Genomic DNA, 133,588 nt, shown 5'->3' with positions numbered 1-133,588 from the left:
CTAGGTTGCTCTTCCACAGGCTAGAGCAACTGTTTACATCACTCGATAGGTGTCTGATTTCCCAGCAGCACGAGCGCAGACTCCGAATACAACAACTGCAATGGCGGAACATTGAATCTCTTTTTCAAGTGTTTCTTGAGGCTTTGCAAATGAACACTGGCATCCGAACACGACCCAAGTAAAAAATATAAAAAATATTGAATCTTCAGAATACACATGATATGAGCCCTGTTCTCTTTTTATGATGGTCACATTATTTTGGTTTGTCTTGTTGGTCTTGTAGTTACGACATTTCCATCCCCAGCCCCTGACTTGCGCAGTCTTCCCTTGAGATCAGCGAGATGCTGGTGCCAGAGTGGAATCAGGTTTTCTGCTCGAGGATGAGTGTGTTGGCCGTCGAAAAACAAAGAACTGGTTCAAGAATAGGAGCTGCCTCCGAACTGGCCCTGGAACAGCCTTAGTGGCTCAGTCTACCTCCTAAGTCACAGGATTAAAAATATCAGATGTGCATACTGTATTTTAAGAGTAAATGTGGACTTTTGTGCATTAGCTTACAATTTGTGTGTCTTCATATGTACAAAATGTGTGTGTGTGTGCGTTTGGGTGCGTGCGTGTGGGTGCGTGCATGCAGTTGCTGTATTTGACATGCTGTTGTGTATTTTTCCAGGGAGTGTGGATGAAACTCTACAAACATCAATTAGTTTGGTTGAAGTGTGTTTGCACAGGTTTACTTTAGTCGTGGCGGAGCCGCCCGCCAGGCTCGGACCAACGTGTCTCTGTGAATATAAACACACGTGAGAAGTAAACAGACGGAGACAGAATGAGAACGTTATGATCAGTTAGTGTCTGTTTAATGAAGATGGCTGTGTCGGCCGACAGTGGATCACCTCGTTCAAAGCTCCTCTCACTTTCAATTTACTCTGAAGCAAACAGTGCGGCTGCCAGAATCGCTGCTAAACGCCTCTTACTAAACATCAGGTGAGCTCGTTGGCCGACCAAAGGGGAAGGATTACAGTACATGGAGTAAAACGACTGGACGCTTTCCAATATCTCTGGCTGCCCACAGCTTCACCGTGCACTGCAGCGGTGAAGCACCTCTGCACGCTGAGCCATAAAGTCCTGACGATAAGCAGACAGAGAGGGGAGCGTTAAATATCTCTACGTCAGACGTTTCCATTGATCAGCCGAAGCCTCTTATCCGGCTCAGCTGCCTCCGTGTCATTACACAGAGCGAGATCACACACCGCCTGCACCCAGCGGCGTGCTAATGAGCCAGCCGAGCCAAGGTAAGCCTGTGCACACCGTTGCATCAGGCCTCGCGAGCGGCACTCGTGTAAGCAAACTAAATTTAGCACAGTGGGATTTCTGATCTTGCACGACGTTGATGAGCATTTCCCCCCCCCCACGATGTCACAATTAAGCCCCGACACAGCCGCCTGCAAACCTGGGAGCTCTCTGGAGCTGTACACTGTCTGGTATTTCATGATGTTCACAGAGGCTGTAAAGTCTCAGGTTTGAATACGGAATATCTTTTGTGCACTTTTCTGAGCATGTCCAGAGATCTTTCTAAATCAGGGGCCGTAAAGGGGCCACAATTTACACAGAGGGGCCAATTATATGTCCAACATCCATTCACAATTCCTGATTCAGTAAGCTGTGTTTAATTTATTCCTTGTGTACTGTTAGATCTATAGCTTTGAACAAAGCTGCAAATCAATGCATACATTTGTGTACTTCAAAAAAAGAAACGCTCTTTACACATTGACATATTTATTGTTCAAGTTGTTAGTAAGTCAAATCAATTTTTATTTGTATAGCTCATATTCACAGTTTGTCTCATGGGGATTAAAAAGATGCGACATCCCCGTCAAGAGTAAGATGTAGAAACCTCAGAGAGAGCCACATGTGAGGGATCTCTCTGCCAGGATGGACAGAAGCATGGAACAGAACAAATATTTATAACCCTGATGATGTCTAACATAGATGAAGAAGTGTATCGATGTTTAAAGTATTTTGTTCATAAGAAAAGGATTTCAGCTGGGGCCTGTTCCCCCCTGGCTCCAGCCCTGGATCTGCCCCTGGAGCATGTTACTTTGTAGATGGCGTTCAGCCCATAACAAGTTTAAAAACAATTACAAAACTGCAAACATACAACATACTACTACTAAGATCACATAAAAATAGAGTAACTGGGTAAAGCACTTTTCAGAATGAATACATTTTTCCATCAAGAAATAAACACATCTGCTTCCTTGAATGTAAAATGGGAACATTAAAGAGCCATTATGAGGGCTGTGGATCAAGGATTCACAATGCTGAAAAACTGAAACATTAAACGTGTATTTTGATCAGTCGAGACAACATCGACCTCATCCTGCATATTTTAAGAAATAAATGCGACCCGATCCAAACTGGAGCAGCAGCTGCTTCGACTGAGACGTCTTCAGCGATGATCACAGCATAGAAAGCTGAAAGTCTGCTCCTGAATTCCTCTGCATTGTTTGTGTTGACAGGAAGTCAGCCTGACATCTGCACACAGCTGGAGGGCTGGAGCGACACAGCAGCAGAGACAGACACTGTTCCCCCTGCTCGCCTGGCTTCACACCTCATTGAGAGAAAACGTCTCTTTAATAAAGACAAACCGCCACCGACACTAACAGCCCTTCTCTCCGTTTACTGGCAGATCGAAAATAGATTTAAAGTGCATTTATACTTCCATCTGCTGCACCTGTTTTTTCAATACTTGTTTTACTCCAGGAGGTGGAATTACAAGCGCACAAACATTTGAATAAAAAAGCAAAAAGGGTTTTATCTAGTAAACCTCGCTCAGCCATTGTCACGGAACAATAGGGTCAACATCAGCAGAGCAATGGTTTCATAGAGGGACTTTTAGATTATTTGAGCTGTCACTGAGCCTTATCTGAGAATGTCTATGACAGATAGCTACTCTGCCTTTGAATACAAACTGTCACATATCACGAGAAACTATTCGTCTTATCTCCCTTCTCTAGTTATTGTTTGCCCTCGTAAGTATAGCGTTGAATCTGGTGAGATTTGGACACATGATATGATCTATATTAATACAATTTCAATAAACAGGCGACCTGCGCTCTGTAGCATCTGCAGCCGGGACTCATCTATGTTGTCAGTTGTCGATCTTCACAGAACTTGGAATAAACCGGTGTGAAGCTTCAGTGTTCTGAGGCCTGAGTCCTGCAGCAGGTCCTTACATCGCTGCAGCTCAATTACAGCAGCTCACTTTTATAGTTTCGGAAAACTAAACTATAACTAGTATTTCTAAAAACCAAGCAAACAGGCAGGTTTACAACGGGCACTGCACTTGCTCAAATATAATGTTCATTCATAAAAACTCAAATGCTCAAACTCAAACTTGGGCACTCAAATGCCCGGTCATACTGAGAGTATATTTTATTTTTTCGCAGGTTTTTGATGATAAATGGGTCCGTGTTCGTATTCCTGCTAATCTCCATCTTCTGTATTTACAGTGTGATATTAAAATATGTTATCTGTTCACCTGTGTATAGTTAACTGCTACATATTTAATGTCTGCATATAAATTGGTTTTTCAAAAGATTCAAAGATCTTTATTGTCCTTTAAAGGAAATTGTAGGAGGCGTCTCTCTATCCAGTCATTATAAACATATAAAACTGGAAAATAATAGACAAATATAAGAAAAATTCCAGGATAAGGCTTATCAACATTTTAAGAATATTGCAGAATGGTACAAGAATTCTCTTCATCTGTTGTTTTGCATTTGCCAAGTCTACAAGATGCATTAATGTTCAATCGATCTCAAGCTCTTAAAAATGCTTCAAAGGGAATAAACCTTTTTCGAATCCTTTTCGTCACACAGTTGTAAAAATGTATCAGTCTCTGCTGTAGTGCAGTTTAAGTAAATTCCTGATGTATCCAGACATCCCTGTAATGGATTTGGACTGAAAGATCAAACCCTCTCAGGGTCTTGTTGTTTATTTCTGCTGTGGTGCATTCAGGCAGCAAATTACAGAGAAAACACTGGAGGTGTTTGATAGCATCTATTCTCAGTTTATCTCTGTGCAGTCACTGACTCTCAGCTGATGAGTAATTAACATAAAACATTTAAAATCCTCTGCACTTGAGAGAAATGAGAAGGTAAATAACTCAGACGGCTTGTCCCTCATTCGCAATGAATAAAATGGCTGCTCCAGTCTTCATCTGGATCCAAAGCAGCTGAGCATGGAAAGAAATAAAATAAAAAAGTAATTATAGAGAATCACGTCGGTTTCCTGCTGTGCATAAAACACTGAAACGATTGAATTCCTTTTAAATTGAACGACTACTTCACTGCAATTCCAGACGTGTCATTTATGACGTGCAGCATTTTTGGAGTCCGTGAAGGAGCAGGCAATTTAGTTGTCAGCCATCACCGGGGCTCCTGTAATGGACCCCACATGAACGTGACTCTAAGCTCTCCCCATCCCAAACTTGACAACTGTAATTGAGTGTGTGATGAATTTAGTTTCAATCAGTGGCACGTGGGTTGTATTCATCGAGTCCACAGGCGCTGAGGGAATTAGTTTTGCCCTGTGTGTCATTTATGTTTGATGCTTTCAGGGAGGTTTCCAAAGAGTGGTATTTTCTCTGCCTGACTGGATTTGTGTTGGCTGACCCGACACAACAGGTAGGGACCAGATTCGGTGCAGAGTCAGAGGTTGTTGGTTCAAATCTCCTTCTCTCCACAGGACATTATATTGAAATGAATAAAACACACAAAATGAAGAGCATGTGAGCAGCAGTGCATACAGTGTGCACGCTGTGTATGCCCCATCAGGAAAGGCTGTTTCATATTGTAATAATGCAATTTCATACTTAAGTCATGATGACATCATTACAACGTTATGATAATAAGTAATTGTTCAATTCATATAAGCTTTAGGTTTTGTCTGTGTAGGATGCAAAGGATGCAACATTTCGGAACAATGTATGATATCGTTTTCTGACTTCCTCATGTCATTATTAATGACTCACAAACACAGACAAACACACACACACACGTACACCTTGTATTCGAGAGTTTGTGTGGTTCTTTCTTCATTATAGACATGATCCTTATTGCACAATCTATTGTGCAATAAGTCTTTTATTTAAGTTCTTTTCATGTTATGATTTTATTGAGATGGTGCCCAATAATTTGACACGAAATTATCGGAGTGTATCGCTGGGGATCCAAAGGAAATGCAATTGGTTCATTAAGTTTATTTAAATCTTTCATCTAGTTAATTAAACCAGCAATATTCTTGTTACAATATCTTTGTTTTTAATAACCATGGTTGGACGGCATCTCTCCATTTAAAGCGTGTGTAATTGTTTGTAACCAGATGAGATCTGACCTGCAGCTTCTAAAAAGCAATGTCCCGTTTTTCAAATATTAAAAATAGGAGCAATATCAGTGTTGTTTTCAATGAACCGTCCCTGTGCCTGGAGCTAATGATCTTTAACCTTTTATAAATATTAATAGTTTCCATCAGTATAACATGATTACTATTTCTCCTGATGAATTAGATGAAGTACACCATTAGTGTAGGAGTCATAGCTGCATTGGTCGACTGGCTCTCTCAGTTCTCAGTATGTTTTATAATGAAGATGATCGTCTGTGTACACCAAGTCATAATCATTCAAGTGGACGTCACGGCTACTCGTGTTCAGCTTGGACGTAATATAGTAAATCGTTTAATTTATATAAAGTAAAGTAATCAGTGGTGTGTTGAACGCCCAGTTGTAAAACATTTGTTATTACTATGGCAGCTGAGAAGGCAATTCTGGGTTTTCTTGTGGAAGAAATGTCAGTGGTAGATGACATGGGTTTAAATATGTGTGTTTATGTTGACTGAGTACTTTATTAGATATGATATGATATTATATGATAATGCTAAATCAGTGGAGTATTCTTTTAACATCTCTTTTTATATACCCAAAAAGTAATGGTGCTATGGCAGCAGTTACAGAATCTCACTATTCTTTTTAATGTGAAGGGGCGGGTGTGGCTCAGGACGTAGAGCGGGTCGGTCCTTAACCAGAATGTCAACAGTTCGATACCAGTCCCCCCCATTCTGCATATTATGGGGCAAGATACTGAACCCCAAATCTCCCGACGGCTCTCTCTCTGTCCGCTGGTGAGCGATTTAATACGTGACAGAGAAAATGCTGCTGTACCTGAATTAGTGTGTGAACGTGTGAAAGGTAAAGCTGTACTGTCAAGAGCTCTGAGTGGCCGTCAAGACCAGACGAGCATCATATAAACGCAGACCATTTAGCATTTGTGTCATTCTGTCGCTCACGGCTTCAGAGGTGTCTCTCTCTCTGCGCTAACTGGAAAAGGACGTCGAGCACTTAACACAAATTAAAGTTTCACAGCAGCCCTTCAGAAACCTGTTGTACACCTGACAGATGGCGCAGTCACGTCGCCCCACGCGTTCTGCTATATTCATGAATTAAAAACAGTTTGCACTGAAACAGGCGAAATCCATTAGTGGAGCAATGGAAATGCATGTGCTGTATAGAATGAAAGGTGAGAGAGCTGTAATTCACAGGAGGCTTTTTTTTTACTGCTCTTAATGATCTGAAGGATTACTGCTAGAAGGCGTCTCAGAGATAAATTCTAATGTGGTCGATGGTGGTTGGAGTCTTGTGCTGCGTTTAACAACAGGGCTAATTACCACAGATCAGAACGCCCCCCTCCCACCCCCTGACCCCTGGAAGAGTGAATAATTCAGATGGCTTAACAACCATAAACATGGAAGCTTGTTCATGTGACTGACTTACAGAATATGGCTTATATATTATATCTTGTGCAGTGGCCGACAAACCTGCCTGTTTAGAATAAGCTGTTCTCTTCACCTGTGTTAATGCTAAGGAGCTGCTTCAGAATTATTCCTTACTCCTAAAATAGTTCTACAACATACAGTCCCTTTTGATCGTCTGCGTGCTGGACGTTATGCACAGAGCTTCTTATAAATAGTCTATGGAGCAGAGTGAAGTTAGGAAACTATCTGTTCATCCCAGTGAAGATGTTGTAATCACTGTTTGTCATCAAATGAAACAGAATTATATAGTTTATATATATACATGCTTATAAGTTTATATAAGTTTGAATGATTGTTGACATGTCGGCTATTTCAGAGGTCTGCTTCACAACTTTTCAAAATAAACGCTCTTTAATTCAACTCGATATAAAACATTACAGCAACAAAATAAACATATGCTTTTACTTTGTAGACAAACTGCTGAGGAGGAAGGGATTCAATGAATGTTGTTGCAATGGCGGAGATCAGTACGATTGAATGTCATGGTGAAATAAAAATGTATCCAAATGATCTGGTGACCATTTCGACCTGTGGTTTAACCAAAACACTGACCACTGCGGCAGTTGATTCCGAGGATGTAGATATGATTATTCATATTTCAAATGTCCAAATGTCACCCATAACATATTTTTTCACCTTACATCATTACTGTTGATTGAAAATTGGACTTTTATGGGCCATTTTAGTCACTTAAAGTCAGGTTTAGTTGGAGCTACAACAACAGATGTCTTGAACGTATTGATGTATTCTACACATGTTTTCCCCACTGGGTGCTGATGCTGGTATTACATACAGCTGATCGGTGCAAACAGAATGAGATGTAACAACAGAGAGTAAACAAACGCTGAGTCACTGTGGCCCTTGGCACCAACGCTGCCTCCATCCACATGCAAAACACATTCATGCCTGCAGCACCTGATGACAATACAACAGACACACAAGAGTCACAAATGAAATCAGTGCATGAGTAATGCAAATGAAAGGAGATGACGAATACACATGAATAACAGCAAAGAGTAAACAATAATCCTCGCTCCTCAGACGAGAGTAAGCTCCTTCATAAACAGACTATCAAATAGCCGGATGTGAAAGTAATGCAGCTTTATGGTGTGTGTGTGTGTGTGTATGTGTGTGTTTGTTGGTGAGACGAGCGTGAGTGACTGTGGGGGGGAGGTGGGGTTATCGATCTTTAGGCGCCAGGAAACCCTGTTCTCCCATTTCCACTGTAATGAAACATAATCGCCTTATGAGTGGAAACTTGGCCTCAGAGATAATCTGGGCCTTTTCCAGTTGGCACTGAGTTAGGCTTTGTGTGTGTGTGTGTGTGTGTGTGTGTGTGTGTATACAGTATGTTCAAAGTTTCAATGAAAAGACACTTAAAAGCAGACTGCAATATATTTTTTTTACCTCTGCCAAAGAAGTAACGATTTTCCCCCTTTCTGTTTGTTTATTGGTATGTTGGTTTGTTTGTGTGTTTGCCATCACCTTAATTGTACAAATTGTTGTTTTCTATACCCTAGAAACGCCCTTAATATATAAATACATTATATTTACACTGGGAGCGGGTCCTCTCTACGGAGGCCGCCATGTTTTTCAGAGTAGCCCAAACTGTACAAAATAAATATCTTTTGAGTTTTTATGACAACTGACGGTTACCAATAAGTTCTCCTTCCTGATTGGAAGGGGAAGATGAGGTGTATTCAGCTGCAATATGGATCTTCACCACCAGATGTCACTAAATCCTACACACTGAAACTTTAAAAGCCAGGTAAACTCGCATCTTGGTAAATTGCTATTCTGACTGTGCATTCACATGCTCCTCTGAAGGTCCTATTTCCTGAGGTAAATTTCCCAGATCTTTTTTTACTGCTTCAAGATAGTAATGTGTAAACGCACTCGAGCGGTCTGAAACTAGCAAAAACACAATCTTCTCTGTAGTTCGTATTTCAAAGACATCTGATCCAACCTGAATTGAGGATATTTCGGTGAGTTACAAGAGAAACTGGAACAGAAACACAAAGAGATCAATTGAAGGCAAATAAATCTCATCTGTCTTTTGAAAAGAAACTCTGATTGCCTGAAATCTGCTTCATCGTCTCATCTGCTGCATCTTCAGTTTGATTTATATTCCAGTGCTTATTCTGAATCTTCCATTTGTGCCAAAAAATACCTTTAAAGTTCTGCAATAATCAGATAGATATTCATGTTCATATTCAATATAGGGTCTTGAAAAAGACTCCTGTCACAGTAGTTAAAGATACCCTCTGATTTTGTTATTGAAACTTGAAAGTTGGAATATATATATTGGATATTTCTATAGCTATAAAACAACTGAATGATTGCTGTTTCGAACATCCTTTGCTTCCTGCCTCTCAAATTAGATTTCCCTGCTTCTTCTCAGATTAAATTGCAAACGGAATATGTTGTGCTTTTTGAGGAGGTTAACTTGTGATGGGCATTCACAGACAATTGTTGATGATTACAAGACAAATCGTATGATCGATTACTTGTAAAGAAAATAGTCTGCAGTGATGGAAATAACTGTTGGTTGCCGCCCAAACATATTATAATCATATTAACTTGTCAAGTTAAAGCTTTAGGCTTCAACTTCAGTACTGAAATAATACTTATTTTGTCTTTGTATATAAACAGTTTGTGATATTAACATGTTTCTTGTATAGAACCTTTTTATCCCCTTTTTCTAACAAAATATGTCAAAGGAGCAAAAATGAAAAAACTAAAAAAAAAAAAAATATCTCCCGGTGAAAAAGACAACACAGACGAAGATATCAAGAGAGTTTGTGGTGATAAGAGCCAACACCCGTGTCTGTGTATCACGTGATCTCTGCAGCGGAGTTAATAAGTCACTTCTGTCCACCTCTCGCCTGAATAATGTGGAGGATTTGATGCTGTTGTGAGCGCATCTTTACAGAAACCTCCCGCTGTGTTGTGCATGTGTGAAAGGCAAACTATGGGTAAACTCTGAGACCAATTCTTCGGATTTTACCCGCAGCAGGTCATGTCTGAGAACGGCTCCAGCAAGCGCTCGCTGCCAAACTGGAGTTGTCAGTTTTAGTCTTTTCTACGGATGCTAAGTAGCAATAAGGTGTAAGACTCAGCCCTATTCAATACTTGAAGGTAGAATTGATAGATAACTCAGCTTTTATTTCCTCTAAACTTTCCCTTTTCTCATAAATGGCTCAGCTTGAGAGCTTGAATACACGGTGAGAGAGAAGGAGAAATGTGCAAACAAAGATTTAAAGTTTGAGAGCAAGGGAGACTTTTTTTTTTTACATATTAGCCCAACTGGCATTTACTCTGCCTGTCAGCAGCTGTCTGAGCAAACAGGAAGGAGACAGAGACACAGCCAGAGGAGTGACCCCAGCTGTCAGGTAGAGCTGTGTGTCACCGAACACTTACACTCCTTTTATAGAAAAGAACAGAGGAGCGCGGCAGCAATCACTGAGCTATTTGTCAGAGTTTCAGCCATCTATTGTGAGCAGAGCACGGCGAGGGACAAACGCCTGGCTTATTATCTCATACAATGTTTACGCAACAATTACTGTATTCCTCTTCCTCTTATTTAAGTAGAGCGAGTTGGGTTTTCTGTATGCTGATAATGACAGATACATTTAATACCGATTTAGAAGCAGGGTCTCATGTTCCGAAAACGCTGTGGTTCTTTGTTTCATGCTCGAGCACAAAGCAAAGCCGGCGTCATTAGAAACTTTGAGAACCGGCGCCCAAAGGCTGCGAGGAGCCTTACATCACTGCTGTTGCCAGGCAACACAAAGTTCAACAACAAGTTACACAGGCTACATGTTAATTAGTGCTCCGCCAGCTAACCAAGAGTGAAGATGGAGATGGTGGAGATAAAGTGTGGGTTTTAAATGTGCGGTTCTCCCAAAACAAACATTTCATAGGCGGCACAAAGTCAGTGCCAGTGGATAGTTTGTGTGAGCATATACAATATTGCAATGAACGAAGCTGTACTGATCCAGCACCAGCAGGAACATGCTATTATTGCACATTTTTGATCCAACCAGATCAGATTCTCCTCCTCTTGTTCCAGTCATCAAACGCTTCACTATGGTTTCAGTCTTACTGTGTAGAGTGCCTTGAGATAATATTGTGATTGGTCACTGAACAAATAAAACTGAATTGAGTAAGCATCAACACTTCACCTTGGCTGAAGGTTATTCCGGCTACATTTTAGATTTTTAGAGGCCTCCACCTTGCAAGTCAGGGCTGGAGTGGTAAAGAAAAAAGGTGCGAATAATCATCGCGCAGCTCTCTCATGCTGTTTTACAAAAAGGTGGATAAACTGTCATTTCAATCAGGAGAGACTTGGTTTTCGATTTAACAAGTTTATTTTACATGTTTTTACAGAGCGTAGGAAATGTGAATATTTATAGTTTCTTTGGCATTTTAGACCCCTGTGTGATGTCGTCAGAATTAGGAGGGGTTTAGAGCAAAACGTCATACAGGAAAACCCCCCGGGGTCTAGACACTGGTGGTGGTTCATCAGTCGTTTGTTTGTTTGGCCGATATATGGGCATTGCCCTGTTGGACTTCCTAGGTGTGACATCCTCTGTCCTAGACCCTTGCAAGAGTGAGGAAAAACTACGAAAAAAAACCTTATTGAAGGGAAAAACGTGATGGACAGAAGTGCAATGGATGCCACGAGTAACAAGTCTGTTGTCAGGCAGTCGCTGCCACCTTAATCCGTGATCGGTTGTCGTCGGGATCCGGGAGAGATGATGAATGTTCTCCTTGGAACTGGAGGCGATTGGGGTGGAGGAGGGGTTGAGCGAGTCGCTGCATTGACACTGCTGAGGAAGAGAAGAGAAGGGAGTTTTAAAGTTTGACAGCTGCTGTGTGACTGACTGAAGGAACCCGCGCGGGCCTAATTGGATGTGATGGGAAAGCCCACGATCAGCTGACGGTATGGGTTAAGCCCTCCTGTGGGCGTTCCCAGTATTTGGGACCGCCCGCTGTCAGCTGATCTGGATGCGAGTTTAGTCTTCCTTATTGAACTTACGCTGAGCTCCATTGCAAACATAACATGTTAAGAGTAAACAGTAAAGTCCTGCTTTTGCATGAATGCACGTGTTATATTAACACATAGTTAAAGACAGTGTAAGGCAGGGGTGTCCAAACTTTTTGTCCCGACGGCCACATACAGAAAAAAATCCGAAGGACTGGGCCACTCACGCCGCCACTGCCCCCTGCCCTGGAGCGGACTGTTGACAGGGTGGGGGGGCGTGGCAGCGTGGCTGCGTTCTGAGGGACGTGGCGGCGTTCTAAGGGACAGCTGGCAAGTCAGGGCTGAGAAGTGCAATACAGTGGGCCATAGTCCATTATATTACATTACATTTCATTTAGCTGACGCCTTTATCCAAAGCGACTTACAATAAAGGCTGGCGCATGTTTCGGCAACTGCGGCTGCAACTTTTCATGCAGTTGTGTCGATGGACTCGTTTTAATTTATGGTTCTCCAAGAGTTGCACGTGTTGCAAAGCAATTCACCGCCAGAACACTAGGTGGAGTAGCGTTTTTTGTCGAAGATGACCTCAGAGACGCCTTCTTTGTGTGTGGCAGTTGTCGTCGACTGTTTATTACTTTATTACTTTTTCTGGAGGACAACTTTGTGCCTGATCTTTCTCCACAGCTTCGTACCTTCATCGACCTGCAAACCGACGTTAGCCGAGATGTCCTTCCAGGAGTTGCAGGCCATCTGCGTGTTCTTGTATTCCGTCAATGACCAGTTATACAAGTGGTCATACTTTCGGACCTCTTCTGCCAAACGCTCTTCTATTTGGTCCATATTCGTTCTTCTAAATCTTCTGTGGTTCCTGCCGGTATTATGAGGCATGAAACCTGAAATGTGACTCCGGAAAGGATGTAGTTAGCGGACCAATCACAGCCTTTGCGGGCTGCGTGAGGCTTGCATAGCTTTGTCGTATAGTTACAAAAATTGAGCAACGCAGGCAAGCACGCAAGCACGTAAGGGGCTCTTGAGCGTACCCCTTCTTGCATGTCTCTGAAAACGCAGAGGCATGCGCCGGCCTTAAGTGCATCAACCCCGAGGGTACGAACCCAGAACAACAAGAATCAAGGAAGTAACATTTCTTCAAAAATAAAGCAAAATAAAGTGCTATAAGTAAGTGCCATTTAAGTGCTACTAAATTGTTAGTTTAAAAAAATGGATATCAGGCCGCAGTTGGCCCGCGGGCCGTAGTTTGGACACCCCGGTTTAAGGCAACTAAAAATATATTTAGCACATGTTTAAGCAATCACTTACTGACGACTGATGTAGAGCGTGTAGACAAATTAATGAATTTGGTTAACACATTCTTTAATGTCCAGCCAGCATCATTGGAAATTAGGTTTGAAATGAAATAGCTATGATTCAAATAGCTTGCCCAGATCAATGCAGCTAAGAACTTCTTACAACTTAAGCCTGATTGAGTTCATCAAGCATCACACAGGCATGTTGTTAATCCTACTAACACATAAACAACCAACCACCGTTTACCATTTGCAGGCCTATAATTATGACTGTGGTCTATTTGCTGGATGTTTGGAAAAGTGACGGAGGTCCATCCCTGTCGCTGTGTGTTTAAATCTTTGCACTAAATCTTAAAGGCCTTCACTGGCGCAAAAAAGCTCTGGGCCTATGTGCTCAACAGGTCGATGGTTGGATTATTCTCCGAAACTCCAGGGGGCATACACGCAGGTTGCTCTAAACACACAACCTGTGTTTAGCATTGTGTCAGAGACCAACATGGCCACACTGATCTCTCTCTCCCCATCTCTCCTCTTCCGGCTTCATGAGCTGCTGCATCACATCGACCTGTTCATGCAGCGAGAGAGGACCCACAGCAGCTCGGCCAGTTTACAAGAGAGACTGGACTTTGAGAGTCTGCAGACAGCGAGGCCTGAACGAGCAGGAGGAGGGGTCAGGTGCCAGGCAACGGTGACAAGGGCCGGGGGGGGGGTGAGGGAACACTGTGCTCTGAGCTTCATGTAATGCTCAGTAAACAACAGTGGTGAATTTGACTCAAACAAGTGAGTAAACCACCATAAAAAAGATGCGTAAATGCTATTTTGTATTTAAAAAAGGTTTGTAAATGCTGTTTACGTGCATTTATCCCACACCACATTCACATCTGTGAAAAAAGCAGCAGATCCTACTTAGTCCTTATGTTGTATGTTATACCTAATTTATCTAAACTGTAATTTTCTGAATGATTGCTGACAGCCACCCCGCTATGGTTTCCAGCTTGGTACTCACAACTCTAACTTTTCCAATCTGCCTCTCACTCCCTCCACACGTCGCATATCCATCAGTTTCCTTCTCCTCCACCCACTTTGCTGTCGACATGGGCCGTTGGCACAGCAGAGAGCCGAGGGCTTTTAGCCAAAGAGGAACCAATCTGTCCTTTTATCAACCTCCATTCGCGCTGGTAATTTCCCTCAGCAGCAACGTTTAGCCCAGCGTCCATGACATGAGACTGCCGAGGCGTGCTCAATCACGTTTTGTTTCATAAGCCGGCGTGAGGCAGTTTGCATGGCTAGTGATGCTTCACAGCTGCTCTGCTCCTCTGCTGACAGGAGCTGTACAACAAAGTTATGAAATAGATAAGCTTATAGGGAGTGATGAGTGGCAGTATCTTTTCTTTTGAATTTGAGTGCTGGAATTATTAAAATTATTATGATTATGATTAGGGATATGTTTTTTACTCAGGTTCCTGAGAGAAGTACTTTTATACCGCATGATTTCCTACTAGATTTGCTCCCACACTGACTATGACCTATTATGTAATCAGAGCAGACTCTGAGTACACTCAGGTTCATTCGAGTGCAGTTTTATAAGATCAGAGATCTATGGCAGTAAAACAAGACTCTAGCAGATCCAAGGAGCTCGAGCACAGTTTGGTCTGGTCGGAGTTAAACCGTTAAATCTGAGGATTTGTTGCTATTGTGAAGGCGTCTGTGCAGAGAATCTCATTTAAATCTAAATTATAATTCAGAGCACATTATGTTTAATTTCTCTACATTTACCGTAGAAATACACTTATGTGGATTGTGGTAGACTTGGTTGATTTATAGCATGTGACTGTGAATTAACCTTTTATTAATAGTGTATGAAGAAACTCATGATTTCTGTTTAGGGACCCTGTGCCTTTCCATCCATTTAGATGAATCAGCTGATGTCAAAGGTGTTAAGCTGTCACTTATATGCCTCTTTCAAGTCTCAGTCGACCGGCAGCGGGGGAAAGAATGAATCCCCTGGAGTCCTCGTGTCGGACCTCGGTGCTGCTGCGTCCATACGGCTCAATTATAGTCGGGCTGAGGACAGTGAAGGGCATGATTTCTGAAGGTAAATGTATCGAGTCTTGGTCTGTAGAGGGACAGCACACACATGTAGTGGTCTTTGTTGTGGGTGACAACGTAATAAACCCTGCCATCCAGTTAAAGAGACCCTCTAAAGGCTTGGTATGGATCAAAAATGACCACTGGGGGAGGTCAAATAAATGTTGGCGAACCATTTGGCCAATACTTCATCTCAATGTATAATTGTAGTGTTTCTCTGGTGAATTGTACCCAGCCGAGGTCAGCATTGAAGAAAAAGTCTTGTCAAATTTATACCCCCATCCAGCGCTTCGTTAAGTTCCTACTTAGTGGTGCAGTTTATGTGTCAGGAGAATAATGTTTTACAAATGACAAATTTCATTTCCAGTCTTCCGGGAGTGGTTTAATCCCTGAATTAGGACTGGCGTGCCCCCCGATGGACAGTTCAGCCAAGGTAATTACTTCCATTAGCCCCGTTTCACCTACTGCGATAGTCAAGATTCATTAAATTGATCAGATTATGAATCCACATGTAATTAAGCGCTGGGGACCTCCAGGGTCCTGCTTGACAAATAGAATATCACCTGTCGGGCCATCAGCGGGTGACATTCATTGAGTGTGACTCTATATTGTGACTGACTTCAGAGAGCAGGCAGAAAGGGTCGCCAACCTCAGTCGCCCAAATTAGTCTCAAGTCAGGGAAAAGTTTCTCTTGTGTAACCAAAGTTAATTAAAATATCTTCTAAGTTTGGTTTAATTAAGAAAAGGAAAATGCACGGGTCAGTTGTTTGACTTTTTATGTCCTGCAATTGACATCAAAATCAAGTAGGCAGGAAGAGGTGTTACTGATGCGACCCTCACGTCCTTGTTTAACCATCCTCCTCTGAAGATAAAATGGAAGATACAGGGAACACACATTTTCTCAAAATGCAGTAAGTCATTAAGAAACAAAACAAAAGTGATGGTTTTTCCAGGATGTTGACTGAAGGTGGATGCAGACTCTGTTGTGTATCTCCGGCTGATGATCATCAGATCTGCCGGGCAGTGGGGTTTTATTTCCTTCCCTCACATCAGCACCTGATTGTGACTGATTGAGCCGCTCGTCTCTATTCTCTCTATAACTCCTACTCTAACCATGATTGGTGGAAGGAACTGGTTCCTCGGCTTCCGACTGTAAATAACTGGCCAGCTCTCATCTCTTTTCTGCCCTGATTGGTTGATTGATTTATCCTCTCGGTGGTTACTTGTACACGCAGCCCTGCACTGCTCCACAGGAGGTGCATACTGAATTTTTACATTTGAATCCACCTTACAGCAGCGTTACAACATGGCTGTCCCTAATGGAAGCCGAAACCACCGACCATCCCAACATCATTCCCTCACTCTGTGTCCTCAGCTACACAGCGTCACTAATCTGTGTGTGGCTGAAGTCGGTGATAGTCTATCACCTGGACTCTTCACATCTCACGGTTGTCGGCTGGTGATGGTTTTCAAGCTTCAAAGCTCTTACTGGATTTGTCACATTGGTTTCTGTGGAAAGTTCGAAGTTTTTCAGACAGCACCCTCTGCTCTCTGCCTCCACGACATCAAGGATGATTTATACAGACACAGTTTACAACGTCCTCCAAATTTGATGTTATTTTTTATCATTTTGCTTTTATCTGGTTGAGAACCATTATATTATGTATTATACATACTTTTAATGCATATCGAGAGAACTTTGAAAATAACCATAAATATCCTCTGGGCTATAAACCATAATATATACTATATGTATATATTGTTGTTCTATTGTTGTTTTTATATTGTTGTTTGTACAGTGCACCAACCACACCAAGGCAATTTCCTGTATGTGCAAATCTACATGGCAATAAAAATAATTCTGATTCTGATTCTAATTCTGATATAAAACGTACACCAAAGGCACATGGTCAAGGCAGCATAAACAAGGTTGAAATCAATCTTTAAAGTAATGTTAACTCATAAATAACACAATCATCTTCTTCTGAATAAAATATGAAATCTGAATGGTAAAAGATGAAATAGACCCTTGCACAATTCAATACACTCAGGGGATTTGGTTGTGACTTACACTTAGTGACATGATCAGTAACTTCTGATGACTGGTATGTAGATTAGTGTGTGGCTCACGCCGCAATGTTCTGTACATTAAAGAGTTGATTTAGTTAATTCACTTATCATGATAAAAAAAGTGCAGACAATGGGCGCAAAGTCTTAAGCTTTATGCTTTAATACAAATTTAGTAAAAGATAGTGATATTGGTTCAGCAGATCCAAAAGTCTTTCCAAGTCCGCTGGTTGCCCAAATTCCAGTACTGCTCATGGTTGCAGGGCCACTGCCTGTTCAAAGTGCCATGAAGGGATTGTTTGTGTTATCAGTCGAAGTGGGCCGGAGCTGGGCCGGAGGCGCTGCAGGCCTCTTTGTTTCATTAGCATCATTTGATTGCCGGGGTCTGAGTGCTGAGTATCTCTGGCATCACGCTCACAAATAAAAGGCGTCTGCCTGGGTGTGAGTGGGATGATAGTGGTAGGACTGTGACTCAGAAATATGTCGGGGCACGCTTCACAACCGGCCGGTGTCGGAGGGAAAACGCCTATCTGCCAAATGTCAGCCTTTCTGTGTGTTAATCGTTTGATCCAGAGAAGAGGGCGGATGGAGTGCAGAGGTCATCAACTTTTTAAGAGCAAAATTTTGAAAGCCGAGTTAAAATGAAGCCATGGCCATTGCTTCAACCGGAGTTAAACAGATGTGACTCAACAGCGGCTTCACAGAGTTGTAGGGAACATTCAAATTCAGGCCTGCATGAATATGCACTTATACACACTTACTTTTCTAGTAGTCATTTCTGTAAGACAGTCATTACCCTCACCAGACTGACACACTACTTCTTCTACTGCACTAACTCGTAACTCTTATGTGCCAGCAGGTTTTTGCTCATGAACATGATCCCAAGAAAACTGCTCCCGGAAATTACTTTCACTTTATTGTGTATTAGATTTAATTCCAAATGGATTAAATTGCCTGACAATGTTTCACCACCAGAAGCCATTTATTTTACTCCGGAAAAGGATCATTTGATTGGAACTTGAGGAACATGAGGTAAAAAATGTGATGACCCATCAGATCCAATAAGGAAGGGAATGTGGGTGTCTGCATCTGTTTCTAAAAGTCTCAGTTTCTGCTTGTCCCAAATAAAGTGTAACCCTAACTTTTTCAAACTAATATGCAGAAGTTTCAGTTTCAGAGGCTCAAAAAATGCACTGTGGTACCCAAAAATATTATTTTTGTTATTTTTATTCAATCTTTAATTTATCGATCTCTCATTAATATCTCCGATCTCTATTTCTAGAGAGACATGAGAATAGGAGACATTCGCAATCAGCTAATAAATACAACACAACAAAGAGTTAATAATTAAAAGTAACAAAACAAAGACTTCAATCAAATAATTACAAGAATCATGAAAAACATTGGGTATTAGGGGAATGTAAAGACTTCAGTTGTAGGACAGATTGCAGCTCATTCCATTAAAAAGGTGCATAACCCGGTTCTGACAACATTGGTGCTAGTGCAAGGGATATCTACTGTAATGTAGTCACTGTGTCACAATAGAAGTAGTTTGGAAGTTTAATCAGTTGTGGTTCATAAATGAATAACATGAGAAGCCTGTTTTGTCTTCCTCCAACCGAATGAGACAGGGAACAATGATGAGTAACTTGTGGTCAGAGTTATGCAGTGTGATACACAGGTTTTAACTGCTGGGGTGTTGTTGGGGCAGCATGACGATTCAGCACATGTCTGTCATCAAGGAATCAACCACAGTAATTTGGCTGCCATTCAAAGTTTTAATGGCAGGACAATCAGAGTCACTGGTGGAGGTGGAGAACCTTTACTTTGTCTTTATTGCATTTTAAACTACTCTGTGAGTTAATTATTGAGTGATGACTGGAAGTAATCAACGGTTGACTGAAGACAGGTACAGGCCTGGGTAAGAGTGGAACCTGAGGAAGATTACATTGGCTCCTAATAACAGCAAAAAATAGACACCTAATACCAGATGTGGTTGCTAGGGGAAAGCTGCTTTAAACTTAATTGAATAAATAAAATAAGTCTAAACAAAATTCAGGAAGTGAGGGAAAATTATGATGAGTAGGGATTTCCTTTGGCTGGACCATTAAAAACATTAAAGAGTTAAAATAATATTAACACTGAATTGTTTTTTCACATTTGTCAAGCTCCCATAAAGTTTTAATCCGGCCCTTTCTAAATTATTTATTTATTATGTATTTATAATGTAATTAGGCCAATGAAATAGTTGTGATTCTAAATAACACACATGCATGGTGCAGTTTTGTGAAAATTGAACCGAGACAAAACCGAATGAGAAGAAAAGAGAAAACGACAAGGTGTGCGTGTGTGTGTGTGTGTGTGTGTGTGTGTGTTTGTTTGTTTGTGTGGTTGTGTGTGTGTGTTTAATTGACTAAAACCTAACCCCTCCTCAGGCACAGTGCACAGGGAGCGTGCCCATCCTTTCCAGCAGAATGTTCAAGTAGACACAGTTGAAGTATTTAAAGCAGCAGCAGCCCTGTGCTACATCCATCAAGCTGCCAGGGAGGGAAGTACAGCAGCTCCGCACGCAGCTCGCAGGCAGCCTGTGTTTTACACACAGAAGCTGTGCTGGGCCAACAAGTGACTCCACAGCAGGGAAATGTCACCGCAATACGTAATCACACAGAGGGAGAGAGAATGAGTGTGCAGAGATCTGGATACAGAGAAAAAAAGTGAGATTGTAGAAGTAGGGCTGGGTAATTGACTGAGAATGTATCGAAACAGAGATTTATAATATTTCCTCCCTCCTCACTTCCCCGCTGACCTGTGCTCAATTAAAATAATAATTAAATATTTTCTCATCAACCGTACTCGAGGTAAAAGTTACAAATAATCGTGATATTGATTTGAAGTCATATCGCCATAAAACACAGCGTCCAGCTTCATCAAATACTTAACTTCTCTCCATCAAAGTCTCTTCATATACAGAGTAAAAAAACAACATAGAAAAATTACAAATGATAAAATACAATGTTATTGTATAATTTTTTACAGATGCTTTGAGATGCATATCTCCAAAGACAACAATACATGAAGAAGAGCAGTAATATATATTAGTAGTTAAATGGTCTTCATAGAAAATTGAGCTCTTCTGGCTTCAAATAAAGCGAGCCCATATATTTAACAAGTGTATATGATATGTTTTACATCACTATTACATAGTCTAATAGAGCACTGAAAAGTTTATTTTCATCAATTAAATAGCCAACTAACTAGTGTTATGTTTATCTCAGTGGAAAATCTAATTCAAAAAGTTGTGGTTAGGTTAAAAAATTATCTGGTAATACTTTTTTATTGGATTGTTAACAATTTTGGAATGAGTATTGGTGTCACAAATCCAGTATTGGTGGGGTTCTAGTTTATAATGCAAACTAAAAGACAAATTAAATTGTTCTGCTTCTAGAGAGTTTAGGTGCTGTGGGGTGTCTTGTGGGGGGGCAGGGGTAATTTGGTCGGGGGGGTTATGGGTCCTTGTTACCTGATGTTATTAGAACTATGTATTTTGTAATAATTTTGAGCAATTGTCATTACAATATTGGTTAAAAAAATAACCTAGCTTGATGACTCACCACTCTGTTGTTCTTTCCCGAAATGTTGTTGTGGAGTTGTGTTGTAGTGTAATAAAGTAGAATAGAGTTTAAGCACATTAAGTAGTTAATAATAACAATTACCAATCATCTACATTATAAAGCAACTCCAGCTCATTTTATTTGCTGTTTTTATGACTTATTCACGTCTGAAAACTGGGCGTGTTACACTGAGTGTGCATGACATGGGAACCCAAGGTGCACGGTGCAGAACAACATGGAAACACCACGGCAGCTCCTGCATTCACTCCACATCCCCAAAGTGTCAGGAGTTGCCTGGCAACAGACACAGAGGTGAATCGCAGTGCTAAAATGGTGGCATCTCAAAAAGCAGAAAAACCAACCACTTTGCTCGCAGTGATGACTCTGCTCTGAAGGATTTAAAATCCCACAAAAAAAAAAAAACAGTAGCACAGAGCAGCTGCAAAGTGAAGAAGTAGTTTCTCTCTCAGTGCTGCACAGATTGCTCCGACTTTTCGGAGAGAATGAAAAAGGAATGAAGGAGATTTAGGTATTTTTCCCTAAATCATGCATTTCGGTTGGGGTGCAGATTTCTTGGTGGAGGCTCTGCATGTATTTATGAGCACAGCTCAGAATATAATAACCGAGCCAAAGCTTTCGAAACATGATACAATTATTCAGAGGTTGCGTGAAGCCATTGCCTCAAGTGTTGGAAGAGAAGTCCAACGTTAAGTCCTTAACTTTAAAAATCACCTCCAGTTAATGTACTTGTGGTCAAATATAAGGCCCACTTGAATGTTTCAATTATGTATACATTAAAAATACCAACCATATGGATGATTACATGGTGTAGATCATCAAATACAAGGTTTCTGAATTATATTCTCCTCAATCTGAAAATCTGCCAGCGTGAAAGGATGCTTGGAAAAATATGCTGTAGCCAAAGCTAAAGCCACTCTATGACTTAAAAAAAAAAATAAAATGTCTTTATCTTGCATCCATGGAGACCGTGACGTATTGAATTTCAGCTGTTAACCTTTACTTGAGGGTGCTGAGTCTGAATCTTTGTGTTGTGAGTTTCTCTCACAACACAAAGATTCGTCCTTGGAGCCTTCGGTAGAACGTCATCCATAGAAAATGGCGTCTTTTCATCTCGTCTCCATTGAGCTGAATGGAAGGCCATCGTGCCAACCTTCCATGCAAACATACGCTCAGTGTAAAACAGACATTTTGTGGTAAAGATCTACAAAAACACACGGTGAATAACAGGTGTGGGTTTTTTCTTGTATTTCTATATTTGGTGTCATTTATTACATGCATTCTAATTGTTTTTGGTTAATATCAGTTCATGGAAATATCAGGTGAAATCACAGAATCCTGGGTTTAGACATCCAAATATACAATATCCATCTTATCAGTGGGTTTCAGATCTGAATTCCTTTGCTGAGAGATCTCTAGTGGTTGTTCTGTGTGTTAACATATCTCCCATCTGCTCACCTGATGAGAGTCACTATCATGGACTGACATATGTGTAAGCTATGCGTCAGGAGGAAACCCTCCGGTGTAATGCTTGCTGGCAAAGCATCATGTTTACTGCACTCAAGATTAATTTTATATCCTGGGAAATAGCTTTATATCCTGGGAAATAGCTTTATATCCTGGGAAACGCCTGGAAACCAAACCAATCCCGAGCTTGTTTTGTTTTTTCGCTCTCACAGATCAAACTCCATCTGTCCTGAAGCAGGTCTGACCAATCTCAACCATTCATCTAAAGTAGGACGGGTGTGATGGAAGAGAAGCACCGCTATCTCGACAAACAAACTGGACAGACGTTTTCTCTATAAGAATAATAACACTTTCCTTGATGGGCGACACTTTGAGACTGGATGTCAAAAGTGAGGACAAAAGTTGGCAGTATGCTAGCTCTGTAGATCACAGTAATTTTCATTTCATTTCATTTATTTGTTTATCTGACAGGGACATTGCTCATTGATCAACAGCAAAATAACTGCAAATGAGCCAGAGTTCGGTCAACAGGCTCATTTTCATCTGTTGTCCCTGGTCATTTAAAAAAAGAAATTGTTATAAATTGTTATAATCAACACAAACAAGCTTTTTATTGTTATTTTAAATGGGGGGAGGGGTTTCTGAGTCAAAGCACAGAAAGAAAAACAAAGACAAACTGCAATTATATACAGCAGTAACATGACAAATATGTTATTGGCTTACCAAGACGGTTCAAATGCTCCACAAACAGCGCCATTGCAGCCTCAGGTAAAACTAATCCAAACTTTTTAGTAAAAACACAGAGAAACATGAAATTGATAATCCTCATTTATCACTGCATTAGTTTTATCTTCTGTACCTAACATATTGGTACGTTAAAGTTTGTGTTACAGCAATCCTTTTCATGATCAAGAAATATAATGACGATGATGATGGTGATGATGATAATGATACAAATTCAATATTAGAATTTATCCCAGTCCCCCTGCACACATAACCTCAGAACCACGTGCCAGAATGCATTTTCCTTTTTGAAGAATGCCAGGCAGAGGTTATGTTGTCCTTCAGCCTGCACTCCTTCCATTCAGCTGGTCTGTGTTCTATTACACGCACGGTTAACCACGCATGACGTTCTGAGTGTGCACCCTGCACAAATAAACCATTAACTAAACACATGAAGGATGAATTTTTGCTGGTGAGAATCGTCTCTTAGTCAGGAAAGTATTAATATTTAACAGAATTTATAAGAAATCACATAGAATATACAGAAAATCCATTTTTTAAGGATTTTGCATGGAGTTAAGTCTGATTGGAAGGTGATGGGCGGCAGCGTTCGTGCTGACTGCTGAGTAAACATTGTACTTGAGTCGAGCCCGGATACCTGGTCAGTATGTGACGAATAAAATGTGGCAGATGGTCCTCGACGGCTGCCTCTGTTTGGTTTCCCCCAAACCAACCTCCCCGCTGCACATTCTAAAGGAGCCATGTCAAAAGAGCTGAAGTTTGTTCGTTTGTATGATCACAGATGTTCAGTGAAAAGATCTTTGGAGCTTGATTGTGTTGGATCGGAATTTACAGCACAAATCTACAGTGCCTTGCATAAGTATTCACCCCCTTTGGACTTTTCTACATTTTGTCATGGTATAACCACAGATTAAAATGTATTTCATCGTGAGTTTATGTAATGGACCAACACAAAATAGTGCATCATTTGGAAGTGGGGGGAAATATTACATGGATTTCACAATTATTTACAAATAAAAATCTGAAAAGTGTTGAGTGCATATGTATTCACCCCCTTTACTGTGAAACCCCTAACAAAGATCTGGTGCGACCAATTGCATTCACAAGTCACATTTGCAAGTCACATAATTAGTAAATAGCGTCCACCTGTCTGCAATTTAATCTCAATATAAATACACCTATTCTGTGACGGACTCAGAGTTTGTTGGAGATCATTACTGAACAAACAGCATCATGAAGACCAAGGAGCTCACCAAACAGGTCAGGGATAAAGTTGTGGAGAAATATGAAGCAGGGTTAGGTTATAAAAAAATATCCAGAGCTTTGAACATCTCTCTGAGCACCATAAAATCCATCATAAGAAAATGGAAAGAATATGGCACAACCGCAAACCTACCAAGAGGAGGCCGTCCACCCAAACTGAAGAGTCGGACAAGGAGAAAATGAATCAGAGAAGCAACCAGGAGGCCCATGGTTACTCTGGAGGAGTTGCAGAGATCCACAGCTGAGGTGGGAGAATCTGTCCACAGGACAACTATTAGTCGTCTACTCCACAAATCTGGCCTTTATGGAAGAGTGGCAAGAAGAAAGCCATTGTTGAAAGGGATCCATAAAAAATCCCGTTTGGAGTTTGCCAGAAGCCATGTGGGAGACACAGCAAACATGTGGAAGAAGGTGCTCTGGTCAGATGAGACCAAAATTGAACTTTTTGGCCTCAATGCAAAACGCTATGTGTGGCGAAAACCGAACACTGCCCATCACCCTGAGCACACCATCCCAACAGTGAAACATGGTGGTGGTAGCATCATGCTGTGGGGATGCTTCTCTTCAGCAGGTACAGGGAAACTGGTCAGAATAGAGGGAAAGATGGATGGAGCCAAATACAGGGAAATCCTTGAAGAAAATCTGATGCAGTCTGCAAAAGACTTGAGACTGGGGCGGAGGTTCATCTTCCAGCAGGACAATGACCCTAAACATACAGCCAGAGCTACAAAGGAATGGTTTGGATTAAAGAATGTTAATGTCTTAAAATGGCCCAGTCAAAGCCCAGACCTCAATCCAATAGAGAATCTATGGCAAGACTTGAAGATTGCGGTTCACAGACGGTCTCCATCCAATCTGACTGAGCTTCATCTTTTTTGCCAAGAAGAATGGACAAACCTTTCCATCTCTAGATGTGCAAAGCTGGTAGAGACATACCCCAAAAGACTTGCAGCTGTAATTGCAGCGAAAGGGGGTTCTACCAAGTATTGACACAGGGGGGTGAATACTTATGCACCCAACAGATGTCAACTTTTTTGTTCTCATTATTGTTTGTGTCACAATAAAATTTATTTTGCACCTCCAAAGTACTTTGCATGTTTTGTTGATCAAACGGGAAAAAGTTTATTTAAGTCTATTTGAATTCCAGTTAGTAACAGTACATAATGGGAAAAAGTCCAAGGGGGGTGAACACTTATGCAAGGCACTGTACATTGGTTTATTCAGTTGTGTGTGACTGAACGCAGGAAATCCATTAAGCCTAATGCTAACCAGTTGACAGCGTACCACATGGAAAGCCTTGAAGGTTTACCTCATTTGAATTAAGCGATGTTCACACCAGCAGGAAGGGAAGCAACAGTGAGACGGTTTCATTGCCTGCTACTGTTCTGCAGTAATGTCGAAGAACATGGTTCTGAAGGGGAGCAGCATGTTGGTTCTAGTGTTCTTCCAGCTGAGCTTTGTTCAGTGGAATTATACCTGAGAATGGAAGATTGTCAGATCAGTATTGACATTATGTCAAAGATATCTATTCATTGTAAATGGTAAATGGACTGCGCCTTACACAACACTTTTTGGGGGGTCATTCCATTCATACAGTGCAACTAGGGGCAGCACTCACAGCCAGTCAGGGGCAATTTTTGTAATTGGCCAAGAACACTTCGGTAATAACCTTCTGGTTAGAGAACAACCCACTTTACCCTGTGAGCCACAGCTGCCCTGATTGTGTGGCATCTATCGTGTCCATCTTTACTTTGTACCTAAAGATGTGGTAGTGAGTCAGTCTGGCATATATATATATATGTTAATGTGGCGCTTGCACATTAACAGTGAAGCAAATAAACAGCACAAGATAGCAAATAATTCTGAGAAAAAATTCAAACCCAATGTGTCAAAACACAGTTAATATCACATAGACTTGTAGCAGAGCATACAACATTGTTTCACAATCTCATAGGTACCATTGGATGCTAGTCTAAATCCCTGTTCAAATGAATGGCACAGTTGATCGAGGCCCTTAGACTCCCAAGCAGGTTGTAATAATAACCAGCTCTGAAGGCTACAGTGTCTACATGAAGATGCACTGATGTACTTTACTGCTTCTAAATTGATTCTGATTGCCTGGTGCTGTCAGCCAATCAACACAGTGTTATTATGTGCTAATGCTGCATTTTCCGTCATGGCTGTCAACTGAGAATACACAGTTCCTTTTTAAGAACCTCAGCCCGTAGTAGGGTATAAACATAAAAATTTATAAAATCATTGTATTGCCATGGATGGTTGAAGTGTGTTGGTGTTGTACTATAATACAATTCTAAACTGGTCATATTCCTTGTAATATCATTTTAGGTAAAGTGAGTTCACTGCAGTCAGATATCTAGCTATATTTAAATGCCAGTTCTTTTTGGAGGATGATAGTGGGAGGTGGGGTGATTAGGCTCACCTCTTCCTTAACGGCTGCTGCACGCTACAAGACGTTCAAGTCTTGACCGATTTTTCAAAAACGTGGGAGAGCACAGACACATTTAACAGATTGTTTTATCTTCAAATCTTCAGAACACACAAACTAGATGATTTGTTACGTAAAACCACACACTTGATTTCAGAGTGGCGCACACACAGGAACTCGCAAGATTCTTCCTCAGTGTTTTTATGGCGGTTGGAGACAACTTCTAGGTGGTTGAGCTCTGGTTGGGAACAACCCAGCAATCCTTGGATGGGGCAAATCAGGTCTGAAATCAGCCCTATTATCCTCTAGTGTGCAGCAGCCTCAACTTGTCTGGCCGAGTTTTTGACAAAAGAGAGAGGTGATTCGTCTTCGGGGGAAACCAGCTCACAGATGCCTCTCATTGTTTCTCCATCACCCAAGTAAGTGTCTCTATTTTAGGGCCATGATGGTGCATTTTGGACGACTCAAAGAGTGTGTGGTTGTGTGTGTGTCTGTTTGAGTGTGTGTGAGAGAGAGAGAGAGGGATAGAGAGAGTGAAGGAGAGGGGGAAGACAGAAGGAAAGGTTCAGGGTCGATCTCTACAGGATCACAGTCAGCTGTGTGTGTGTGTGCCCCCCCCCCCCCCCCAAACTCCCAAATTGCCCTTCAAACTGCATCCATCCCCTCATAGATCACCATGGCAACAGGGCACACTCTCAGGACAAAGCAGCAGTGAATATAAAAAGGATTATGTAAGAGAAATTTAGATGAAAGTGGGTTTGGTATTTAAATTCACTCCTGACAAACATAATTGTGGGACTCCGATCAAGTGCATCAGGGAAAGATACGTGATTAAACAGCAGCGCTGGAGATGCTACAACAAAACACAACCCATAAACCAATCTGAGAGACACTGCAACATGTTCTCACCTGATATTTACCTGTGTGTGTGTGTGTGTGTGTGTGTGTGTGTGTGTGTTTGTGTGTGTGTGTGTGTGTGTGTGTGTGTGTGTGTGTGTGTGTGTATTGAATAGTACATTAGTACTTAACATTTTGACACCCTTCCACCGTAGCACTTTCCAATTGTTTTGACATTCATAACAATCATAGTTACCCTACATTTAATATTTTGAATGAATATGATTTACCATAATATTTAAACAGTTAATGGACCAAAGGGTACATATGTTTTTGTTTGCTGTACGACTTTATCTCTTTGTTCTAGTTAAATAGAAAAAGATTACATAGTGATGCTGATTAAAGAAAAACTACAGTTACATGTGTGCATCGCAAATATACAAGTCCCAAACCTGCTGAACTACCAGATAGAAAATAGCCAACAGATTCTTTTTTGGTACAGATATCTTACAAGAATTATTACTTTTAAATTCATGTATAGTGTCATTAACTCATAATGTTACTTTCAAATGCTTTGTAGTGCTTCTCTGGTCTCATCAACTGTGCAAAATCAAATGTCAAATCAGTGTGGAGAGCACTGACCATTGTCATAAAGCTTTAATACTTTTTAAAGCACAAATCACGAGGCTAGTGATGAAACACACCTCCAGTACTCACAGAGTGACGACATTTTTTTATCATGTATAGAAATACAATTCTTCAATGCATCAAGAAGCATAGATAACCGTTCTATCATTGAATCGTAGCCCTCTGAATCGCATTGAATTATGAGGTGCCTGGAGATTCCCAACCCTTGGTACTGAGGCAGGAAAAATATGAGTGGGATACTCCAAGTCCATTTTGGATTGCTCCCAAAACAAATGGCTTTCTTTTTGTCCCTGCAAAATAAACGGGGTCTCGATGGGGTTCAGTGTAAAGAGAATTAATTGGGAATAAAACATTCACATCATGAAAGTGTAATGAAATGGATTAGCAAGAGAGACAGTGTTTTTGTCCACAGAGAGACAAGTCATTTACCGGAGATCAGTGATGACAGATGAAAGTAATCATGTTTGCAGATAACACTTGATTTTATTTACTCCGTGCTGAATAAATTATGTATCCCACAAAGTATCCATCAAGCATGACAATAAAATCATTCCTTTATCGCTTATGGACATCAGATGCTCTGATCCTCAAGGGAGGACACACCCCACCAGCTGTATGTGTGTGTTTCTTGGAGATTAAGTGCACAACCGCACAACATACATCCTGAAGGGGGAAATGTCAGGTTTCTGTGATATATGCTTATGTGTGGATGTGTGTAATGGCAATGGGAACATCTATCACTGTTGACGGTTACTGTTGGACTCTCACTCAGGATCAAGGTCGTCCAATGACACGGATGGTTGTCTCTTGCATTTCAATCTTGTGTTTTCCCCTGAATTATGGAATCACATAAATAATTGTTCTTAGACCTTAAAATGTGGTTGTATGATAGACACAGAGGTAGATGGATGTATGGCCAGGAGGCTACATCTTTTATACCAAAAGTAGCAGGTAAATGCACACTTGTACACTTGCTTCAAAGGCGATTATTGATTCATTAGGCGACTAATTTCACCCGAGTGTCATGTTTCCTTCAGTGCTGATTGGAAGCTCGAGCTGGTAAAAACCTGTTTACTGTAGAGTCAATTGACTTAAGTAGTCAATGCCAATTGTATCACTTTCTGCTGTAGATAAAGGTCAGATGTTAGTGTTTTATTTTACCAATTTTATTGAAAAAGTACTGATGGATGGGGCTGTTAAAATTGTTAAATTCGTTTTTTAAATAACTATCACTGTGTAAATATTAACCAAAGACTCACACAGTGATCACAATAAGCTGTCAAGCCAACAGCATGAAAGTTGGGGAAGTTCAGGACACCTGTTGAAATATTGTTGACAAAATTGAAAGTACAGGTATTTCATCAATGAGATCCTCCTTGGCTAACTCTTGATTCAGTTCTTGCGGTGTGACTCCTCACGGCCCTTTCAGCCATTCTCCCTGCGTCACTGGCTGTGCCACTGCCATCCAACCCCTGCCCCTAATCCCCCCCCCAACTCCATCACAATCAGCGCCGCTTCCTTCTCTTCCTCTGTGCGTCTCGCTTTCTTCAGGTGGCGCAGCTTTGACCTTGATGAGAATCAGTATTCATCGCAAGCGGAGACCCATCAAAATGTAAATGATGACAGGTGGAGGCAGAAAAGTGGGAGTGGGTGCATCGTGCATCGTGCACCCAATGAGCCGTGCCTCCAGGGGCCAACCAAATTGCTCTGGTGAGATGGGCGGCTGGGGCTTCCCACAAGGCAAATGGTCGACAGCTCCGATGATGCCGTACTCGTGCCGGCTGTAACCTGCTCTCACACAGTTTGTCACACTGGGAGGATTTAATGGAGATAATGGCTGGTTTTGGAGCAGTGGTTTCTGTCATCAGTTCTGTATCTTTGATTTCCCGCCTCTGTACCAAAATAATCATCTCTGTGTGGCTCCAGATGCCTCAGTGACCTTGAAACGGGATTCTTTCATAACCCCACATTTAGGCTTCACCATTTGATTTAATGCCAGGGCTTGAATATTTACTGTATTCCTAAAGTCTTATAAAAAACTAGTGTTAACAAGACCTATGTAGAGGAGGTCTCAGTGGACTGATGGGTCAATCATTATTTAATCATTCAATTCTGGTTTCCAGTCTCTACTGATATTCTGATTTTGGTTTTACTCTGACCATCATTAGACTCTTACAATTACGAAGTGTTTATAATTGTAACCATGGTTAGAAAATGGTCTTAACCCAAACCTCAATGTTTACAAGCCTTAACCAACTTGTTATTACCACCTATCCTATAACCAACTTGTTTTGTTTTTTTTTACCTCAGAATTTAAGAATTAATTGGATAGCTTTTTTAAAATGTATTGCCTATGAACCAAAACAATAAACTGAAAATAAATAAACTAAAACGCTCTATAATGCGGAGGAGAACTGCAGAGTTGGTGATAATTGTCTGTATCACTAAGCAACACTTTATATTGAACACAGTAATTTTTGGTTTGTTCATAAAAAAACACATGATTATAATTCATCAGCGGTTTCAAATTATAACTTCTCTTCATTTTTTAATTCATGAACTGAAAAGTAGATGTAAGCTATGATCACTGTAACATTTTACATGGTCTAATTTAAGTCCATGGTTGTAACTTGGCCTGAAAATATCTCTCTCCGCATCTGAATTTAAACAGCAGCGGTCGTCAGGACAACAAATACTGTCTCAGGATTCAAATTCTGATTCGTGACCAATTTATTCAGCAACCCCCTCATCTGTCTGACCTCTGCACACCCCTATCAACAACCAGTGCGAACACAAAGAATCCGAGGGGGCTCACTTGGCCGAGGGGAGTAGTGAAGCAATAATCGTATGAAATATCTCCCAGTCACATGATTGGAAAACAGACTCAATGTCCTTTTATTTCAATTTTTTCACATTTGACATTCAAAATAAAATACCTCTCTGTTGTTGTCCATCCATATTTGTTTTGTCACTTTAAAATACGCAAACCAAAACAGTCACTTTCAACCGAGATTGAGATCACACGTGAATTTGCCTCAAACTGGAAAAGCTGAATAAAGAAATCTCCAGCCAAACCAAATAGTCTTGGTAGCAGTGTAGTAGTATTTACATAACGTAGAATTAACCCATCATACATTTAATCGATTTTGTAGTAATATAAAAAATGTTACAGATATTACGAGTGAGGGAGCCAGGTGGTTTAAATGCTTCAGATTCTTCAGAGCAGCCAAACTCTTGCTAGTCATTGTTGGCCATTAGCATTTTATCACAACTCATAGTTAAGAATCAAATCACTTTCTCTGGTTATGTAAAAACTGACACTGCACTTTAGATACAGAATTCAGGCTCAGATTACCACTGATTAACCCCTACCTACTTTTGTGATTTTGAGTCACTAACAGGTAAAATCAGCACCCTGACTTAATTTATTGAACACCTCTTAGATAATAACTTTATTTGTATGCTGTTTGTTGTGATGTTTAAACCCACTAACATCTGTAAACTTGTATTATTAAGGGCCAGAGGGAGTACAATGTCGTTCTATATTTAAAAAAGATGGCCTAGGCTTGATGCTGTGTGAGTCTGTGTACCATCTTTAACATGTCGGCGTCCTTGCATAACCCACAGCAGTTGTTAGGAACTGGCAGCCGCATCTGCCTCATCAGCAACAATATCTGTCCCGCCAGATCACGTTGATGATTCTTATTTCGCACAAATCGGACTGACAGGGATATTCCTCACAGATACTGATCTCCGACATGGCAACAACATTCACAGATCACGTCCTCTGAAGCAATTTGTCCTCTAAGTAAAACACTATTTAAATTACTGTAATGCTTTACACTGAGTTGCTTTTAGAAAATGTTGAGAATTTATTTACTTATGTCTAAAAATGTTGTTGATTTATTAACATGCCTCTGTAAAAGCTGACATGCAATCTAGGAAAAAATAAATAACACCATTTACTTATGTATAAGTCACACAGGTGAAGAGTAATGAAGCTAATTCTGTTTCATTTCATGGAAAACATAATCTATAAAATATTTCGAACCTCACTCCGCACTGTAGAAAAAGCTCGACACACAACCTCCAGCACACAGACAATAAAATAGTGACAGAACTGTTTCAGGAGGACTCACTAATGTCAGGATATATTTCCGAAGTTGCTGTGGAGCAATACCACAGGCCAAGAAAACAGCTTACTCCAAAGAGACAGGTTTACAACTGGCACTGCATAAGTATTAATAAACTTTGAATAAACAGGGGGCTCTATAGCAGCAGTTGCTTGGACTCGTCTATGTAAGTGGCTGAGAAGATCACGACAACACATTCACAACAACATCGACAACAACTGATCCTCCAGTTCTTGTCTCTGCATACTGGGTTGAGCTGTGGTGCAGCTTCAGGGTTCTATCGACTGAATCCTACGTGCTGCGGCTCAATTACTGCAGGTGACTTTTACAGTTTCAGAAAAAAGAAAGCTGCACAACCAGCATAACCACGGGCCAAATCTAACAGCCCAGTTCAAACAGGAAAGTTTAGAATGAGCCCTGCATCAGAAGACGGTAGGTATCTTTTTAAATGGCTGCTACAAAGATGGTGGAATGTTGTCGGAGAGCTGAGAACAGGAAGGGCTCTTTGAAATGTCACCAGGACGGACACGGCCCATTATAACGTGTCCTCTCCATAAGGACAAAAGGTCACAGACAGACATCTGTGTGTGTGCAAAGCTATACACTGTGTGCGGCTTCCTCTGGAAAGATAATTGTGTTATCATCTAATCTTGTAGTTTGACTTTGTTTGTGATTGGAGAAAAGACATTTCTCCTTGGGTGTGTTATACAACCTGATTACCATCCTTAGTGTCCTCTGATGCTTTTTCTGACACCAACCCACAACGGTGCATTTTATTCCATGCAGCAACAGTCGTCTTAGTCAGATGGGTAGTGTCTGTGAGATGTCTCTCCATGTTCTATGAGGTTTAAGTCTGAATTTACCTTTCCCTCAATTCTAGCCTCGATATAAACAACTTCATAAATGGTATAACCTTGAAATGATAAATGCTGTATGCGTTTATTCATACTATCCAAAGTTTGAAATTGATTTTCCTAAAACTGCCCTACCGCATTCCAGTTTTCTGATGTTTTCACTCTTCACTGTTTTAGCCACATTTTCTACCCTTTTACAAAACCATATGTTATCGGTTCTTTTCTTTATTCACCATACAACACGCACACACATACACACACAAACACACACACACACACACACACACACACACACATGCACAAAAATACACCTGTAGTTGCCTGTGAAGGGTTAAAGACAGTTGAAAACAATCTTATACACCCAGGTAGTTGCAATGTTGATAATGTACTGAAGAAAAAACAACACACACACACACACAAACACACACACACATAGAGAGCTGTTGTTGCCTGTGCAGGGTTAAAGACAGTTGAAAACAATCTTATACACCCAGGTAGTTGCAATGTTGATAATGTACTGAAGAACAATCAACACACACACACACACACACAAACACACTCACACACAAACACAGTCCATACTCTATATATCTACACACACATGCTGCAAATGGCACTATCCCAGCATGCCGCACAGACTATTGTTTTACTGCTCAATCTAGCTCCATTACAGCATGTCTCCTGCTGTGGAACTCATCTGAAGGTCTCCTTTAAATCTCTCTACTTCATTACCTGGAGCTTTCATGTGACGACCAAGTCCAGTAGATCATTATTATCCCTAACAGTTTGCTGCACAACACATAGCAGCCGCTGTGTTCCAGTGGCTGCCTCGACTATTACTCCACTCACTGTTTCCTCATTACTGCTGGAGCGTGGTGAAGCAGACCCAGGCCAACCAATAGGTTTAATAGCGCTACAGACATACAGGGTGAACATGAACATGTGGTTATTCAGTCCATACATGTTGCATTTACAGATCTGATATATTTCATTTTCCTCCAGTCATCCTGGTGGGGGTGAAGGCAAAGGAGCTCTTTTTCGAGTGGGGCCCGTTGAAGGCTACATTAAATGTTATTGAAATAGGAACATAGTAGACAGCATTCTTAACCCAGGTTCACATATTGTCAATTAAAAAAGCTGTCATAAAGAGCACTGTGGTGCAGTGTTGCGCCAGAGCAGGAGGGTTCCGGGTTTGAATCCCAGTTCTGCCAGGCTGTTTCTGTGTTAGTATTTTTATTCTAACCATTTCTGCATGGGTTTTCTCCGTCTCCCTGCCACAGTCCAAAGACTATTATTTTAATAAGAGACTAATTCAATGACAGTAGGTTTGAGAATGAGTATGAATAGTTGTTTGCCTTTATATATCAGCCCTGAGATGTGCAGAACCCCCCCCCCCCCCCCCCCCCTCCTCTCCTTATGTCAGCTGGGATTGGCCAAAGACTGTGTAAAGCAATTAAAAATATATTTTCTATGTTTGTCATATCTCAGTGCAAATAGTCATCAACCAACCATGCAAATTTGATTGCTTGAAAAAAATTGCCAAGTAGGGTTAACAGTATTAGCTGCTCTCAAACAGCTCTACATAAATGGTTGTGGAAGCCACGTCCGGTCACAGAAAAGGTCCCGCCTCTGTCTAGTTCTCTAGGTCTTATTAGGGTTGGGCTTGTTCACGATGACTGACATTTTGATGCCTAGAGGGTGGAAAAGAGAGGCAGTGTTGAGTTGCATTATGGAAAATGTAGCATCTAGTGTTTTTGTTGTCTAATTCTCCAACTAATAGAAATCCAAATCTTATTACAAGAATCCCTCTTTTATATGAAATAGAAACCTGGACCATCAATAAATATTGAAAATAAGGGCTGTAATTGTAGCTCTACTTGAAAGTACGTGAATCACAGAGCTTTGCACAAAGTGCTTTTTGGACAGATGAACCAAACATCAAATCCTTTCAGGGATTTTTTCAATGACAGCCGAGTGCAACACTACAAATGGTTTCAAGGAGAGACTGTCTAAAAGGGTTTGCCGTTTTCCCCACAAGAACAATTGTCAAGTCTGAAACCATTATATGATGAGAGGCGAGTCTGTTTGAACCCATAAGCTTAGTCTTAACTCTATCTATACCTTAATGGTTGAGGCCAACAATAAGTGCTCTAATAAATAGCGGCTATAATATTTGTGATTGGTCCAACATTCCTTTTAGGTCAGTTGATGCTCGATTGATTCCAGTACAGAAATAAACCTCACAGAAATTGTGCCTGGGATTTGTTCTCTGGGTTGGAGGATGAAGAGTCAAAAAGCACCACAGTCTTCATCTCTTTAATCGAAAGCATTTGCAGAGAGTCCACTGATTCATCTTCCACAGACCCAACAACTAATTTAGAATTCACAAAGACCAACCAGTTCTCCAAGCTTCTTGTCTACATGCAGACCTTTACTCAAATATAGTTAATAGGTTAGAATAAATCACTGGTGTTAATTGAAATAATAACTTCATATCGCTCACTCCCTGATCACAAGCACAGTGCTGTTTTATATTGGGTTATTTGTGCACGTCTGATTTTATGTACTTATGCAAAATTGGTTGAAGGTTTTGTTTCTTTCATTGTTTTCAGTAAATAACTTTTTAAGAAGAAATTCTAAACTAGACTACAATTCTGTATTGTTCAGAATAGCTGATTTTGAAAAAAGGATTGATAAAACGAATGCACTGTTGTTTTTGATCAAAAGGGAAAAAGCCTGGTAAAGGTTTTTATATTGAGTATTCTTACCTTTATGCTCCTTCTTAATTAGAGTATATCGTCTTGTTCAGTTGGCTTTTCCCATTCAGTACAAGTCTGCAAACAAGGCAAGTTCGGAAAGAGGTTACTAAAGTCCACTACTTATCTGTAGCTCAGAATGTACCCCATTGTCATCGGCAGTAACCATAACAACCAAGGTAACCCCGACACTTCTATAGAGAACACTTGAATGGTCCAAATATGGATAGAAGCATTCATTGTGTGACCTTCCTGGAGACAGATGGAGCCATCTGTCCTCGGCCACAAGTCAAGGCAGAAATCACAACAGGTTGCATCATGGATTATTTAAAACATGATGTAACGTTTAGATTTCCAAAGACACATAGTTTCAAATGTAGTTCCACAGGTAATCGAAAGGTATAAAGCCAATATGAGCAAGATAGAGCCACTTAGAATATCCATATACGCCCCTTTTACAAGTTCAGTCCCAGATTAGCGGCATAGCATTGTTACCTTGTTAACATCTATCACTCCCAGATGACTCATGGGTGGAGATTTTAGATGCTGCTGGTAAAGACGAGGCATTCTGCAGGAAATTGACGACATTTGTCGTTTAGGAAAGTGCAATGAGTCACTATGCCGGACATCACACTTGGCACGCACAATGACCAATCCGTCAGGCCTTAGTGTAGTTTTAGACATCCTTCATCTCCTTCATGTTCTTCCTTCATCCTATAAGATTTCCCCCTCGGATTTCACAGGATGGTCATGCCACCCTTCATCCTCCTGTTTTCCTTGTACTTATTGTTCCATTCCGTGTCATGCCTTACCCCTACACTGGACGCCCTAGAAGTTTTCATTAACTGGTCTGCCACTTGCCTTCTCAGTGGGTCATTTCTCTCAATCAATGTTGCCAATTTGCAGCCCTCACTTGATTTGGCGACTGCATTCGTTCGGGAAAAATCCAGGAAAAACTACACTGCAGCGGTCGTCCTGTACTGAGTCTATTGTCGAGGTCTGCTTTCCTCCTCACTCCCCCTCTGACCTGTGCTTACTTTACACTTTAACAATAAACTTGAATTCATCAGGTTTTTATAAAGATCAGTTCTACGTGTGAGTGATTAGAAAACATCAGAGGAGCAGAATCACGTCATGTGATGCCCTTCATCACATTAACTACAATTTCAATTATTTTATCCTGCATTGAATGTAGAAATATAGATGTTTGTCACAAAGTATGATTTATTTTGTGCGCTATTCATCGTGCAGAGTGAACCATGATGCAGAGACTGGTGTGCTTTCAGTGCTGGATTCATCAGTCCAAGCACTAAAAGGTGTGTATGTGTGCTGCTTGAAGCTCCAGGTTGTTAAGTCATACATCATGAAAAGATGATAGATCTGCCACTTATGTGACTCGCTCTCGTGTTGTGATATTACACTAGAGAGGGATATTTACTATAATTATGGACATGTGTGAGTTGCGGCTGCATGTAACCCCCTGAGGTGGATCTACGTACAGACACACTCCACAAGGTCAACAGCGGAGTAATGTATATGATTTGACCGTTTTCCTCAAAGTAATCACTTTGAAACACATTATTCACAGGTGTGAATCAACATATACAGGATTAAAAAAAAAACTGATGTGAAGGTAGAAAAACATTAAGACATAATCATTACAGAGGTCCTCCACCTTCCATATGTTGTTTGCAGCAAATGTATTGTCAATAATTAATTAATCACAACCGGTAAACATGGCCAGATTCATTTGTGTTGGGGCCCAGGGGCAGAAAGCTGTTGTTGTGCCTCTAGTGACCCACTCCCTTGTAGTTGCTTTCAGACATGCACTGAACTCCGCAGCTCCTCCGGATTTTCTCAGTGAGTGTCTATGCACCTTTTTAAACCTATTGTCAAACGTATTGTTCTGAAATAGTAAAGCTTTTAAAATTATTTTTGACAACTGTCATTAAAAGAAAAGGCCCCTGATGATGCACGACCTGCCTTTAAGCCATTTCAATCAGAATCAGAATCAGAATCAGAAAGTATTTATTGCCGAGTAGGTTTACACCTACAAGGAATTTGCTCTGGTTATTGGTGCATACAATGAACATAGAAACCTAGAAACATAAAAACATAAAAACACAATAAATACAACACACATAAGAAAAGCAATAAAAAGAAACAATATATATTTACTCACTATTTACTTCTTATTTAATCACTTTTTCTAATATTTATACAAAGTAAGATTTATTTAGACATATCTAAATAAAATATATATAATAGATAAAAGATATAAAAAGTGAAGTAAAAAGTGAAATGCAAGTGGTATATGTTTTTCAATTTATCAAATAATCTGAATTTATCTGACACAGAGTAGATCTGGAACCGAGGAAACATCAGTTACATCTGAAACAGGAAACCTTTGGGATAAGCCAAACAACAGCAGACAGATTTTGGACAACACAGATTAGCATCACTCACAGCATCAAAATGCTCCACAGGATCAAACAAGCTATTTAGATGTTCCAGCCACCAGCTGGTTCTGTATGACAAAACTGGGCAAACCCTGACGCACTTTCACCTAAGAATCGCTCCTAAGCTAAATTGTCAGATTTTGACATGTGATCTGATAACTGAACACACTCACACAACAAAGAGAACCGACCCTTTGACCTTAGGTCTCCAGGTATCAGTTGAGCTGTTAAAAACCGGAGCCGCCATGTTTGACGCTCTCTTACAGATCAGCAAGAGGACAGACGAGTTGACAATACAGTTCATTTGTGCTTCTGATGCCTCCCGGATGAGCTGCGTCAAGCTCCTCAACTCTGCTAACCTCCAAATGACACCAGCTAACACAGAGCTTTGTTGTACGAGCATCAGCCGCTGCAGCCTCAGCTCCTCATTTAGACTGACAGTGTTTGAAGGAGGCAAGAAACATCTGTGACAAAAACAAGACAGCTTAAGGGAAATGACATTTACTATGCCAAAGTGACTGGTGCTCAAAATCTCAACAAACCCAAGTTCTTTTGGAGCCTTGCTGTATCCTTGAACTTCTGCACAAAAAAAAACATGTCATGTATTTAATCAAATATAAATCAGTTAATGATGAACGGCACCCATGCTCTTTCCATTTACCTGAAAATAAAGTGAAAACCTGAGATAGAACCATTGGAGGCATTACAGCATAGCAGATATTATTATTTTCAACTCTGTATGTACAATTTGGGGTTTTAATCAAACGTTCCTTGACACCCACTAAATACAACTTTAAGAGGCGATTCAAAAATTCATTAATCACAAAATCTCAGAGGTGTGCAGTGAATTGCGTAAAACCCATTGCTGTTTCTAGACTGGTTTATTAAATATAATAAAATAGTAAAACGAACTGAATCCCCCAACATTTTGCTTGTGTACGCTTTGTATACAAGACTTACAACAGAGGCACTCTCTCACCTCGCTTCCTGACAAATTAGTGGTCATTTGACCTGGGAGTGAATGCTGATTCCCATTCCCAATCCAGATAAAAGCCAGATGTTAGTGGGATTTTGGACAAGTGGAAAAGAGGCTTTAGATCCTCAGAATGGATTCAAAACAAAAACTACACGTGTTCATTCCCCTATATTGCTTAATTAGCCCACTACATCCGTGATATCATCTAACATTTCTCTACTCAATGTTTGGCCGTCTGCCGCCTGATTAAACTGTTCACAAAGTCAGACTAACATTAAATCATCACAACAGTGGTTACACATCCCTCCAAACAAGCCACAACTTGACATTGTACTTCTTTCAGCAACATCCCACTAGACAATGCTGCACATTGAAATGTGAAAATAACAGTCCTGCCCACACTACACCTGTCAGTGATGGAGCAATTCATAAACGCCTGACATCTCAATTACTGCTATATAAACAATTGGGTGTTTATTATGTGGAGGTGATGACTGAGCCTATGAGAGTGGAGCTGCAGGCGGATGGGATTGAAGAGACCATGAGGAGGTTTGATAGAATCATTTGTGTGAGATTTTCAGGTACCTGACGTACAAGTAACGGGAATCATGACGCCTGTACATGTGTGTTTGTGCGAGTGCAAAATAAGGTCTTTATCTCCCTTTGTGTAAATCAAGGTGAAATGCAGAGTTGGGGGAATAGGTGTGAATAGGGATGTGTTCACACCTCCTTCATAGCTGTTCATAGATGTCACATCGGTTTCTGTAGCTCATCGCATTCCAGTTTGTTTTTAACTGAGCTGATGATATGAGACTCCCCACATACCAATCGCATCACTGTTTGTGTTACCTCTCAGTGTTGTGTGTCAGCGTACACTGCGTAGCTGCATTACGACGGCTGTCTCAGGTGAATAAAGACCTATTTATCATCATGGCATCATCAAGTTGCATGTAGGTCGCATGCTTGAACACCAGGATTTACATGTCCCAGATCGACACACACTAAAAAAGCTTTTGATTCTCATGCTGGTTTAAAAACCAAATTAAAAAAAGTGACGGGAGGGATAAAAAAAAGAAGATCTGAGACAGTTTGAGGTTGTGCGAAGTGCGAAGAAGAATTTAAAAACATGTCACGGACTGATAATAAAGCGACTGTCCTGGCAGTTTACAGCTGCACGCGAAAGCTGCAGCGTGTCAGAGCCGCTTAAGGAGAGGATTAGCGAGAGGTTGTTATTATCAATGAGCAGGTAAAAGCAAACTGTGTGTGATGGTATTGATTTGGCCGAATTAGTGGGACCTGTTCACCTCTCTGTCACCACCTCGATTATGCGGAACCGCACCAGCGAGACAGCGATGGGAGGAATGCCTCGATGCACACCAGTAGGACCGGGGGGGGGGGGGGGCAATTATGGCAGCCGGTTACCATGCCGACAGGAGGCGGTCCATTTCTATAAAAAGCCGGTAGCGTGTTACTTTACATAATTCCAGTCACTTTGGATTTTCCGGCCTGCTCCTCGAGAATAAGGGGGCTACATTAATGAAGCAGGTTTGAGGATGCTCGTCCAATCGCGGTGCAGCAGCTCCACGCCATCGCTTCTGACCTGCGGCGTGACACTAACAGGCATGTCCAAGTGGGCCTTTTGATCTTGATGCTATTGGCTGGTGATGAGTGTAGACACGCCCTCCGTACCCTGTGGCCTTCACCTTCCTTAGTTTGTTTCATAACATTGTTTCAGCTCATCTTTTTAACTTTTTAACCATATTCTGTGATTACAGTATAAATGTGAGGGATCTAAAGCTAATTGTCCACCCTGTTCCTCTCTACTGTCGCTAAGATAGATGATAGTGGGAGCTGCTCAGTATCTCTACAGCCGTTTTCAGGCATGAACTCTGGAGGAAATGTGCAGAATTGGGTCCAAACTTTCCCCGGAGTTTGACTTTCACAGATGAGTGCGTACACAACAACACAGAAATCCCATCAACACTGACATTGGCCCTTATCATCAAAACATTTCTTGACATCTTAGTCAATGTGGAGATGTTTCTTTTTATCTTTGTGGAGCGTTGAGGTGACTTTTACCTTCCCTAAAAATGTATACATAAGAATAAGTAGGAATGCCATACTTCCATTATGATTTCTACATGTTTATTACATTGCTTTCTTCTAATTACTTCACCGTGTTGCATCCTCTTCTCTTGAGATGGTTTTATGCAGCGGTTGAACAAGCAATAATTTTCAAAATATATTCCATGATGTGGTTGCTAACAGTAAACAAGGAATGATTTAGATGTGGAGAAAAATGATAAGGATTTTAGTTTATGTGGTGTAGTTGAAATGATAACCTGTTAATGTTTGCAGGTGGATGATTTTAGGGTGTTGGCATCCTTGCTGATTAGCACTAAACACAAAGTTCACCTCATGTATTCAATGACTTTAGGAATATGTAACTTGAACTCATCCTTCGAAATTTAAACCTGGCAAGTAAAAATGTTTTTAAAAGTACATTATACACACTAAACGATTCAGTTTGATTGTTAGATTTCACCATCAGATTTCTAGACCACTTCTTGATTTTCAATTAAACCCTTTTCAACCTCTCTAAGTTTGTTATGAATGACATTTGTTAACATTGGATGTACTGACAGTCACACGTTCTCTCCTCCAAACTTACCTTCATTTGTAAATTATGAATAGATGTATTTGAAACACACTGTGTAATGTGTGCGGAAAACTGAACTATGTGAAGTCTGGCGTACAAACCAACTACAAAGATTTTAAAAAGTGGAGTTTAAGATTTTAAGATAATTATAGTGATGATACTGGCTTGATATTATAGTCGTCTCATCGGTCAAACAAATGATTCTACAATGCTACACCAGAAATACAGATTATTAGTATGACTTATTTATCGTCATGGTTTGCAGTGAATAAAAAGATGAATGATCTAGTTGTTAAGCAGCTCCATTTTGAAAATATGCAAATAAAATCAAAGTAAAAAGACTGGTTATGAGCGCAACAGTAATTATGTGATGGTTCTACCAACATGATTCGACTCAGGCTTCACGGTACCACCTGATGCCTGATCAAGCCCAATATATTCTCTAACAATCGAGCTGGGCTGGCTGTCAGGTTACCATTGCTCATGGCCAAAAACAATGATAATGTCATTTAAAGTCATATTTTCTCAATCTGCTTTGACAGGTTTATAGAAATGGCAATGATATTTATAATATTTTATCCTGTGTATGGAAAGAGTGACAGTTTATACTTCTCTGCCTGGACATCTTTCCTGTGCTGTGCAGCCCTGTGAATTATAACAGTGGTTCTACTTCCTGTTCGGGGCTTTTAGTAATTTTCAGGGGGGTAGACTAAAAGCAATCAGCGTTACTTGTAGGGCTGGAGTGGAGACCCAGTGACTCATATAGCACCTAATCTGGCCTCCTTGCAGACTGATGTGCTGGTTCCAATGGTTATTTTTAGCGCACACCAGCGACTAATTGGAGGAAAAAAGAACAATAGTTCTCTGACCTCATGCTTTCAATGCTTCTCCTTCACATTAATTGAAGATGAGTGGTTTTAAAAGTTTGTTTATTTTAGAAGCATTCCCCCCTGAATTCCTCATCAGGCTTAACAGCCCTCTGTGTCGACTGAGCCGCGGCGCCACTGAAGCTGTGAGAATTTGTCCACATCACAGACACGGAGCTTGTTAATCTCACACCGGTGTCAGGCGGTTGGCAGTGATTTAATGAGCCAATTAATGTTAAACAGATGAGTTGCACAGATTAGGAGCAATTCATGTGAAAAATTATTCTTTAATCATGCGTATATGTACTGTTGGTGCTCCTCTGCCTCACTGGATTTGAGAAGGAGCAGTTTCTGATGAAGACCTGTGATCTTTAGAAGCGTGTCAAACATACATCGTGTTATGATTAATGGCAACGGTTTTAGTTTTAAAGATTCATGTCAAAAGGACATACTTTGGCAACATCTGGTAATGGAATTGATGTAATGTAGTCATTATAGTGAAATGTTTCCAAAGGTCTTAATTCCTACATAACAGCATGATGTGACACATGCTGGACTGAAATGACACTGAATCAGCTTCTGTGACAAAAAATCTTAACTCAAACATGATCACTTAACCTCTTGAGGATGGATGTTCACCTGACTTTACGATGTCATCGATGAAATGGAAATTCCTCTATTAGTTTTTTTTCTCAAAGTAATTTACTTATTGGAAACAACAACAAATTACTGAATAATGTATTATTATTATACCATACCAATATGTGTTAGCCTGGATGCCAGACGAACTTAGCCCCGCCCACAACATTTTAGGTCGGGCGGTTCGGTCTGGAGTCGCTCCGTTGGGAAAAAATTATGCCCGACCGGGCCAATCAGATTGTCAGGGCGGGCTTTATACGATGATTGACAGATGATCAACGGTAACGTAATCAACCACGTCATCACAGTGCCCTCGGGTTGAATTCGTTTTCAACAAACATGCCTGCCGCTGGCGAGCTGAGATGTGTAGATGCTGCCATTGAGTCTGTTTTAGAAGACATCGACAGCGCATTCATTTTGAAAGAGGAACACAGAATGTGGAGGCGACGCCAAAGCACCGCGCTAATCCCTATCGCCCCAGCGCTTGGCTGTTCACAACGGACACTGAAGCGACGCTGAACCGCCGGGCAGCGCTAATAATATCACCCGTTGATCCAGTAGATCGCTGCACGGCTTTGTGCCAGTCACACCGGAGGCTGAAGCACCGCGCTGCGCCAAGGCTGCCTCGCGGTGCTTCAGCCTCCGGTGTGACCGGCACAAAGTTTTAACATGGGAGTGGATGGGAGCCAGCTGCTATTTAAGGCTTGGCGCTGCGCTGAAGCGTCCGGTGTGAACCCGGGTAAATAACTCACAATGCGTTGCTTAGCATACGTCACATACTACGTTGCTCTGATTGGTTGTAGGTCTATCCAATTGAGCGAAGAAGAATTATACTTCCTGGTCAGTTGAAACACGCCCCATAATCACAGCCCAATGGAGCGGTCTCAGACTCACATTCAGACTAGAATTGTGAGTCTGACAACGTCAGGCTAAATATGTGTGGCTTAACAGCACTAAATTACTGGTATTGACAGACCTAATGTCAATAATCTGCATTGTAAATATTGCACCAGATGACGCCCCGGTGCTTTGTCAGGGAATTTACTATACTTTGAATTAACCCTCAAAACAATTGTCTTGCCTTGAATGCATTTCATCCAACACTTAACATAAGAAATCCTTTTATTGGAACAGTAAAAAACACGCATAGCCTAATGAACAAACAAGACTTATTTACTTCTAAACATTAACAACACACAAAAAAGAAAACGAGACTCCAACCTCAGCCCTGAAGTCTTAGGTAGAGAAAAAATGTTTCTTCACAGAAAAATGTGGAACTTGTAAAGTATAAACTGTATTCGCCTTTCAACCATATGTCACCTTAATGCTTATATAGGTCAACATTTTAAAACAAATATCCAATGTTATTATTAATGGGTATTTATCCATTACCTGCTGATGTTTTTTCTTTCTTTATGTAAACTAAGCAACTTAATTCATATCTGAGGCTTGTACTGCTCAAACAGCTTCATGCCATCATCTATGGCTGATTTGCATTCAAGAAAGCAAGTTCCCTCACTTTTGAGGGCTAAGGGAGATTTCTTGTATAATACCTGAAGGACTCCATGCACCACTGAGCTCCACTAAGAAACAACACTTTAGATTGAATCATTTTTTATGGAGGTTTTCCCAACACAACTTCTCACAAAGTTTAAAGAACTGTTTCAACACTGGAAAGTTGCTTTAATCTCAACACTCCGACTTGAATTTGATGAACAGGTTCAGGGACTGAGGCAGCGCTTGATTGGAAAGTGATGAAAAGTCCCAACATACCAAAATGTACATGTTGGCTTCTTCTAAAAGACATTTGAAAGTTTTGTTCCTGTAACATGATGGAATCATTTGTCATGCCTGCTCCATTGATGCCCACCTGTACTGTACTGGTTTTGTCGCACTAGAAACATAAAAAGGTGTCAGAGAGACAGAGTTGACACCAGGTAAAACCATTGTTGTATTTGGGTCACAGTCCACTCCACTAACTCCAGACATATTTGGAACCAAGAACTTTTCTTTTCCATGCCATCTCTCAGCGTGCGTTACCAGTGCCCTATATTCTCTGTGATGTGGGCGACAAATGAGTGTGCCGATCCCAGAGCAGACCAAAGCAATAGTGGTCAGTGAGTCTGAGCGATTACACTGGTGGACATAATAGAAGCCCATTATCTGGGGCAAGAGAGGAATGACAGAGGTGGAAAAGTCACCTGGCAGATTAATGGCATCGCCATCCATTTCGAGGACACAGCCATTTGGCTTTAGAATTAAGAGGACAACCTGGAAAGAAAGATGTCAGTAGACTGGGCTCTGTAGGGCTTTGCAATAAAACTATATCAATAATTATTGTAAGATAATTCCAATATGCAGTATATTTATATAATGGTTGTATTGGTCAAGCACAGTGAGAAGGTACAACACAAATTTGATCTTCCTCAGATTTTAAAATGGTTTGTGTTTATGAAGAATCATTGGTTGAGTTTAAAATCACAAACTTCACTCTGGAGCAAAGACAAATTTTAAACTTAAATTAAATAATTATTTGACATTTATCATTATAGTTATCCATATTGAAACATTTTGTGTTTGGACATAGCCCAGTCATATGTAAATATATAGGACTTTAATGGAAGGACCATCTTTTAATGAGCCTAAATTAAACCTCTAGAAACTCCAGAAATTTAGATATTATTGTAAAATTGATGACTTTAATATACATTAATAATGTAAAATGTCCTTATAAGCTGTGTACATCAACATTATAGTGAGTAATACGTTATTTGAGAGTAATCAACCAAGTGTCTGGATATGTATATATTTGCATATGTTGCTTATAACTAAAATAGTTATAAGTTAGTTAAAGTTTGGAAAAAGGTATTCCCAATAAAGTAGTAGCAAAGGTAAAAAAGCATATTTGCTCAAGAACTGTATATTGTTACTTTGCCTGTGTATTTGAAATGTAAATTTACTTTTAAGTTTATAAAATACATTTAACCTGGGATTTAACCTGTTGAACAATTAATTTACAAGAGATAGGACTGTGGACATTATGAAAAACTTAAAGTAATTAATAAAGAAGGAAAAGAAACTGTGGTCAACATAAATAAAAGTAATGAGATGTTACTTTCCCAGGAGAGTTGCACCTCTTTGGATTCACCCACAGAGATTCACCTCAACCGCTGAAATAATTCAGCTTCAGAGAAACATGTGAATCAATCTAACAATTCCCATGGACATTTCTGTCATGTGACCCCCCCGGCACAGTGTCCTTCATGCAGAAAAGAAGTGGAAACAGTGATTGAGTCTGTACTCATGTGCTCGTCCATCACTGTTTCATATACAGTAGGCACACTATTTGAATGCAAATGATCCCTCATTCGTCTCCGATCGGGGCGGTTAATGGTGGTCTCGGGGCGATCTGTCATTCTGTGCACTTGACAAAGCTTTCTCAGTGTGACATGTGTTTGACTGTTGCGTCGCCACGTGTCATTCACAGCGAAGCGCTAATGTGTGCGTTTGTAGCTCTGATCGCTCTGAGTGGTCTCTGTAGGTAACACATTCATATCCATTTACACACACTCTCCAACAACTCTACACTCACATAAGAGCATGGGGAAAAGCTATATGTTACAACCGCCCTGCTACAGAAACAGCAGATTATTGTATTTTGACCCCTTACAGAGGTTTTAAATTGTCTGTATTTAAATGGTCTGTACTTATATAACACTCAAACTGCTTTACAGTTCAGTTTTGCCATTAACACACATTCATACAGTACATCAATCTTGCCCAAGGACACTTTGGTACGCAGAATGGGGGAGACTGGGATCGAACTGCCACCCTTCTGCTTACTGGATGACCCACTCTACCTCCTGAGTCACATTGTGTTAATATCAGGTTTCAGCTACTTTACACCAAGAGGGCTTCTGACTTTAGCCTGACTGTGACAACTCTGTAAGCACGAATGTCCGTGACTGATTCAGCTTTGGTCAACTGGACGCCACAAGATTGAGGCCCTGTTCAAAGGGTTAGGTCGAGGTCAGGTGATCCGCTCACATGCTGACAGCTCTAATTTCAGGTGTGAACGCTCCAAAGACGCATTCAGGACACATGGGAAATCCGATCACTCAGGAGTCATTCAGTGTTGGTCTGGGATCCACGTGGCCACATTGTTTTAACTGTGTGAACCCAAATGAGGTTTCATATCAAGAAGGACCACATACTCAGCTGACGTCGTCTGACCAACTACAGTTTCAAACCTGCTGAGGTAGCTGCCGAGGTCAAAGGCCTGGTGAAACTGAGCTCCACGAGAAATTAAAGAAAAAAGCAACTGTGAGACGAAAACTTGGAACCGCCATGATCTGTCATCACGCTCAACACCAAATCTCCACTTGAATATTGACAATTATTTATTCACAACTAATTGATCTAAGGACTTTAACAGGAATTTGTTGTCTAATACTTTGTTTATTGTAAATTCAGCAGTTTAATCTAGTTAAGGTTGTAATCCTTGTGTTCCCAGCTCTGGTTGATTTGGCTTTTTGATTTGATTTAACTTGATATTCCTCGAGAGGATAGTTTGTCAGAATCAGAACAGAAAAGCACATGGTGTGTTTATTCACAGCAAACCCAAGCAATGTCTTTTTTTGTTCTTTTTATTTACAAAAATCGAAAACCCTCTGCCGAAGGCACAGTTCTAAAAATGAATTTCTTGTGCAGTAGGCAATCTGAATCCAGTGCAGGAATGTCTGATTCCACCACTTTCGCTGACAAATAATATATACAGTAATGACACATTAATATATTGAATGATTAGAACAGAAAAAATTAATCAAAGGGGGTTTGACTCTATGATCACATTGAGGAACTTCAGTGCTTTTTGACCTGAAAACTAGATTATATGACTTTTCTTTGATGAAATACATTAATGCCGATTTTAATATCACATTCATTACCAAATAGATTTTACAGATATCGACATTAATGGATTGAAAATGGCTCATTACTTCACCCACCGCTTTGAACCGTCTTGTCCTCTCTTCACAATCATTTAATTTCATTCTAATTCACGCATTTGTCTGTAAGTCTCTCCCGATTGAAATACACCTTCCGGAAACAACCCACTCACATTTGGTTTGTCATATTTTTAGAGATATCTGTGTCTATGAAATTCTAATTAAGGGTGTCCCACGTCACAGCAAGTGTGAATATCCAGGGTGAGCTTTTGAGTGGAGATACGTCACGCAGGCTTGAAGCTTTGTGAGGATATAGTCACAATTAGCACAGGTTTATTTGGCTGCTCATTCACAGCTAAAAAAAAAAACACCCACAGAGACGAATCAGGATGATGCCTGAGAAGGGAAAGCATCAGGAAATACTAGTTATCATTCATTTAAAACTGTGTTAAAAAAGAAGGCCAAAAACACCGGTGCTCCATTTAGTATCCGGTCATAATTTAACTTCCAACTCCAAGTTTGAAACCAGAACATGGCAGAGTCACGTTCCAATTTTGAGTCAAAATTGATTCCTGCTTAAACAAAGACAAACCAAACCCCATTTTTCTCATTAAAAACAGTCAAATATGGATTATTAAAGACATTTTTTGTGGTTTCTATCAATTTGTTTTTCTCTCCCAATCAATTTCCAGGCCTCTCACCTAGAATGACACAATACAGCTAGAAAAGCATTTGCAAATTCACCACATATTTGTGTTTAATTTGTTTTAGTCCCCTTTTTTTTTTTTAAGTATCAGCAGGTCCCAGGGAGCTAGGGAGGCAAATAGATGGCAACTGGAGGAAGGTTCAAAATGTCTGTGAGAATCCACCCTGCATTCTTGGAAGACAGATTGAAAAGACACCTTAATGTGTAGGCGTGTGCAATAGAGAAACTCCATATCTAACCGAATGTAATGAAGTTACTTTAACTTTTGTTGGTTAGAGCACATCTTTTTGCAAGGACAGCTCAGATTTTAAATGAAGCTAAGTCTGAGCCATCGTTCTGCTGTCAGTTCAGAGTAAGGAATTTATTTATACCACATTGCTCTTCATAAACAAGCACAAAATAAACTTCAAGTCCTCTACAGGTCCTAATTACTTCTGATTAGAGTCTGTGTTTATTGGTAAAGCGCAAAGTGAGCGCAAGCTAGCAAGGGAACGGAAATACGTCATCATTTTGCAGCGGCCTAAACACAACGTGAATATCAGAAGCAGCAGTGTTCCTACGTCTAAGCGTCAAAGTCAATTCCTCTGTTCACAATAAATTGAATTTCATTATAATTTACTCATTTCTTTCTCAGTAAGTCTCTCTTGATTGAACTAATAGTAAAACATTTTAATTAAATGTCTCTACAGCTCACCTGCCAAGTCTCCCTGATCCAATCCTTTATTGCCACCCTGGGATATTTCCCTCACACGGATAAAAGGTACATCAGGCACTTCTTATCCTCCAGTCATTTCATTTAAAGCTTATAGCTAAGACACGCAAAGTAGTTGGAAGCTCACTGTGACATAGTAGAAACAAGCAGCAGGAGAACAGCTCCAAGGACAAAGCAGGGAAGGAGAAATGAAGGCTGTAGCTGTACCTAAGCAACAAGCTGCAATTTCTGTGAGGAAAAGAAACCCACATCCTGTTGATCGTACTGTTCTGTGGGGTTCAGTGACTTGCTCAAGGACACTCGAGACACACACTGGAGGAGCTGGGGATCGAACCAGGAACCGTCCGGTCACTACACTGACCTGAGCCATGATAACAACTCAAGGAGACACCAAAGAGTTTGTTATGGGTCCGACTTGTCACTGATGGTTGCGGATGTATTTTTATTAACAGTAAAAAAAAAAGGATAGGGACAGATACTTCATGTTTAGGCTGCACATGGCAGTATTTTTATATTTTCAATAGGCCAATTGACTGTGAAAGGGTTTCAGATCCACAGAGAATTAGTTCTGAATCTGTTTTATGACATGAAATAAAAAAGACATGGAACGTTAGCATTGCTTTTTTTTTTTATTAAGTCATGATTTCAGCACTGCTGCTGTCAAAAGGGAATTCATCAGCTTCACATTATTATTTCCCCCTTCCTCTTATTTCTGGCCACCACCGTCAATTTCATGCTTGGTTTGAAAGGATGTCAATTCATTTGAAGCGACTATGAGGATCTCTTGTCAGCCTACGATCAATTTCATGCTTCATTTGATTGGATTGTCACATCATTTGGTCCGCTTCATCGCTACAATGCAAAGTAGGAATACTTTGTGAGGAGCATTTCATTCGACTTGTATGTACAAGGATCGCGGCCATTTCTATTAAGAAGCTTTGTGTTCTACTGGTGGTGCTGCTCTGGGGATGGTGGGCCACTGGTGTGTCAGCACAACACTTAAACTAGATTTAAACCAGATGAACTGCAATCATTTCTAATAAGAGGCTAAAAGCTAATGACTTTGACCTTTGACTTTGGATCTTGAAGCACCAGCAGGTGAACATTTCCATTGTCCAACCAATTTAGGTCATAAATAAGATTCCTCTTAATCTAATACTCAGTCTTAGCTGCCAACGGAGTGAATGTTAACTCAAGGTTCAAGGTATCTTTATTATCCCTGAGGGGCAATTAGTTGTACAGCCGGCGGTGACCATATCAAGCCACATTAAAATAAATACATTGACAAAATGAAATGCATCATATAGAGCAGGGGTTTTCAACAGGGGGTCCGTGGCCCCCTGTTGAAAACTAAACTGGATTGGACCATATCAGGTCACAAGTGACATGTTCCCCCACACACATATCAAATAAATCCCTGACCTATATAAAGCCTTTTGTGCATATTTTCATGTTGTAAACATCAGAATTTGGTTAATGAATATCAAACATCACAAGACATAAAGATTTCCTTCGATCTTTGAACACTGACACTAAAGGAGTGGAGTTGTTTGTTTACGGTTGAGCATCAAAGGATTCATGGTCCAGAACATCGTGTTTTAATAGCGTGTAGTCCAACTTTGACTCCACGCCACGGTCACATCGTGCGACGAAGAAATCGATCTTTTAATAACTTTTTAACTCCATCTTGTTGTGATGACACTGATCTCAATTTGAAGTTGATCCGATGAAAGCCCAATTACAAGTATATCAAAGTAAAAATTTGGAATATGGCCAAAATGGCCCCTAATGCAAAATAGCAGGCTTCCTGTTGCATTTTTCCAATTGCACCTACAGACTTTTTTGTTTGTCTGGTCATGATACACCTGTGTATCAATTTTTGTGAAGATCGGTCAATGTGACCACGTTCTGGGGGTCTCGGGGGCACCATTGAGCTCATTGAAAATTCCTCCAGAATACATACATTTTTGTATGAATTTGAGCATGTTAAAGCCCTCAAAAAGCCAATTCATTTGTCATAATAATAATAATAATAATCATTACAATTTCAATAGGGCCTCCCACTGTCAGTGCTTGGGCCCTAATAATAATCATCACTGATGATATCAAAACTTAAATATTGAAAAAAAGGATTCAACTTATAAACAAACATGAATTTGACTTTAATGTAGGAAAGTGGTGGGACAGATTTGAAGCTCTGAGGCTTGTGATTTGGATCTGAATTGACAGAACAGAGACAGGATTAAAAACATGGCAATGCAGAGCAGGTTGTGACCCAGCATCACATAATTATGTCACATAGTCTAAGTTCTTGGGCATCAGGAAGTTAGATCAAAAGGAGAGTAAAGGTCAGGATCAAAGGAAAGAAATAATTATTTAAAGGGAGCTGGCTTTTGTTTCACAGACAATAAACCAAATAAAGAAAAAAAATGATAGTGTGTGAGCTTGGAATTGAGTCAATCATAAATTCTTTCAGACATTCAACTACCAGTGACGCAATAATGGAGAAACCTTCTGACAAACTACACTCCAAGCAGTCTTCTGCCAAATATGCCATTTGGAAGAGGGATAAGATCGAATCCAAACACGATGAACTAAATGATTGGTGGAAAGAGAGAGATAACGACAAAGCGAAAGTTATAGACACGCTTGAGGGAGAAATTGAGGATCTCCAGAAGAAGCTGGAAGATGGCAGACGAAGGGAGGAGGACCTGGAGAAGAGCCTGAAGGAAAGCCAAAATGAGATCCAAAAAAGTGAGCAGGACAAAGCTGAATTAAGCGTGTCATTATACCAAAAGAGCTTAAAACATGAAGTGACCAGACAGATGTTAGCTGACACCCATACGCAATACGGAGCGGCACTAGCTGAGGTTGAAAGAAGGAGGGATTCAGTGGTCGCACAAATGCAAAGAACGATGGATGAATGCAGGACGATGGCGATCCAAACACAGAATGCATTCACGGACATGAAAAATCAGGCAAAACGACTGGAGCATGTGGTGTTAAACCTCAAAAATGAGCTCGTTCAGATGGAGGAGGGGAAGAAGAGGGTCGTTGAGAACTTCAAAGACGAACTGTCCCAAAAGGACAAAGTTATTGAGAACGAGAAACAGAGGAGGAAGACGGATAAAAAGGAGGCTGTCCTCGATAAATCAGAGCAGGATAAAATAATAACAGAGCAGGGTGAGCGGATCACAGACTTGGAGAAGGAGAAAGAGTCATTGAACCTTCTACTGATCTCTACCTGCAAGAAATGTTCGGTTCTCTCCAACAAAGTTGAGGAGGTAGAAGTTGTAAAAGAGGGAATGAGAGCAGTGGGGTTTGAAATGGCCGCTGTACAGGAAACCAACTTTCTTCTTAAGTCGGGAGTGAATGCAATGAGGAGAAAGATCAAGCGACTGGAGGAGGAAAGACGGACAGAAAAATATCAATTTAAGGAAATGCAAGAAAAGCTGACTGAGACCAAGCAACAAAACGTCACACTGACTGAAAATAAGAGACTTTTAATCAGTAAATTAAAGATGAGCGAGAAGGAGTTGAACAAGAAGCAGGAGGAGACCAGAATCCTAGGGACACGTATGCTGCGTCTCAACGCGGATGTAGAGTCTTGTGCCCAAGTTATCCATGACCCCAGGAAAGTAAAAATCGGGGTACAGAAAATGAAAGAACAATGCCCAAGTTATGATAAAGTGAGGGTGGGTGAAGAAACCAAAGAAGACTACCAGCTTCGCCTCTACTTTCTGAATAAAAAGTTGCATCTCAGTGAAACGCGCCATGAGAGTTCCATAAAGGAGGGGAAACGTTTACAGCATCAGCTGACGGAAGCACAGGACCACGTGCACATGCTGAGGGATCATTTCATCGGATTACTCAAGGAGAAAAAGTTGGAGGTAGAAAATTTGAACAAAGAACTGAAGAACAAAGCAAAACGTCCTCCAGTGACAAAGAGGTCCCCCAACCTGCCCAGTCAGGCCCAAATGCAGCAGACGAGTGCATAGGCTGCCAATCGTCCAGAGAAGCAGAGGCCGTCCCCCTGCTCGGAGGACAATCGGACAAGCAAGAGTCTGCAGTCGTCCACAGACGCTCCGCAGTTATACATCAGGTCCATGATCGCTTGAGGATCAAGCCACCAAATGGTTGTTGATGTAGACAGTTGTCTCCTGGGTAATCTCCAACTGCAGCCACTCCCCCCCTCTCTCTCTCTCTCTCTCTCCACTCTCTCTCTCTCTCTCTGCCCTCTCTATTAACTGTTCATTGTATTGTACCCTCGGCACCAGGGTCTTATTCCTCAATGTGTTTTCCGAGGCTTAAATAAATAATCAATCAATCTCTCTCTCTCTCTCTTTCTTTCTCTCTGTCATGGCGAACTGAGCGTGGAGCTGAGAGCTGTGTGTGAGAGTGAAAGTAAGACTCACTTTACTGAGCTCTATCATTTAGGTGTATGTTTATTTGTTGGTCTTTAGTTGTCTTGTTGTTTTTTTCTGTGGTGGTCCGCGACGACATTGCAGGGGGTCCGCGAAATTCGCTTAGATATTTCAACACATTTCCAGAATACTCTTGAATATTGTGAAAAATATCTAAAATAAGAAAGTTATGTCTAAAATAATATAAAGGTGATGAGGGGAACCTTGAAACCGGCTTGGGGCTAGAAACTGCCAGTAGTCTCCCCCTGTGCATGTGTGTTAAAGGTAGATGTAGAAGAGCAGTTGAGCTAGGTAGAAAAACTCTCAGGAGGTGTTGGAGATGTAGTTTGTATGATGGGAATTTTTATTTTCCCAAAAAGAAGGCCCAAAAGGGCAGAATTAACAATGGAAATATTAAATAAAACAAGAGCGGAAAACAAATACTTTGTAACAAGAACAAATAATTTGCCATAATAGCCAAAACAAGTAATTGTAATAACAGTCAACTATACCACGTTCGCTGGTTGAGAAACAATTTCTTAGGAGAGCTCTAAGACTTAGGCCATTTGTGACATATTCTGCATTACTTGGTCATCTTCCCTCTTCAGTTGTAGCCCCAGTTTATGTTGGTTGTTATTGATCACCAATACTTTAATGTTCTCTCAACATGTCAGCTACATGTTTGTAAATTTATGTCATGAACGTTATATATTGATGTAAATATGGTTCTGAGATGAAGTACCACTACAAACTGCATTTTAATTTTGTTTTCAATTCCTAAGCACTTAAAATCCACCGTTTTTGTTGTTTTTTACACCGATTTTCTAGATTTGTTTGAGGTTTTTAAGTAGATATATCTAGATTTGGTTTTGAGGTTTTTAAATAAAACCAACATGGAAAACCAAATGTTAAAACTTCCTTCTATCCACATGCACGCACGCACACACACGCACACACACACACACACACACACACGTAGGCACGCACGAGCGTAGGCACATCAGTGGGCCGTGGATTACTTTCTAGTCAGAAGGGTGGTCCCTGGGACAAGACCAGTTGAAAACCGAGTCATTTAAAAGGCCGATGGCAGCAGGGATACATTTTAAATCTATTAGTTCTTCATCTTGGCAGATTGTATCTTTGACCAAATAGAATCAACAAAAACCCACTGTACACTTGCTGGTTTGAATCATCAAGGATTGTTCTGGTCCGCTGTAAAATCTCAACATTGCAAAGATGATGAAGGTCTATTGGTTTTGCCATCTGACAATCAGGGTAAGTGATCATATAACTAATATAAGGGGAGAAATAAATGATTGTGTCCATTCCACAATCAGGGGGTTGAAATTACTTTTATAGTTGTACTTGGTGTAATGACGATATTGTCAACTGTGTGTTCAATCAGCTTGTTGTTCACTGTCACTCCTGACCGGACAGATGTGACAGAGAAGAAATCATGAGCATGTCAGTTCCGGATCATGTCATGAGAATAAAACAGCTGTTCTGTGCTTTATATTTATGTGGGTGTGTCCAGGTGCAACTGTGAGGTTTTGTAACCTTATTGTTGCTGCCGCAAAGAATTATGGGGCATCATTTTCTCCCTTCCTTTCTTAAAGGATGGTCCAATGTGACAGGAAGCATTGAAGCTCATTTCCTAATAATTTAGTCTTTAGAGAATTCGAACAGCTCTTATTATGATGGCCGCTGAAATATTTCTGGGTAATTTCACTCAGCCAGGAAGGCTCCTAAGCAAAATGGACTATTCGAAGGCACCTTAAGATTCTAACATGCAGCTCAGTGCTCAGTCTGAACTGTAGTTACGGTTTCCAGCCTTCAGCCTCAACTGACACTGATTCAATAGAAAAATTTAATTTATATTACACGTATTGTACAACAGGTGTAGAGGGTTACTCTGATACTAACCCTAGAACTGTGATACCATTTAGATCACTGCTTTGTGCAATTTGCTTCCTGCTCTCGTCCTCCCTGATTTGGTCTGACAATGAATAGTACGTTCATTACATTCTCAAGCCGTCATTGCCGCTAAGTGACAACTCTGTATTAGACACGTGTGAAATGTTCCAGAGTACAATAACAATAGCTGAAGTGACATCATCCCCAGAGGCCACACACACACTTTATGAACGTGATCCATCGTCCCTTTTCTCCTCCCAGCTGAGTCACCTTCGTTTTTAGTGAAAGTGATGAGTCACCGACTGCTCTCAATGGGGTTCGGATGATGTTATCTAACTCACTTTCACCGCGGTTCATCTGGCTACTTGCAGCAGCCCAGGGCACACAGGACTGGACGCACTGAGCGCCCTCTCCCAGGGATCTGACGTCTAACTGTGGTGACGTTCTTGCCTCTGTCAGCGGCTCCTTGGGTCAGAAAAGGCTGCACCAATCAACTCTGATTGCTCTTAGCGTCTGCTTTTGTGAACATTAGACGGGGAAAAAAGACGTCTGTGACCAGCCTCCTCGAAATTTCCAAATTAGTAACACAAGCTGTTCATCCAGGACCTAAGTCGGTCATTGTGGTCAAAACCTCAAAGAGCAGATGCTCACAGAACCTGAGGTGACAAAGACGTAAGCAATAGACAGATAGTTTGCTGCAGCGACCCCTCCTGCTGATGCCTCCCCTCCTGTCCAAAGATACACAAGTCTTTCAACCAGTGGTCCCGTTTGATCCGATGGAAATAAGAAACAGGGTGTTGTATCCAGGCAACGAGTTTGTTGCCAGGTGACAGATAAAGAAGTCCTGAGACCAGAGACCACGTGTAACAATTCCACATGAATAAGACGAGGCACAGCATCATTTCCCTCCTGCAACTCACACGTCTCTTTGATAATCCTGCTTTGATCGCCCTCGCCATTAAAGCAAACAATGCAGGTCTGTCTGCCATCGTATGTTCTTCTTCATGGCAATGAACCCAGCACGTGTGCAGATGAAGGGATGGCAGTAAAAGTCAACCGCAGGAAGTTGATCCCTACACCTTTCGCGAAACTTTAATCAGCTCTGCCTAGCCGCCGCGTGGAGCTAGGACGTGCACATCCGCCAGCAAACACGCAAACAGCCGTAAGTGGTGGGATTATCAAACGTGTTTCTGCCAGAGCGCTGGGCCTTTCATGTGGCAGCCACGAGCAGAGATAATGATCATTTCCAAGGCGCTTCAGCTGACAAATCAACTGCCACCATTAAAGGCTTTCATTCTCCCGGGAGCTGTGTGAGGCGACTGCAAACTTTAATTTTGATCCAGATGCAGCTGCTTTAGTGTGGGGGGTGGGGGGGGGGGGGGTCATTTGTTTATGTTAAGCACAAGTAAAAACTCTAATTTGTAAAGCAAGTACTGGATGGCAAACTGTATGCCAGTTGTACATGGAACATTAATCATATCCCTTACACTGACAAATGTGTCTGACAATTATCACAGAGAATTTAACCCTCATATAATCATGACCATCGTCTGTTTCTTGAGTTTACTTTATCTCTGTGGAGATTTTTAGCCACTTATGGCACATTGTTTTGGTTGAAAGTCTTTCCATAACCACGTTTTCTGATTAGTCAGACTGCCCGTGTTTTATTTTTCTCGGCAGACGAACTTCTAATGAGCCCACTGTGCGCTCGCTGCCTGGCATTAAACAAGAGACAGGCCGATTCAGCTGCTGCGAGAGGGTGGAAAAAGATGGAGCATGAAGCAGCTCAAGTTTCTCCGAATTTTCGAAGGAGATGGTTGAGATGAAAACTGAGCACAAAGCAGAGCGAGTGTTGGACTTACTCTGCGAAACAATTAGTTGATAATTAGATTAGATTATCCAAAGCACATTATTTGATTCATTCATTAGATTCATTCATTGATTCAATTGTATATTTATTCTCAATCAATCAAATTGTATTTGTGCAGCCTATATTCACAAATCACAATTTGTCTCATAGGGCAACATCCCCAGTCAGTCACCCTCAACAAGTCCATAGTTAATAATTAAATTCTAAACTTGCATAACCTACCTTATTTATTTTAGTCAGTTGGCAGCAACAATAATCTGCAGTCAGTAACACAATTCAACATAAATAAGATATATAGTTACCAATAATATATGAAAAATTATTTATAACCTCAAACATTTTTTTGTTAAGTGAAATTCCATTGGAAACCCATAGTAGTTTATTAAACTTATAAAACATTTACAGAATTAACTCAGCTAAAACAACAATCTCTTTGAATTTTGTCTTAATTTTTCCTAATAATTACCCTCAAATTACACGGTTAATGCCAGTAAACTTTAGACAAATGATAAGTGGAAATATACAGGCAATATACATGGACTAAAGCTTTATGAATCATTCTGCCTGATGTATAGATGGCTGACAAATCATTTTTTTAGTTTGTGTCGTGGCATAAACTCAGCACCATAACGGCATTATCTTGAATAACCGCTTCTGAAAAGTTTGTACTGTTGCCGCCGCCACAATCAGACCTTTGCTGCCATCCATGTGCTGCGTGCTGTAAATGCACGACGGAAAGATGGAGACAACAGGACTGTACAGATGTTGATCCGTGTGACCAGAAACCACACTCCACTGTAGTACCTGAGGCCTTTTATCATAGTAGATGTGTGAAAGATGTGGATGGGCAGATAAGTAAGTCCAGGCACTAGTTGAATAAGGATTCCACATATCTGTGAAGTGCATGAGGGTTTTTGAGGCCGTTATTACATGCACACCAATTTGTCTCTTTAGCCATGACTTTTGTTTTGCAGCTTCTCTTTCCAGAATCAATGCTGCACTTATGATCCATTAACATAGTCAACAGTCTTCATGACACTTGCTGCTTGGTCTGTGGATTATGCAGTGAGCCGGACGTCCTGTCTAGTACCTGATATATCTGCTGTCACTAGCGATGCCATGTATTGTGCGGCTAGCTACTTTATAACCACTCAAGTTGATATCATTAATTTTCAAGTGCAGTCTAAGTGTTAAGTGCTGCTATATATATATAGATACTTAATTCCATCATCCTAGTCCAGTCTTTTTAAGTGCATATGTATTATTCAACCAGCTTTTTGTTTGTGCTTTTATTTCCTTTGTGTAATCAATACTTTTATCTTGTCCTGGACCTTGTGGGAAAGAGTGCGTCTGCCATCTAGTGGACAAACCTCTGCACTACTATAGCAGTTCAAGTTCTCTCACTCCAGTATTCAGATACTTTATTAAATAATTGAATTGAAACACCGATAACGAAAGAAGGCAAACTGTTTTTTTTATAATATACCCAGTCAACTTTATTTATAATCCAGATAGTTAAACCAACAAACAAACTTATCAACTCAAGACCTCATTATCTCATAATGAAAATTAGAGTAAAAAGAAATTATATTAAGAAATCAACAACATACACAGTATCCTGCAACCACTTGATGATCCAGAATCTGATTTAAAGGCAAACAACATTTGAAACACAAATCAAACTAACTTAAGTTTTACTCTGTTAACATGAGCTGAAATGTAGAAATCCATGCAGTTCCAAACGAGACTTTAACTCCCACTTCTGTGCTAAGGTAAGAAAAGGGACACGTGTGATTCTGTAATCTTCCTTTAGTGCTTTCAGTGTTTGATTTGAATTTTTGGATCCAAGTCGTCCTTTTCTAGACCTTATAGAGTTCAAACAGCAGGAGGCCTTCAGAAGACCTCCAGGTCTGCGGAGTTGTACACCACCGCCGTCTCCTCGATCCCCAGAGCAGCTTCTCCCTCACCCTCCTCTTCCTCTTCCTCACCCTCCACCTCCTCTGCAGCCTCCTCCAGTGACTCCAAGGCCTCGTTGGTGTCACTGGCGAAAGTCTCCCTGGAGCCGTCGTCATGCTCCTGCAGGTTCAGCGTCCCGATGGCCTGCTTCATCTTTTTGGCCACCATGTACCTCCTCCTCTTCTGAGCAGCTTTCTTGCTCTTGGTGTCCTTCTGGTTCTCATCGATGAATATCTTCCTGATCTGGGCCTTGGTGATGCTGGGCGTGTTCTTCAGCAGGTTGAGATACACCCCGCCGGGTGTCCTTCGCCGGGTGCCGTCCATGGTGTACACCCCTCCTCTCTCCTCCAGTGTGGCCGTCTCTCCGAGCAGCTCGATGGCTTTTTTCACCCCCACGACATCAACGATACGCTCTATCAGGTCCGTTTTGGGCTCTTGCAGCCTGTATGCTATCTCATTTGCCACTTTCTCTTCAGGGTCATCCTCTGTGATCTCATACCTGCCCTTGATGTCCATCTCGGCTCTGGGGCCCAGTCTGTCTTTAGCTGACCTCTTCCTCTTGCCATCTTCTCCCGACCTGTCCTCGGACCCCCGGCCCTTCATGTACTCGTCCAGCTGGGTGTCCAGCATGCTCACCTCTCCACCGTCCTGTGCCTGCATCTCCTTCTCCCTCTCCTTCTCCATCAGCTTACGAGCCAGGACGAAGTTATAGGTCTCCACATTCCTGCTGGACATGCTGACGTCACCCTCCATGCCAAATATACCCAGCTCTGCGGTGATGGCGTCCTGGCACTGCTCCTGGACCACGGGTCCCCAGATGTTGTTCACCTTGCGGCCTCCTGACTCGCTGGGGGCGGGCAGGTGCGTCGGCGCAGGTCGGACGGTGGCGGAGGCAGGAGGCTGAGGAGCGTTGTTCACTTTCTGACGCTTCTTGCGCCAAACAGACGCCTCCTCATCCGACGAGGCCTGGTCACTGTCGCTGGACTCCGCCGTCTTCCCGTCGCTGCGGTAGGCGGCGGCAGGGGGCTGGGCAGCGGCTCTGTTCTGGAAGGACTGGCCGCTGAAAGCTGGAGGAACCCGGGGTCGAGTCAGTGGTGCTGCTGCCGTGGCCCACATGTCTGTGTCCGAGCCGGACCCGGAGATCTCGCCATCTTCCAGATCACCGGCCATTGCATCCCCACCATCCGCCATTTCTGGTCCGGAAGTCACAGCAAAGACAAGGACCTGACTGTTGTTTTAATGCATCAGCTGCAGTCAAGGCCGCTTGTTAGCAACAACAGCTAACTGCACTGTCCACTACCAGCTAAACTCAGAAGTTAATATTCAACCTGGTGGAGACTCACACGAGACTGGGTTCAACAGGATACACCGTCAGAAGAGGAACACAGCAGCTGATTCTCTGTCCGCTTGTAATTCAGTCTCTGCCCTTCAGAGAACTGTGCGGAGATCAGATTCACGATCTACATGCAAACTTGAGAGACTCATTCAAGACATTTCGCGCTAAGCTAAAGCCCCGCTTCCGCCTTACAAGCGTCACACCCTTTCAAAATAAACGTGACCCAGGAAGAAGAACAATGATTACAAAACATATTCTCGGAACTGCAAACTTAACCATCAACAAAGAATTCAAATATATTCAATCTAACTAAGACAAATAATGTTTTATTCATCATATCGTAGAAACATAGAACATTTCACTGAAATTTTGAGTCACTCGGAAATTTATTTTCATTGTGACGCACTTTTTAGGACAATTTAATAATTTTTCACTATCACAATATCAGTTGAAAATAAACTTTATATACATTGCGTCGTGTTTGAAGTTAGCACCAATATCTTGTCTTTTTGTAACCTGTAGTTATAAGAATATAATATATATATATATACCTTATATATAAGGTTGATACTTGATATACGTCATGTTTAAACATCAAGTTTTGTTTACATTACTATTTTTGATTGACTTTTATATATTTGTTCATCTTAGAAAATGTTTATTGATCATCTCGACATTTCCGGCGGAAATTGCTTCAATGAAAACCGCACACGCGCAGTCTGACAGATAAACAACATGGCGGCGTCCGTGCAGCGTTTCACGTCTTCTGGGAGGATTCTCCTCCAAAGACTGAAGACAAACTCTCTGAACCGGGTAAGAGGAGCGTGTCACCGGCTGTGTTTGTGTTATTTTCTCGCTGTGTGGTTTATCGACGGGTGTCGTTGTAAAGTCTCAAGGAGGAGACGCTCTCGACGTGGTCCGTCAGGTCGAGTGTTTGCTAACGTGTCTGCTAACTTTAGCTAACAGCTGTGACATGCCCGGCGTTTCCAAGATGGACTCTTAAAGATAGTAGAGTTTAAGTTTGGCTTGTGTGCTTCTGTCAAACCCATCGTAACATGGTTGCATCAGCTGTTACGTCAGTGTCTAAAAAGTGAAGCGTCATCCTGACTGTTGCTGGATTTGCCCCTGCAGCTCTCAGCCGGATCACACAGACTGTTGGCCACACAGGCTGCCCAGCAGGTGGCGCTAAATGTCCCTGAAACCAAGGTGAGCACGCTGGAGAACGGGCTGCGGGTCGCCTCGGAGGACGCGGGACTCACCACATGCACAGTAAGTTCCACGTTTCCTCTCACACCAGAAGATACACATAATGTTTATCAGCAATAAAGAATAAACCAGGGAGCTGCTATGCTTCTGGTTTAACATAACATACTGTGATCACTGTAATCTTAGGCAACATGTTAGGTAGAACTGAAACAGCACTGTAGTACAATTCCCAGTTTGAAACTCTGGGAAACTACAAAGCTTTGTGGGCGCTAAAATCAAAGTGAGGTTGCTTAATTTATTAATCATAAATCTAATCAACATAACTATTTGCATTAAATCAGCAGCATTTCTACTTGGATAAACTTGTGCACAGTTTTTCAGAATACTTGATAGCAGATAGATTCAGGTCTCTCCAAGCATCTACACACTGAGGGATTATTTCAGTTCCCAAACATTTACTTCCATCATTACAGAAGTTGAGCTCACTTCATGTTTATTGTGGAAGTTGTGGTACTAGGCAGTTTCCAGTGTGTGGATATAATTCACTGACTTCTTCCAGGTGGGCCTCTGGATAGACGCCGGCAGTCGCTATGAGAACCAGAGGAATAATGGCACAGCACATTTCCTGGAACATATGGCGTTTAAGGTGAGATGGGAGCAGTGCAGAAATGTTGTTACTACTGTGAACTAGATTCAGTGGTTTGTATTTAATTGGTTTTTATTTAAATTATATGCCACAATTATAAAGAAAACAGGTTATTGTATTTACAAAGAGCTATTGAGTTCCTGTTTGTAGATACTAGGATGCTACTGCTAGATCTGAACAGGGCATAGGTGCAGTGACATTGTTTTGGTTGTCAAAATCCAAAAGGAACTACTTAAATCTAATATTGGTGCCTCTGAAAATGAAATAATGTGCCTTGTCTTTAATATTTCAAGTATTTTAAGAGTTTTGTTCATTGCGTATATGTGTATGTCAGGGCACAAGGAAAAGGTCTCAGTTGGATCTAGAGCTGGAGATCGAGAACATGGGGGCTCACCTGAACGCCTACACGTCCCGGGAGCAGACTGTGTACTACGCCAAAGCTTTCTCCAAGGATCTTCCCCGAGGTACGATACAGCAGGGCACAGAACCTCAATGTCAGAGAGACACTAAGGCCTCACTGAGATGTCTAAGTAGTGGTGAAGAGAGAAACATCCATATCTGTTTTCAAAGAATAGCATATTAGTCTGATGGATTCACAATACAAGGATGTTCAATAAAATAAATTATATTACCTTTTTACAGCATAGTAAACTAACACCCTGAATGTACTGGACATCCTGGACAGATTTGTTATTCATATGTAAAAAATACATAAATCCAGTTACATTTTTTCCTGTTTCCTTCTTTCAAGCTGTGGAGATTCTGGCTGACATCATCCAGAACAGTACGCTGGGCGAAGCAGAGATTGAGAGGGAGCGAGGGGTCATCCTCCGAGAGATGCAGGAAGTAGAGACCAACCTGCAGGAAGTGGTCTTCGACTACCTGCACGCCACAGCCTATCAGACCACAGCTCTGGGCAGGACAATTCTGGGCCCCTCTGAGAACATCAAGTGAGTTCCGACCCTTCATTTGGAATAATCTGCTGCTGAGCACAGGCTAACATGCGTTGTTGTGTACACACAAAACAAATTACAGTTCTTTCCTGCTTTGAGTCAGTTGTATATTTGTATGTGATGCAGGACCATCAACAGAGGAGACCTGGTGGAGTACATCACCACTCACTACAAAGGCCCCAGAATAGTGCTTGCTGCTGCCGGAGGTCAGAGCTCTTTCTCTCCTCGTTTTGCATTCAAATGGGCTAAAAATGTTTGTTTGGTATGAGACTATTAAACAATAAGAATGTATATAAATGGCGGAGACAGAGACCTGGGTCTTAGGATGAATAAATTACCATTACAGCTGATTCTTCTTGAAATCTCGGTAAACCAGTCATGATTTAATACTCCAGAGAATTGTAACCCCAGGGTTGTTCTGACCGTGTGTATTTGTTCAGGTGTTTCACATGATGAGCTCATCGATTTGGCCAAATATCACTTTGGAAAACTTCCTGGTCTATATCAAGGTGATGCTCCGCCAGTTCCTCCCTGCCTCTTCACAGGAAGTGAGGTAAGGTTAAGTCTTCATGCTCATTGTTCCAGGCTTCGGGGTTCTTTTTTCAAATGTATTATTTACTTTGATTGTTGCACATTTAAAGAAAACAAGACAAAATCATTAATAGATAACGTGATGATTGCTTTGGAAGGCAAAGTCTTGAATTTATTTAGGTGAAGAATCAGTGTGTCCTATTGTTGTTTCAGATCCGTGTGCGTGATGACAAGATGCCCCTGGCTCATATTGCCATCGCTGTGGAGGCAGTGGGCTGGTCTCACCCTGACACCATCCCCCTCATGGTGGCAAACACACTAATCGGAAACTGGGACCGCTCTTTCGGTGGCGGAGTGGTGAGTACCTTAGTTTGAACAGAAAGACCAAATCATTGAAACCTGCCAGCCATGCGATCTGGTAATGGTATCCGTCCTGAGAGATCTGATCACCAGTGGTCAGTGATAAGTGTTCTGTGTTCACAAACTTAGCAATGGTGTCTCCTGAACCACCTTTGATCCGACCTTACTACCCTGCGCTATAGGCAAATACACACTCGATCATTTGTGTTCACAAAAAACAAACTATGTTTTTGACCCTATTTCTAAGTGTTTTGGTGCGTGTCGGCACAAGCGAGGTGGGTTAATCTAATTCTGCCCATTATCTGTTGTGTTCAATTGTACCAGGATTGAACATGAGCTATTTCACAGTACTGCTGAATTAGTTTATTTCATACTTTACTGTAAAATGCACAGATCCTGCTTCAATGTTCTCACGAACACTGAACCTTGTTTTTTTTGTTCTGTGTGAATCCAGAATCTGTCCAGTAAACTGGCTCAGATGGCCTGTCAGGGAAACCTGTGCCACAGTTTCCAGTCCTTCAACACTTGCTACACAGACACAGGCCTGTGGGGGCTCTACATGGTGTGTGAGCCCGGCACCATCAACGACATGATGCACTTCACTCAGATGGAATGGTAAGAACAAACGCAGTTGAAAGGGTTGAAACCACAGATGCTGTTCTCTAAATGTAAACGAAATAAGAGTTGTCGGTTTGCTTCCTGTCAGGATGTCTCTTTGCACGAGCGTGACGGAGAGCGAGGTGGCTCGGGCGAAGAATCTGCTCAAGACCAACATGCTGCTGCATCTCGATGGTAAGACGCGGTCAGAGAGTCGGTGTTGGTAAGAGAACTGTAGCGTCACATGGGTTTGAATATCACACTATCTCTCCAGGATCCACCCCTATCTGTGAGGACATCGGCAGACAGATGTTGTGCTACAGCCGCAGGATGCCTCTGCATGAGCTGGAGGCCAGAATTGATGTGAGTGGAAACTGTTTTATTGATTGTTAGGTTAAAAATCGAATCAGACACTAGGGAAGAACATGTTTTCTCCGATTCGATTCCAAAGCTTTTCAATTACTTCTTTTATTGTATGAAAACATTTAAGACATCAGTTAAATTTAGTCACCATAGGAGTAATTGTCACACCTGATACTTTCAAGGAGAAAGTAAATATTGATGAATTTGTTGAGGCTAATAGTTTTGCCAGAACAGTTAAGTCCAACAAATAAAACCATCACAATGTTTCTAGGTTAGTTAAAGGGCCCATATTGTGTCAAATACATTTTCTGGGCTTTTACTATCCGTAATTACTTGAAGTGGGTCAGTATTACTGTTCGAGACCAGCGGTTATGCTTCATTTCTTCTGACGTGCCGCGTCAGTGTTCTCAGTACTGTATAACTGAAATTCATACCAACATCCTGTTTCAGTGGTAAATAATCCTTGACCTTTTAAAAAGGAGTTGTGGGAAATGGTTGCAGTGTCTTACTCTATTTATTTGTCACTTCTCAATAGTCCATTGATGCTGACACCGTAAAGGACGTGTGCACCAAATACATCTTCAACAAGGCTCCTGCTATTGCCGCAGTTGGTATGTGGCAAATTTTGTATCGTTTCATGCAAATTGACACATTGTAGAGGCCGACTGTTCCTGAGGTCATGGAGGTTTGAGGTGCTTTGTATAACAGCTTAAATGTTCTGTGCTGGCAATGTCTAGCCTACGACTATACTTGATTTTTTTTAAATCCCACTCATCAACAAAGAATAGGGTCATCCATGTCTCTGGGACAAGATGGTGAGCTTTAGGTGTTATCCAGGTTCTGTTAACTGTCTCCAACAGTTGCATTTTTTTCTGCCACCCAAGCAGAGAGATATACACTGGTCTTAAATCAATGCCTGGAGCTTAGCATCATTAAAAAGTGACCTGATCACCTAGACTCACATTATAATAATGAACAGTACCCGTGGTTTTAAGTTGGATTAAGATGTAAACATTTGTTTATTGTGACTTAAGCTTCATTATTCTTTCAGTACTAAGGGGTTAAATAAACAGGTTTCTAACACTTAAGGCTCCTCGGTAGGTTAAATTTGAACCATCTGATTATTTGACCACTTGTTACCTGTAACTGTGTGTACAATGTTACTATTGGTAGAGCTGATGCCAGAGCTACAGAAATAAAACCACATTTGTTTCTGTCTCAGGTCCCATTGAACAGCTTCCAGACTACAACCAGATCCGCAGTGGAATGTACTGGATGAGAACCTGATCACCTTTTTAACTGTACAGCATAAACATATAAAGAGAAACCGTATTTAAGTCTTGTCTTTTTCGTCCTTTAATTTTTTATTATAAAATAAAGACCAACACAATAATGTTAAAATAACACGGATACTATTGTCTTTTGTGGTTCTTGTCATTTTTTGCTCTTGGGTGCCACTTGTTCCTGAGCAGCTCTCTTGGCTTTAACCATCTCCACCAGTTCCTGTGAGAGAAACAGGGGAAATAGATTAGAACCGTGAATTTGTATTTTACAGACATGTTACTTTAATCTAACCTCATACACATGATAAGTTAAGAGACCATCTTACCTTGTACCGCTTCATACAGTCTTTCTTGTTCCGTCCTGGGACAACGGCAGCGATTTTCTCCCACCTCTCGGCTGTGGTGACTGGGTATGTCTTCAGGGCCTGTTCCAGAAGCTTCTGCTCATCTGTGGTCCAGGGTGCAGCGCTACCGCCTGAGAGGAACAAACGGGAGACATGGGTTTGTCTGGTAGAAATGATCAGCGTCAACAAACTACAGCAACTTGACTGTTGAAGTAGCACTGATAAGCTCCTTCATTGCTACAAACTGTTCTGTGAAAACACTGGTTTCACAGTAAAGGTGACAAAATGATACATTCCTTGTACAGCACAAGTACTATATTTGTTTTACTTAATGTACAGCTTTCACTGCAAATAGAAAGCAAATGAATGATTCTACTTGGTGGCACACTCCCAACGTACTGGAAATTTTGGGTCACTTTCCTCTCCACTTGTGAAACTGGTTTCAGTCCGTTTATCGTATGTTGCAGACACTAAGCAGCTGTATAGATGTACTCACCTTCAAATCTCTCTGAGGGCACAGCGTTGTCTATGGTGGGCGCCACAAACGAGTGTTCCTTCTTGAACTTCTCAAAGGCTTTTTTGTTGATGTCATCTTTCTGTATCGGATCTGAAGAGAGGACATGTACACTTTGAGCTCATGGAATTCATTTGCATGGTTACCTGATGATGACGGCAGGAGTCTTTGACACTGATGTATTATGAATATTTAAGATGAAATCACAAAGGCAGCTGAATTTCTCTTCTGTACGAATTACTCTTTCATTTACCTACTCTTCTGTATATACACCAGTGATCTCCAGCATGTGTCATCTTAAAATACACATTATCTTTTTTTAAGAATAATCAAAGATAATATTTTTAAGTCAAAACTATGTCAATGTAACCTTATGACTTAGTTTATTATGCCAAACTTACAAGACTGTTTTTAAAAAACGCTTCACTATACTATAATATTTTTATACATTACTATACTAGGGCATTATAACCCTACTGTACTATGACATTTTTATACTTTATTTGTAGCTGAAGGTAGATTTGTTTTGCAGCACAAAAAGTGCTAAAATGCTGCGCTATCCACAGTAAATTGGATAAGGCCAAGTGAACAATTGCAGCTGGAACAAAACTATTTCTGCAGCGGTTTGTTTTACCCCTGGGAAATTCCCCATGCAGAGGATGTGAGTCATCATTCATAATGGAGCTGTCTGATGTACAGGGACTCCTGGCTCATCTGAGGCCTGCCAACTTACTGCACTATGACGTTTTAAATTCCTTAATATATTATGGCCTTTTTTAACACCTTACTCTACTAATACATTTGTATGCCCTTCTGTACCATGAGCTCAGCATAAATAACTTGCACTTTGCTTTAGCTTCTTAAAGCCTATTGACAGGTCTTAATTAGCATTAATGGTCTACTGTCAGTTGTGAAGCTCACCGAGTCGTTGCATATTCTTGGCTTTGTTAATGACATCTTTGGCCGTCCTCTTCATGCCGCTGGTGGAGTGCAAGTTCATATTATTGGCAATAACTTCCCATCTGGAAGGAGGAGGAAAGATACAGAGTTAATTTTCTTTGTCAGCATACATTTGGAATACATGGCAAACCAGGGCTGCATTATTATCCCGAGTCTTCTATTCTGCCATTCATAACTCGCCGCTCTGTCGGTTTACCTGGCGTTGGTTCCAGCAGGGAACAGATTGACAGACTTAATGAGCAGCTGGAGGTCTTCCTGGTTCCAGCCCTTCTCTGAGCTGCCTCCTCCGCCGCTGGCCTGGTCCGCACTGCGAGCTGTCTGTCTCGCCTGAACCTCAGCCTCCTTCTCCCTCTGCAGTTGGTTGTTCACCTCCTGCACCTGAAAAAAGACACGCAACATGTTTTTAAACTTGAGTGCACTTAATACCTTGGTAGACATCCACATGAAGGTGGTGATTATTCCTCTATCAGCTGTTAAATAACTTAAACAAACATTTAATGTTTTTTTTTTACCTGCTTCTCCACAGCTGCCTTGCCGTCTTCTTTTGTGGCTGAGGCCAGGATTTCATTCAGGGACTGAAGACTGCAAACACACAAGCATCATAACATAAAAGATCATCTCAGATTCAAGATGCATTGGGGCCCCAGTGTGCTCAAATGAGTCCACTATTTTAAAAGCATTTAAATTCCTCCAATTGATGTAGGTGACAATACCTCATCAGCTCCAGCCTATCACAGAGTTTCTCCACTTCTTCCATCATCTTCACACTGTCAGACTCATCGTCAGCAAAGTAATTCCAGGTCTGTGAGTGAGGAAAGACATGGAGACAGTTGACAATAGAGTCAATAAGACTAGATTGCACGACTCTTCTGATTTGAGACTTGAAACCACGAAAATTCACCTTGCAGGTCGTCCTGAGTTTCTGTCTCTCCTTCTTAATGGCCTTTTTCTGGATCTCCTTCTCTTTTTTCGCCAGCTGGGCCACCTGCTTGGCCTCCTCTTCCGCCTTCTCCTTTGCCAAACGAGCTGTCTCCAGCTCCGCCTGCCGGGCCTGTCGGGTTCACAGAGAGACACACCGATGAGCAAATGACATCATTTTCAAACCAAACTTAAAACATCCATCAGGAAGTAAATACTAGTCAGAGTCAAACTATTTCCTTGTCTTAGAGGATGTCTAGCAATATTTTATATTTATTAAAAGTTTAAAAAGTGTGTATAATATAATAGTAAAATACTGATGATCGTCCTGCCATGGACACCTTGCTTAATGATCTGCGTATATTGAGGTGTTTTCAGACATGAACTCCGGAGTTTGTCTTTCACATATGAATAATGCAGCAGGAGTTTTTTCAGTAAGACAAATTCACAGCAACAGGAAAATCTCTGGCTTGTTCCAGTGAAGAGCGGAGAAGCTGGCGGCGAAAAGTTTTAAGTGTCATCATCTTGCCCACAAGTGAATTCTACGGAGGATCTCCTGCTGTGACCTCACCCTGACTGACTGACATTTTCGAGGCTGAAGAAACTCTAGAGAAAGTCCAGGGCCTCTCACATACACATCTCCGGATTTGAGTGCATGTCTGTAAGCAGCTTAAAAGAAAATTCTGCTCTGTGCCTTTGGAGTCGTCTAAGCTTGGCAGCCACTTCTAGTGAACGTAGCCAGAGAACTTAACCATTTCCATTTATAGACAGACGCTGGAGGGTTTCTCCTGAGGCCTGTTTCATAACAGCAGATGCATCTTGTGAACAACAAACTTAAAAATGTTAAAATGTTTTTCAATCTGGTTTCATTGACATTTGCTTCTGACACCTTTTATTTCCGTTGATGGCTTTCGACTCTGGGTTCACATTACCTTTCCAGCACATATCACTTTGAAAGATGGACAAAATCAATACAATGACTGGTGTATCCCAGAGTTAAAATAAAGGTTGCATGAATGAGGGGCTTTATTTTTTTCAACATAAGCCTGAAAAGCACAAATGATGCTTTTAGATGCACCCACTAAAGTCAATGCGTGTGCAGTGATGTAAAGAATGAAGACTTACTCGGTCCTTCTCCTCCTGCTCTCTTTTCTTGGCATCAGATTTCGCCTTCTTCTCAGATTCCTTCCGGGCTTTTTCGTCGTCTTTGAATTTCTTTATTCTAGGGTCCAAGCTGTAGGCAGTATCTGCAGAGAAGCAATAACACGGATCAATATCACTGATTTTGAGCCGTGAAAATTAAAGACCATTTCTATATTGGTTGAGTTATTTGGGCCTTGTGCAGCTTTGTGATATTTTAGCTGTTAAGTTACATTGTGCATTATGAAATCTCTGAGTGTGTGCCGGCTCTGAGGGACTGTACCAACTAGTGTTCGTAATCTGTTCATCTCCTCCTTCTTCCTCTGAGCTCTGGCACCTCGATTCTGCTTTTCAATCCACCTCCTCTCATCTCGACTGCAGCACAAAACAGAAACATGTCAGTCAGACAAGAGAAGTTAAGACACACAACCTCATATTTGGCTCAGTTGCTTGGATGGCTGTGATGAACGCTAGCTCACCATTCAGCCTTTTCCTTCTCCTCTTCATCCAAGTATGAAAATTCTCTCCACGAGTCAAAGTTGTACCTTTAATAGTAGAAAATAAGAGATTGTGAGTTGGTTGTTTTTACCCCCTTACATCGGAAATCAGCATCTTGCTGAATAGTGACCCAAAAAACACCACTTACCAAAAAGTGTAAAAATTATCCACATCTTCAAAAGACGACTCCATGGTTCCGATTTTGGGAACGTGCTTTTTGGAAGACCATCTAGCGTTCCTCTCAAAAATGGGAGCATACGCTTCAAAAAAGTTGTCTTTGCCTTCATTCTTTGAAGGCACCGCGTTGTCAAAGGTCGGATCTACACTGTCGAAAGCTCTTCTCTTCACAGGATCTGACAGGATTTCTATAGCTGAGGTTCAGACATTGACAAAGAGCAGGATGAGTTTAAGAGCCCAAAAATAATGTAAGTGTTGGTATCATATAGCAGCAGTTACATACCTTTAGTTATACAGGTAAAGTAGTCGTTGTCTCCTTCTACAATCTGCTCCCCGGCAGCTTTCCTTTTGTCAGGATGATGCTTCAACACAATGGATTTATCTGTCGAGAAACAGCAGATCGTGGCTTTAATTATTTCTAATCACCAACTACAGATACAACTACATACGAGCAGGAGGAGGAAGGGTACTCACGAGCAGCTCTGATCTGTTTCTGTGTGGCTTTGTACCTCAAGTGTGGGATGCCGAGGACACTATAATGATCCTGATTCTGACAAGCCGGAGACAAGACAAAGAGGTTCAATGACTCCTTGCGTGAATTCATTATATATGGACAGTTTATGAATGAAACATAATTACATGTTAGTTGTTACTGGACCAATACCTTCCAGTCTTTGGGGTCGAGAGTTCGGAGCATGGGGTACTCCTCCAGTTGAAACTCCTCATCCTCTGACTCCTCAGATGACACCTCCTCTTCCTCCAGCTCCTGGAAGGAGGCCGACGTAGTCCTGCTCCTCCTCTTCAGGAAGGCCTCCAGCCACCGCCCCACAGGTTCCACCTGGACCTGCACAGAGGCTGAGGAGAGAGAGGAGGTGAAATAAAAGCACAAAAAAAAAAACATACAGACAGCTCCTGGTCACATTTAGACAGGCATGTATGAGACAGGAGTGATATGAGCTGAGTGGGGTGTTTCACACCTGTCATTGCTCTATGGTGGGTAATGATGTGATGAAGACACTGTCACTGTCTAAGATAGATCTAATAAATCTGTCATTTCTGTTGAGCAGCTTCTGATGGTTGATCAGTTTAGAAGCAGTACGTTATATTTTGTGTGTGTGTGGTCCAGGTACAACTCAAGTTGTGGGAACCTATATCATTCTGTTCACACAGTCAGATTATTGGGTCTTGTCCCCCTTATGGGGACATAATGTAAATCATTGCATTTTTAGGGTGAAGACATGGTTATGCTGAGTATAGTAACTAGATATTATGGGTTAGGTAAGATTACGTCTTGGAGAAAATCAATGCAAGTCATGGAGATGCAACTCTGTGTGTGCACCAACTGCAAATGTGGCCTTGGGTTGGGGTTGCAGTCTCTATTTTGATCATTACGACGCTAGAGTATATGTGTGTGTGTGTGTGTGTGTGTATGTGTGTGTTTCCTTCTAAAAGCAAGCCAGTGATATCTGTGATGACGTAATGCAATAAAATCTATGAAACAGCAATACAACAACAATACACTACAGGTGCAGCCTGTTGAACTCGCCGTACTTTACTATGTTACCTGACAATATTACAGATCAGGTTTAACCGCAAGAGCATTTTTCATCAAATCAAGATGAGGGATGGATCAGTATACTGCTGAGACTCCAGGACACACGTATGCAGTGTTGGAACATTTGGATACGAACTGAAACTGAGTCAAATATCCAGATCTAAACTGAACCATGAATCTTTACACCTCGTGTGACGCTAACACAGTAGATTCAGGAGCCATGATGACAGTCATGCTCTATGGAATTTAACATCCTTTTACATGAACTTGCTGCCTGTGGTCACAACCCCCTCAGTTCCCTTGGAGGTGTACTCGGTAACATTTTAACAGGTCTGACTGTTATAGGTTACAACAGGTAACTTCACATGTTATGTAACTAGCTAACAGGCGCAGTCCACCTGTGAGAGTTCGGCTAATAACAGCAGCTAATGACCAGGACATGACACGTTCACACAGAATGACACAGACTAAATTAGCTTGCTAGCACTGACAACATTAGCTCGGTCCTTGATGTGTGCGTTTTAGCTGCATGCTAACGCCTACAACGCTGCTGGTTTAGCTAGCTCTCTTCCTGTGGCCTCCTTCTTTCTTACCGGCAGCGGTTGCGAACACAAACGTCTCATCACTGTCCAGCGCTTCGAGCAGCATCTTGGAAACAAATTACTCGAACAGTCGACCGCTGAAATGTGGAAGCTTCCTAAAGTGCAGGGGTTTGATGGCCGCTCATTGACAAACCACATGGGCCTCCACTCACAAGTGCCTGACCGGGAACGAGCTCCGCTGTCACACCGCCGAACGGTCCGTGTTGGGACTGTGGTTCCTCTCCACTCAGGTTCCGCAATTGGCGTTTTCCTTCACCCGTGTCTACTGGACACTCTGACATATTAATATAATTATTTTATAACATCTTTAATGTAAGTGTTTATAAGAATATTTTGTTAATGACGAATTTTTTATTTTTATTGTTGGTACTCCCTAAATAAAAGTCCGTCCTGTACTTCCGGTGAGTGGCGCACAGAAGCGGAAACCCAAAGCTGCTGTGTAATTGTTGAGTTTAGCTGCAGGAGCAGCGTCGTCTCATTGTGGGAAGCAGTTGATTCAAAGGAAAAATGCCGGATTATCTGGGAGACGACCAGAGGAAAACCAAGGACAAGGAGGAAAAGGATGAGGGTCCTATCAGATGTACGTTTTAGTCAGCAGTTAGTTAGTTGCTGAAAGCAGTAAAATGTTATTTGACGTCGACATTAGCTTGATGCTAACGTTAGCTCAGCTCGACAAACAACCCGCTAGTTTACTATTGTTTAAGGTTAAACTGTTGTTTAATAAACGTAATGTTTCAAGATGTCTAATGCTAAAAAACCTGAATAGCTCATATAGAGTATTTTGTCTTGTATGAATTAAACGTCACGTCTCAGTTCAGTGCTCGCGGCCTGCTGACAGAGTGACCCTTCACTGATGTTGTTTTTATCCCCACCACAGCTTTGGATGAAGGGGACATCGCGCTGCTGAAAACATATGTAAGTTCGGACTTTGTATCCGTTGGGATCTTTCTTTTGAAATTGGTCACACTCGCAGTATCTTTAAATTTCTAAGTAGCAACTAAGTTGTGTTTTTGTTGTTTTCTCTCCAGGGTCAAAGCACCTACTCCAGACAGATCAAACAAGTGGAAGATGACATCCAGCAGCTGCTCAAGAAGATCAACGAGCTGACAGGTGGGGGGTTGGATCCATCAACTCACTTCAAATGACACCAGAGATGACACTGTGGCCCCATGTGTGTCCCGACAGTGACACACATGGGGCCATTTTCTTTTTTGTGTCATTATACATTTAATATCTGATGTTTATTTGATTTTACTATTATTTGCTTTGCCAGGTATTAAGGAGTCTGACACCGGCCTGGCTCCACCTGCACTCTGGGATCTGGCTGCTGACAAACAGACTCTGCAGAGTGAACAACCTCTGCAGGTGGCAAGGTACACCAAACTTGGTCTAAAATAGAAAAAACAAGATTATTCCAAAATATTTCTTGACTTTTCTTCTTTTTGTGCATGTCCTGCGTTAATGATTGTTAATTTAACTGGATACCTGCATTATAACTAGGGGTTAACATTCCCTTCCCTGAATTTGTTTCCTCCTCACAGATGTACAAAGATCATCAATGCCGACTCCGAGGACCCAAAATACATCATCAATGTCAAACAGTTTGCCAAGTTTGTGGTGGACCTGAGCGACCAGGTAGCTCCAACAGACATTGAGGAGGGCATGAGAGTCGGGTGAGACATACGTATTAGTGTATTTGATATGGTATCAAATATCTTCATCACATTTATCTATTTGAGGCGTGTGGTAATACAATCAGCTAACCATCATGTCTCTTTTGCTTGTACAGTGTTGACAGAAACAAGTATCAGATCCATATTCCTCTGCCTCCCAAGATTGACCCCACCGTCACCATGATGCAGGTATGGATCCACTGCTGGACATGTATAAACATTTTTCAAAGTGAAAACTCTGAATTGCCCTGGTAAATGTTTGCCTTTTTAAATTTTCAACAAAACTTTGTCCAAATGTTGAACTTTAGGTGGAGGAGAAGCCGGATGTGACGTACAGTGATGTTGGTGGATGTAAGGAGCAGATTGAGAAGCTGAGAGAAGTTGTTGAGACTCCCCTGCTGCATGTAAGTGTTTACAAATGCTTGTCATCAATCTATGGAAGTTCAGTCTCTTCTCTCAACCACTTCTTGTGGAAGAGACTTTATACGCACACACACACACACACACACACTCAAACACTTGCATTGTTTGTTTTCTTCTCAACAGCCTGAGAGGTTTGTCAATCTGGGTATTGAGCCACCGAAAGGTGTCCTGCTCTTCGGGCCACCCGGAACAGGAAAGACCCTGTGCGCCCGTGCTGTGGCCAACAGGACAGACGCCTGCTTCATCAGAGTCATCGGCTCCGAGCTGGTGCAGAAGTATGTGGGAGAGGTAAGAAGAGCTTGGCAGTCAAAGTGTAGCTGTTGTTTAGATTGTAAATGTGGACTGATTTAAAGACTCACTCCTTTTGGTTCTCTTCTTTGTTTCTAGGGAGCCAGGATGGTGCGTGAGCTGTTTGAGATGGCCCGCACTAAGAAGGCCTGCCTGATCTTCTTTGATGAAATTGATGCCATTGGAGGTGAGTCCTACCCACAATGCCCTATTATCTAATGTGTGAAAATATTTTTTCTTTAAAAAAATGGCCAGAACAGATCTTCCATGAGCACAGCATGAAGACTTTTATCATTTTGTGTAAAGTTCGCTTCTGTCCTGTCATAAAATACTGGTAGCCATTTTAAAAACAAGCGTGAAAAAAAAAATCTATTTTAATGAGCTGAATATAGTTGTATAATACTTGTCCTTTGTGCTTGAACACCACAGGTGCTCGTTTTGACGATGGTGCCGGAGGAGACAATGAGGTGCAGAGGACCATGTTGGAGCTCATCAACCAACTGGACGGCTTCGACCCGCGTGGCAACATCAAAGTTCTAATGGCCACCAACAGGCCTGACACCCTGGACCCGGCCCTGATGAGACCCGGGCGTCTAGACAGGAAGATCGAGTTCAGCCTGCCTGACCTTGAGGTGAGTGCTAGGTGTTATAAAAATACGCAGGCATATTCCCTTTTTTTTAATGAACGTCTCAACCTTACCACTTTACAATTTGTGTTCCTAAGGGTCGCACACACATCTTCAAGATCCATGCCCGCTCTATGAGTGTGGAGAGAGATATTCGTTTTGAGCTGCTGGCTCGTCTCTGTCCAAACAGCACTGGTAAGACTGGCATCAATTGCTGCCATCATCTGTCTTCATTCGTTTAACACATTTAATCGGTTAATTGGCAGTTTTACAGGAGTTGAAATCTAGTCTTGTACACTCTGCAGTACTCATGTACGACCACAAGGGTGCACTCTCTCAAATGACATGGGTTTGACTTTCTCTGATTAACTGAAGGTTTAAGTGTTTCAGTGAAATTCATTCTCTATTTGTATATGTTAAATTGTATTAGAACCCTTGTCTTTATAAATGGTTTGTTTTGAGAAACAGCTTTTCATATTATAAAAACACAGACTCTAAGGTTTGTTTTCAGGGTTTGTTTCTATTACAAGCTAAAATCTGGGGCAGATGTAGACCTGCATTAGGAGCTTGTTCCAGTCTTGTAAAAAAAAAAAGCCACAGAATTATCTGATCCAAAACTCTGGAATCTCCAATCTGAGTGGCTGGCTGCGTGAACTTCCTGTTCGTCCTCAAAGACAAATTTAAATGTGTGTTTCCTGACAGGGGCCGAGATCCGCAGCGTGTGCACAGAGGCGGGCATGTTCGCCATCCGCGCTCGCAGGAAGATCGCCACAGAGAAGGACTTCCTGGAGGCCGTCAACAAGGTCATCAAGTCCTACGCCAAGTTCAGCGCCACCCCCAGATACATGACCTACAACTGAGCGCGAGTGCGTGTGTGTGTGTGACTTTCAATGTTTGCGTTCCACCATCAAAGAAGCAAAACAAACTGCGAAAAATATTGTTCTTTTGTTGTCGGTTAAAAATAAAGTTTATTCCAGAGTTAAGTCTCAATTCTTTGTTCAGTATTGTCAAATGACCTCAAGGCATCCTGTGTTTTACAGTAACAACTTTAAGAAGACACTTTTTTCTAAAATATGACCACAATGTTTAACATTAGTGTTGAGTGTAATGCAAATGTACTATCACAAACATAATACTGCAAATTGACTCATTTACAGTTTTGCTCATTTAAATACACAATTACACAGAAATACAGCAGGAAATCTTAGACAAACATTTAGCATCAGAACCCAAATTCTCTTCAACTAGCACATTTGAAACCAGCAGACTGGACTCTTACAGAAAATACTGACAATGTCACTCATACAGCAGCAGCTTACTAAATACTTAGTCCTCCCAGCAGAGCAGTGACAACTTCAATAGATCTACAGATATGTTAGTCTAAATAATTCCCTCTGGAGACAAGATGAACGACAAATGAGGCTGGAAACTTGATCCCGAATGTGTGAGTGGGTAAAAACCTTATGGAACTTCACCCTCTCGCTGCTTAGGGCGCTTACATTTTATCCTGTCAGAATCAGGAGTGCACCACATGAAGGAAAAACCTGCAGCACCATCACACATTGATTAAGTTCATCTCCACTGTGACATCTATCCCTCTCCCGGTTGTGGCACCGCCCACATTTCCAGTACAAGTCAGAACTGCTGATCTGTTCTCGGCCGCAGGTGTCGTCTGCTATAAGGTCAGCTCATTGGCCGGAGCAGCTGCTGGGCGGGGAATAGTGCAGTGCAGCACGGCGTCGTGGACTGTGGGGAACACCATGTCTGTGGTCATGACCCCGGTGAAGAACTGTAAGGTGTCCAGGTCAGCCAACACCACTCCTTTCAGAATAAAGCACAGATTGAAAAGACAGAGTTAGACAAGCTATGTTCATAGAAGAGTATTTATGTTAACCTATTTCAACGAAGGAATGTAACTGAGGCCTCCGGCAAAAACTGTGAAAGAGCTTCAGTGTGACGCCCCCCTCACTTAGTTTGTTACTCACTATAATAACACTGCTGCAGAGACCTTAGAGGATCTTTACAAGCAAATGTTGCCAGTTCACTGAGGTAAAACCTGCTGCGTGTGGCCTTATCACAATAGTTCGGCAGTAAATCCTTATGATCGGTTTTTAATTAATACCTTTTTCTGATCTGTGGCATGGCAACGACATTCATGAACCCCTTCCTGTTTTGGCAGTTTCTCTTCAAAGTAAAAGCACAACGTTTGCTTTGTTGCTGCAATGCCTTCTATGGAGCTGAATTACAGAGCTTTTATTTTTTTAAGTTATGAACTTGGGTCCGAAGAGTGCGTTTCTTGCCAGACAGACCTCTAAAATAGCTGACTTACAAATGTCTGCAACAGTAACAGACGCTGAGTCAATCATTCAAACATGTATATAAATTACACGTAAACAGTAACTAAACTAATGCTGTTTATTTTTATGAAAAAAACACTGATTAAAAAAAATCTTCACTGCAGATAAACCAGGTAGGATGAACACCAACCTTTCCAACTTCACTCTGCACCATAGACTGTTCATAAAAAGTGACAGTATATTGCAGAACTGTTTGAGGAGAACTCATTAAAAGGAATCATTCGGAAGTAGCTCCAGAGCATAAACAAGGGTCAAGAGTTCAGGCGCAGCACGAGTGAATCGAAAGTGAGAGATGTGAGAAGTTCCCACATCACTATAAACTTCTAACTGGGAGTCATCAAACCTTTCCTGCCTGCAGTGATCAAGTGAGTGACTGATAACAATCGTAGTGACAGTTCCTGTGATTGTCTAGAAATGTGAAGAAAAATCATGATGACTTACGGTTGCAGGCTGCTATCACCACCTGCACATCCACCTCTGCGTATTGCTTGATGACCTGCAGACACACAAACACGCTTTGTGACTGAAAGTGACAGGAAAAGTTGTTTAGACATTCAAGCTTTACAGAAAAAATATACGACAAATTCCTCCAATGAAACAGCAGAGGAGTGAAACCTACACAAAACATTTCCCCCAGACGTGATGACACTGAAAACAGGAGTAAAAAAAGAGAAAGGTACCTGTTTGATGGCTTTGGCTCCCACAGAGTCGACGAAGGAGACAGGCGTCCAGTCCAGGACGATGGAGTGGACGGTGCTGGGAGATTTAAGGTGGACCACCTCTTCTGTGTTTGATTCGGCGCTGCGGTCCCCTGATGGTCCCTTCCTGTGCTCCTCCAACAAGTGGTTATCGGACAAAGCCTCATGAGACACTTCCTGATTCTTGTACTACAACCAAAGAAACTGAATTTTTATGAAGGGATTTCAACAAAGTCAAGGAATCTCAGGTTAGTTATTTGTTGTGTTAGTTGTTAGTTTTGTGTATTTTCAATGGCTCTACGCATATTTTAAAATGCCTTGAAGGTATTTATTGAAATTTAGCATAAATGGTAATTTGGACTTAAGGATACATTTATTAGAATTTGGTGTTCAAAAGGTCAGGGGCAGAGCTGCCGAATGTATCAAGTTTTTGTCCTTTTGAACATGATATTTAAAGTCTTCCTTGAGTCGGTTCATGTAGATTGAAACGGCACTGGTTGGCGGAGGAATACAACCACGGTGCTAAAACTGGGGAAATCAGATTTAGCAATGTCCAAATTCTAGACATGGTCCTTTAAGTATGTGGAAGCTTTGTAAAGCTCCACAGGCTGACATGTCTTTCCCCTTCACTATTACTGCAGGTGAACACTGGTGATCATGGGTTGGGTTAATTCAATGCTCTACATAGATTTACTTCCATCTCGTCACAGAAGTTGTGCACAAGCAATCCCTGTAATTCAATCACTACCTTTCAAGTCAACTAAGGCCTTGGAAACATGGTCTGTAAAAACATGCTGAGGTTGTTTTTTCTAAATATCAAACTTGGGAAACAGGATTTACACAATCCCCTGAGTGAACAATTTAAACTTGATGCACCAGTCATGTTTACACAGTCCACAAAGCTTACGGAGCACATATTGACTCACCTTGACACAGATCCTCAGGTCAGCGTTGTGGTTGCCGTTTGCCTTCTCCTGTTTTTTCCTGGCTTTCCGTGCAGCTTGTAGGTTTTCAGGGCTCACTCCCGTCTGGGAAGACATCGACATCACGGTGAACGAGAGGAAACTTTTCAAAAGTGACAATAGGTTGATGTTGTACTTTTTCTCGTTGAGGGTCTTACACCTTGTTCAGCACAATGAGATTAAGATACACACTGTAAATATATGAATATGGGTTTTACAAATACAATTTGATTGATTATTAATAAACCACATGGTTCTAATGAGTGAATACAGTTAGATCATGGGAGATGCTATGTGCACAACTATACAGATCAGAACAATATAATTACTAGGAACACGTAGCTGAAACTAAAACAGTCCAATAACTTTTCCAAAGTTAATTTTGGAAATGAGTGGATCAAACCGTTAGATCATTTGGGAGGATGCTGTTGAACTGTATTGTGTTTCGCAAACTATATTGTATTATGCAAAGATGTGTGTCTGTTACTTAGACCAACCATAATTGAAATAAAACTAGAGCAGTTGCCTTTTAGCTTGACCTGTGTTAATGCTCTGGAGCTACTTCTGAATTATTCCTTATCGTCAGTGAGACCTCCTCAAACAGTTCTACAACACACTGTCACTTTTTATTCTTTGTGCGCTGGACGTTGTGGCAGAGCTTTTTATAAACAAACAGTCCATGGTGCATTTAGAAAACTTTGTGTTGCCCAACTTTACAAAATAAAATGCTCTTTATTTCAGGTCAATGTATGGCATTAGAGCAATAAACGTTGTGTTTTACTTTAAAGAGATGTTTCTATAGGTGGTGATTCTATGAATGTTGCTGCCATGACGGAGATCAGCACCCATACATTTTGTCTGTGTAAGACCAATATGGTGAAATAAAGATCATCAAGTAATCCAAATGATGTGGCGGGCCAGATTTTATATAACATTAGCTGCCCAGCTCTGCTGTAGTTTATTAGAGGATGTAGAAGAAGACACACTGCCCCACACCCACTGACTTCTGAAGAGCATTGGTCACCTGTTTATTAAATTTGTATTAATATTAAGTGCATAGTCTGTCCAAATTGTACCAAATCTGACAGTGCACTTCCTTGGACGTTAACCAATATATATACCAAGTGTGAAGCTGATCAGATGAAAGGTTCAATGATTTACGTTCCACATACAGACGTTTGTGGAATTGGGTCGATTGTACAACTTGTGTAGTGTTCAGCATCAACGGCATCACAGACCACATCCTTCAGAACAGCGGAATCAACACCTCAGTGTGGACACAACATTGGTCAATTCTAGTTGTAAATAGGCTACACACACACACACACACACACACACACACACACACACACACACACACACACACACACACACACACACACACACACACACACACACACACACACACACACACACACACACACACACACACACACACACACACACACACACACACACACACACACACACACTGGATAGGATTACCTTCTCCTTGAGGGAATTCACATAAAGGTCACTGTTGGCAAAGTAGATGGAAGAGTTCAAGTGGAAAATCTTAATCCCCTCATATTCAACTGCCTGGGAACAAAACACAGAACAAAATCATCGTTGGGTATTCTTATCCTGCGTTCAGACTGAAGTGTTGTTTATTTTTTGTTTATCCCACAGACTCACCTCCTCATACTCATCCACATCACAGTACAGCCCAGTGCCCGGGACATAACCCAAAACAGCACTTTTGGAGCTGAAAGACAAGAAATGTCAGAGGTTGAAATTTCCCTTCTGAACTCAAATCTTCAGCGAGCATGCTCAGAGCATCTTTCAGCCCGAATCTTCTTCACATCTTATGAAACATGACATTAGGTGTATGCAGCAAATAAGGGGAATAAAGACACCTGTCATCAGTACCTCTGTGTTCTATAGATGACTGTTAGTATGGCAAACACAATAGCCACTAGGAGGCCAAAATCCAGGCCCAGCAGCACAGACGCTACGAATGCTACCAGCCAGATGACCTGAGAGAGAAAAGGGAAGAAACAGAAATAAACTAACAAGCTAAGCTTTTATCGCATGATATCGATGACTTTTACTATCTGTTTATTTAAAAAAATGTTACTCTTACTTTTATTTAAAAGTGCTACACTAATGACATTATTAGAATTATTATAGATAAAGTAGAAACAGCATCATCCTCTCTTCCTCCTATGAGAGGGAACAAACTGGCACACACCAGCATGTGACCAAGGCTTACTGCATCTTATTTGCCTGTAAGTGATGGTAAGAGGAGTTCAATGATCTACTGGCGTTACAGTGAGACATTAAGTATCATGAAAATCTAAATTTATAACCATCAGCTGCACACATCAGCTTAGAGAACGGAGGTTAGGTTAAACATCTATGAATCACTTCATGCTTAACTTGACATGTTTTTTTCCCAGGCTGAAAAATGATTAGATTGGATCGTGCTTTACTGTCAATGTCCCTTCTGAAATGTGTCTTGCGTCACAGGTAAACTCTGTTACAGAGCGTACATAAACAAAATGATAAAGTACAGTGGCCGTAAACAACAGCTGCTGAAGTCACAGTGTGCGTTGCTCTTGGTAATGAGACTATTTTGAGTGAAGAGGCTCAGCACAGTTTAAATCACATCCAATCTAGAACAACAGCGAAAAAACACACAAACAAGACCTGGACCAGTTTGTTTTTTGCATCTTCAGGTTTTCATTGGCTGCTGCCTGAGGGGCTCGACTGCACAGTGACATTCCTGATGTTGGGTTTAATTTCAACACACTGACCAGCTCGATCTTAGTGGTCCTCCACAGATTAGGAATGTCTCTGAACTGTTTGAACATCCCCAACAAGTTGACCATGATGATGGCAGCCAGCGCAGTCTGAGAAACACATCGAAAGACAATAGTGAACAGAAGAACACATTTAAAAAGTCTGGCAGTCTTCTGATCTCATCAGGTAACACATGCAGTTTTACTTTTTAGTGACTTGGAGGCTGCAGCTGTCAGCCGTTGTTCAACAGACTGATAAGAAAATGAAAAATGCGTGCAGCTCCACCTGTGATGGCGAGCTGCCACACAGGAAGTTGGAACCTCTGCTTCATCAGCTCCACAGTGGCACCCACCTGAGGGAGTGGCTGGAACACAAAACCAATGGCCACAACCACCAGCAGCACCACAAGAGACGCCAGCAGCCCCGCGATCTGAACACACACACACATACAAAATGATCTTAATCATCTCTTTGCCTAGTCAAAGTTTAACGATCCAAATTGTGTGTGTGTGTGTGTGTGTGTGTGTGTGTGTGTGTGTGTGTGTGTGTGTGTGTGTGTGTTACCTGTGTTTTCCCTCCTGTGCTCTCCTGCACCAGGCTTCTTGACATGGAACAAGAGACGACGAAGGTTTGGAAGAAAGAGCTGATGAAGTTACACAGGCCGAGGGCAATCAGCTCCTGAGGGTAGAGCAAGTCATTCAAATAAACCAATCAAATGCATTTAAAAAGGTCCAGTGTGTAAGATTTAGGGGAATTGGCAGACATGTTATATAAAATAAGGGTTAGGGCTATGAATTGTTGTTTTCTTTACTCAAGAATGGCCCTTCATATTTAAATAGTATAATCGTGTACTGTCGTGTTCTTTACAGGAAAAACTGGACAAACTGAGTTTCCATGAAAACAGAAGGCTACCACAGGTTCTCTTTAATGCTTGGAAGGGGAGGGTGAAACTGTTCCTCTTGTTCTTCCATGAGGAAATGACCGCAAAAAATCTACAGAGGCAAATGTTGACACAAGAATCTAGAGCAAAACACTGTGACCTACAACAGGTGTCAGACATCAATCTCTATGAATAGATTCCGATTGTGATTGTGCAGAATTGGTAACTGGGGTTGAAAAGCGTTCAAGTTGGACCAGGTTAAAAGTCCTTATTGAGTGAAAAAAGAGGTGGCACACATTGACCCAATGCATTGGCTGTTAGATTTTTCATTTATCAACCTTTACACGCAGGTAGCTGTTAAAAGAGATCAGCAAAGCGTCATCTGGAACTCAAACTACCACTGTTTGCGTTGAAATGGTTGAATCGTGTGGTCGTCCAATGGGCTCAGAGACATTTAGAGTTCAACATGTGATTTTCCTTAACATGTCAGATACTGTATCATACGACATATAAACTCTGCAATGAGGTTAGGGTGACCTGTGTTTATTTTGTCTAGTCATTGAGCAACGTGAACCAAAAACAATGCATAAACAAAGAAAACTAGGTCTTTAGTTTCCACTGTGGCTTCAAACAGACAAAACATAACTTAGTACAATAATTTGCTGGTTACTGAGAGAATCTAGAGCTGCTATCAGACCTGCACTGAAGCCCAGACATTTTCCAGATTTTCTAGTCAACTGCTCCAAACATTTTCCAGAACATTCCAGAGAATGTCCGAGTGAGCCCACGTGAGAATAGCGAAGGAAAATGTCTGCTAACAAGCTAGTGAGGAATGTGATGAATGCAAAACTGGAATTATACAAATATCTAAGGATAAAACAGAGACACTGACAATGACCTCAACTTGGAGAGACAAAGAGACTCAAGAGCCTTGGGTGATAAGGGCCGAGGCTGGTGCCGATGTTCGGTAAACATATTGCTCTACCCAGAGGCCACCACTCGTCTGAAAACACCTTGGGATACACGGTCAATCAGAGATTGTGGTGACATGGACAGTAGTGACCTGCAATTAACCAGCAACACATCCCTTATACCTCCACTGTCTTGTACCAGCAACCTTTGACCTGTTTCATGTCTTTGTTTCATGTTTACACTTACAAATTTGAGTAGTAACATGTATACATAGCAAAAAGTTCGCTTTCAGGTTTATCCTTAACCTCGATCTTTAAAAAAAATCTGTTTATCAGAAAAGGCTAACGGTAGCCTGGTTACATAATTGTGTGCAAACATGCTGATCCATGACAGAGTCCATTGTGCCGGAACATGTGGCTTTTCCGGGGGCCTCTCAAACGTCTGCACTCACCTGGTTGCCGTCCACACTGTACCCATGCTTCAGGGCAAAGGTCTTAGCCAGAGAGATGTCCATTGAGAATCCCACAATTGCTAGAGCAAAGGAGTCTGTGATCAGATTGGGTAACAGAGAGAAATCTGGGGCAGCAGGGGGGAGAAGCCTGAGGACACATAAAAAGACGTGTAATACATCCATCCCCATGTGAGAATATGTTTCAACTGAGATGTTATGAGGTCTCACTTAACAGCTTGAGGAATAAACAAACAAAATTACAATAAAGATATAAAACTCAAGTTCTTTATAATCTCCTTGTCCGAAAAATAATAAATTCATTAAGACCCTAAAAAATTCCTGTGACGATGAAAAACTAACAACCTACCCTGTGGGTATGTTCCCAACAATATCCACCTGGTAGTCTGCCGACAGCGACAGACCATACGAGACGCCGGTTGACACTATGACGATGATAATCTCTCCAGGAATGGGGATAGGCAGTTTCTTTTTGAAGCGGTCATTCATGTCTTTGATAGAGTACAGGACGATGACACACGCAAGGCCCAGAAGGAGAGTGGCGACGTTGCTGCTGGTGATGTCTGTGAATACTGCCTTGGCACTCTGAAGTATGAGAGAGAGGAGAGTGTAACAGTTATGATAAATTTAAGTAAACAATAAAAAAAACATGCCTTGAAAGATAAGTGAAAAAATATGTTTAAACAAATTAGTCCCAAGCCACCTACAACAGTAGTTTGAGTGATCAGATATCAGGACGCTGATCACTTATGATTCATCCCTGTTCAAGGATCAACTGAGAATTGTTCAACCCTCATTCAGGAGGCATTCCGTTTGGAGAGACTGAAGAAAAATATCGAACTCACTGCTATTCCTTTTACTGCATTTCTCTTCTAAAGATTGTATTTCTAATACTGTGCATCTTTTATTTTACCCATGCTTGTGCTGCCTTCCTTTGCCATGATTATAAATCTGAACTCCTCAACAAAACAAAATTATCTGGCCTACATACTGCTATAAACCCTTTTTGGTGCATTTGAAACATTGAAAATAATATAGAAATCCCTTTTCTTACACAGATATAAACATCCACAGCCCTATGGGAAAGACAATAGCCTTTTTGCTGGTTTACCCATGTTTAAAAACCTGCACATTCATGCTAAATTCAGTTTAAATAGGATAGAACATTCTCAACTCCCAGATAAAAACTGCCAAAAATCCCTCTAGAAGAAATCAAACTCACATAAATAACAGAGAGGGGTCCGCTAAAACGCTGTGTCTTCACCCCCAGCAGGTACTTGATCTGGGAGATGAAAACATGCACGGCCGCTGCTGTAGTGAAGCCTCGCACCAGAGGCTCTGTGAGGTAGATCGCCACGAAACCAAACCGGAGAAGACCGAAGACGAACTGGAAAAAAAGGAAACCATAATAAAGAAAGAGGTAAGGGGATAAGGACTATCTATTTAGCTTTGTTTCAAACAAAAACTTCAATGGTGATTCAGACATCCTGCTGCTTTGAGTAAATAGTGATTTGAGGAGGCTGGATCCCTTCATTGTGATGTCCTAACCAAATAGCAGACACCCTGTTGGGAATGAAAGCTGCTCATTGAATGTGCGGGTTGTTTGGATGCTGACCTGGATGATTCCCACCAGGGTGGTGAGCATCACGGCCACCTGAACCCTCCTGGCATCACGAGCATCCGTGTCAACGATGGCAGACACGTTGGATCCATTCACAGGCAGGAGTTGAAACATCGAGTCTGGGGCCTCCCTCACGGCAACACCCCCGATCATCAGACTTATAACTGCAAAGGTTCCTAAAGAACACACACAAAAACATATTGTGTCATAAAAGAACTGCCTCAACGAAACCATTTGTGTGGCATCATGACTGAATATTATCATGTGCAGTAGGTCTTTGAAGGAACAGGCTATGTATCCAGGCACTAACAGCAATTATACCCATTTGGTCGGAGCTGACGTTTAAAATGACTAACTAAACTGTAGAGAACAAAGTAGCCATGTGAGTGAGAAGCGGGGGGGGGGGGGGGGGGGGGGTCCTGCTGCTCATGTCAGCTGAGCACATGGAGAGCACTTCACAACACTGTCTTGAAGAGACCCATTCATTTAGATCAGGATCCACATCGACTAACCTAACAGCATAGGATTGGAATTGTGGGAACCGTTGGATTTCTCTATATATTTAAGGTCTTGACCTTATTATGTTATGATTCTTTTGTTATTATTATTAAAATGTTACCCAAAAAAATATTTCCTTAAAACACAACGACAAATGTTGATGGTACAACGAAACTTTTCAACTGTGGGTGCTGCCAAATCTTCTGGCTGTCTTACTGGAGCAGAGACTGTAAACACCTGACTCCATCTAAACAGACTTCTGTCACAGTGTCTATGTCTGTGACATATTAGGTACAGTACACAAGTTAATCATCACATCAATAATAGTGATTAATATCTCTTTGTTATTGTCTATTATTGGCCTTAGGTCTAAACAATGCCCTTCCAATGCTCCTTTTTTTTCAAATAATCTGTGATATTTTATTAATCAAGCAAACAACAAAGAGGTTCCCTTATTTTTTTGGCCTTTGAGAAATGAAAACAATATTTTTTCAGAGTGAACAAACACCTAGCTAAGATGAATGCTATCCAATCCAACAGTCCTGCAAAAAACCTTCCACCACAGAGTGATGTTAAAGCATAACGTCAACCATTCAAATAATTGTCCAAACAGCACCTGATAATATTATGCAGTACAGTTCAACTGCAGTTCAAAACAGCTGCATCTGTATCATGAGGCATAGGAAAGAATTAGAATAACTTTGTCAAAGGATCAAGTACAATCAAACTGTGGAAAGCCCTTGCAACATTAAGCCAATTGTTTAATCTTAATTGGACGTCATCGTCATCTTTTATGGCCTTCTGGAAAACGCAGCCAATCAACCACACAATCAAACATCACCATCCTTTGTCAAACATTGTGTCTAAATTAAACTTAGCTCTATATCCAGGCTTGGTGCTGAGCAATGTCAGGATTTCCAGGGAACTGTGGGGTCATGCACTTCAGAGTGTGAGTCTGTGTGTATAAACCCCTTTGCGTGAACAGGTCATCTTTCCAAGCACTTGAAGAGCAGCCCAGTTATTCTGACGCCTTCTCAGCCAGAAGTTAAGGGATCATTTCCAGAGTAACTTGTGATTGGATACAATTTTGAGAAAAGGCCATTTTATAGGGCAACCACCTGCTTCCTGTTGTGCCTTTCTTACACTGTTCAGATTAGGTCGTTAGTTTGAAAAGGTGAAGCAGGTTTAGTTTATTATATACTGGTCAGAGGGAGTAATAGGTTAGAGCTGACATATGAGCTGGCCTGGAACAGTCACAGAGATGTCAGGGTGTGGAGTGAGTTTCACCATCCCACTCCTCGTGTCAGCTGAGGACACGGTGATTGCAGAAGTTCCTGAACTTTCCTGTTACACTGTTTATTTAAGTGTCTTTTAAAGTTAAAGTTAGGCCGTATCCAGAGTGTTGCCGTGCAGCCATGTTTCAATGAAAACAAACGTGCTGCAGTTTATCACCTCATGCTGCGTACTGAACCTGTCAGGCTCCTCGAGACAATGGCAGCTGTAATTGAGTTTCAGCTGCATAACATGTGTTCTTTTGGCAGCGCCGTGGCAACCAATTCACATGTAGCTTCCGCCTTTTGCCTCACGACAGCACAGTGTCACGTATAGTATATATCCGTCAAGTGCCTTTCTAAAACCTGTTTGCATGATTCTATTTTCAAAATAAATCACCAGGTACAACTACTTCATGAAATTGGCCTGCAACAGTTCTACTTTAAACCAGCACGATCGTACCATTACTTATAAATACATTTTATACCATCAAGAAGTCCGAAATCAGACATCATTGCAATGTGTGCTGTGCAGGAACAAAAAGCAGGCACAGCAATAGTAAGTAAAGAAGCTGGGGCTTCAGGAGTGATCATCTGCAAAATGCATCTGCAAAACCTTTTGTTGTGACAACATACATTGAACATAAAATATTATCTTTCCAGGACAACACACATGAGGACATGATGTAACACCGAAAAGGCTCCATACTGGCACCAATCACAGCAGGAGGAGATGTATGTCTGTATGAGAACCTTTTGCTTGATTTCTCACCTACTGATATGTGTCTGGAAGTGCCAAAGAAGGTGTAGAGCAGAACGGGGTAGAAGGAGGAGTACAGACCATAAACTGGGGGCACAGCTGCCAGCATAGCATAGGCTAGACCTGTGGGTTTGGGGGAGAGAGAGAGAGAGAGAGCTGTAAATAAACAGGTCCAGTGACCGAGTGATTGCATCACAACCTCAGAGCAGCGGATAAACCAAAACAAAGACAGTATGAAGCAGCAGCAGCCGCTCGGGAGTCAGCAGCTGCTCCTTCATGCTGTTTAACCCTTGTGTCATAGCATAGCTGGAGCTGCGGGACACTGACCTTGAGGGAGCTGCACAATTCCCGTGCTGAGACCTGAGACCACGTCTGAGAATAAGTACTGCTTGACTGGATAGGACGGCAGCCATGTCAGGATGGGCATGGAGCTCAGAGCCACTGCCTTGGCCCTCGCTGAAGAACACCTATAGAATAAAACAGAAGATTCAGCACTGCATCAGTTTTTGATTTAAGAAAACAATTTCAATCTGTTCACACACAATCCCTAGAATGCATTTATATATTTAACCACACAGAGTGCCTCTTGGGATTTCTTCACTCATCTGACACCTGAGCCCATTAGATTTGGTGTTTTACCCTGTCATTAGATTTGTTTTTTTTTTCCGTTTATAATTGCATAAAATTTGCGGGAAAACCTACCTGTCTATTTAACTTCTGGTCAAATCTAAAAGATAATTAATTCTAACAAATAGGATTTGTTTCACTACATCCTGCCCAAAACAGGTAATCACAATGTATATGATGGTATCTTTAAGACACATCAATCACATCAGAACAGGACAATGTTAATGTTACTTTTATAGATTTAATCTCTGTACAAACAATTCTTACAAGTTATATATGACTCACTATTTAGATCACAGAACAAATCATTAAGTACATTTGTCAGCTTAATCTTACCTGAAGTGATTTGCCAGCCGCTCCCTGAAGGTGGTGGAGTTTGTTTTGCGGCTGAGAAGCTGCGACCGGATGGAGGTTTCATTATAGACTGGACGTTCTATCCTGTACATCAGCGTCGGGTCTGAATCCTCCCTGGCTACAGCTCCATCCTCCCTGGCTACAGCTCCATCTTGCTCCATGTCCACAGGCAGGCTCATGGTGTTGAATCAGAGAGTTTGTCTTTCCAGTGTTTATTATGTCCCCCACTCGCTCGTCTCCGTCATTGTCCTAGACAGTTTCTCGTTGATTCCTTTAAAGGCTCCGACTTCAATCTGTCTGCACTTTATGTTTTCTGCTCCTGGGGCAAGAACAGACAAGATACACCGGTTATCATTCCAATAACGACTACTTTGCCTTTTGCTTCGCTACTATTAAATGATAGCAAGATGATAACCAAGCAGGGCTCTGTGTTGTGTACACTTTTGTGCTGATAGCGAAAGAATACAGTAGGATTGTAAGGCCTCCTCCTTTAGTAAATATATTATCTGACGTACAGCTAATGCAAATATATACTTTGTATAATATGTGACCCATTATTGGGAAAGAGTTTGTCTGAGAGAAATAAATTGACTAATGATGGTGCCACTGAGCAGATATTTACCTTTTATAACTTTCAAACTGAGAAAGATGCACTTCTGGTGTTTTTTTATGATTTCTATCATCATTCTGATTCTAGTTGTTCTGGGTTTGTACCCTTGTGGTTGAATGCACTTATTGTTAGATGCTTTGGATAAAAGCGTCAGCTAAATGAAATGTAATGTAATGTAATCATTGGAAAATGAAGCCGATTCTTCAGAGAGTAACTGGGTAGACCTGGTCGACATGGCATCGCAACAGGGAAGTGCCACAGTCAGCTGCTGCCTGACTGTGGCTGCTGCTGCTGACTGTGGCACCAAGGGCCGATGATTGTGGTGGCAAATGAACACAAACAGTAATTTTATCCAATAGGAAATTGCTGCTTTTACCTGGAAGGTTACTCTGTGTTATTATGGGACTGCTGTAAGTTGCCAAAGGGCCTTTCAAAGACAACACTGTGTCTCCCAGGGAGATGGCACAGCCTTGACTCTGGATCGAACCTGGGGAATACCGTGGATAATGCTGACTACAACTTTAATGTATGTACTTCCACTGACCATCACTCTCAATTTACAAATAAGACGAATATTAAAGATTAAACAATCAGATTTAGATTGAACATTAAGATTTGATATTTACATTGAATATTGAGTTTTAAGACTAACATTTCCTTAACTGATCAAATTCCCAAATTTTGCTGTAAATATGTTCAAATGCGACAACAGAAACTCACGACACTGTTTTCTTTGGAAAGTTTGGTGCTAAATATGGAAAATCTTGTTGTTCATTTCATAATTGAATTCAAGACGTCATGCCAAAGACAATTCATGTCAAGATGATTAATTCATTCTTGCACAACCGTGTGGAATATTGTTTATTTTAATCAATGTATTTATTTACTTTTCTCTTCATTTTTTTTTTTTTTACTGTTACATATCAATGTCTTATCATCTTTTGAATTACATCTATCCAATTTGCCTTGATCGCTAGATGGCATCATATGTTGTGATCTCCACGCCATGCTGTTTGTTCCTGATGCAACTTTTGGACTCAGTCAGCACTGGCAGAAGAGGAGCACACCCAATATTAAAATATTACGAAATCATCCACGTTGTTTCAAAGATCCTACTGTCAACCAAATTATGAAGCAAATATTATAGTTTTAGTATTAAATTCAGAGTATTGGTATTTTGAGTGGTGGAGGTTTAGCCCCACAGGGTAACCTCTCCACACCGATGTCCACGGTCAGGAGCAGAGAGGGGGGCACCGGAAGTGCCACAGCTAGCTGCCACATACGAGTTCATCTCTTTATAAATTAAAGTTTCAGCTCTGTTAGCCGGTGTTCAGCCTCACCATACCCTCTCTCTCTCTGTGCGCTGGTTGTCTAGCTCCCTCCGCTTCGACACTTAAGCTAACACGAAGATGCTAATGGAAGACAGGAACTTACCTCCGTCCTCCTCCGGCCGCCGTGAGGATGCTGCAGCTCCGGGACATTTATTAGTCTCAGTCTGTGGCGGAGGCTGTGACAGAAGAATCGACCTTTAACCGACAACTCGTAGCACACACACACACACACACACACACACACACACACACACACTTTCTGCCACACAGCACAGATGGTCTATGTCGACAGGATGACCGACTCCGGTGTAAAAATCCCTCTCCACTTTCCGCCCTGAGCGCGGATCCTCACGCATGCGCAGTCCGCTTGCAGTCAGCCGATTTGTAGTCCTGAAGTTTGGAAGCGCTTGGTTTTTTAAATCTGGCGGATTTCCTGCGCCCTGACGTCACAGCTTTATATCAACCAGTCTATGGTCGTCCCACAGCTTTTCAGTTTAACATAATAACAATAACTCATATCTTATCAATCACTTGATTTAGCTTCTTCTCAATTTAGGCACAGAGCTTCAATTAATGTCCTGTAGTTTAATGCTATTTCATGTCAAACCGTCCGCTGTGAAAAATATATACAGAATACCAACAAAAATATTACTAGATAGATAGATAAATAGAAAGAAAGATAGACAGATAGATAGATAGATAGATAGATAGATAGATAGATAGATAGATAGATAGATAGATAGATAGATAGAGAGAGAGAGAGAGAGAGAGAGAGAGAGATAGATAGATAGATAGATAGATAGATAGATAGATAGATAGATAGATAGATAGATAGATAGATAGATAGATAGATAGATAGATAGATAGAGAGAGAGAGAGATAGATAGATAGATATACAGATAGATATATAGATAGATAGATTTTGTACTATAGGGAAGTATAAAAATACAATACAGTACATCAGAAGCAATTGGTTATCCACACTTCCACCTTAATGCTAGTAAGCCCTGACGACCTAAAATATTATAAAGAACTTTTATTCAGAGGAATTCTGTGAAAACATGAAATCTATGCTGCAGGCCCACAACGAGAGCAGCAATTTCTTGAAGCTACCATACGAGTGAGAACTCTTCCCTTCTTGTGGCTCTCTGTGTGTTAGGGGGCAGGGTGCTGGATGATGACAGCAGAACCAGATCCAGAGCAGTCATGCCTTCACATGTAGCAGTCACGAGCTGTCTCCTGTGCCCTGCTATTATTTCTCACACGGTACAAAAAGAGCAAATGCTAAGAGCTTTCCGTTTCCACACACACAATGATGAAATTCCATGATCATTTTTTTTTTATATATATTTTTTTTATCTTGATGTCATCTGTAAATCTGAATAAAATGAAAATCTTGTTTTCAAGAGAGTCGTGAGAATTCACAATACAAGGAACTAAGGAATAAGATGGCGGACAAATTCTTTGTTTTTAACTGTAGGGAGGTCCAATGTTGTCATTATATCAATAAATAAAGTGTAATACACATGTTCAAGGGGCTGAATCATTGTGTAGAGCTGCAGCATGACAACACAGAACACCTCCATAGTCAGGTGAACTGCACAATAGTTTTACACCACAAGTAAGACTTGTTTCTAGATATAAGCGGAACTCAGTGTACAGAAGAAGCACGAGGTATGCAAGTTTAGTGCAATCAACAGTTGAACTAATAACAAAAGGTGCTGACATCTCCGTGCTCCAGAACAGGAGTTTCGAGAAGGTGCAGGTTTATCCCGGATGTAGGAGGCATAGTTGAGACAGGGACACTAGTGCAGAACCTATAAAACCAGAGAGACAGGTTCATATCAGGCGGGCAGGTGGTAAAACAGATGGAAAAGCAGACATGATAGGTTTCCAGTGAAGAAGGTGAAGAATGGTCCAGCAGAGACATGGTGAACACTAAAGACTAGTTTAGAACTAGTTGTTAAATATGGCCTGGGGTGTTTCAACAGGGTAAGCAAAGCATACAACTGCCTGGGGCTCGAGCTGAGAGGGGACCCCCGAGATTGATAAGTCCACAGCTACAACAATTTAGTGAGAACCCCCTTCACTTATATGATCATCTATGTACATGAGACTGGAATTACACAGTGGTCAGGAAGCCCATTACAAGGCTCCATGCCGGTAGCTTTCTGGTAAAGCTTTCTAAAAGGCAGGGATGGAAATAGTTTCTGAATCAACCTTTTATATGATTTGTCTCTACCTGTGTCTGTGGCCCTGGTGGGACTGTAATAAACACGACCAATCATGTCTATCACCAATCGACCTGCTTTGGTCGCTTTGATAAGAGGGCCGACTGGAGATGATGGGATGTATCAGCAGCTAGCTTTTGCAGGATTACCAATCCTAGGTTTAATTTTGGAGCTTTAGTTAAAGACGAGATGCATGCGTATGATGGGCCTGCTTTTAATTTAAAGGGGATGTAGCTGGCCCTTGAAATGCTCCTGGACACAGCAACTGCTTGTAGAGTTCATTCAATGATTAGGACCAAGTGTGTGGAGCCGGTGGCAGATGCAAGGGGCTTGAAGCCACACCCAGCCAGGAAGGGAGCTAACTGAAACACATATAGAGTCATAGAAACGAAAAATAACTCAAAAAAGTCCATAACATAAACACAACATCCTTTAATTTGGCCCAGTTTCATCTTTAATCAACGTTTTTTTAGCCCAATACATATGATTCAACAGTATGAATCATACGTACATTCATATCAATTACTAACCAATGACTACAGGTGATTCCAAGGCTTAAAATCGTAGATATTGGATGCTAGTTGTTGATATCAAACGTTATCATCATGTGCAACTGTACTACTAGATACAGGATTAAGTACGATAATATCATAATTTGCAATTGTGTATTATTTACAGAAAAAAAGGGGGGGAAACAAGCGGTTTATATAGTTTTTATCATTATATTTACTGTATGGAGTAACATCGTGAGGACAGAATGAGAAGCAGTGTCGGCATCTGTCTTTCTGTATTAACATCTTATTTCCATTGGGGGGCAATAACAGTCAGAGAGCTAATCATCTTTATTGGGGGACAGACTCTGGAGAGTTTAATCATAACAAAAGGCATTGGGGCATCTTATCAAAGGTAATAAAATGTGCTGCATATTTTAGAAACCAAAACAGCATTTGGTCTTTAGTGTCAAACATTTGCAATAAATTGTCATTTCATATATTTAGTTTGTTTTATGTGTATAATGTCTGTTCCTGGAGGAATTCTGTGTCTCGCAGTCATGAGTCATTTATTAAGCAGGGGGAGGAGACATTAAGTAACAGTAGACAAGGACAGTCTCAGTCCACCAATACAGGAAATTGAAGAAACTTGAGCGACTTATTCATTCAAGTTGTGAAAGTAGTTTCATTTCCTCTTGTTTCTGCATATGTGAAAAAACATCTGCTACTCTGCTGCTTTCATTTTGGCCAGTGAGTTTAAAAGGGAACCAGCTTAGTCTGTTTGCTGGATGGCGTCAGTGGCCTCAATGATAAACAGTAAAGGTGTCTCACTGAACCTTGGCCAGCACTGAAAACTACCTTCACTCTAATAAACTATTATTGGATGTTCTTTCAGTGGTTTATAGCTTTTTGTCATAAGACATCCTCATTGCAACATCCTGATTTTCTAATTTCTACCATACAGTTACAAGTAATTGAGGTGCTGACTTTCACATTTTAGCCACTTTGCTAAACTGTGGGAAAAAACTGCCTGATCATCACGTTTTTAAATGTACCTCAGCATCAAAATAATCCAGTGATGGTCTGTTATAAATTATTTTCTGATCATTTGTTATTGTTCTGTTCAAGAGAGCCCCTAGTGGCAGGCAAAGACATGATGCCATCGTGCTGTGGTAAAGAAAATGCTGAATCAGAGTGATACATTTATAGAAGGAAGTATTGATGAAACCCCATAAAACGGAGATTAGAAGTGAAAGAATGTCCTGGTTGTCGTGACCCAGTTGGCCAAAGAGAATGACTTGCTATCACAGAATCTTCCCTCTGTCCCTTCCTCAATGTCATAAGTACCTTCCTTTAATCGGGACCCACAGCAGTGCTATCATTTATCCTCAGCCTCCAGAGTGAGATTGAGCTGATCACAACAAAGGTCCTTCATGTGCCAAGTGACACAAGTGGTTGTTATTTTTGCCTCATTTTTCGCACTCTTATGATACAGGATTGCAGAGAGAGAGAGGGAGGGGATGCACACAGATGACATGTTTTGTTTTTGTATTATGTTGACTAATTGTGAAACTTAAAATAATGAGAGTTAAATTGTAAAAACAATATTTGAACTCATTGATGCTGCATCTATTTTGGGGTTTGGATTAGAGGTTATCTTTATCCTTTATGGAGAAGTGTCGGATCTTCGTAGCTAAAGAGCTCAGATACTTTTGGCTTTAAAAAGAATTCACATGACTGAAAAGAAAAAAAAACTAGTCAACATTGGGGAGACTGAAAACTGGGAAACGGCTGCCTGGCGCTCTCTGAAGGTACTGGCATCCATCTGTTAGTAGGTTGGATAACCTTTAGACACAGTGTAGCCCATTGTTCTTAAGAGTGTCCGTGATTTGTAATAAAACACACCCTTGCTCTGGGATTTTAATTGCCAAAGCTTTATTTGGTCTTGTATGACTGTTGGCTTTGTTGGCATCTTGAAAGTACAGAAGTCTGTAGCTGATTGCATGATTTTTTTTTTTTTTTAACTCACCTTTCACCTTAATAGTAAAATGTCTATCGGAGCATGGTTTGGTTTTGTAGTTCCGTAATTTCCAAAGAAGTTATCTGGAACTGAAGTGATTAGATGCAAATAAACTCCAATTATGAAGCAGGCATTATTTATGTATGTATTTTTGGAATTTCTTTGTATTTGTATTTGTATCATATTATTGCGTGTTCACATATTGAATACATTTGCATATCAATAGTTAATAATAATGATAATGATAATAAGGCTTATAATAACATTATAATAACAAGGATTATAACAAGATGAAGTCACTCTTGTGTCTGATCACATGTGATGATGCTTTACTGACTCACTACATAAAGATTCTGTACCCCCTCTACATCTTTTTTATACACACTGCTCTGTAATGCAACTTGACATAATTTGAAATATGACTCAGTGTGTTTGTTGTTACATTTCAACATATTTTACTCGAAGTTTACTCGACTAGTTGAGAACACTTAACTGTTATGTTTGTTCTTTTCTGTTATTATGGATTTTTCTTCCCTGCATGAACCTGTAAACTTTGTACCCCTTGTTGATGTTCCTGGGTATTAGACTCCATAGTTTAACTCTGCCCTCTACTGCTGCGACATCAACACTGCATTGCTGCTAACAGTCATAGAAGCAAACTGACCTACACCACAGTTTATTCAGCCAATATTTGGTGTAAAAGGTTTGGCACCCTCTGGTGAATTGGCAAAGATATAGACCCAAGAGATGGATAAATATTAATCACGACTATAAAGATATGTTGAGGCCTGAGGAGTTCAGTGACCTGTCTGCTGCAGTAAGTGCCATTTCTCAATATTTACACTTTCTCTTGATCAACACGTGAAAGTAACCCATTTCAATCAGGGCATTTTGGTCGAAGACATTTGGAATTATTAGCCTAATTATTATTTACTTGGAGTGATCTTCATTATGAGCCCTTTGTCATGAATAACTGATAATATGTGTTATTTTTGCAAGCAGAATATGATCTGAGATCACTAAATAGTTCTGGTGTCCACTGGCATTATCTCCACGGGGGGCGGGGGTTGTTGTTGCTATTTATTGCCCCTGCTGGGTTTAAAGTCTGTGTAATAAAAGCATCTTTTATGTTACAAGCCTCAGATGTTGTGTGTCTAGTGTACACAAATATCTTTACTGGAAAACCCCTAGAGAGAGCAGTCATTTTAATGGGTTTCCAACATTTGAGTGTACGGCATACTATGGATTGTACCGATACCATTGTATTTAATCCGGCCTGACTATGTTTTACAGGATCCTTAAATGTATTTCAACACATTGATCCTAAATTTAATCTACTCAATAGTACAATCTAAAAACATGTGATGTGGCTTCTCAGTATGGAGTATGAATGTGCAAAATTGACAAGACAGCGATGGGAGAGGACTTCTCAGTTTTCAATGCATTCATGGCCGCGGACATGACACATGCACATGCACAGAGTCTGCCTCTCTGTTCCAGTGGGGGGGAACAGAGAGGCAAACTCTTTTGCTGGCAATGGAAATTGTCTTTAATCACATTTAAAAAAAACTGCTTAAACTTTACCCCTGCTGATTTTGGTGCAAAAGAGTTGTTAGTCCACAGTGAAGGTTTGATATAGGGCCCCACATGTCTATTTTGCCTGGGGCTGTGTGTAGTCAGGGTATGAATCCAGCATATGTCCTGTATCAAGTTTTAGTTGGCCGCTAGTTAGATAACAGCTACTTGCTCTCACAATAATTAATTTCAATAAATGACAAGACAAAGCTGCTTTTCATTTAAAAAATGTCTCACTGAAAAATAACTTAACAGTTTTCTTATTTCAACAAATAAGAAACGTTACATGCTCAGGGGTAAAATATATTAGTTTGTGGGAGCATACATTTTTGTGTGGACACTCTCATCCTCTGTGACTTAAGAAAAACATTTAAAACAACAGTTGAATATTATGCAGGACATGCTGAGGCATCCCAACTAACTCACAACTCTAAAAAGCCTCATGGCACCAATCAAAAACCTCTTTCATTATTTGTCCCCGGCATGTTCATATCTTTCAAACGTCATGTCTCGGTTTATCATTATCTTTCTAAAATAGATAAGATCGAAGTCCACATGAATCGAATAATATTATCAGGACACAGTACTTTTTTTTGTTTGTTTCTGTTATAGAAAGGGTATATATTCTATAGTCTTACAAACTCACAACTCTTTTGACTAGAAGAAAAAGAAAATAACTAATTCTTTAATTAATTCATCAAGCTAAATGTCCCAAAGGACAGTTGGGGTGGTTGATATTCAAAGTGCCATCTGTGGTTCGGTTTAGGCAACAACAGCACTTTTGTTGAACACAAGGAAACATTGATGTTTTTGTTAAATGCAAATCCACATGTTGTGTTAACATTGTTAACTTGTTCTGTATTAAATCAACAGACCACAATCTCTTACTCATATCAACAAAGTGCTGTTATTCAAGAGAAACAACCATAAAAACATGATAACAATGATGGAGATATTGTTTTATAAGATCATATAAATTGGCGGAAGACAAACTGTAAGTAAACCTTTGATTGATCAAAACATCAACATTATCCAACTTGCTAAGTACAATTTCAAATGGATATCAGTGACATTTCAATAAACACTCAATAACAAAACGTTGGAAAAGTGATAATATGACAATATGCGTGAAATCAATGTATTGATCCAAAAGTAAAAAAAAGAAGTTATGATTTGATTTTAAATCAAAATCTTGAATCTGTCATTAACAGAAAGATTCTATTAGTCTTTTTGGATTAAATATTTAAGATTAACGTAACCCTAGCTTTAGATGAACTGTGTTTTGCTAACAGAAGCCATTGCAGCAATTTCATCACAGTAAACATGAATGATATTTATTTTGGGGACTCGTGACCAACACCTGGACCTTTCCTCCTACGATGAGCCAAAATGTCTGCCGTGAGAATAGGCCCACATATGGAAATACCCGGAGGCAGGATGGAAAATGCACAGTCATGAGAGAAGAGGTTTTACAGTGTTGCAACATGAAGACTCCAACCTTCTTTCCCCTGACGCCACGTCCTGTGTCACCACATCAACAAAAAACAGACAAAACATTGATTATGTTTCTCTCAGTTCTCCTTCCTCTACAAACCATTGTTAAGTTAATTAACAAAAGAGTTAGTAATACTGGCTGACAAGACAAATACTCACTGACACTGATTCTGTCACTAATACTATGTATGTGCTGTGACAGTTTGGCCTCTCCAGTCTCATATGTCATTGAGTGCACTAATAAAAAGGGAGAATCAGATTTTATACATAGATACATTTGATTTGTGTACAGTTCTGTTTCAGTGTATTTACTGCATTGCCAACTGATAGCTACTTAATCTGATATTGCACAACACTATGATACATGACAGGGAAAAGTGTTTCCGGCCTACAGTGTGTGTGGATTGTGTGGAGATGGTTGGTGATACCTGTCCAGTTTCAAATGCACTAAGAAGGAAATATAAAATGCATTTGGTCAATTCAGGAGGGATTTTCCAGAGCTGATGTGGGTGATAGTAAGATAATTATAAGGTAATGAGTACTTTGTGACTATTCATTAATATATCGTAATAAAGCTGGGACTTTGGGGAAAGAAAAAAAAGCTGATAGAAAGACAGACTGATATTTATAGATTTATTAGAAGGACATCTAGATATCTTAGGTACAATTCATCAGTCAAACAGTCTGTTCCTGTGTTGCCCAACAACTATCTGATGAATAACTATGGTTATTGGTTATAAGTTAAAATGTGACAGTGAGCTCGCATTAATAACACCAGGAGCTCTGGAGCAGCTAAATGTGACATGTTAAAATATCTGCAGGGAAAAAAGGCCCTTACAGAGAGAATTAACCTGGTGCTCATGAGCTCAATTTATATTCTGTGAACTTCTTTAGCAGGGACTTGAATGTTAAAGGCAATAGGTGAAAGTCCTGCACTCTCACTTTAAGTTACACTGGGTGGTTAAGGGTATACACAGTGGATGTTCTAGTTGTGAATGTTGGTTCTGAACACATCAAACTAATTCTGGAATACCTCAAAGAAAGAGAGTGTGCACTGCTTCCACATGTGCAGGTATACAAAAGCTTGACAGGGCTACCCTGTCTAATCATGGTTGCTAAGCAATGATTGGACAATCACTAATTAGGGGAGGGGTTTGGCAAAGGGTCAATTTCAACTTACAGATAATGATTTGATAATTAATAAGATAATTTGTTTTCAACAAACTAGAAAAGAGGTACAGTTCACTACATCTTATTTATTTTGCTATCAGATCATTATTGAAATATATATAGAATAACATTAATGGTCTGGATTGTGTTTTGATGTTACTTAAAATCTTGTGCTTAAAATATACACACGTAAATATTTTGTATTTTTTTTATAGCCCTTTTCTAGTCTTGATAATCACTCAAAGCTCTTTACAGTACAGTTTGACATTTACCCATTCACACACACATTCATACAGTGCATCTATTAGCAGCACTTTGTTGTTCTATGAGGGGCAATTCGGGGTTCAGAATCTTGCCCAAGGACACTTCGGCATGAAGACAGGGAAGACCGATGATCGAACTGCCGACCTTCAGGCTGGAGGACAACTGCTCTATCCATCAGCCACAGCCGCCCTCACATGGGCTCATGAACACTTTGTTATTTGCATCAGGATTTTTTTTAAACTTTTTATTAATGGAAACAAATAAATGCAACCCGAGTGGAAAGTTATTGACCTTGGGTTAATTGATAATTGTGCCAGCATTTATCAGATATTAACTTTTATACTGCTGCTTATCACTCGCCACGGTGTGACAGAACAAATGATGCATGGCCGGACGATCCAATTACACCTCTTTATTATACTGATTTATAGGAGATGGGGATTTTACCTAGGAAGTGGGAGGGAGACTGCAGCTAAAACAACATAGAAATCCACATACAAAACACATATTAAAACAGTTTTTACATGTGTATTTTCTGTTATTAACTCTGACTGTCAAGTGAAAACATTCCATGCAATTCCAAAACTGAAGCTTTTTGTTTTCACAAGGACACACTGTCCATTAATGCTTCTGGGTTTACACACACACACACACACACACACACACACACACACACACACACACACACAATAAATACACACACTTTTCCCATGAACCTTGACAAACAGTGGGGGGCAGCCATTACCTCCACTTAATTCTGAGAGGACACTTCGTTAAGGTCATTCACACACTTTCCTGTGATGTTTGCATTCCACCTGCATGTACTGAAACCGGTGACTAACAACCCACAACCACAATCGCAAAACACACACACACACAAATACACATTATATATCTTCACTTTCGGGTCTTATCAGTTCGGTTGGTGTTACTTTAAATATGAAGGACGGCGTCTTTTCTCCGTTGGCTCTCTCTCTCTCTTGCCCTCTCATATGTCCACTTTTTGCGAGAGGAGGAACATAGAAGGTCAGTTCAGTTTTACGACGACTCATGAATTATAACTTGTAATGTGTTTGACGTTTTCATGCTAGAACTCGGATTATCAGAGCACCAGGGGGTGTCTTATCACACGCCGCTGGATAAATAAATGTTGGACCCTTTGCATTCAGCAGTGTTTCCACAAACAATCTCAGTTCCTGCGGCACACAAACTATTGTTACTCCTGAAGTGCACTGTGTGTGGAGGTCTGCAGCCAACCCTCAGCGGCGTTTCCCCCTCCTGAAAAGTAACTTCATTTCCACTTCATAACAATGACCTGATCTTGCCTGTCCTGTCTGCCCTGTCCACATCCTCCCTATCCTGCCCATCGCTACAATACCTTTCGACTGCTCTTCTGGGGGCGGAAAGCCTCATCTGAAAGTTGCAGATATCAGTAAGAACAATGGTCAAGGATAAGTTAAGCGTCCAGCGGTTGTGAGAAACAGGGACCTCATCATAATTGCTGTCAATAATTACAGTTGTGATAAGAAAAAGACGTGGCATTTATTGATGGCAAAACCCTCTCGGGTCTCAGTTGATCCAGAGGAGCCGGAGGAGTTGGAAGAGAGAGGAGACGCTTTGGATTTAGAAACACTGTCAGGTATGTGGGATACGCTGCTGCACAATAGGATATGAGGGCTAATGGGAAGACTGGGAGCTTCTCAACGTGAAATCTTTAAGGGATCTTCAAAACTCCAGAGCTGCTGATGTATTTTCAACTCCAGGTGAAGGAACTAATATTCCCTTGAGTGATTCATCTCTTAAAAATGAAAAGAAGATCTCTGGGAGAAGACAGGGAGCTGAGACATTTCAGTTTTAAAATTTAAAACAAGCCTCACTGGTGTAAATCTGTTTCTAGAGCTCTAATGAAGCCTGACAATGCTCATCCACAGATCTGGGCAGGTCCTGACCTGGCACATGTGTTCTGCCCGTGTTAGAGGGGTCTGGACCTTTTGTTGTCTGCCTGTCCGTGTTCTTTTGATTACTGTTGTTCAAAGTCAGGACAGGATCCTCTTCCTAACCCTAATGTGATTACTGGGTCTCAGAGTCACATACAGTAGAGGAGAGAGATCAGCGGTCATCCAGGCGGCAGAGGCGAAATGATGCGACCGGGAGCCAAGCAGTATGTGGTGGCCAGGCCTCTCTACTCGGAGGACTCCTTCACCGGGGAGTACGAGAGGGTCCACCGACAGCGCAAGACCATGCTGAACCACCTCAAGCAGTACTTCACGTGAGGAACATGCAAAGCTTTTGGTTTTTGATCTGCTGGTTTCCTGTGAAGTTTTCTGTCCTGCATGAATGTTGGGATTCAAGGGACGAGGGGGGAAAAGTTTGGCCTCTGGGTAAAACGAGTTTCTCTTTATTCTTTCAGCTGAACTTTAAAAAAATGCCCTGACCACATAAAAAACTATTACATTTAAACCACATCATAAAGTCAGTTTGTACAGTTTTTTTACAGTTTACAAATAAAATGGTTAAGGTTACGTTTTGTGAAGTAAAGCTTGTATATATAAAAGAAAGAAATTTGTTTTTGCAAGAATTTAAGGACCAAAAGGTTCCACACACACACACCACTTTATTTTATGTCCTCGTCAGACTATCATCAGGTAAAAGACGAGAAAGTAAATACAAATTTAGTTTTCTTCTTTCATGCTCAGAGTTTTCTATCTGAATCTACTATTGCTCTAATGTCAATTTAATTATTTAAAAAAAGTTTTTATCCTGTTATTCCCTACAAAATCTGATGCTTTTATATCAGCTGAGATTTTCTGTTTCTCAGGGTCTTGGTGGTTTTTATCATCTTAAATAAACCACTAATCCATTTGCTTCTCCAAGTGTGATTCACTCTCAGTTATCTAAGTAATGTAGACATGATTATATAAAGACCACGGAGGAAGAAATAATCAGTATTCACATAAATAAAGCAATGTTACAGGTATATTCTGTAATCAAACGCTTACTTATCGGAATTAGCAATTTTCATGAGGAATTTATATATATTGGAGTGAAGTAAAACTATACCTCAAAGCTGGACTCAATTTCAGGACTTATATACGAGCATGAACTGAGTCTGAAACCAATCATCATGTGCACTCTACAAATCTGACCTCTGTTGAAATTCATCAAATTATGCCAATGACTGATCCATCTATACTTTATGTACTTTAGTTTTGTGTCTGCGCATCATTGCAGATGTGACGCCAAGCGGGCCAAGAATGCAGCGCTCTCTCTCCTGCCGGTAATTGGCTGGATGAAAATGTATCAGTTCAAAGAATGGCTGCTCAATGACATCGTGTCCGGGGTCAGCACTGGACTGGTCGCTGTCCTGCAAGGTAAACATAATCAGCTTAGTTAATGGAGTCTGATCGACAGGTGAAGATCTGACTCCCCCTCGTAGATGTGTCTTTGCACTATCACATATCAGGAAGTTATATTTACTGAGGGCATTATAGAGGTTCAGATTTTTTTACATTTTGACCAAAACATATTGTAACTTTTGTTTTTTTGTTTTTTTGTACATACTTTATTTACAATTTTCAGATACATAACAAAGTGTTGACAAGACATAATATAAATTCACAAACAAAAACAAAACATAGGGTAAAAACACACCACCAAAAACAAACAACAAAATAAAAACAAGTTTCCAGACAGATTATTCCATTACATATATGGTCTTTCAGGAATGTTCTCACAATAGGCCTATCTAAAAGATAGGACCAGGTAAAACGATAAGTGGACAGTGTAATATACTACATCAACTAATGTAGCCAGGTAGGTCAGAGTTGTTGTGGAGTTAAAGATATATTGCACTGCGCCAAAGCAGGTCCCCATGTTCTCTCAAACCTTTTCTGTGTGTTGCCTTTGTGGTGACGCAGTTTTTCCATTTGAATAACAGAGAACATCTCGTTAAGCCAGTGTGTGAAGCAGGGTGGAGAAGTAGACTTCCAAGTCAGAAGAATAAGTTTCTTAGCGACCACCATCCCGAGGTGGAGCTTTAAGTTTTTTATCTCACTTGCTTTTAACTAGATCTTGAGGCTCCAAGGTCAGGATTGAAATTTGAAAAGTAAAAAAGTAAAAAGAATAAATAACCCACTACAGCAACAACTGGTACTTTACTTTGACAGAAGCGTTTCAAGACTGTTCAGTGAGGTGGATGTGTTTCCTGCACAAAACCACCAACAAAACTAGCTGTAAATCTCATCTCAGTTTATAAGATACAGTTATTGTTAGTCCGTTAAGTTATAATGACTTATTTATTTTCTGCCTCTGCTTACATTGTGCTGATTATTACTCGTTTCCTGTTCCTAATATGTTCATTTTATCTGGAACAGTTGTGCAACTTCAGTCTATTCTGATAACATGAGATTACCTTGTAATCAGCTCTTCCCCTGGTGTCTGTGCTGCTCAGTATAAACTGTTTATCTCCAGCAGCAGCTCAGACTCTTTATACATGACATTTTTGTCCTGTATTGATTTTTTTTAGATATATACTGTTCTCAGTGTGGCTTTTTTAAATTTATGAGGTTATGAACAAAATACGAAATACAAATATGGATGAATTGGGAGCAAAATGGAGCAGGAAAAAAGAAGATGATACAATCATATAAATTGTTTAAATTTTAAGATTCTTAGTAATTATTTTTACTTCATGTCAGTTATATGTTAACCAAAACTGTCTGATCATGATAATGTTTGGTTTGGTGAGTTAAAATGCTGTTAAGTAAAAATAATTTTATGTAAACAAGCATATTCTTTTGTGTATCTGTAATGTACATGTTTTTGTGCTGCAGGTCTCGCCTACTGTCTGCTGGCCTCCCTGCCACCCTGGTATGGACTCTTCTCTGCCTTCTTCCCTGTCATCATCTACTTCTTCCTGGGCACTTCCAGGCACATCTCAGTGGGTAAGGCAGGCGTGTGTGTGTGTGTGTGTGTATGTGTGAGTGGTGGATGTGAATCTCTTGTCAATACACGACAACTGTAACCAGCATCTTCTCTGTCTCCCCTTGCAGGTCCCTTCCCAGTCTTGTGTCTGATGATCGGCTCAGTGGTCACCAGGCTGGTCCCAGACGAGGGTCCGGCCTTCAACATCACCGCGTTCGAAGGCCTGACGATGGACGATCAGCGAGTGCTGGTGGCTTCTTCTGTGACCTTCCTCGTCGGCATCATGCAGGTTAGACGCCTCATAACAGCCGTTCACTATACTTATGGTGTAATAACAGGATTGTGCAATAAACCCTCCCACAACAGGACCAAGCCTCAAAACCTTAGACACTTAGTATTTGCTCTGGTTTAGTATCAAACACAAGAAAAGTGATGATACCCATGTCAAAGGTCAGAATGTCTTTTAAACTTTGGATCCTGTAGTGATATTCGACACGGAATTTTGCTTGATCTCACAAAAGTATAGTTTTATTAATTTTTTTACTATAACTTACGCAAGAACGTGATTGCAACTCTCATGTCTCACTTTAATGCAGCGCTATATCCAGATGATAGTCAACCTAGCCTGTCACAAGACGTGTAAAAGTGGGAAAACTGTTAGTAGCTGGTGAGGTCTAACTGTCTGTGTCACTTCCAGCTGGCGATGGGCATTATGCAGGTAGGCTTCGTAGTCATGTACCTGTCAGACACTCTGGTGTCCGGCTTCACCACAGCAGCTGCCATCCACATCCTGGTGTCCCAGCTCAAGTTTGTGCTGGGGCTGCAAGTCCCAGGCTTGAGTGGACCACTCTCCATCATATACGTGAGTAGAGAGAAGCTTAAAGGTTTCTGATGTGTGTCACAGTCGAGGGAGTGTGTCTCATTTGTCTTCATCATTTCAGACCCTGGAGATCATCTTTGGAAAGATCACCTCCACCAACATCTGTGACGTGGTGATCTCCTTGGTCATCATGGTGGTGGTCTTCATCGTAAAGGAGCTAAATGACAGATTCAAATCCAAGCTGCCGGTGCCCATCCCCATTGAGGTTATTATGGTGAGCAACATTATACTACACAATACTTAGAAATGTTTCAATAGAATGAGATGTAAAAGGTTGGTCGTATAAACAGCAATAATGATAACACTCGTTTTGAGTTTGACTTTTTATGACAAAGTGTGCCATCCATTCTTCCATCAAGAATCAGATTTATGAGATCATCAAATCATTTATAAGTAGGCATATGTGTTGGGCCATGGAAAGAGCTCACAATCTGTAATCAAGTATTTTCAGACATGATGTCATAACATTCATTTTGGCTTTGACTTTTTATGACTTTGCTGGGCAGGAGTGTGCCGTCCATAGCTAATAATCAGATTTATGACATCATTAAAGCATTTATAAAAGAGCATATGTGATGGTTCAAAGAAAGACCTCACAATCTGTAATCAAGGCCATTTTGATACTGTCCCTGTGAGACAGGGCCAAGTATTTTCAGACATGATGTCATGATTTTATACCATCTCTTCCGCAGACCGTTATTGTATGTGGAGTTTCATATAGCTTTGACTTCAAGACGCGATTTGGCGTTGATGTTGTGGGCCATATTCCAAAAGGGTGAGTGTTTGCACATTGGCTGAAGTTAAGAAATTTGATGTGATGATATGTGGGTGGCTGTGACTCAGGAAGTAAAGAGGGCCGTCGACTACACAGAAGGATGGTGGTACGATCACCCGCACCTCTGTTTGTATTCCGAAGCTTCCTTGGTCAAGATACTGATCTACAAATTCCCTGACAGTGTACGCATGGTGTGATAGAAAAAGACAAAGTCATACTTGAGTTGGGAATTGTGCTGTTAAATATTTTGAGTGTTTGAAAAGGCTGGAAAAGTGCTATATAGATACAGTTCTTACACTGCTCTAGTGGCATCAATGACAATTGAACTTCATTTGCTGTTTACCTGAGTTTTCTCCGACTCTGTGAACCATCAAAATGTAAAGAAATTACAGTGATGAGCAAAACTGAGATAATAGATCCTATGAAACAACATTTAGATGAAACAGCATCTAGGCAAAGTTAGCTGGAGAACCTGGTGGAGCATTCAGCACATAAAGAGTGAGATGAGTTGGTGAAGAAGCTTATTAAAGCTAAAGAAGAGCGAATATTGGACGGATATTTGTTAGGTGACCAGAGTCAAAACAAAGTTTGACGGAGATCAGTCCTGTTGTTTTTGATAAAACACAACCATCTTGGTGGAGATAGTTACTTTCATTGTCAGCCTCTGAGTTCTCTCCTATAGTTTAATTTAAATGCCAAGTAAATCCATGTATCACAAACTCTCTTTGAAGAACAGAGATAGCCTTTGTAGGAGGCACAGTTAACTACTGGAACAGTGAAAGCACAGATTTTTCTCTTTCCAGTCCCTATCTGTCAGAGCAGAGTAAATAATGCACCAGAGGTCACTAACAGTTTAAAGACAATGACGATATGTGTGTCCGTAAGGCCAGACCCATCAGTATTGATACAAAAAGTGTGAAGTTAACAGCTGAGCATTATCAGCTGAGAGGGTAAATGGGCAAAAGTGCGATCAAATCAAAACCTGTAAATCCCTCTGTCATGTATACATACTGGAGTAAAGACAACTTTTTGGACTACTCCAAATTGTTAAACAACATCTATTAAGGGTTACCCCTATTAAAATAACAACCCACAGCCACAATGAATTCGTTGAGTGTGCTAAAATTGTTAAAGGAAGTGGTCAAATCAAAAGAAGTCCTCAGCCTGACAGTACTCCCTTGTTTCAGGTATGAGGCTCCGATGGCTCCAAACCTGCAGATCTTCCAGGACACAGCAGTTGAAGCGTTTCCTATGGCCATAGTGGGCTTTGCTGTGGCTTTCTCTGTGGCAAAGGTCTACTCTGTAAAACATGATTACACCATAGATGGAAATCAGGTTTGTACCAATGCTGAAACAAATGGAACACACTAAAAGTCTGCGATGGTGATAACAAAACATGTTTTCTCTTTGATTTTGCTATAGGAGCTCATAGCCTTTGGAGTTGGCAACATCTTCGGAGCTTCCTTCAAGTCTTTTGCTGCGAGTACAGCTCTGTCCAGGACCGCAGTGCAGGAGAGCACAGGAGGCAAGACTCAGGTAAACCAACACGTGTGACCTCTTATTATTCCTCATAGTGCTGGAGTCAAAGTTTACCCAAACAATAACTCTAACACTGACACTCATCAAGTAGAGGGAAGATCTACTCAGAGCTGGATGCAGGTTTAGTTATGGCTGAGTCAAGAAGAGGACATTAAGTAATAACAGAGGTGGGAGTGTGGGCACAAGTACTCAGCATTAATTGCTTTCTTGTCAAGTCATGGTAGATGAGAGGACGGTTGGTGGTTTGAACCGCCGACCATCTGGTACTACTTCCTGAGCCACAGCCCCTCACAATCTAATCACAGTGACTAATGAGGGCGGTGTGAGGATGATAGAGCACAAAGGTGACTAAAGCGGAAATCCCTGAAACGTATTATTTGAAGATGAAGCAACCATCAAAACATGAATATGTATGTGGCATTAATAGAGTCGTCACTACATTTTAACAAACTCTCAACATACATACTCCTCTTCTGTCCTATTCAGATAGCTGGTTTACTGTCAGCTGTCATAGTGATGATCGTCACCTTGGCCATAGGATTCCTACTAGAGCCACTCCCTAAGGTAAACCTCAAAACTACCTCATACTCTCCCAACATGCCGATGAAGTAACTGGACTGGCTGAGATCTGACCTTTGACCCTTTTGCCTGAACAGTCTGTGCTAGGTGCTGTCGTTATCGTCAATCTAAAGGGCATGCTGATGCAGGTCAGAGAAATCCCATACCTGTGGAGAAGGGACAAACCAGACTGTGTAAGATTATATATAACCTGGGAATGGTTAAATAGTTGAAAATTCATTCAAAAATGTACTGTGGTCATTTTGCGCTCTCTGGAAGTAGACATATGGCTCCTTATGTCTCTCACCTTCGTCTATGTCCAGGTGGTGTGGTTGTGTACCTGTATTGCCTCCATCTTACTGGGGCTGGATCTTGGACTGGCTGCAGGCCTCGGTGTGGAGCTGATCAGTGTGGTTCTCAGGACTCAATTGTTAGTATTTGGCCACAAACCATTATTCTTGACTCAAAACGTATATATCTATTTTGTTTTGTCTTGGCTTGCACTTTTCTTCAAAGTCTTCATAGTGTACAGTTTGATCTGCTTCCTGGACTGTGGTAGTCCGTACCAGATTTAGCCATGTCAGCAGAATGGCCATAGACCTGGAAATGTTGGTCGGTCCACCACTTTGGAATATCTCAACAATCTCTGGATGGATTGTCATGAAATGTGGAACACAAATATATTCATGAACTATATATGACAAACTGAATACATTAATATCATCCCTTAACTTAATGAACAAATACCTGCAAAACTAACCACATTCCTATTACCTTCAACTGGCTACTTCATGTCCGAAACTAACTAGCAAATGCCAACATCCTAATATAAGAAACTAAGACTGTTTTGATGATTTAACAGCATTAAGCTCAAAGTACCATTAAGTAAAACACACATAGCCACCGACCATAGCTCCTTCTTCTTCATTAGGTTTATTGGCGATTGGCTACCAACATCAAGATGCTTTACCTTGATGTGTTTCAATATCCTACTTCTTCTTCTTCTTCCCCATTCGGCACTGTACCTCTTATTACCCTTGCCATTTAACCGCTTTTCCTTCTTTTTCCAACTGACCATAACTGTGGCCTCTTAGTATTGTTAACTTTGGGCGCAGACAAACTTTCGTTACTGACATTTTTTGTCTTTCAGCCCTCGCTGCAGTCAGCTGGCCAACATCAGAGGAACAGATATCTACAAAGACAGAAAGGACTACATCGATGTATGTTGGTTTGGGTTTTATCATGTGTCTTCTGTAGTTTACGTGAAAGATATAGTTTTGGAGAGATACTACTGATACCAGTCCCATAACTGTCCATTCAAATAAAGCAAAATCGAGCTAGTTAGCTTAAGTTAGCATAAATGCTGAAGCAAGCTCTATCCAAAGTTTACAAAACCCCTATGAGCATCTCTAAAGGTTCTTGATCAATAAATACAAATAGTCCGACACAAAAATTATGTAAAATTGTCAGTTTGCATTTTAGTTAAAAGAAAAAAATACATTTAACGTGTTAGTTAGGTGTTGATTTGTGGCTTCTGAAGTTTTTTAGTTACTATAAGCTCCCCCTGCCGGCACCAGGTACAAGTTTCAACATAACTGGTACAATCTCATCTAAGGCTTTGCCTCTCAGCAAATTAGCTCCTCAATGTCAAAGTACCCTGGGTGAAGGAGGTGGCTTCACTTCATGTCATAGGGAGGGAAGGTACACCAGATAAGAGTTCACTGGAATGAACAATTTGTACCAAAGAGGTATTCGAGACAAGCTGAAAGAGGTTATGTGAGGATCAAACTTCCACGACAGTATTCCTTTAAAGCATTTATGTGTTTTGCCTCCATCCATTTGCTTGACGTGACATCAGAACTAGTTTGATATAACTATCATTTCATTCATCAGGAGCAGCATCAGAGACAGGAAAGTGCTTAAAGTTTAATTTCGTATGTTCCTAATTGAATTCCCATAAAGTAGACGTTGTGTCTCTGTTTCATTTTCACATCTTTGCTTTAAGAGGTTTTATATATTTTACCCTAATTTGGGCCAAAATATGATTGTAATGCAAATGATTCTCCCCAGATATACGAGCCAGAGGGAGTGAAGATCTTCAGGATACCGTCGCCAATTTTCTTTGCCAACATTGAATTCTTCCGGAACAAGCTGGTGGAAGCTGTAAGTCTTGCATGGCTATAGAGTGTGTTGCATTTTTTTTTATTGTTTAAGTCACATATTCATAGAAATATAGTAATTCATTTGTTAAATCCTTATTTTGACTAATTCAGTTTCTAATACAGCCTCTCAATTATCGGAAAATTAAATAGAGGATGCTTTTAAAAATAACCAAAGGCTTAGAACTTAACAAATTGTATCTTTGACATGATTCTGTGTCTTGAACCCGTGATTTACGTCACACAAATCTCTCCTCAGGTTGGATTTAACCCACTAAGGGTGCTGAGAAAGAGAAATAAAGCCCTCAGGATGATCCGGAGGCTTTTAAAGACAGGGGACCTGCAGTGGACAGCAGTGAGTAATTCACATTCCTGTTTACATTTTACAGAGCCTAATCTGATTAAGACTCATGTTAACATTACGTCCATTACGTCATATATCTCATGAGTCTTAAAACCCCAACCTGAAATAAATGCACAATACTGCTCTTTACACTTTTTGATTGTTTTCATCATAATTTTGTCAAAGCTTCAATTCTATTTCTTTAGCTTGTTTAAACTCAAACCTAAGGCATGAATCATCAAGCAGATGATCACTGACATATGTCGATATAGGTCCAAAAGGACATTAAATGCAATTAAGATGAGCACGTGTCTTCATAATGTTACCAAGGTCAGAATACTCCACATGTCTTATCAGATTATAGATTATTCCAAGTATGACTTTATTGTGGTTAAGGTGATGCATGTAAATGTGTCTACTGTGAAAAACATGACACACTTTCTCTTTGGTATCACTTTCCCTCGAGGTTTCAGTTATTCCATTTTTTATACAGTCATTGTTATTGTTTCCTGTTTTTGTCTGTAAACTCTATTCAGGTCAGCAGTGAACATGTACACTCCAAAAACAAAACAAAACAAAAGACTTGGCAATATCACAGACTACAATTAATGAAAACTAGTAAATTCAGTTTAAAACTTTAGTTTTTAAATACACTAATCGTGAGTCTTACAGTAGCTGCACCAGAGTCTGGTGCGTGATGGGATTTGCTCAGCAGATGGTACAAAGTTCACCTCCACTGAGCTTACAAAGATGTTATTATATGACCATGATAGGACCAGGCCTGTGATGTGAAGAGAAACTGAAGGTTTGCTCTGTTTGGTTTGGTTTCTGAAATATATGCAATCAGTTGTTCTAAGTACAAATCTAAACATGAAAACTATTAATTATTAGAAACTATTTGGAATATCAGAGTCCTGGAGACTTGAGAGGATATAACACATGAAGAAAGTGGATAAACACTTGTCATATACTGTAACAAGGACATGATCCTTATCAGCTTCATATCAGCCAAATGCAGCCAAATGCAGAGCAAATGTTAACATAACATCCCGAACATGTGCAAATCCATTCACTTCTGCAAATATTAAGAGCTAGTTCATTGGCATTAAGAGTTGGTCATGCTTATTCTCCAATAAGCCTCCAAATTTCTATTTATTTCACTCTGGGCAGCTGTGGCTCAGGAGGTGCGCTGTCCGTTAACCAGAAGGTCAGTGGTTCAATCCCCAGCTCCTCCTCCATTGGAAGTGTCCTTGGGCAAGACACTGAATTTGTAAAGTGCTTTGAGTGGTCATGAAGACAATAAAGCTTGAATACATAGATATGTATATCTACATACAGACATTTTGTCATTTAACATTAATACGAGGATAGTTACAGTCTCCTTATTACTCAACATAGATCCGAAAAGTTTTTGTCCTTAATTTTTATTTTATTTTCAGGCACCTCAGTGAGCGAGATTTCAATGCACCTTGTTGAATTTTGCTTTTATAAATACAGCAGCAATCACACCTTAGTCTTTTATACAAAGTTTAGATTTTCTTTTCCATGTTTCATATCCAGCTTTTTTGGGGCAAATAAAAAATCTGTGTATGAAAAACTCCGCAATAAATTGCTGTTATGTTTAATGAAACCTAAATTGCCCAGATCTCAGGTCTCCCATGCAATCTATCTAAAGTACTTCCAACATTGATTTCTGGTTGAACATTCAGAAATGCTGTTTTAAAAGGATGCACACTTGCTCTCTGGAGGACTAGCCATGTATATATATATATATATCTTATTATATCTGCCATTACAGAAAGGCTTCTTGAATAGCTCTTGTGGACCGATCAAGGAATCAGAGGATGAGAGCACCATAGAGGAGCTGGACCAGCCGACCGACTTCAAGGACCTTCCTGCCCGGATCGACTGGAACGCCGAGCTTCCAGCCAACATAATTGTTCCGAGAGTGGACGTCCACAGCCTCATCCTGGACTTTGCTGCGGTTTCCTTCCTGGACATCTCTGCCCTGAAGGGGCTCAAAACGGTGAGTTTCGAAGTCACAGTTTCAAAGCGAGCGATTATTTCAGAGAGGCTGCTTTCCTTTAATCATCTTACATTGTTTTTTTTGCAGTTGCTAAAAGAGCTGATCCGGGTTGAAGTTCAGGTCTTCATTGTGGCTTGTGATCGTAAGTATGAAACCAGCACTTTCAAGTCCAGACTCAATCCATACAGATCTGTGCCAAGTCCATCACTATCACAAGTCTCAGTGGTTTTTACAACACAACTTACTAAACTAGATCCTTTCTGCCCAATATTATACACACGGAAACACGTTTTAAATACAGCCGCCAAGAGCATCTTTATTTCATCCTGTGTTGGTTTCCTCACCTGCAGCTTACATCCTGGAGAAACTGCACGATTGTTGCTTTTTCGATGATGAAGTTCAGCCATCGATTTTCTTCCTGACCCTGCATGACGCCATGCTGCACATCCTCGAGAAACACCCAGAGGCCGCAGAGAAGAAATCCGACTACGACAAGGTGAAGATGACAGGACAATTTAGTGAAATACACAACATTTGAAGGAGAGGCTTCAATCTGAATAAAGTCCATATATTGCCTATGCTGTAAATATGTTCCGAAAACCTTACTCTTCATGTTGCCCTGCAGATTATGACATCAGTAACAGTTCACTACCCTGGAGGCGGTTTGAGGAGCCGAGATAGAAAAGTACGTATCCATCTGGTTGTTTTTTCAAGGAAAACGTATTATATTATATTATATTATATTATATTTTGAACACTATATTATACCGGTTTCACATATTTCATTTATTGGTTTAATCTTCTACTTCTTCTTAATTATTCATGTAATGATTTACGATATTTGATAAGGTGTACCTGGGTTACTAGAAAGGCAATGAAATAAAATGTCAAATCTATCTTAGCATTATTCTTCTTATTAAACATATTAATAATAATAATAATAATATGAAATTCACCAGACTGAGGCATCTAAGTAAGATGCCAGAAGCTTTCATTTGTATAATGGACTAGTATATCTCTCTTTCCCCTTTCATGCCTAATCTATCCTATTCAAAAAGCCAAAGATACAGCTTTTGCAGCTTGACATGTTGCAAATGTAAAAAATACTTTAAAAATATTCCTTTTTCCCTGACAGGCATCAGATCCAGAAACCAGGTTCTAACATCTGGATGAGAAGATGACGAAGTCCATCAAAACGACCAAAGACAAAAAGAGTGACTGTTTTATATATCATGCTGTAAAAAACACTGATGCGATGAATAATGAAATACTGCACTTGGCTTTATTTATCTGACAATCAGCGTTAACCTAGTATATGGTAGTTACTGTGATGTTAAGGAAACAAATTTACACTATATTATTGTTTTTTACACTGTACATGTTGAATTTGTTGTGATTTTAGATGCAGTATATATTTACATGCTGTAATGGAATGTTTTCATAATAATGAGAATAAATTATCTTTTTTGACTAAATGTTCTCAAAGTACTGTTTTCTGTTTGGGGGAGGGAAGCAACGTGAAAAAGAAAACAAATGGAAGGGTTTGGAGCATTGAAATATGTGATCTCCCTAAACAATGAGATTTAATGACAATTTACATGTTCTTAAGACAAAATAATCAACTCAAAATCCCGAAAATAATACTTTCATTATTAATACTGGGAATTTGGTGATAATTGGGTTGAGTTTTATAGCAGTTGTTAATCAAGCTCTTATATGAATTTAGCACATAAGGAGAGTCTCCCTTCACCTCCAACATCAACACCAAATATGCATGTTGACCCAACCTGAGGTAAAACTGACGTCCAACAACAATTATTCACTTGTACTTTATTTCCGGTTACATAGTGAGGACTGTCTTTCCTGCTGTCATACACCCTTGACCCTTGGTCATTGTGCTCTTGAATCCAGGCTTTTCAAAGATTGCATCAGACATTTCCCCTATGTTTGATCATGTTGAAACTTAGACAATGTAATCTTTGGTGACTGAATTAATCTTGGTTTGCTTGTCTAAGCTAAGGCATTGTGGCCCACCTTGATGTCATGAGAACATCAACAAGTTGTGGGGTAAAGGGTTATCAACCCTACAATGATATTAATCATTAATGCATTTGTTTAAAAAATATTTTCTAAATCTATAACATATTGAATAGTTAGAAAACACATTTTAATGGATATAAAAAAAAGTGACAAACACCAATTAATCAGTAGATAGGGATTTACTGAAATAAAATAAAAGCTATTCACTATATAATTTAAAAGGTACATTGAATAATCATGAAAATTAAAAATCTATGGGAAAATGCAGTTAAAGAGGAGAAACAAATAAGTGGACTCACAAATTGAATTAAAGAACAGATATTATTTAGAAAATGTCTTTCCATTTCCCTGCTGCAGTTGGGAAACTACGCAAATGGTCAAAGGGGCGTAACCAGCTCTCAGGGCGTGAGGTGCAGCGCTCTAACCAATCAGAGCTTCGATCATTATCACCCACAATAAACAAATAAAAGACCATAAAAATTTTGTGGTCTTCATTGAGTTGACGTATCAACTCAATGAATCAAAGATCATTGAAACGTTCAGACAAAAGTGACGAAAGGATGAAATTGATCTCAGTTGACAGATTAGATTGACACTGTAAGGGCAGCAACGGCCAAGGCTTCCTTTCGGGATCTATCTCCACGATCATTTATTTTGTGCCGGATTCTCAGATGTGAGGATGGCAACTTTGAGGAAACGATACCTGGTGGACAGATGTGTTTACTCTGAGGACAGCCTTGCTGAAGATCATGTGGAGCTCCACAGGGTGCACAAAACCATCCTGGACCATGTCAGAGAGTATCTGACGTAAGTGAGCCCCGGTCACACAGACATCAGGGTCAGGGTCTCTGATTTCACATCGTCAACTTTTGTGTTTTTGAGCAGTTGTGATTCAAAACGGGCCAAGAAGGTCGTCCTCTCTCTCCTGCCCATCATTGGCTGGATGAGGATCTACAGAGTCAGAGAGTGGCTGCTGGGTGATGTGGTGTCGGGGGTCAGCACTGGACTGGTGGCGATCATGCAAGGTGAGGAGCATTTTAATACAAGATTCATTGTTCTGTGGGTGAGCTAAAGCTTTTGAAACATACTCAAACTTTATCATTTGTCTTTTTTAATGTGATGACAAACCTCATTCAGTCTTCGATGTTATTCTCACTCAGGACTTGCTTTCTCTCTGCTGGCGTCGCTGCCTGCAAGCTACGGACTATACACAGCATTCTTCCCCATGCTCACATACTTTTTCCTTGGTACCTCAAGACACATTTCTGTAGGTATGTTACTTAGTGCTCAGTTACCATAGACGGGTTACTTGATGATAAGAAACTAACATTTTTTAAAACAGTTTTTGACTTAAAAGAAAGGCCATATCAGAGATGGATCTGTTTGTTTTTCATTTTGGACTTAAATTATGTAAAATGTCATTATAGAAAGAAGATATTGGTGATTCTGATTTTAAAGATATTTATCACCTTCTTTTAAATTGTGAGATTGGGCTTTTGTCAATATTTTCATTGATTTTTCAGAGAATAATTCGTGGAGCTTGATAAATGTTTAGAGGGATAATATTAATGAGTGTGTGCAATTTGGTGCAGATCCAACAAAAAATCCAACAAAAAATTGTTAGACATTTTCCCAAATGATTATGTGGAGTTTTATCATATCCCTTTCGACAGTGATATGCAATAATACCTTCATACTCATCCACACCCTTTTCCCCTGCAGGCTCCTTTCCAGTCCTAAGCCTAATGATAGGCGCCGTGGTGACCCGTCTGGTACCAGAAGATGGACCAGCAGCAAATATCACAGGCTTTGAAAATCTGACCCAGGACCAGCAAAGGGTCCTGGTGGCCTCCTCTGTCACCTTCCTCGCGGGTATCTTCCAGGTATAGACACGTCTCTGTGGTTCCTAAAGAACATGGCAGTAAATCCGCATGGCCTCAAACCAAACCTCTTTTCTCTCCATGCTTCTGTCTCGTGCAGCTTGCCATGGGGGTTCTGCAGGTGGGCTTCATTGTTGTGTACCTGTCAGATACGCTGGTGTCCGGCTTCACCACAGCAGCTGCTGTCCACATCCTGGTTTCCCAGCTCAAGTTTGTGTTTGGGTTGATCGTGCCAGGCCTGAGCGGGCCACTCTCCATCATATATGTAAGTCAGCAAGTCCAGTAGAAAGCATTGGGGGTTAGCCACTAATGTTTTCATCATTCAAGCTGTATAGGTGATTAACAAAGACAAGGGAAAGAGGACAGGTTAAAGCATTAGATATGCAAGCAGTTCTTAAGAAGAAACGTTATCGGCTGAAGAAAGAACAGCAGAGATTAGAGGGAGAGGAGCCAATTTAGTTTTGTGGCTAGAATGACCACAACTTTAATGAACAACTAACTACCCAGTTTTATCTTATCTTATCTTATCATAAAACAATAAAGGTGTGAGCTTATTCCAGAGTCAGAGAGGATTGGTTTGACGATATCGGGAATATGCTGTCAAAGGCTAGAGGAGAAGAAGGCCACCACTCTTATGTCTGACCATTAAATATGAAATTTGCCCGGCCAAGCAAAAACACTTACGTATGGCAGAGCAAGAGAAGAGAATGAATTTAATGTTTTAATATCTCTCCTTAGGAAAAATCTGTTGCTGAGTGCATAACCGCGTGTTGATGAGTGTAATCATTCTCCAGCTGAACTAATTGTTGTTATTTCTTTTGTTCAGACCCTGGAGAAGATCTTTGTCCAGATCTCCTCCACCAATATCTGTGACCTGGTTATGACCATAGTGATCATGGTGATCGTGTTCATTGTGAAGGAGCTGAATGACAAATACAAAGCCAAACTGCCAGTGCCTATCCCCATAGAGGTCATCATGGTGAGGGAAGCCTTCAAGTTCACCTTATAAGACTTTAAATCTCAAAACCAAAACACACCTTTTCAGACTCTAGGGTTGGATTATACGAGCACAAGTCGTGATAAGATAACATCAAATAACTCTATTATCTCCGCACCAGTACAATATAATAATATAATCAGTGTGAAGTTGTCTTGTCGATACACGTTAGGATTGGGATAATTTGTGTGTATTTTACAGGGCATGTGGAGCATCTTGTTAAGTTTATCCTTTAGTATAGATCTCAAATCACCATTATCGTAGGTATCGGGACTTTAATAATAATAATAATAATAATACATTTTAATTGGAGGCGCCTTTCAAGTCACCCAAGGTCACCTTACAATAAAATAATACAGGATAAAAGATAAAAGCATGAAAGATAGAAACAACATTAAAACAGAACATCAACATAAAAACAAGTGAGGTGCACAGGATCCAGTTATAAAGAGTATGGCAGTTTGAACAGGTGAGTTTTGGGTTGAGACTTGAATGATGTGATGGAGTCTGATTGTAGTCTTTGCAGAACATTGTGCAAGAAACAGTGTCTATTCCAAAGAAACCACTACACAGACAGGACTTTGCCTCTTTTGCACTACGGTCCAGCTATCCATGTCGGAGGTGGAAATGTTTGACAGTGGTCAACTGCAAACTGCATGTTTTTCAAAGGGTTTTCTTCACTTTCTCTAGAAATAAAGAGATGAATAGTTTCGGATCCAGGACTAACACTCCAGCAAGCATGGGCTCACCTCACTCATTACAAATTCGTTTTTACTTTATTCTCGTAACATTATAAAGTTATTCTCAAATTCTTTAGATTGGCCCTAATACTCAATCGTAGGTTTCAGTTCATGCGTCATCAACCAAACCCCTAAATATTGATCATACAAGGTTCAATCGAGCTTATGAAAATTCCAAGTGCTGGCTAAAGAAACTAATTTCAAGCAAGTTCCAGGTCTCCACAAGTAGATTTCCCCGCAAGAATGAATGAATGAATGGCAATAGCTGCCATCGGTCAATGCGTCTACCCAACTCTCAGGTGTTGTTTTCTATTCCCACAGACAGTCATAGCTTGTGGAATATCATACGCCTTCAACTTTCAGGAGAGATTCAATGTTGATGTTGTCGGTGTAATGGTCAGTGGGTAAGTTTCAAGTTCTCGCTACAAATTTGCTGCTGTTCCATCAGATAATCCAGATTATTTAAATGCATGATAATCTTTCAGGTATGAGACTCCAATTGCTCCCAGTATAGAGGTCTTCAAGGAAAGTGCTGTGGAGGCCTTCCCTATAGCCATAGTTGGGTTTGCTGTTTCCTTCTCTGTGGCCAAAGTCTACTCTATCAAACATGATTACACCATAGACGGGAACCAGGTGAGTTATATATAAAACCCCTATCAAGGAAATAGTTTTGATTGGTTACTAATACAATGTGACGACAAGCATAAGACTCGTAATTTTGGTTATGAAGATGTAAAATTACATGGATAGGCTTTTATAGACAAGGTTGGGTTTTCACGAGTTACATGTAAAAAGCAGGGTCAAACTAAATGTGATAAGCATTTCAATCAGTTCCAATTGTTCCATCCCAGGAGCTCATTGCTTTCGGGGTTAGCAACATATTCGGCGCGGGCTTCAGGTCGTTTGCGGCGAGCACAGCCCTCTCCAGGACGGCCGTGCAGGAGAGCTCAGGAGGCAAAACACAGGTCAGAAAACAAACCTCACCATTTACAGCTTCTCTCTCCTGGCGTCAACTTTTACAATACCGGCACCTTAAAAAAAATGTCTGTCTACAAAACATTTGATCGGAACTGTCACTTTACAGTCTGGTTTATATCCCATTCTCATCTTTCACAGCTATCTTAAAATGAAATATTAACTTCTTTTTTTTACAAATGCAGATTGCAGGGTTGATCTCGGCCATGATGGCAATGATTGTAACTTTGAAACTTGGGTTCCTGTTGGAGCCACTTCCCAAGGTGAGAATCAAGGTCACACACCAAGCCCTGTCTTTTTAGTATTCATTTCTTTGAATCTGTCACACAATGAAAATAGTGATACAGAGAAACCTTTCACAAAGGTTTTCTGGTTCTCTCACTTCTTTAAAAAAGAAAACATTGGGTCCATCCAATCCCAAGAAGCCTTTAGGAACAAGTGGAATATTATCTTCTGATCAAGGAGCTGCAAAATTATCCTGATGTCTTCAAAGTTTATTTCAGGATGTTTGTGGTCCAGTTTGATTCACTATCAGCACTGAGAGCACATTTTAAAAAGAGCAAAACAGATTTCTGTGATCCAATTGATCCAGAACAGAAGTCAACTCTGTATCACTGTCACTTAGTTTGACAGAATTGTTGATTTTTTCTGTTTTACTGATTCTTATAGGGATACAATTTCCTGGTGATTATATTTCTATGAGTCTAATGTAGTATAGATTTGTTTCCCTATACACACCTTTAATATTCTGTTTGACTGCAGTCTGTCCTTGGTGCCTTGGTGATCGTGAACTTGAAGGGCATGCTGATGCAGTTCAGAGAAATCCCGTACCTGTGGAGGAGGGACAAACCAGAATTTGTAGGCATTCAGATAATATCTGAGTTTAATTCCAAAATATTAATTTAGTTATAGAGTGCAACGTTTCATTTATTTCTTTATTTTCACATAGTCTGCTCTGTGTTGGTGTTTGACTTCAGTTTTTTTTTCCCTGCAGGTGGTGTGGGTGGGGACGTGCCTGGGTGCCATCCTGCTCGGCTTGGATCTGGGTCTGGCAGTGGGCCTGGGGATGGAGCTGATCACTGTTGTCTTCAGGACTCAGTTGTAATGACACATTTCATGGCATCTGACGTCAGTTTGTTAATATGCAAACTGACATTACTGGGGATATAATGAGAAAATCTGGAATGTATTATAGTAGACGAAAAAATCCCTATGAGGTCACTTCAATTCAATTCAATTCAGATTTATGTTATTTGTATAGCCTCAAAATACTCCATGCTGCATTGTGTTGTTTCTACAGTAGCCAAGAAAGGACAAACCAAACAGTTTGTCTTCATGTCTTTCTAGTCCCCGCTGTTCTGTCTTGGCGAACATCTCTGGCACTGACCTCTACAGGGATCGCAAAGACTACCTGCATGTATGTTACAAGTTGCTTTTTTTTGTTTTCATTTAATGTCATTATTGTCAACTGAATTAAAATCACACTGCTTTTCTTCTCAGATTTTCGAACCAAGGGGAGTAAAAATCTTCAGGATACCCTCCCCTATCTTCTTTGCCAACATAGAGTTCTTCAAGGAAAAGCTCCAAGAGGCTGTATGTACGATTCATCTCGATTGGTTTCAGTATTGCTCAAGGAGTATACTCTAAGCATTGCACTGCACTGAACTGTACTGAACTGCTGTTCCAGGTGGGATTCAACCCCTTGAGAGTTCTGAGGAAGAGGAACAAGGCACTCAGGAAAATCAAGAAACTGTTGCAGGAAAATGATAATCACAGTAGAGAGGTGAGGCCTAAAACTCATGCGTGCCGAAAAAAAGTAAAATATTATTGTAGATAAATTGATTTCCTCAAAAAACTCAAGGCTTACGTTCATATATTTGTCTAACAGACAGGTCTGAGGGGTTTATTCAGCAAAACCACTGATGAGTCTTGCGTTAACAAAGAGGCGATGGATCAGCCCACTGACCTCGAGGGCCTTCCATTCCGGATGAACTGGAATGCCGAGCTTCCCAACAACATCAGTGTTCCCAGAGTGGACCTCCACAGCCTGATCCTGGACTTCTCCGCCGTCTCCTTCCTGGACATCTCTGCTCTGAAAGGACTCAAAGTGGTAAAGAGGGAAAAACACTGATAATTTGGCAGCTGCACTCTCGCTAATAAGTCCTGGAATATGTCTTTTATGTTGCTGTGTGGATATGACAGAAATGGCTCTAATCATAGTGAATATTGGCTAATGTTGAAAAGATCAAATAGTAATTGCAATCCATATTAATGTTGAATTTCTCCACTACTGGTCAAAGTCCTCTATTCAAAATTCGGAGCATGATCATAAAAATACACTCTATGAAAGAATGTTCCTTTTATAGCAGATGCATTGTTTCATACATTTTAATTGAGGCGGAGAAACTTTTCATTATTTAAGATATATGACAGAGTAACATTTGTTAGAGCAGTCACCAGGCCCCCTCACGATGCATTATGAGACCATTCAAAAATGCTTAAAAAAAATGAATACGTTTTAAAAAATGTACAATACAAAGTATTACTCTTTTTAACTTTCCTCAGATCTGCTTTTACTGATCTGATGCTTTTTATTAGATCATTTAAAATCTTTGGGTCTCTTTAGAGTAGAAAGTACAAAGTAACTTAACAGTAATGCTTGAGTAAATAGTACTCACAGTACTTGAGTAACTGTACTCAGTTACTTTCCCGTTGCTGTAGTTCTGCTAAAGAGAGCGGATCGGTAAACAGGGTTAGATACTGTATCTGATGAACTAAGAATGGAATTCTCATTGTTCGTTGTGGGAACTCTTGGGTTTCATTATATATAAAGTGCCTTGAGATAATGTATTTTGGGATTTTGACACTATACAAATCAAATTTAATTGATTATAATGAACATAATAAAATAATGAGTGACAGCGGTTGTATTGTTCCAGTGAAGCCCACGTTTTTACAACCTTCTGTTTATCGCTGTTATCACCTGCAGGGTCTCAAAGAGTTCATCCGAATCGATGTGGATGTTTACATCGTGTCATGTGACGGTGAGTTTACTAAAGTTTATTAAAAGCACTTCTTCTTAAATGATCAAATCAGTGAGGACACCAACAGCATGGGGTGAATGTTGCCGGTACATACAGGTACCCATAATCCACCTCTCAGGCAGCTGTGGGTCAGTAGCAGAACCCTGATGCATCATACCTACATGTTGAAGTTCCCCATTTCACTGAACCCCCATCGAGCCCCTTTCACTGACCTCTCGCCTGTGTCCACAGTGTACATCCTGGAGAAACTACACATGTGCATGTTCTTTGACGATGAGATTCGGACCTCCATGTTCTTCCCGACCCTTCATGACGCCATGCTGCACGTGCTGGAAAAACACAAGGAGGACAAGAGTAAAGGCTGGGTGGTAAATAAAAGAGTCTCTTCATGGATTTTACATCCTTTTCTATAAAGTTGTCAGATTAATCCCTGAACCCACAATTATAACAGAGCAGAAACTATGAAGCACTTTATTTCTCATTATAATTAACTTAATAATGTTGTGAGGGCTAGGGTGATTTGTTTGAGGTGTGTTGGGGTTGATGCACATGAAGCGGGAATTACAGTTTCATGTAACATTCAAATAAATAAATATTAATAATTTCTGTTGTGGCATTAAAATAAGAGTTACGCAATTAGTCAAAGCAGGTATAATGCTTCACAAATAATTCTGTTTTATTTTTTTGAATATAGATATCAGACACCAAAATGTAGAAGAGCAGCTGTCTCCAGGAACATCCACTCAGGAGGAAGAATATTCATCAACAAATCCCAGCAAAATGCTGTTTACCACTGTCCCACTTTAATCTTCTGTCATAACTCACTTTATCACCTCGATGCAATGTTCTATATGTTTAGTATAGATCTATTGAAAATGCTTTGATTCATGCAGACTTTGTTGTAATGGTACTTGTTACAGTTTACTTTACATATTTGTATATCTATGTTTCTGATATCATGGTAGCTGGATGTTTTGATGTACAACCAACCAACCTTGTGTAAATACTGGTCAAAGAATACATATCACATACTTCAGATGTGTTGCATTGGACATTCAGAGGGGTTTAACACTGTCCTTAGGATTTCAAATTCCTCTGTACACAAGCTAAATCTATAAGTCAAGATAAACATAACTGTAAACAGCTGCTTTGATGTTAATCAGTCTCTGATAAATGGACAGGAAATAATCTTGTTTTGTAGTTTGTACAGCACCAGACAGAAAAAAACACTTAATTTCATAACAATGTTTCCCTGTCATGGTAGCAAAGCAGAGAAAACACCTGTGCTGCACAAAATCAAGTTTATTTTTTCAGAGTTCCTGAATGATCTTTTATTTTGTAAATAACTTAAAAATCCACTTGTGGTCCAGCATCAAATAACAATCTGAGAATAAATTGTCACTTTGGTTTGGGTGGTGCAGACATTTAAATACCATCCTTTGATATGAAGTTACAAGCCATTTTATGGGGTCACAGTCCAAAATTGTTGGAAACCACAGATAAAGACGACCACCAGATGTAGCCACAGGACAAAATGTCTGGAGGGTTACATACAGTTGACCAACTAGGTAATACTAGTTCTCACGAGATGTGAACTCCATGTATTGCTTCTCATATCCTTCAAATATCATATAACCATCTTAACGTATAAATTAAATATTAACGGTTAGTCAATAGAACTATTTGTGTCAATAGAGCAAAGATGAGATTGAAATCTGCCGTTAAAAATTTATTGAGACATATTTAACATCTTTCATGAACAGTACATATGCATGAACTCAGCTGACATATATACAGAAATATAAGCTATTAAAAAGGGGACATTCTTGCTCTTCCAAGTCTGCAGTATGCTCAGTAGAAGGTTCAGTACAGTTAACTTAAATGTGCACAGCATACACATTTGTTTCTGGGCAGTATTATCAAAACGAAGCTTCTACGTCCTGTAACCCTGAGGTTTACTATCACATTATTCAGACAAGTGGTGCGGAACAGAATGACACAGACTGTTGCCTATTCATTCAGTTGGCAGTTTACTGATAGTACGGCCGGTAGCGGCCCTGATCTGGGTGATGTGGACCAGGCATCTGGCCCGGGGGAGGAGGACCCTGCATTCGTGGAGGTGGGGGTCCTCTCGGAGCAGGCCACATCCCAGGGCTGAGCCCTCCTGGCTGGCTGAACGGGGGACTGAGTGTGCCCTGGTCTTCAGGGAACTGCTGCATTGAGTTGGGGTTGTAATGATGAGGTGGAGGGGCGTTGACGGGAGGGCCACTGTGTTGTGGTGGAGGTCCTGGGGGCGGGTGGTTCATATAAGGGGGCATAATGTGCCCTGGTGGGGGCGTGATTGGTGGTGGAGCTGTGGACATGGGGGGAGGCGGGGCCTGGTTGTACACCATGTGTGGCGTCCCAGAGGCCTGGGGCGGATGCTGCATTGGGTGGTTGATGGGAGGAGGAGGGGGTGGCGGGGGGCCAAAGTGCTGCTGCGGTGGCGCCATCATGTGGTGGGAGTGGGACACAACAGGTGGCTGTCCGGGATAGTCCCCAGGGTGGTGGTGGGGTGGCTGACCGGGGCCTAGCCCACCAGAGTGGGGCTCACGGGAGGAAGAGGAGTCATCTTGGATGGGCACAGTGATGAGATTGCTGTGTTTCCGGGTCGTTACCGTAGCGATGCGGAATGTCTCAGGCCCTAAAGCAGATGTTGGGGGCGGGGCATCGTGAGCAGAGGGCGGCGGCGGCTGGCTGTAGGGGTCATGACCACCATGCTGGAGTGGGTTGGGGAGATGGACATGGTTCTTGGATAAGTGAGGTGGAGGCACACGGAAACGATCAGGCACGTCAGATGACAGGCCGAGGTGCAGGGGCTCCTGGCGGCCTGAGGACGACTTGGCTGCCCTCAGGTGGCGGTGGTTAACATGGGCCTGCAGGTCACGCTGGGACAGGTAGGTGCGCTTACATCCCGGCACAACACTGCACATGTAGAGCGAACCACGCTGGCACTGCTCGATGCGCTGCACTGGATCTGTGCAGCTGTAGAGGGTGAGGCTGGAGGACACACAGTGACAACGCGTTAGTGTCAAAAAGCAGGAGTTACACAGGTGCAACAGAAGAGCTACAATCATAAAGGCTACACATTACTTCAAGCTAAATGTCGCAAAAAACAGGTTTTGTAATTGCTTTTCAAAATAAAGGGTAATAATGAGTTCTATTATTCACCACAACACATAAACACAACAAAGTAAAAAAATGTCTCACCCTGGACACATCTTGTCTCCTTTCTTTTCATGAAGCAAAGCACAGTCGTGGCAGAAAACATGTTTACAGGGGATCTGTGGAGGTAACAATTCAACAGGTAAGCATCAGCAGTTCTCTAAGAAAGGCATTGTACAGACAACGGTCACATTAACAAAGTACTTACCATCCGCCCATACAGCTGGATAGGGAGACCACATTTGTCACAGAAGTGGATCGCTACTTCATCCCTTTCTCCAATCAAATGCAACTGTTGGAAAACGATCAAGAAATGTGTTAACATATACTTTTCATTAGAGCACCCTAAAATAATGTAAATATAATCGATGCACTTTTCTATAAGCTCATTCTTTATGAGTCGTTTAATTCCCCACACGATAGGCTGATGGGAAGATTACTACAACCAGACTTATATGAGGACATGTGTTTTGATTGTCTGGATGTGCATCATCGCTTACTTACTGTGGAATAGTAATGAAAAGGTGTGTTGGTTAACCTCTGTCTGAAAAGGTGTGTTGAGTCTGATCATTCTGTGGGATGTACCTTATAATCCCAAAACAGTGGCTGGGGATATCTCCTCTGATTTGCAAACACATCTCCAGACTTAGCGCCGCAGTCAAACCTGTCCTCTTGCTTGAAGCCAAAGTTATCTGTGAAACACAAGACACGCGTGTTAATGATGTTTACTTAAAATAAGAACGGGGATTTATTAGGCGAAATCAATTGTAGAATAAAGATATAAGGTCAACTCACAGTAATAACAATAAAGTAGGTGGTGAGTAACTTTTAAAAACAGAATTGAAGAGCCCTCAAACTAGACTTAATTGTCACAAAGACATTTTAGGCAAGCCACCCTTCTTCACGAAGTCAGCTGGTTTGACTTGGTGTTTTAAAAGCAATGAAACAATGCTATAAAAACGTTTTCATACAAATCTGATATTGTAAAGTAAAATAAAGACCCAGCTTGAATTTAAACATTGTTTTTCAATGCATTTTACATCCACTTAATCGTACCTTCCTCGGGATTAAAAAAACGATGCTATCGAACCTCATGTCTGTTGTTCATGGTTAATCTTATGTTATAAGAAACCAAGACTGTCTGGTTTACCATGGGCAATTTAGTAGCTCCCCCTGCTGGTTATTGGCAAACCACATAAAGAAAAACGCTAATTTAAAAACAATTGTTTATAGTTTTTTTTTTTTTATAAATTCACATAGCGTCAGACCTATGGTTCGCCAGGAGAGGGAACCCCAAGTAAAACAAGGAGTTCTACAATGATCCCTGTTGCATTAACTTCTGTAATAACAGACAGAATTTTGCAATCACAGTATGTAAGAATTGAGCCTCTGTCAGCGCCATGATGACTTATGGCAGAAATGAAACACTGCATTGGCAAAGAGGACATGAGGTAAAACTTCAAACTCTCATCCACACGGACTAAGGAACATTAACAACACCACCACCACCGTAGCTCCAGTTTCAAATGTAACTTAAAGTGCTGATCTTGGCCTCTGCCAATGTCAACAGAAACTATACGCTTCACTGAACTTTCTGTTGTTTCTTATTTATCTGTTGGCCGATAAAAATCAGCTGAAACAAGCCTTTTGCATATAGCCGTAATAGGAAAGAAAAGGTAACTGGTTCCATGGTATACCGTGATAAAATTCCTGACAGTTAGTTGTACCGTTTCAATCCAAAATGATGGTAATTAAGGATTGAAAATCACAAACACAGCAGAGAGAAATTCAACACTGCATAACAACATAAAGCAATAGACACTTACACTGAGCTGTAAACAGAAATAAGTTTTCTTTGGTTTCTTTTTAGACAATGGTAGAGAAAACACTACTGCTTAAACCGGTTTATTTACTTCTTCTGTTGAATTTTCCAGTGTAACGATATGACATCAATATTCACATTTGTCCATAGCTCAGTAAATAACGGATTTTCAACTCTTGACTGATTTAAAAAAACGTGGAAGACCACAGACAGACAGATTTAACAGACTTTAAAATCATATAATTGTCAGAACATACAAACTGGACGATTTGTTCCGAATGTTAGACCACACACGTGCCTATTTCACAGTGGCGATTCCACAGACTTGAAATCTCAAAGAATCTTGCGATGTTAAACGATTTTTATGCTCATTATCCTCAATTTCTTGAACCGTAAATATCAAACATGTCTAAGGGATGGCTCCGACTCAATCCGTAGCATAAAGTTTATTTTTTAAACTCCGCAAAACTTCATGATTATTTGGGCAGATAAAGGCACAGAGTGTCCTCCAGCAGGGAACACCGCCTGCGATTGTCAGAGGGAATTTTTAAGGACAATTATGCCATTTTATAGCACAGATATGACATTAAAGCATAATAATGCAAGGGTTTTAATTCTAAAGAAGATTCAGTCAGACATTTGACTTAGAATTAAAAACATTATGATACCCTCTGTCCAGAAAACACAAATAAACCACACACAACAAAAACAACAAATAAAATGGACTCTCTGACTCTGTTAACAAAAATTGCTCTTGAATAAACATTTAATACAAGATATATTTTACCAGCTCAGTACATAGGATGGGGTGAACAAATTAGGTTAGCATTCCAGTGTTTCCTCTAGGATTGTGTGTGTGTGTGTGCATGCTCATCTTCTTCACTCTTCACACAAAACCTGGCCATTACATTTATTTATTTACTATTAGTCAATGATGTCGGATCATGAATCCGGTTAATTTCCGGTCAGTTTAACCCTGATGCCTGTTACATCTCGTGTTGAGTGTATAAGCTGAACTGCGAACATACAACATTTTTGAACTCTTTCTACGCGTTTAAATAAGAGTCTTGTGTGTGTTTATTTTTAAAGTGTAAAGTTGGTGCAGGTCAGCAGGAGGGTGGAGGGTGGACACTTAGACAGGAGACAAGGTACAAATCAACCGCTGCTTTAGCTCTGATCCTGAAGCAGCGGTGCTCATCATTTTACAGTGTTGCATGCAGCGTTGTTGGAAACCCTGCACTCACACGTTTGTTGCCACTCTTCTAGAACTAATTCAATAATCCGCCTCATTCACATGAACAGTCTCTCCTTGTCCTTGTTTCACTGGGCGACCAAAAATCTTCGGCGTGGCTTCAAAGGCAGAAATATTATCAGTTGAAAAACTGCTGCCATAACACTGATAGCTGACGATTTTTGTTATTATGACCGTGAGACAAAATGTTCGCACAATTTAATATTTAGTATGCATCTGTGTTTATATTAGATATGAAAACCTCATTACAGTATAAACCATGCAGAAAAGACTGCATTTATGTTGACATTTTATAGGGAGAAAGGTTTCTTTTCTTAATTCAAGTTCACAAAGCATGGTGAACTGCAAAATGATCCTACCATTTTCTCCGGGCTCACTTTTAGTTGGCCTGCTGCTGGGTCTTTGGGCTCGTGGCGGAGGTTTGCTCCTTAGGGGCTGTTTGGATATGAGTTTGATAGGGATTCGTCTTCGAACATCTGGGCCGCCCAAATTCCCAGAGCCGTCGCTTCCTTGAAGATCATTGTCTGTGGAAAAATAAAAGTAGCAATATTCATAAATTCCACATGCTTATGAAAGTATTGTGGTGAAGTCAAACAGTAGCTATACATTCGAATTAATATTGCAGACAATTAAGCAATATGTACTCGAAAGGATGCGGCAACATTTGTGCAGTGAATGATTAGTGTCCAGTTGAAATGACCAGTGGAAATAATATATACAACAAATCAAACCCATATGGATATAGTTTTAGAATAGGCTTTCAGAAAGAGATGCTTGAAGTCACGATGTGAAAATACACAGACTGGGTGGCGTTGACCCTACTGTCCACAAGAATAACAATAACAATATCCACTCATATAATAACAGTTAAATCCTTCAACATAGTCCTGGGAATGTCACGGAGTGGACACGTTTTGGATAATATTTACATCCTCAAACAAAGAACTGTGGGATACATAGTAAGATTTACACATCTAAAGTTAGCAAGGTAACTAGTAACTTTGAGTAACCAGTTGGGTATTAGATATTGACTATAACCAAATAGAGAAAAATCCAACCTGCAAATACTAATGCGTTAAGAAAGACAGACGTCTCATACATTTCAGGATAAACTCTTAAACCATGTTATTAGTTGTGACAGCCCAATATCTTAAGCTAGCTTGATGCTAACATTGGTTTGTGTAGCATTCGCGCCCCAACTCATTCGCAGCTTGACGTTACACTTTACTCATGTATGGACAATACACCGTCCACCGTTTAATAGAGAGGTGCGCAGACTCTGTTGTTACAATGCGTGCGTCTCGGCGTGTTCACTTAAGACTCAACGTTAACTTTTCGTGAGCACAAGTAATTTAGCTTAACTCCATTGCTAGCCAGTTCTGAGCTAACTCGGACCATGCTAGCTTTAACGCTGCTCTGTAAGATAAAGCGGTGCCGTAGCAAACCCCTACACAGCGAGGATGGTGCCTCCTTATCCGACGATTTGTTATAACAGCAACTATCGCTGCGTGGAAGAATAGACCAGTTGAAATACGTTCGCTCACATCGGCCTCGACTGGACATTTTGCTTACCGCTTTGGTCCATGATCCAACGAGTGAACGCAATGCATTGTGGGAGCGAACGGGCGACGAGGAGAGGAGGGCGAAGCGCGAGGAAAGGAAGGAAGGGAGAAGGGAAGGAGGAAGGGAAACGAGTGAGGAGAGAAGCGAGGGAGATGAGAGATGAAGAACGAGAAGAGGAAAGAAGCTAAAGAAACAGTACACTTCATAAAAACACTATTTAGGACATAATATCTGCAACAAATAATTGCACCATTTTAAAGATAATGTATATTATTGTTTGTTTACATACCTTGCCTATTTATTACA

General features: G+C 40.8%; 9 protein-coding genes across 10 annotated transcripts; 5 read left to right on the top strand and 4 right to left on the bottom strand.

Moving 5' to 3' along the window:
• The first annotated feature begins 52,551 nt into the window (after positions 1 to 52,551).
• LOC128429158 (CAP-Gly domain-containing linker protein 1-like) lies at positions 52,552 to 54,048 on the top strand. The gene has a single exon (XM_053415442.1). It carries the CDS (start codon positions 52,552 to 52,554, stop codon positions 54,046 to 54,048), a length of 1,497 nt encoding a protein of 498 aa, XP_053271417.1.
• A 5,656-nt stretch (positions 54,049 to 59,704) lies between these two features.
• Positions 59,705 to 61,760, bottom strand: phax (phosphorylated adaptor for RNA export). The gene has a single exon (XM_053414837.1). It carries the CDS (start codon positions 61,382 to 61,384, stop codon positions 60,131 to 60,133), a length of 1,254 nt encoding a protein of 417 aa, XP_053270812.1. The 5' UTR covers positions 61,385 to 61,760; the 3' UTR covers positions 59,705 to 60,130.
• A 467-nt stretch (positions 61,761 to 62,227) lies between these two features.
• On the top strand, positions 62,228 to 67,589 carry pmpcb (peptidase, mitochondrial processing subunit beta). Its single transcript, XM_053415101.1, has 13 exons — positions 62,228 to 62,342; positions 62,661 to 62,798; positions 63,295 to 63,381; positions 63,716 to 63,845; positions 64,133 to 64,331; positions 64,461 to 64,540; positions 64,775 to 64,887; positions 65,079 to 65,222; positions 65,680 to 65,840; positions 65,932 to 66,017; positions 66,097 to 66,185; positions 66,721 to 66,796; positions 67,408 to 67,589. Exons 1-13 carry the CDS (start codon positions 62,265 to 62,267, stop codon positions 67,470 to 67,472), a joined length of 1,446 nt encoding a protein of 481 aa, XP_053271076.1. The 5' UTR covers positions 62,228 to 62,264; the 3' UTR covers positions 67,473 to 67,589.
• Positions 67,181 to 74,367, bottom strand: dnajc2 (DnaJ (Hsp40) homolog, subfamily C, member 2). Its single transcript, XM_053415100.1, has 16 exons — positions 74,168 to 74,367; positions 72,684 to 72,874; positions 72,494 to 72,569; positions 72,303 to 72,401; positions 71,991 to 72,213; positions 71,824 to 71,889; positions 71,628 to 71,719; positions 71,330 to 71,451; positions 70,188 to 70,337; positions 70,000 to 70,088; positions 69,799 to 69,868; positions 69,483 to 69,664; positions 69,248 to 69,348; positions 68,309 to 68,419; positions 67,795 to 67,943; positions 67,181 to 67,688 (listed from the first exon to the last, which is right to left on the bottom strand). The coding sequence occupies exons 1-16, from the start codon at positions 74,220 to 74,222 to the stop codon at positions 67,620 to 67,622; spliced, it is 1,845 nt and encodes a 614-aa protein (XP_053271075.1). The 5' UTR covers positions 74,223 to 74,367; the 3' UTR covers positions 67,181 to 67,619.
• Positions 74,368 to 74,587: 220 nt separating this feature from the next.
• Positions 74,588 to 78,164, top strand: psmc2 (proteasome 26S subunit, ATPase 2). Its single transcript, XM_053414669.1, has 12 exons — positions 74,588 to 74,756; positions 75,054 to 75,091; positions 75,205 to 75,286; positions 75,450 to 75,549; positions 75,718 to 75,849; positions 75,966 to 76,038; positions 76,158 to 76,253; positions 76,396 to 76,560; positions 76,660 to 76,747; positions 76,990 to 77,192; positions 77,285 to 77,381; positions 77,889 to 78,164. Exons 1-12 carry the CDS (start codon positions 74,684 to 74,686, stop codon positions 78,044 to 78,046), a joined length of 1,305 nt encoding a protein of 434 aa, XP_053270644.1. The 5' UTR covers positions 74,588 to 74,683; the 3' UTR covers positions 78,047 to 78,164.
• slc26a5 (solute carrier family 26 member 5) lies at positions 78,124 to 93,655 on the bottom strand. The gene is made up of 18 exons (XM_053414664.1): positions 93,421 to 93,655; positions 91,359 to 91,695; positions 90,723 to 90,862; positions 90,408 to 90,518; positions 87,861 to 88,042; positions 87,468 to 87,632; positions 86,595 to 86,830; positions 86,228 to 86,375; positions 84,549 to 84,662; positions 84,337 to 84,414; positions 83,999 to 84,094; positions 83,112 to 83,218; positions 82,878 to 82,947; positions 82,689 to 82,781; positions 81,168 to 81,269; positions 80,224 to 80,430; positions 79,985 to 80,039; positions 78,124 to 79,007 (listed from the first exon to the last, which is right to left on the bottom strand). The coding sequence occupies exons 2-18, from the start codon at positions 91,553 to 91,555 to the stop codon at positions 78,862 to 78,864; spliced, it is 2,247 nt and encodes a 748-aa protein (XP_053270639.1). The 5' UTR covers positions 91,556 to 91,695; positions 93,421 to 93,655; the 3' UTR covers positions 78,124 to 78,861.
• On the top strand, positions 87,491 to 117,137 carry LOC128428482 (chloride anion exchanger). The gene is made up of 21 exons (XM_053414665.1): positions 87,491 to 87,665; positions 104,647 to 104,831; positions 105,794 to 105,933; positions 107,395 to 107,505; positions 107,614 to 107,774; positions 108,183 to 108,347; positions 108,427 to 108,579; positions 109,058 to 109,140; positions 110,328 to 110,475; positions 110,563 to 110,676; positions 111,166 to 111,243; positions 111,336 to 111,431; positions 111,561 to 111,667; positions 112,388 to 112,457; positions 113,308 to 113,400; positions 113,656 to 113,751; positions 115,538 to 115,765; positions 115,853 to 115,907; positions 116,116 to 116,261; positions 116,391 to 116,450; positions 116,901 to 117,137. The coding sequence occupies exons 2-21, from the start codon at positions 104,701 to 104,703 to the stop codon at positions 116,925 to 116,927; spliced, it is 2,262 nt and encodes a 753-aa protein (XP_053270640.1). The 5' UTR covers positions 87,491 to 87,665; positions 104,647 to 104,700; the 3' UTR covers positions 116,928 to 117,137.
• Positions 117,138 to 118,484: 1,347 nt separating this feature from the next.
• On the top strand, positions 118,485 to 126,273 carry LOC128428483 (chloride anion exchanger). Its single transcript, XM_053414666.1, has 19 exons — positions 118,485 to 118,612; positions 118,691 to 118,830; positions 118,966 to 119,076; positions 119,528 to 119,688; positions 119,786 to 119,950; positions 120,512 to 120,664; positions 121,744 to 121,826; positions 121,908 to 122,055; positions 122,274 to 122,387; positions 122,583 to 122,660; positions 123,160 to 123,255; positions 123,392 to 123,498; positions 123,745 to 123,814; positions 123,898 to 123,990; positions 124,085 to 124,180; positions 124,286 to 124,507; positions 125,387 to 125,441; positions 125,673 to 125,809; positions 126,136 to 126,273. The coding sequence occupies exons 1-19, from the start codon at positions 118,485 to 118,487 to the stop codon at positions 126,154 to 126,156; spliced, it is 2,178 nt and encodes a 725-aa protein (XP_053270641.1). The 3' UTR covers positions 126,157 to 126,273.
• A 455-nt stretch (positions 126,274 to 126,728) lies between these two features.
• On the bottom strand, positions 126,729 to 133,349 carry cbll1 (Cbl proto-oncogene-like 1, E3 ubiquitin protein ligase). Of its 2 annotated transcripts, none has more exons than XM_053414668.1 (6): positions 133,292 to 133,349; positions 132,079 to 132,243; positions 129,231 to 129,337; positions 128,854 to 128,937; positions 128,691 to 128,764; positions 126,729 to 128,480 (listed from the first exon to the last, which is right to left on the bottom strand). In XM_053414668.1, exons 1-6 carry the CDS (start codon positions 133,302 to 133,304, stop codon positions 127,472 to 127,474), a joined length of 1,452 nt encoding a protein of 483 aa, XP_053270643.1. In that variant the 5' UTR covers positions 133,305 to 133,349; the 3' UTR covers positions 126,729 to 127,471. The 2 variants fall into 2 exon arrangements, with proteins under 2 accessions (XP_053270643.1, XP_053270642.1); XM_053414667.1 differs by lacking the exon at positions 133,292 to 133,349 and adding an exon at positions 133,171 to 133,287.
• Between the last annotated feature and the right edge of the window lie 239 nt (positions 133,350 to 133,588).

Source organism: Pleuronectes platessa, chromosome 22 (genome assembly GCF_947347685.1).
Source record: "Pleuronectes platessa chromosome 22, fPlePla1.1, whole genome shotgun sequence".
NCBI lineage: Eukaryota > Metazoa > Chordata > Actinopteri > Pleuronectiformes > Pleuronectidae > Pleuronectes > Pleuronectes platessa.
This window is presented reverse-complemented; position numbering and strand designations above follow the sequence as displayed.

Excerpts from the sequence above, each read along its gene's own strand:
- pmpcb (XM_053415101.1), top strand. The coding sequence starts at position 62,265 with ATGGCGGCGTCCGTGCAGCGTTTCACGTCTTCTGGGAGGATTCTCCTC. Across the intron at positions 62,343-62,660 it reads AGACAAACTCTCTGAACCGG|CTCTCAGCCGGATCACACAG; the intron begins GTAAGAGGAGCG and ends TTGCCCCTGCAG. Across the intron at positions 63,846-64,132 it reads CTCCAAGGATCTTCCCCGAG|CTGTGGAGATTCTGGCTGAC; the intron begins GTACGATACAGC and ends CCTTCTTTCAAG.
- psmc2 (XM_053414669.1), top strand. The coding sequence starts at position 74,684 with ATGCCGGATTATCTGGGAGACGACCAGAGGAAAACCAAGGACAAGGAG. Across the intron at positions 75,092-75,204 it reads TCGCGCTGCTGAAAACATAT|GGTCAAAGCACCTACTCCAG; the intron begins GTAAGTTCGGAC and ends TTTTCTCTCCAG. Across the intron at positions 75,287-75,449 it reads GAAGATCAACGAGCTGACAG|GTATTAAGGAGTCTGACACC; the intron begins GTGGGGGGTTGG and ends TTGCTTTGCCAG.
- dnajc2 (XM_053415100.1), bottom strand. The coding sequence starts at position 74,222 with ATGCTGCTCGAAGCGCTGGACAGTGATGAGACGTTTGTGTTCGCAACC. Across the intron at positions 71,890-71,990 it reads GATAATTTTTACACTTTTTG|GTACAACTTTGACTCGTGGA; the intron begins GTAAGTGGTGTT and ends CTACTATTAAAG. Across the intron at positions 67,689-67,794 it reads ACTGTATGAAGCGGTACAAG|GAACTGGTGGAGATGGTTAA; the intron begins GTAAGATGGTCT and ends TTTCTCTCACAG.
- LOC128428482 (XM_053414665.1), top strand. The coding sequence starts at position 104,701 with ATGATGCGACCGGGAGCCAAGCAGTATGTGGTGGCCAGGCCTCTCTAC. Across the intron at positions 104,832-105,793 it reads CACCTCAAGCAGTACTTCAC|ATGTGACGCCAAGCGGGCCA; the intron begins GTGAGGAACATG and ends GCATCATTGCAG. Across the intron at positions 111,668-112,387 it reads GTGGTTCTCAGGACTCAATT|CCCTCGCTGCAGTCAGCTGG; the intron begins GTTAGTATTTGG and ends TTTGTCTTTCAG.
- LOC128428483 (XM_053414666.1), top strand. The coding sequence starts at position 118,485 with ATGGCAACTTTGAGGAAACGATACCTGGTGGACAGATGTGTTTACTCT. Across the intron at positions 118,831-118,965 it reads ACTGGTGGCGATCATGCAAG|GACTTGCTTTCTCTCTGCTG; the intron begins GTGAGGAGCATT and ends ATTCTCACTCAG. Across the intron at positions 122,661-123,159 it reads TGTTGGAGCCACTTCCCAAG|TCTGTCCTTGGTGCCTTGGT; the intron begins GTGAGAATCAAG and ends GTTTGACTGCAG.
- slc26a5 (XM_053414664.1), bottom strand. The coding sequence starts at position 91,555 with ATGAGCCTGCCTGTGGACATGGAGCAAGATGGAGCTGTAGCCAGGGAG. Across the intron at positions 87,633-87,860 it reads CCCTGGTGGGAATCATCCAG|TTCGTCTTCGGTCTTCTCCG; the intron begins GTCAGCATCCAA and ends CTTTTTTTCCAG. Across the intron at positions 81,270-82,688 it reads TGAATTCCCTCAAGGAGAAG|ACGGGAGTGAGCCCTGAAAA; the intron begins GTAATCCTATCC and ends ATGTCTTCCCAG.
- cbll1 (XM_053414667.1), bottom strand. The coding sequence starts at position 133,282 with ATGTCCAGTCGAGGCCGATGTGAGCGAACGTATTTCAACTGGTCTATT. Across the intron at positions 132,244-133,170 it reads GGAGGCACCATCCTCGCTGT|ACAATGATCTTCAAGGAAGC; the intron begins GTAGGGGTTTGC and ends ATTTTTCCACAG. Across the intron at positions 129,338-132,078 it reads AAGTGAGCCCGGAGAAAATG|ATAACTTTGGCTTCAAGCAA; the intron begins GTAGGATCATTT and ends TGTGTTTCACAG.
- phax (XM_053414837.1), bottom strand. The coding sequence starts at position 61,384 with ATGGCGGATGGTGGGGATGCAATGGCCGGTGATCTGGAAGATGGCGAG.
- LOC128429158 (XM_053415442.1), top strand. The coding sequence starts at position 52,552 with ATGGAGAAACCTTCTGACAAACTACACTCCAAGCAGTCTTCTGCCAAA.